General features: G+C 46.0%; 9 protein-coding genes, 2 long non-coding RNA genes and 1 pseudogene across 32 annotated transcripts in view; 6 read left to right on the plus strand and 6 right to left on the minus strand.

Annotated features, from left to right (window-relative positions):
- Positions 1–11,868: 11,868 nt before the first annotated feature.
- Positions 11,869–13,752, plus strand: LOC120650165. The gene is made up of 2 exons (XM_039927187.1): positions 11,869–12,235; positions 12,941–13,752. Exons 1-2 carry the CDS (start codon positions 12,098–12,100, stop codon positions 13,484–13,486), a joined length of 684 nt encoding a protein of 227 aa, XP_039783121.1. The 5' UTR covers positions 11,869–12,097; the 3' UTR covers positions 13,487–13,752.
- A 5,187-nt stretch (positions 13,753–18,939) lies between these two features.
- Positions 18,940–21,633, minus strand: LOC120650166. Of its 4 annotated transcripts, none has more exons than XR_005665513.1 (6): positions 20,940–21,622; positions 20,631–20,796; positions 19,982–20,071; positions 19,827–19,887; positions 19,337–19,727; positions 18,940–18,998 (listed from the first exon to the last, which is right to left on the minus strand). XR_005665513.1 is itself a non-coding variant. In XM_039927189.1 (6 exons), exons 1-6 carry the CDS (start codon positions 21,608–21,610, stop codon positions 19,444–19,446), a joined length of 861 nt encoding a protein of 286 aa, XP_039783123.1. In that variant the 5' UTR covers positions 21,611–21,633; the 3' UTR covers positions 19,022–19,443. The 4 variants fall into 4 exon arrangements, 3 of the variants coding, with proteins under 3 accessions (XP_039783123.1, XP_039783122.1, XP_039783124.1); XM_039927189.1 differs by lacking the exon at positions 18,940–18,998 and having other exon boundaries at positions 19,022–19,727; positions 20,940–21,004; positions 21,416–21,633; XM_039927188.1 differs by lacking the exon at positions 18,940–18,998 and having other exon boundaries at positions 19,025–19,727.
- Positions 21,634–32,766: 11,133 nt separating this feature from the next.
- On the plus strand, positions 32,767–35,243 carry LOC120650168 (transcription termination factor MTERF8, chloroplastic-like). Its single transcript, XM_039927191.1, has 2 exons — positions 32,767–34,043; positions 34,650–35,243. The coding sequence occupies exon 1, from the start codon at positions 32,855–32,857 to the stop codon at positions 34,010–34,012; it is 1,158 nt and encodes a 385-aa protein (XP_039783125.1). The 5' UTR covers positions 32,767–32,854; the 3' UTR covers positions 34,013–34,043; positions 34,650–35,243.
- A 2,677-nt stretch (positions 35,244–37,920) lies between these two features.
- Positions 37,921–41,349, plus strand: LOC120650169 (NADH dehydrogenase [ubiquinone] 1 beta subcomplex subunit 2-like). The gene is made up of 4 exons (XM_039927192.1): positions 37,921–38,120; positions 39,335–39,380; positions 39,467–39,535; positions 40,973–41,349. Exons 1-4 carry the CDS (start codon positions 38,014–38,016, stop codon positions 41,000–41,002), a joined length of 252 nt encoding a protein of 83 aa, XP_039783126.1. The 5' UTR covers positions 37,921–38,013; the 3' UTR covers positions 41,003–41,349.
- Positions 41,350–44,528: 3,179 nt separating this feature from the next.
- Positions 44,529–52,243, plus strand: LOC120650170 (membralin-like protein At1g60995). Of its 2 annotated transcripts, XM_039927193.1 has the most exons (15): positions 44,532–45,067; positions 46,198–46,260; positions 46,411–46,573; positions 46,667–46,833; positions 47,290–47,371; positions 47,515–47,576; positions 48,620–48,714; positions 49,293–49,372; positions 49,581–49,661; positions 49,914–50,030; positions 50,128–50,213; positions 50,342–50,448; positions 50,742–50,833; positions 50,935–51,011; positions 51,359–52,243. In XM_039927193.1, exons 1-15 carry the CDS (start codon positions 44,651–44,653, stop codon positions 51,818–51,820), a joined length of 2,151 nt encoding a protein of 716 aa, XP_039783127.1. In that variant the 5' UTR covers positions 44,532–44,650; the 3' UTR covers positions 51,821–52,243. The 2 variants fall into 2 exon arrangements, with proteins under 2 accessions (XP_039783129.1, XP_039783127.1); XM_039927195.1 differs by having other exon boundaries at positions 44,529–45,067; positions 46,411–46,833.
- A 1,763-nt stretch (positions 52,244–54,006) lies between these two features.
- On the plus strand, positions 54,007–56,849 carry LOC120650171 (uncharacterized protein At4g15545-like). Of its 2 annotated transcripts, none has more exons than XM_039927196.1 (10): positions 54,007–54,494; positions 54,606–54,674; positions 55,198–55,251; positions 55,354–55,420; positions 55,511–55,585; positions 55,685–55,948; positions 56,037–56,082; positions 56,173–56,251; positions 56,341–56,450; positions 56,552–56,849. In XM_039927196.1, exons 1-9 carry the CDS (start codon positions 54,204–54,206, stop codon positions 56,431–56,433), a joined length of 1,038 nt encoding a protein of 345 aa, XP_039783130.1. In that variant the 5' UTR covers positions 54,007–54,203; the 3' UTR covers positions 56,434–56,450; positions 56,552–56,849. The 2 variants fall into 2 exon arrangements, with proteins under 2 accessions (XP_039783130.1, XP_039783131.1); XM_039927197.1 differs by having other exon boundaries at positions 55,691–55,948; positions 56,552–56,824.
- Positions 56,850–57,178: 329 nt separating this feature from the next.
- On the minus strand, positions 57,179–59,876 carry LOC120650172 (LOB domain-containing protein 4-like). Its single transcript, XM_039927198.1, has 2 exons — positions 59,336–59,876; positions 57,179–57,960 (listed from the first exon to the last, which is right to left on the minus strand). The coding sequence occupies exons 1-2, from the start codon at positions 59,552–59,554 to the stop codon at positions 57,586–57,588; spliced, it is 594 nt and encodes a 197-aa protein (XP_039783132.1). The 5' UTR covers positions 59,555–59,876; the 3' UTR covers positions 57,179–57,585.
- A 1,767-nt stretch (positions 59,877–61,643) lies between these two features.
- Positions 61,644–65,241, minus strand: LOC120650173. 17 transcript variants are annotated; one of them, XR_005665524.1, is made up of 5 exons: positions 64,462–65,240; positions 63,600–63,668; positions 63,469–63,476; positions 62,940–63,291; positions 61,644–62,513 (listed from the first exon to the last, which is right to left on the minus strand). XR_005665524.1 is itself a non-coding variant. In XM_039927199.1 (5 exons), coding segments are annotated over exons 1-5 (381 nt in total). In that variant the 5' UTR covers positions 63,602–65,236; the 3' UTR covers positions 61,644–61,992. The 17 variants fall into 17 exon arrangements, 1 of the variants encoding a protein (XP_039783133.1); XR_005665521.1 differs by having other exon boundaries at positions 62,940–63,050; positions 63,237–63,291; positions 63,600–65,237; XM_039927199.1 differs by having other exon boundaries at positions 61,644–62,120; positions 62,341–62,513; positions 62,940–63,009; positions 63,600–65,236.
- Positions 65,242–81,002: 15,761 nt separating this feature from the next.
- Positions 81,003–81,731, minus strand: LOC120650176. The gene is made up of 2 exons (XR_005665531.1): positions 81,692–81,731; positions 81,003–81,594 (listed from the first exon to the last, which is right to left on the minus strand). It is a non-coding gene; the product is annotated as an uncharacterized LOC120650176 (long non-coding RNA).
- Positions 81,732–84,131: 2,400 nt separating this feature from the next.
- On the minus strand, positions 84,132–90,676 carry LOC120650175. Its single transcript, XR_005665530.1, has 5 exons — positions 90,469–90,676; positions 90,087–90,309; positions 89,885–90,005; positions 87,782–87,984; positions 84,132–85,581 (listed from the first exon to the last, which is right to left on the minus strand). It is a non-coding gene; the product is annotated as an uncharacterized LOC120650175 (long non-coding RNA).
- Positions 90,677–133,539: 42,863 nt separating this feature from the next.
- On the minus strand, positions 133,540–136,853 carry LOC120650177 (annotated as a pseudogene).
- Positions 136,854–137,709: 856 nt separating this feature from the next.
- The window catches only part of LOC120650178 (E3 ubiquitin ligase PQT3-like), a 5,066-nt gene continuing 2,515 nt past the window's right edge, over positions 137,710–140,260 (plus strand). The window contains exons 1-4 of the mRNA XM_039927201.1: positions 137,710–138,405; positions 139,554–139,656; positions 139,967–140,107; positions 140,196–140,245. Of these exons, the coding sequence (XP_039783135.1) occupies positions 138,222–138,405; positions 139,554–139,656; positions 139,967–140,107; positions 140,196–140,245 (478 nt within the window). The 5' untranslated portion in view covers positions 137,710–138,221. The remainder of the gene's footprint in view (positions 138,406–139,553; positions 139,657–139,966; positions 140,108–140,195; positions 140,246–140,260) is intronic.

The raw sequence follows: 140,260 nt of genomic DNA on the forward strand, positions 1-140,260 counted from the left end.
TGCAAACTCCTGAGTAGACACGGTCATATAACGTGGTTCGGCACAAACGCCTACGTCCACGGGACACCGAGGCTCTTCCGATCACCGTCTTGCACTACGCCACCAAGGCGATGCCGGCAAGTAAAGGCAAGTCCCCACAAGACACCGAGTCTCGTGCACCACCACCGTCTCTCTCGGTCACCCGGCCGAAATCCACTACAGAGCTTCTCCACCAAGGAGGGGTCTCCTCTTCCCCCGCACAAAGTGTCGTTGCCACTCCACACCAAGTCGGAGGGTCACACAACGGATCACAAGGATTGCTTGCCGCAGCAAGACTTCTCTCAAGCTTGCTCTCTCAAGTACTAAGCCTAAACAAGCACTAAGCACTCTCAGAAGTGTGCTTAAGCCTATATGATGTACAATGAAGTTCTATGGTGGTTGGAGATGATCTTTGGCTCTTGTATACTTCCTTGGTCTCCAGCACTCTCAAATGAGCCGTGGGGTGGCATATATATAGCCCACACACCCCAAACTAGCCGTTGGAAAAAGGCTGATAAAAAGCGCTATCACCGGTTAAACTGATGCTCCGTTTTTGTCATCACCGGTTTAACCGGTGAGTGCATTTTCCAACTATCTGTTATACTTCAACGTCTACCTCAATTGACCGACGTAATCAACCGATGCAGTGTCGGTTTAACCGGTGAGTGTAGTTGCTGAAAAACTAACTCTCTGGACAACTGCACCGACGTTCACCAAGACCCAATCGTCGGTTTAACCGGTGTATAGAATTTCCTCTATCTTCATCTATCAATGCACCAACGTATGCAATTTCTTTAGCGTCGGTTCAACCGGTGTAAAACCCTAGCCTGGTGTACTCCAAGTCAATGCATCGACGAGTGTAAAACACCCAACGCCGGTTAATCTGGTGCCAAACCCTAGCCCGCAGGCCTTCTCTGTGATTGCACCGGTGAGTTCATTTTGCCCTACGTCGGTTTAACCCGTAGGGGCGGCCCTTCGGGCCTAGCTACGCCTATCTTCTCTTTGTCATCACTTGAACCTAAAAGCTTGGGAATGTTCATCTTAACAATCATATTAGTCCAAGTGTTGTGTGTGTCATCAATCGCTAAAATATTATATTGAAATATGGCATGAGAGGCCATTTTCGCTACAGGGGGCTCGCAGAGGAATTTCCCTATCATAGGGCAAACGTCCCTGTGCGTTCCTAGCTGCAGGACTCCCACACTCAAGCCTTGAATGGCCCAGCAAGCCACACGAGAAGCAGAGAAAGGGGAGTTTCTCATATTGGGCATCAAACCATTCCGGATCCCCATCCCTTGTCATCCTTAGCAGCACCCCTCGCTTGATCGGTTTGTTAATCTCGATAGCCACTCGTGCCCGTAGAAAGGCGCCACTCGCCTTGCCATCCTCATCAACATCCATTTGTTTAACCTCCCCCAGTAGCCCCATTGCACGGCTACCTCTATGGTGATTCATCCATCCAAGTGGAAGATTAAGAATCCTCACCCAAATATCCATGCGATCGAAGCAAATTTCGGAAGGTTTCAACCTCTCGTCATAATCCTTCGAAATTACAGCGTGCTTGCCTGCAATCCATGGCGACCCAGCAAGCACCCGATCCATATCTAGTTTGTCTCCAAATTCTGCAACAAATAAATTGTCGCCTTTCTCACCAATCGACCGGATCTTCAAACCGACAGGGTTACCCCATGCCGGCTTCATGGCCGCACGAATTGTGTTGGCATGCAGGGTCGAGGGAGACACGATCTTCCATAGTGGTGCCCATTCACATCCAGCGGCCTCCCCTATGCCTTCATCATCACTGAAATCCGCAACATCCCCTTCCTCCGTCGTCAGGTTCAATTTCTGGAGCAATTCAGCGACATTAGTTCTAGGGTTGGCCTGCTTCTGCCGAGCGCGGTCCTCGCCGCCTCCACCAGATCCTCCTCCGACCTCCATGACGGTGCACCGGAGAGGAAAAAGAGAGTGCCGGATCGTAGAGACACCACCGCACCAGATCGATCCCAAAGTCTAGACCTAAGCGGCGCTAGAACCCAGGAAAAAGGGTTGCAGAAAAAGGGGTGGTCGTAGGCGCCGGAATGGCTAACCTACGATATGCGGGTGGCCGCCGCCGGCTGGGTGCCGGTAGGCGGGGCGTGGACGTCGGGGGTCGTGGGTGACCGCCGACGGAGTAGACCTTGCCGCCGGCGAGGCAGCTAGGTCGAGGATGGGATCGCGATCGCCTTCTCAGTCGCCCAACCGCCTGATCCGAGAAAACCGGTCATCAGGAAAACGCTTAGCGCAGCCCACAGTAGAACTAGTTAAGAGCAGTGTTAACTGCTGCACAGCGCCACAGCCCACAGCCCTCTATGGGCAGTGCATTATTAATCAACGTATCCAGCAACACATGATTCTCTGACGAGTTTGGTCGTAGCTTCTTTTGAGGTCAAAGCCGGGTACTCTTTCCCATTATCTAAAAAAATAATTCTCTGACGAGTCTTCTCATCACCTTCAAGGATGAAAACGGACGGAACTGGCGGAAAAAAAACCTTCAAGTGTGCTATCCGTGGTAGTACTACCATTTTCTAACTGAATTGGTACGCTGCCCGTGGTAGTACTAGTAAGCGTGCTACCAAATTACCGCAGTACAGTATCGTCGTCCGTCGCGGCGCCATTGACGACGTCGGTTAATAATAATTGGTACGCCAAAGACAGTTACTCTGTTCGGCAACTCCAGCAGCCTCCAGTCCAATGGTGTTTTCCTCTCACACCGCTCCAGCATCAATTTCCAACCACTAGCCAGCCAATAGTATTTTTCTCTCACACCACTCCAGCCACTGACGAACAGAGTGAGTGTGCCCCGCTCTTCACGATCACACCTTCTATGCTCAGCCTACAGCGATCGAGCGCCAGTTACTTTGCTCAGTTTGGCCGTGGTTTCAACTGGAGGCATGCGGTGAGATTTGCACTTGCCTTCTGTAAAACTCGACGAACCTAGGCCTTGTTCACTGTAGCCAATCATGATGAAACTAAGCTCATTAGATTCGTCTCGAAAAATTACACCCATTTCTAAAAAAGTTTTGCAAATAAACTTCGTTTAGTACTTCATGCATGCATTCGTCTTTTTTTGAAAAAGTTTTGATGCATTCATCCAAACATGGCCAAAAGGGGGGACCGGGGTAGAAGGCAGAAGGCTACTGCTCCGACGTCTGCATCTTTTATTAATAAGTGGGAAAAGGCTGACCTGCAATTTTCACGATCTTTTTGTGAACACTCTAGGGGCCCGTTCGGCTGAGCTAAAAAGACGGCGCTGGGCTGGGAATGGAACGCTGGGCAGCCGGTGGTTCGGCAGATCATGTGCAGCCGCTCTCCTTCGGTCAATTTCTTCAGCTCCATCCAGCACGAACAATAAATTCCAACTTTTATTGTGCATTCCGGCCATCAGCCCAGACCAGCCAGCGATTTTTATCTCAACCGAACGGGGCCCTAGCCATCCGCGTCTGCAAGCATTCAAGAAACTGTAGGACGACGCAGCAAAGCCTCAAGCCTGTGTACACATTTTATGCTCCAGCCAAGCCAGGCCATTTTCAATGCGTTGCCCGTGTCCTCCTGGAGAAAGGACGAAAGCTACGCTGTTGGGGGCCATCAGTATCCTGCGCGGTTCGGAAATCAAAACGAGATGAGACTGTCCGCGCGCATTGAAGCCGGCGAGCTAAGGGGTTGTTTGGTCAGGGATTTTTTTTAAGTTCCTGGAATTTTTTAGTATTTAGAAGTATTAAATAAGTGTTAATTATAAAACTAACTGTAGAATCCTGGGACTAAACTGCGAGACGAATCTATGATTAGCGAATGGTTACTGTAGCATCAATGTAGCGAATTATGAATTAATTAGGCTCATTAGGTTTGTCTCGCGAAAAAGCACTCAGCTGTTAAAAAACATTTATAAACAAATTTTATTTAATACTATGAAATAGTAAGATTTCTTTTGATGTGATAGGGACTTCAGAAAAAAATTTGGTTTCAAACAAAGCCTAAGTCATGTCTTAAACGCCGCGCAATCAATGAGCCGTGTCTTTAGACCCTGTTTGGTTCACGAGACTTGGGGCTAAATAATCAAACATGAGGAACTTTTAGAGGTAAAAGGAGGTTAGAGGCTAAAGAATGAAAAGTCCCTCTTGAGAAGTTTTTTTTTGAGACTTTTAACCTACAATTCCACCCTGGCTGTGTTTAGTTCTCAAAAACTTCCCCCCAAACTCCAAACTTTCCATCACATCTCCATCACATCAAAACATTAAATATAGCAAATGACTCATGCATGGAGTACTAAATGTAGTTAAATAAAAAAACTAATTATATAGTTTTGATGTACGTTGCGAGACGAATCTTTTGAGGCTAGTTAGGTCATGTTAGGACAATATTTGCCACAAACAAACGAAACGTGCTACAGTGCGCTACAGTGACTGCTGTGACTTTTCGCATCCACTTTTTACACTCTTTTTACGGAACTAAACACACCCCCTACCCCATGGACCCCCCTCCTCTATCTCCATCATAGCTGGCTACATGCATGCAGAATAGGGGTAGTAGAGTATTTTGTTCACTTCATTTAATGTCCTTTAATCTCTCTAGTCCATGAAACCAAACAGGTAGGGACTAAATATTTTAGGCCAGAGACTAAATGTAGCCTAGAGACTTTTTTTAACCAAACAGGATCTTAATCCTTCGCTATGGTCGCGGGAATTAATGAGCTAGTAGCTTCAATGCGACCGGGCGGGGGCACACGGCACCCACATCCATCCTTTTTCCGTTCCATTCTCCCCATCCGGACGGATGAGGGATGGATTGCTGCACAACTGAATTGTTCACAACCCAAACCATTCCATCTTCTGGCCGTTCGGTTGGCGGAACAGCATGGCGCGCGCGCCACGTGCTACACGTGACGATGAGACAGCGACGGCGGCGCGGCAAGAAGAGGACACGTAACGCCGCCGCCACATGTACGCGTCCACCTCCGCGCCAGCACCGCCGCCACTTGGATCGGAGCCGGAGCTACCGAGCCAGCGGCTTGCATGCCCGCAGCTCCTGTTCTGTCCCGGCGGCCGGGCTTGAGCGGACGATGCGGAACGCGAGGACGGCGCCCTGGCTGCATGCCCGACGTGTACAGCGGCGTCGAACGCCCGCCGGCCGGACAAGACAGGGGTGAACCGTGAATGGAAGGTGCCGTTTGCGTTTGGTACGTACGTGCGTGCAAGGACGTGTTTTCGTTCGGCGCACGGACACGAACGTACGTACGCGCGCCGCGGAGGGGCCACGGGTACCCTGTAGCTGTAGGCCTCGACAGCGGTATCCGGCCGGCCGATCGGGGCGGCGGGTACCACGGCCCCCGGCTTCAAGACGCGTGCCGTGGCAGCCAGTGATCGAGCCATGGATGTTTCCTCAGTTCTCAGGTGCGATCGCCACGCATCGACACTGCAGCAGCGGTTGCTCGAGCGCTCGTCCTCAGTTTCAGGCTTCAACGCCCACTAGTAGTAGTAGGAGTACGTTGCCGCGACAAGGCGTTATTATCACTTCATCAGTTTTCAGTCATCAGAAACATGCGCACCTGTCGAAGTGTCCGTCGGCGAGTGTTGAGCCAAGCCCGGGGGCCAGAGCACTTGATGACGATCCTCCTGATGGGATGCTCGTTCTGCACCGTTTCCGTTTTTCAAATCGAGGTTGCTGCTGCTTCACATCATGTTTCGTACTAGTGCTGCAGGAGTACCAGGAAATGCACTGTGCCCTCATTAGTGTATTCACACGGAAGCGAAAACGATCGGGAGAGAAACCAAATTAAAGCCCTACTAGTTCGCGCATTCATTCGACCCAAGCCGTGTGTTTAATGGGGCGCCTTGAAGCCCTGTCATGGTCGCGGGAATAAATGAGGAGCTAGGGTCTTGAATTGTGCTACGAAGAGAATCTTATATGCATGAGCCACTAAATGAAGTTTATTTGTAAAAAATTTTCACGGATGTGTGTAATTTTTCACGACGAATCTAACGATAGTAATTAATCAACGATTTGCTACAGTAATACTACAGTAACCATCCTCTAATTATGCGTCAAAGGTTTCATTAGATTCGTCTCGCGAAGTAGCGCAGGATTGTGAAATTAGTTTTGCAAACTGCATTCATTTAATATAGTAATTATCGGTCAAAATTCCCTAGCACAACTTGTGCTAGGGAACCAAACAGGGCCTAGATGAGTCCCAAAATTTTTCCTACAGTATCCGTCACATCGAATCTTTCGACACATGTATGAAGCATTAAATGTAGTTAAAAAATAATTAATTACACAGTTTAACTGATTAGCACGAGATGAATCTTTTTAACCTAATTAATCTATGATTAGATATTATTTGTCAAATAACAACGAAACGTGGTACAATAATTTTTCGCCAACTTTTCGCGAACTAAACGGGGCCTCACTCCGAGGAGTCAAGAACTGCTGCGATTTGCTCCTCCGGTGGCACCGTTGGGCGTGCTGCAGCTGCTGCTGCGTCCCGCGGCCAAAAAGCCCAAAAGCGCCAGCCGCCTTCACTTCACGCAGGCGCGACGACAGGGCAGGGCACGATCGGCCATGGATCACTCCCTCTGCTGCTGCTGGTGCTGGCCGTTGGCACGAGCGAGTCGTGAGTTTCATGCCCCCGGCCTTGAATGTCCTCCTGATGGACGCATGGAGCGCATTCAAGCGGCGGGGGCTCTGCTCTGAATCTGATCGACAATACTGTACTAGTGGCTTTGCACTGTTGGTCTGTTACTGCACAGCAGCCCTGATCGCCCCAATCACACGGCCAGGTTTTCCTTTCAACTAGTATCCCCGTGGTCTAACCGTCCATCATCACCCGCGACGCATTGATGCGGTACAATACAGGGGGTTATTGCTGTTGCCGTGCGGCGTGCTGCTGCCAGTAGGCTAGGCCGTGCGAGCTTGGGGTATCTGTACTTGCGATCCCGTCCATAAAGCTGTGGATACTACATTAGTATTACGGTACCCACTGCGTGTATCGATTGATCGGCGCGCGCTTGATGTGTGCTGCGGTACGTGGGAGAGTACAACCTCGGCCGGGCCAGGGCACGGGAGCATGCGTAAAGACAGTAGTATTGTGTACTGTATGCTTGTGCCCAGCACACACCTCACCACGCAGTAACCGCCGGCGCCGTAGTGGTTACTGTACGGTGAGCAGATCATGAGCCTGTCATCGTTTTCGTTGGGAAAGGAAAATCGGAATCAGAAGTAGTACCGCCGGGCAAGGCCGCCGTGCGTGCTCGAACGGGTCGGGGCGCAGGCCGGCCGACTAGTTAACAGCCATGTCCATCGACCGGCCCCCGGGCCGTAACTTCGGACGGGCGAGTACGTGTCCGTTCCCCTTTCGCGGCGGCGACGCTGGGCCACGCTGCCGGTAGTAGTAGTACCCGGGCTGGACAGCGGCGTCCGGGCCGTCCGGGGAGCCACTGGCGCAAGCCGTTCGCCCGGACGGACCCCCTAGCTCGGTGCGCGGTGGCGCGGCCAGCAGCGGAGGAAGTACCACGGGTGCGGCCGTGCGGGGGGCCGGGGCGGTTGCTGCGCGCGCCCGCCCCCTCCACGTTTCGACCCGGCACCGCACCGCGCGCTAGTGCTGGCGGTGGATCGTTCTCCGAGCACTATAGCACAGCACGTGTGGGCGTTACGTGAACTGGACGCCGGATGCGGCCCGGCGAGGCGGCGACGAGGAGAAGGGGAATCCGGCCGCTGGTAGGCCGGCGATGGAACGCCCGAGCAGCAGCAACTACCAGTCGTCCCCGGCGCTCACGAAGCAACGCCCGAGCAGCAGCAACTTGCACAGCTCGCCCGCGTCGGCCGCCAAAACTGGAGCCTGCTCTCTCTCTCTCTCTCTCTCAAACCAAATTTGGCACGCTCAGGCCCGCCCTGCAGTTGCATGCGCGCGCATGTTTGCGAGAGGATTGTTGCTCCAAAAAATTTTGTTGCTCGAAAAGAAAGGATTGCGTGAGGATTTCCTTTTGCGGAGACGCGAGCGCCACCCCGTGGACCCAGGCACCCACCCAGCGCCACCCCGTTGATCTGCGAGGCCGGTCTGACCCGCCCCCCGGGCCGCATTAACGCCGCTGCTGGCTGGCTGCGCCGGTTTTAATTCAATCCTCCTTGGCCGCGCTCCCCTCTGCCCGGCCTCCGTCTCCGTCCCCATGACGAGGGTGAGGTCCGGCCTCCGCCACCGCCCGTGACCCTCTGACCTGCACCACCGCCGCCTGCCACGTACCGGCACGCGCCTTTATGAGTTCGCCACCGCGCCCTGCGCGGGCGGGGGGCGCCGCCGTCTCGAGCTCCCCTGCTGCCACGCTCGGCCCGGCCGGGGAGAGGCTTCCTTCAATTCAATGTCGACACGACGTCGAGCCCGCCCCCCCTGCTGTTTGATCGATCACGCTGGGGTTACAATTGATCTTGCCCTTTCTCTTTTCTCATTGTATAGAAAAATTCTTTTTCTCAATTTCAATATATATATAAAAAAGTGCTCTAGCAGATTAATTTTCCCCCTTTTCTATATGGAAAAAGAGATGCGATGTCTTCCCTTTTTATTGGAGATTGGAGAGAAAATATTGGAGACTGAGAAAAAATAAAGAGAAAAAAGAGATGAAAAATTAATCTGCTAGAGTAGTTTTTTCAACATTAATCCCCTATATTGAGAAAAAGTGAAAAGAAAAAAAAGGAGAAGATCAATCTGTTGGAATTGCTCTCACACGGTCGGGTTTGAATTGGGTTTTTATTTTAGTTCTTTTTTTCCCGTGAAGGAGCAGGGAAAGGCAGTTGAACGACTGTTTCCTGGCGCGTATTTAGAGCTGGTCGCGACTTACGCACACAGCGGATCAATCACGTCAACTTTCGAAATTGATTTCGAGAAATCGTAGCGCGCTGTTAGTATCGCGTCACGTCAGATCATGATGAACTAGGGATGCAAATTAATTAGGTATATTTTGGACCATTGGGTACATCTAAAAAATTAATAAAATAAACTAAAATAGTATTCTACACATTAAAATAATTTGAAAGAATAAATTAACTAGAGTGAGATACCATCGTAATTAATTAGAGATCCGAAAACTATCATTACGCACCCACTTGCATCATGGTGATGAACGCATAGCGCGATGGGTTCTTGCTCCTTTTCATCGAACCTGAACCGGCGGTCAGCCACGGATGCTACTGGAAACTATCGAACCTAGTCGGTACCCTCACGAGAAAAGAAATTGAGTCGGGTGTGCGGGGATGCCAATCAATCCACGCACTCTTATAAGCCGCTGCTAGCATGGGCGGAGCTAGGGGTATGCCCCTGTATTCCTTGGCATACCCAAGATTTGGGAGAAAATACTAATAAGTATACACATTTAAAGTATCTCTAAGAGTCTTTCTAAATTACACTCTCTAAATTATTATTTGGATAGTCTTCTGCACAAAAATCGTATTCTATATGTTTTCACTCTCTAAAAGTTTTCTATATCTTGTGTACACTCTAGAAAGTTATTTCCATTATCTATCTTTGACTAGCGAGAAACGCGGAATGGAGGATGGCTACATTTGGATAACCACTTAGAGAAGCTGTTGGATGATATTTTTTCCATCAAAATCTCTATTCCTAGCTACGAAGAAAGATATAGAGAGTCTTGCTCTGCGTGTCGCGCCCGCCCCTGATGGCCTGACCTCCGTATCCCGTCCATTTAGCGTTCAGTGAGACGGTAGCTCCCCGCTCAGGTGCTCCTCACCCCACTCTGTCAACCTGACAGCATCGTGACCTCAGGTCCTTACCCCCCATCAGCTATCACTCATGAATCATATCCTCTCCTCCTAACGTGAGTTGCGAAGGACGGAAGGTGCCGACCACCGGCCCGTTGGGGCACTGGGCACTGTCGGCCTTGCAGTGGCGGCCAAGACACCAGCAAGCGGCGCACCTTCTGTGACCCTTCTTCGACCGGTGGCCCTACTCGGACCACTATTTTATAATATTATTTAATTATTCATGTTTACAACTTATATTTGGATCACTATTGCAAATTTGTTATTATTATTATTATAATTTTTTGTCCATTATATTTCGTATTTGATTTTGATTTTTTTTTACATATGGCATACCCAGTCATAAATTTCTGGCTCCGCCACCTGCTAGTTAGCAATCATATATAGCCAGCATCCGAGCTCTATGAATACAATTGCACAGCGGGACATGAAAGTGTTTGTATGCATTCACTATACTCAATTGAGTACGATGAAACCAAACAGAATGATTTTTCTCCAAACAATTCTCTCGTAAATAAAACAATCTAAGATGCTTGTCATTTGCACATAATAAAGGAGTAATAGGAGTACGGTATGATATTAAGATTGATTGCATGCAGTGAGACAGATTATCATAAAAGAACCTCTCGCTTTCATTCATCCTCCTGTGCTAGAATGATTGAATGAATAATCCTCTGGTTATCTCAGCCGTGTTTAGTTGGCTCCCGTAAAGTTTTTGAAAGGGCATCTTTCTACATTTGAAGTACTAAATATAGACTAATCACAAAAATAATTACAGAACTCGTCCTGTAAATCATGAGACGAAGATAATGGGCCTAATTAATCCATCATTAGAGATTGTCTACTGTAGCAATTTATCGTCTAATTACAACCTAATTAGGTTCATTAGATTCGTCTCGCGTTTTACAGGCAGCAGTCGCAATGCATTTTTTATTTCATCTAAATTTAAGTCTCCATACAGATGTCGAATTTTTTTTTGAAATTTTGATTTTTTGGAAGTAAACACGGCGCGGGTCTCTATAGTTTACCGATCCCAAAGAAGATCTCGGGGCGTGGGTCCCGCGTGATCCCCACGCAACCCGCGGCCGCGCATGGAGCCGTGGCGCTGTACGACCAGTTCGCTCCGGCTCCTCCTCCGTTTCGCTACGCGTACGCGAGAGGCGAGGCGACCCCACGGCCGACGACCCACGAGCAGCGGTACGCAACAGCAGCAGCAGCGACCAGCGAGTGGTGGCGTAGGCAGGTCTAGCCCTGGGCATCCTGCGGGCCGGGTCGGGTTCGGATCGGGCCAAAAAAAGCCTGGTGTTTTTTCTAGCGGCCCGTGCCCAACCCGACCCGGTGGCCGGGCCGTAAAATTGAGCCCGCACCCGACCCGACAGCCAGTCGGGTCGGGTCGGGTTCGGGTCGGGTAAGGTCGGGCCTATGTAAAATATCGGGTTCCTTCGGGTTTTTCGGGTTTCGGGTCAAAATTTTTAGCCCGTGCCCGGCCCGTCAGTCATACCGGGTCAAAAAATTTGACCCGAGCCTGCCCATCAAACTCTTCGGGTCGGGTCGGGTCGAGCTATTTTCGGGCGGGTTGGGTCGGGTCCGTCGGGTCGGGCAGCCCATGCCCAGGTCTAGGCAGGTCCATCCCCGGCCCCGTTTGGATGCGCAGCACAAAACGTGCTAAGAAAAAGAATCTTCAATGCATAAGTCACTAAATGAAATTTATTTATAAATTTTTTTCATGAATATGTGTAATTTTTTGCGACGTATCTAATAATAATAATTAATTTATGATTGACTACAGTAATGCTACAGTTCTATTCTCTAATCGGACGATCAAATACCTCATTAGATTTGTCTCGCGAAGTAGCGTAGGAGTCATGGAATTAGTTTTGTAAAATACTTTTTATTTAGTACCTCTAATTATTGATCAAAATGAGCTACAGTATTTTGTGCTACGGAACCAAACGGCCCCATCACACAGCGGGCGCCATCTGCCATCAATGCGGCCTACCCCGCTCGCATTCATTGCGCATCTTGTCCTCATGCCTTGCCTTTCCAACACTTCATTAATGGCGCGCCCATACGTGACCCGACCCGACCCTTTATCATTCCCTTCCTTTCCCTCCCCTGCTCACCGCCACACCCTCCCTAGTCTCCTGCTGTTGGGTTGCTCGCCTCCGTGGTGAGGGTGCTCGGCAACAGCTGCTGCTGTCTGCAAGGCGTGATCGGTCGAGAGGCCCCTGCCGTTGCCCCCGCTGCATGCTGCTGCGGTAGGAAGCAGGGAGAAGAGATGGCGGCCGAGGCGGTGGGGTTCATGTCGCGGGGAGCCAGCGGCGGCAGGGCCGCGGGGCTCGTCACCAGGGACTTCCTCGGCGGGTGCGCGGCCGCCGACGACGCCAGGGACGCCGCCGCCAGGCATGACGCCGTGGTAAGCCCCCACCCCCACGGCTCCGTGTTCCAACAACTCCTCTCGCTGCTCCAACCTCCCCTGCTCTTTCTCCCTCCCTGCCGTGCTCCTTCCGTTTGCCTGGATGATTATGAGAGGAGCGAGCAAGAAAATTTTGAGCGAAGGAGGAAGCTGATCGGCTCCGCCGCTCTGGGTTTCTTGCGTGCTTCCTACCGCCTACCGGCACAAATTATGATCATCATTTTCGCTACTTTTGGCTCATATTTCCCAATCAGAAGAGGGTAACGTGGAAAAGTCTACCCCCAAGACTTTCAACACGCCTACCATCGGTATTAAGTTCCAATTTTTTTTTGAGGGGATTAAGTTTCAAGTTTGATTTTAAAACTCGCTTGTTCTACAACTGAGTGTTACATGAAACAGTTGCTCCACCTGGGTCCGAAAAAATTCCCACTAGATTCTGCCCAATAACAAATGCAGACTACTGACATGAAACGAGAAGAATTCACAGTATGTGTTTCCCGAAACACATGTGCTACTCACAATAAAAAACAAGAATATGCACTTGCACATGTTGCCCTTCTACGTTCATTAGGTAGAGTAAGTACTAGCATCAGTAGCGGCATTAGCTTAAGCATTCTGTGGAATTACTATTTTATTCGTACTACACCGTTGAGAAACAATGGCGAACGTGCAGCTAAAGCTAATCCCTTGTCTCCCCCCGTGCAGCCCGGGGAGGTGTCCCTGCAGAAGCACGCATGCCCGGCGGCGCCGAGGGACCTCAACCTGTTGTTCCCGGTGGCCTCCGCCGCCACCGCCGCAGCGACCAAGCCCTGCGCCGTGCCGGCGGCGCCCGCGCCCGCGCCGGCGGCCTCGTCCTCGGCCTGCACCGGCGCCACCGCGACGTACCACAGCGTGTGCACGATCGAGAAGGTGAAGACGGCGCTGGAGCGGTTCGAGCGCGGGAAGCAGGGCCAGCACCCGCAGCACAGCGGCGCCGGCGCGTCCCCGTCGTCGTCGTCCGTGACCACGTCCTCCGTGAAGCGCCGCGGCGGCGGCGTGGAGCAGGGCGACGGGTGCGACTCCCCCTCGGGCGGCGGCGGCGGCGGAGGGGGGATGGTGGCCGCGGCGTGCCCCAGGTGCTTCCTGTACGTGCTCATCTCCCGGAGCGACCCGCGGTGCCCCCGGTGCGAGTCCCACGTGCCGGCTCCCCCGGCGCCCGCCGCGAGCAAGAAGCCCCGGATCGACCTCAACGTCGGCTTCCTCGGCACCTAGCCGAGTCCTGGATCGAAGCGTCGGGTCGGTCGCCATCGCCAGCCCGCGTCGTAAAGTTAGGCAAGGTTGCGGGGTACAGGGGAGGCGCCTCTTTTTTGACTCCGATTCCGTTTCTTCTCCCGGAAATGCATCTGCTCGCACTCCGGGAAATGCATCTGCTAGGAGAGTTATGGCCGGCGATAGAACACGCATGAATGGTGATACTGCTGAAACTACTCCTTCCTGTAGAAGCAATCAATCCTACCACAATCGATCTGTTCCTGCAAGTTTGAAACGGTTGCCGTGGCCGTCCACGGGCGACGCATTGATTGCGCAGACGTCGGTCGGTCAGTCGGTCGCGGCAGCGGGCGCAATGATGACGGCCTCGGCTCCCGACCTCGCGTCTCCTGGCGCCGTTTAAAGCCGGACAGGGAGTTGACCCCGGGGCCGCCATGATGGCGCTGGCGCCCGCCATCATCGCCGCCGTAGGACAGCGGAGCGCGATCGCCTACTCCTCAGAGTGTCCGACCGACCAGCGAGCTGCGTTAATGGCCGTGGCCACGGTCTAAGCCGCTGGCCCGCGTGCCCCGCTCGCGGAAAGAGAGGCTTGCCCCCGCGCCAGCCTCGCCGCAGGCCCGCGGCGCGCGCGGTGGTGTTTCATGGCGCCGCGCAGAGGTCCGGCGCGCGCAGGCCGCCGCAGGCTGCACGCGTGAGCGAGTAGTGGGTAGTGTTACGGCAACAGGGCCCGGCAGAGGCAGGCATTACCGTTTGCTGCTCACGCCGTACGGGCACCCCCGGCAGGCGGCCGTGCCGTACGCCTCCGTGCCGACCAGCAATGTATCTGCGCCGTCCTGAGAAGGGAGGAGGTCGCGTCGTGTCGCTCCAGGTGCGTGGCAACTTGTCGACCCGATTGGCAGCTCGTTGGCGGCCCAAATTGCGAACTTGTCGACGCGCGGGCCACGGAGCCTAGCAAAAAGGTCCTGCACACTGTCTACCGTTAGGCCCACGCTCCCCGCCTCATCGGATTTCCCCCAAAGCTCCCCCTTATAGGGGAGTTGAAACTCATACAGGATACAGGGTGAGTTCCAACTCCCTCTATATCTCTAATCACACTGTTTCTTTGCGATATTAATCTTGTTTGAGTCCTGTAACATGATGATAATGCGTATTATGACAGTACAAATACTGTATGATTTTTTTAAAATTAAAAAACGATAAATAAATAGTTAGTTAATGAGTGATAGTATACAGAGGGAATAGATATGGGGGAAATGGTTGGAGAGAATGAGTTATAGGGGGAGGAATCTTTCGGAGGAAGGTAGTAAATAATACGTTTGGGGGAGTTGGATGGGGGGAATGGTTGGAGATAGCCTTAGGCCCACGCTCCCCCCCCCCCCCCCCCCCGCGAGGGCCAGGCAGTCGTCCTAAAGATCTATAACTAAAAGCCAAGGAGGATGTAAATAGTACAAATATTTCCCGATTGTATTTGAATTTGATCCGGTTTGGAAGAGTTTTTATCCGTCCGTATTTGATTCCGAGTATTCAATATCCATAACCGATCCGTATCGGAATGCTAAAAAATTACATTTTTATGATATCGATATCCAGTATAATTTTATCCGACAAAAACTAACACTGTCCGTATCCGACTCCGTATTCGAATACAAATATGAAAACAAATACGATATCAGTGATATCCGTCCGTATCCGATCTGTTTTCATCCCAAGCACTAGTCTCAATATCTACGGCCAGGCAGTCGTCCCGCTTCAAGTGCCATGCAACCAGTGGTGGAGCGAGGAATTGTCGGTTGATCTGTTTTCAATCAGTTTAGACTAAGATGGGAAGCTAAGAGCAGGTGAATTTGTTTAACACAAGCAATATATGTATCATATATATACTTCATTGTTTTGCCCAAATTGTTGGGTATTCCCGTGCATATCCATGCACCTAGGGGCAGAGCTAGACCAAAACTTTGGGGGCGCACACCTTTAAGGCATGTTTCAAAGAACTCTCGGACCGGCTCTTTGCTACAGTAGTGGAGAAACCAATGTGGAAGTAAAATGAATGGCTTAACCAACTCCTAGTTTGTTTTCTCGTCTATTTGCGAATTGGCTCCTAATTTGTAATTTGCGAAGTGATAAAATTGTTTACTGAATTAAAAATAATTAAAAATATTTATCAATGTATTCTTGTGAGGTTTGAAGAATAGAAGGCTAAAATTACAAATATAAAAGTTGGTTTGGGTTGTCAAAATAACTCATTGGATCCTAAAGTCCTCAGGGGTGCTGCGTAGTGGACTACATGATGGCGCCCAAACGCTGGGCTTACGTTGAGAAATGAGAATGAGGAATCATCATGGTTTTGGAGATGTGGGCTGCGAAAAGAGAAGTTGTTGTTTCCTCAACGTCAATCTCGAGGATTTGTCGGCTCAGTCTTCGAAGATGTTCATAGGAGTAGAGTTTACGTACGTGTGTTCATAGGGGTGTGAGTGTGCGTGCGTTGTGAGTGTCTGAGTTGTACTGTGTAATCTTAAAAAAAAAAGAAAATTAAGGAAAGAGAAGTTGGATTTTGTGAGGAATGTGAATACTCTATCCTGCCACCGGTCTGACCGGTCTAACCAACCGGTCTGACCGGTCCAGCGTACTGGTCTGACCGGTTCCGCGGGTATAAATACCCCTTCACTTGTGTTAGGTTAATTGCGGCTTTTGTAATATGTTCGTGGACTCCTCTGTTCTCCAGGCCACCGCCCCTGCGTTCCTCTTCCTCTGTTCTTCTCTTTAGAGTAGATTTGGTTGATGGATTTGAGAGACCTTGTGTAGATTTGATTGGGAAAGGAGGCCCTAACCTCCTCGTGCCCTCTGGGCTTTTGAATCAATCCAATTCCCTAGTTTTTGTGCCCTTGTGTGATGGATTTCGATTTCGTTTTTGGTGCACATGATTGCTAGGATTCTACGAGCTTTTTGTTGTGATTCTCGTGCTTCTGATCCTGTCCCAAACCCTCTGGAATCTCGAGCTCTTTTGAATTGGATTTCTTGAGTTTTTGAGAATACCCCAATTCTTCTTGATCTCCCCTCGAATTCTCTAGATTCTTTGATCTTCAGGACGAGATCTCTTGGGGATATGTTCACGGGGTAGGGGCGAAGCAATCCCCCAAGTTTCATCGATTTTCGTGGTCGTTTGGTCGAGATTCACCATTTGAATCAAAGCTTTTCGGGGGTTTTCTGGGTGCCACCGGTCAGACCGGTAGGCAAGACCGGCCAGACCGGTCTGCTCGCTTTCGGACAGACTCGACCGGTCAGACCGGTCCAGTGCACCGGTCAGACCGGTCCAGGCAGATCAGTTCTGCAGTTTTTCCGGTTCGCTTCCGATTTGCTTCGTGGTTTCGCACGCTCGTTCCAAACTTTGGCTAGAAGCCTAGAACGCTTGAGGGCTTGGGTGATTTTCTGGATATAGGCCGACAGTTTGAATTTCGGAAGAAATTTTGATCGGCTCCCATTCACCCTCCTCTGGTCGCCGGATTCGGTCCCTCAATTTAAGATCAGGTCTCTGTCGACTCGATCGTGCGCAAAAGCAAGACCCGCGCCGACGGCTTTCGAGACCGGACGGCGCTCCCATTTCTACGCAGCAGGCTATTACCACTATTCGCCCGTGGATAGTAGCTTGTGAAGATGCACCAGCAGTAGCGCTCGGTTCAGATGATGCGCCACCGCCGGTTTGTTCGCGTAGCAACTAGCAAGTGCTTGAAGAAGGCTCTCTAATTGTTGTTGCCCCCGGGTCAATGATGTCTTCATCGGGTGAATCCGGGCAGGATCCACTCTGCCTTCCATCTTTCGTCAGAGATGGCATGTTGCTGAGCTATGAAAAAGAAAGTGTACTTCAGCTAGATTTTTTTTTCCATGTTAACTTGAATGCCTGCCTAGATAAATCGTTGGACAAGAGGCCAGGGGGAGATATGTTGGCACAACCATTGTGCTTTGATGATCGATTTGTCTTCATTTATGGACTTGCTGTTCCCTTTTCCACGCAAAGTTAGACTGCGGCCGGCGGAAGAACGTGGCTAGAGTTGAAGAACCCTGACAGAGGCTACTACGTCTTGAAGAGAAGAAGCGGCACGTGAGGTTCAACCACCCGGTCAAAAAGGGAGGCCAAAGAACGGCAGGCTGCGAAGCTGATGGCTGCCGCTGGCCCAAATTAAAGTCGCAAACATTCCTGTTGTGGCTAATCTTTCTCCAAATGAGTGTATCAACTTGGAAGGAGAATAAATTGACTTGAAAAACGTTTCACCCTTTTTCTTGTTAGTATATAACTAGAAATGGTCGCAGCTTTGCCGCGTGTGGCTAGTGTATGTGCAAAAATTGCAAATCACATAAAATTAGCTACGTGTAGTCCAAAAAGGTTGATTTTTGTTAATTATTTTTCTTGCGGAAAAAATTCTGTGCAGGTAACAAAAGATAGAATTAGAATCTTCATGTAGATGTCAGTTACTATGCTGTTTAACCAGATGGCCATCTGCACATGGGCTAAAAATGGTTCAAAAAAGCGCCTCAAAAATTCACCAAGAACTTACTATGTTTATGTGGACACAAAATTTCAAGGACCATTAAGTGCTTAAAGAATTGGCAGCTAACGGCCTAACACTTTCATAGGCAAATGACAAAAGGATCCTAAATGGCTGCTCCTATATTGTTCATAGACATGAGCTCTGGTAGTACAAACAAAGCATTGTACTTTCGCTAGCTGTAATTGATTTTATGCATTGTAAAAAGAGACTGGATTAGATTGTTGTCCGCTTTTTCTTAAAACACACTTTAGCTGCCAAGGAACAACTGATATGGTAAATGAATTTAAAGGGCGAAATATGCCTGACACTAAAAAATGGATATGTTACTGCAACAGGGGTAATAAGATTAGATGTGAATAAGATCAGTATATTGCTTGGGATTCTGTTATGTATGCTCTAATAAACATGGAGGCTAAGACCTATTTAACACCTGCAATTGCAAGATAGCCATAAGAGAAGTTCAAAAAATACCTTTCAAACAAAATATCATTCACCAGGAAAATAATGTGCAGCTGCCCCTCTGAATCCTCGAAGGAACACATAAAGGGAGCAATATGAAGTAAAATTAATATAGTATGCCTCAGCACAGGCATTGAAATGATCACAGTATGTTGTTTACAACCTTGCTGTTACATAAGCTAAAATAGTATTGCTGAGTAGAAGCAGTGAACCTAGTCTTTGTTCCCAAAAGGTAGAAATTGCAATTAAAAAAAGGAACATAGCCAGAATCCCATTACAAGTTACCACAGTTTCAAACAGAAGATTGGCCATTCAAGCAAGAGTGAAATTGACCTCATTGGATGTGTGATCAAGCACTCAACACTGATATTTGAGAATCCCATATAAACAACAGACTGGACGGCAGGTGCAACACAGAATTTTGTGTAGCTGCTATTTCGTACCTTTTTTGTTCACTCCTGGTCTTTACTTATTTGGGATCAATTTCTCGTGCTTTGATAATGCAAGGGAACCTGCAGTGAGTAAAAAAAGGAATATGTTAATTGAAGCATAATAGTAAGTACAAAGAAATATAATAGAAAAAAATAGGTGGAAGCAAATATTTGTATGCTTCAGTTAGTTCCTGAAAATACATGCAAATTGACATATCTGTGCACACGTTGTTATGTAATTAAGACATTGTAAATGTATGTATGTAGGCTCTGTGCATGCAAACCATAGAAATATCTCAGTTACAAATAAATTGACATATCAACTTTTATTCATGGATATAATCTAAGATAAGAGCATTGTGTAGATGTATTAATTTCATATGGCTGTGGGGAGAAAAATGCAAAAAATAATAACCTACCTCTCAGATTATGGTGTCTCTTACTCCACGGATACTATTAAAGGTTCTCAAAAAATATGAAATCTGGATGTGAAAGTATGTGAAAATCGCTAGACCGTGTTTCTTCATTAAAGTTTCAGATTCCTCGCACTCGACATATGACTTCGATAGTTTACCACGTAGCACCACCTCACCTCCAAAACCTTCCAACCAGAGCAAGACTGATCAGGTAATTGTCCATAGAAATGGTCAGCTGCTAAATGCAGTAGACTTCTCCCAACTCCCATCTTTGGTGAAGCTAAGCGGTCACTCGTCATCCGAATTGTCAAACTTGATCGAGTGAGTTTGTAGGTCAATTTGTCCACCCCTGTATGTTCCGCGCTTCTTCTTGGTCTTCTCACGCCAAAAGCCCCTGCAGCAAGACAGATAGAATAAACCCGGAATCAGAAAGGAACGTGTTTTCCAATAAATGCTCTCAAAAGGAAAATCAAAGGGAACAGGAAGTACCAACCTTCCTCGACTTGACCAAGGATCTCTTGCGCCTTCGCATCAAAACCAGTTTCTCCACCACCCTAAAAGATAGATAGGCCATAAAAGGTTAGCTGAGGCATGTTAAAATCTCTCAACACCTCACCTGAATATATGATCAACGAAGCAGTAAAGCACCTTAGCCCAATAAGAGTTATCCTGAAGTCTCTCATCTGCAAATTTGACATCCTCCAGCCTCACCCGTTGAAAAGCATTCACAGTTTTAGGCTGCAATAAATGAATAAAAAGAAATAATCAGAATTTTGACATTGGCCGGACTAATGAAACCTACTGAACTTGCTCAGAACAAAAAAGAATGTTGTTGTTATCAGACTAATTACAAAACAACCATATCAAATTGTCAATAGACCAAATAAGATCAATATCAGGAGCATTACAAGCTTGATTAGCAACTGCGTCACTGGTGGAATTACCTACACAATTTATATACCCTAATAACTTACAAGTAAGAACAGTGTCTGTGGATCCAGAGTCTCAGGTATGACTTCTAACATTAGCAAACGCAATGAATTTCTATCCTCGTGGTGAATTTACGCTGGCGGACATTACAGCACCGACCAGTAATAATCACATATTATCGACAGGACAACACATAATTGAAGCACAATGCAAAAGCACGTTGCTAAGGAAGCTAGTAGAAAATGATGCATCAAGCATAAACGAGATCTAAAAAATGCTAACACCTACGTAGGTCACTAAACTACAGGAAACAAAGCACAAACATAGCAAGTCATGAGGTAATCACAGAGAATTAGAAGGTGCATACCTCAGATGAATGTTTCTGCCTTTTACTTGGTTTTATATTGCTGTCCTGGTTTGTTTTATCCTCAGCAAAGCAATTGGTTACGCTCTGGTTAGCAGTGTTATCTTCTTTAGCTGTCGAAGGGGGATTGCTTCCATAAAAAAAAATTCCTGCTTTATTGTTAGCAAACCTGCGCAAATGAGAAAAATAGAAAACATGTGCTTTGTAATTTAATTGTGTGCTACTTAAATATAAGCATGGATGTAAATAAGTAAACTCACATGAGCAATATGTGTGCATCAGGTAGTAGTGGGCATGCCTGGCTGGGCTTACCATAGCCAGAGGTTTTGTCCATGGAGGCCGCTGCATCCAGGGTCCTGCAGGTTGGGCTGCGTCGGCTGTAGTGGGAATTTGACATCAGGGTGAAGTGGCGGCATCACGGACATCAGCAGTGCATTGGTCGGTGACTCTTCACCACAGTAGGCGGAATGCACGAAGACCAGCAGCAGGTATTTAAGACATTTCGTCGAGCACTTCACTTGCGCACTGTTCCACATCATCCTGTAGCAAGCATCAACATGCGGTCTCTGGTTCCCTGGGTGGCTGCGCATACCCTGGCTTGGGACTGCTTCTCGCTAATGCTAACGGTGCCGTGCGGGCGGCGCGGCCATGGCGCCCGCGGCGGGAATGGGCGTGTTCTAGCTAGGACTGTTGCGAACGCGAGCGACTTGCGGGCCCATGAGCATCGTGATGTAAAGGTGGTTCTATTTGTGCGATCAATTGAAGGAAGGAAAGGCCGGAAGGGGTACCTCACTATGAGGGTCGTCCATGGCGGTCGCGGCGGTGTGGCAGGCCGGCGGCGAGGGTAAGTGGGGTGGCGTGCGGTGCAGTAGCGGACGGAGCTGGAGGAGGAAAGCAAATGATGGTGGCTGGCGGGAGGAGCGGCAGGCGCGCGGCGGCGGCTTGCGAGGCGGAGGGGCCGCGGCCAAGGCCGTGCCGTCCATCCTGTGGCCACGCTGCTTTGAGCAGCAAGAGGGTGGAGACGGCGTCGCGAATGCTCTAGGACCGTTGGGAGGTCGGGACGTTCTTTTGGCCGTTCGATGCTAGATGTTAGGCTGAGATTTAACAGGTGACGTGGCCACGCTGGCCTGCCATCTTTTGATCCAAGAATCGTAAGTAAATATAGCTGAAGACCTTGCCACTATAATGAGCCAAGACTTTGTAGCATTACAGAAAGGACAAACCTGTAGTTCAGGGTTATGGTTGGGGCAGGGTTCACGGCAACCCGCCCCCATGACCCATCATCGTAGAAATGCAGTGATCGGGGAGGCCTGGACATGTGATTTGAATTTCAAGAGACACTGATTCGTCAACGGGGAGCTATGATAGAGAATGAAGCCTTGAACTAGAAGTACAGGCTTGTGAACGTCATAAATCTAGTGGCAGCACCCAGACTCCCATAGAGAGAAAACTAGAAGTATAGCCTTCTCAGTAACAGCTGACAGGACGCTCTCAAACGAGGACGACCTGATTTCTTATCTGCAAAATGGACAAATCCGAGCACTCCGGGACCATGGAAGGGGTGAGACTGCTGAAGAAACAGAGAGTGAGAGACGCAGTCTTTCTATATGTTCGTATGCCGTGTGTGACTGATAATAAGAAAAATTCCTACTGCTTACTGATATGCACAATTGCACATTGCCACTTCAAATTCGAATCAGCACTTATTTTTCTTGATGATACTTGCGTTCTAGAATCTATTATCTTATTATTTGACCAATAAACAGAGTTTCCAGATTCGCTCTCAATGCCTAAAAATTCCCACGTTAATAGGAGAAACATAGAAAAATAAAAATTACACACCACTGCCATTACGATAAAAATTAGTCTAAAATATCCCTGTGCCTAATTAAAAATCACCCACCAATGCCATTATGAAAAATTAGATATAAAATAACATTTAGCTATGTATCAGTTACAAATCTATTATATATCTTATTATTTGGCTAATAAACAGAGCCTCCACGTGGCCTAAAAATTCCCACGTTTGTAGGAGAAAAATAAAAATTACCCACCACTGCCATTACGATTAACATTAGCCTAAAATACCCCTATGTCTAATTAAAAATCACCCACAAAAATTAAATATAAATTACCATTCAGCTATGTATCAGTTACAAACTAAAGCTAACAACAATGAATAAAATACTATTAATAAAAACTAAAGCTAACAACAATGAATCAAAATAAAATAAAAATAAGAATAATTATCTGCATAATATTATTAAAGCTCGACAAATCAAATTGTTATTATAGGTAGATCATAGTTGAATTGTTTTAATCAACAATAAGACATAATTTACGATAATGAACAGAATGATTTATGGTAAAAAAAATTAGTATAACCTTTAGAACGATACAATAACATGCAAAATTTTGAATTTTCAATACTAGCCGTGCAAATGCGCGGGCTATACGTCTTGTTCAAAAGAAACTGATGAAAATAAACTTGGAAATGAACACATGGAAATAAGCGTGAACATTCTAAAAAAAACTATAGTCATCACTGTATTCGTTTGTATGTGAGTACGTTCTTCAAAGAATTTGATCGATCTAACAAAGTAAGACCTAATCATCTGTTTTTGTACAGATAAAATGCTAGCCCGCCGCAAGCTTGGCCAGCCTTTTCAGTCAGAGCTGGTCCCGCACCTCTGCACGGCGCCGTCGAGGACGCGGCGGAAGTGGCCCGCGTCGCAGGGCACCCACAGCACGCCCGGCTGGCGGTACCCGTACCGCCGCGCCGCCGCGTCCAGCAGCTCCGCGACGCACAGGTCACCGAGCAGCTGTAGAAAATTTTTGGAGAACTAAACATGACTTAAGTTCCGGCATGAACACGATTCACGATATGCTATTATTAGGGATGCAAGTTATATTTATTTTAGATCATTAGATCGATTCAAAATTAAAACTTTGATAAAATGAACTAAAATGATATTATGCATAATTAATTTAAGAGAAAAAATGAACTAGAATGACATGTCATTATAATATTTAGTTGACTCATAAAATATTATTAGATATCCACATGCATCCCTGCTATTATAAATGAATTACGAGCATGTAAGCGGCGACGGGGCGGCCGTCTACACTGCTGCTCCACCCAATGCTCACGTGGCGGCGAAGGCGATGGCGGCGAAGCCCAATGGAACCGGCAGCGTCGACAGCTCACGTGGAGGTGAGAAAAATCGTAGGACCCACTCGCGCCAGATTCCAGTCGAAACAAGAAACGGAGGTCCTAATCTCTCTCACACACACACATACACGTGCAGCTATGAATTTCGGAAGGTTCGCAAACCAAACGTTCGAGTAACCGATCAAGTGCGACAAAGTAACTAGTGGATCGGCAAAAGTTTCAGAGGCTGCTTTACATTAGAGCAAGGCTAATAATTTAGTCTATTATTGCCTACAGGACTCTTTACAGCTCATCTCTCAGCCCACTTGTACAGTGGTTTAGCTCTCCACCATTAATATATGGCTCATTTGTTTATCTCACAAATTTTTTTTGATTTTTGTGTTAAAGCTGACTGTAAGCTTACAGCCCACTCCCTCTCTCTCTCCTCCATCTCATCATTAAGTCTGCTTTTAGTTCACCATAATACTTGCTCTTATTGGTTGATGATGTGTTATGTGATCAAGATCGTGTCAAGAAACTGCTTACAACAGTCTGTTCAGCTGGACCGAACTGGCTGGGCTGGGCTGAGCCCAGTCGTTCGGCCGCTGGCTGCTATATTAGCTGTGCACCCCATTAGCCCAGGTCCAGCCCAATGTGTCGCTGCTGGCTACTGTGGTTGGCCTCCAGCCCAGCTAGTTCGGTTCCGCCGAACAAGGGCGCAAGTCATGAGCAAGTATCTGTACTTAATTTGTATCTCATGTATTGAACAAAGGAAAAGATCATGTACGAATTGGATCATCGTTCATTGGTAAGCTCCCTACATGTAGGAAGGAAAATCATCGGTCCTCGTTTGAAACTCGATACATATTTTCCGAAAAAATTGGTCGATCTATCAGATCACAGGTTAAGCTAATCAATCATCTTGGTTGGAGTACATGCGAGCAACGTCGCCGCACGGTGGGGCGCGTCTTCCTCCTCACAGCTCGCGGCCATCAGGTATAGTACTACTCTACTACTAGTCTCTAGCCTCACGCCGGGATGATCCCGCATCTCTGCAGGTCGCCGTCGACGCGCGACCCGGCGGAACCGCCCCGCGTCGCAGGGCACCCGCAGCACGCCCGGCTGGCCGTACCGCTGCGCCGCCATGTCCAGCAGCTCCGCCGCGACGCGCGGGTTGCTGAGCAGCCGCACCGGCACCAGCACGCGCTCCCCGCCGGCGACCACCTGGGGTCTGGGGACGTACCCCCTGGCCCCTGGGCACCCTCTCCTCCTCGTCCGCGGGGGCGGCCCCGCGCCCGGGAGGTTCATGGCGGACTGGCGGTTGGCAAATCTTTTGACCGGCCGGCCGGATGGGACCTTTTGAACCGGGTCGTGTCGTGTGTGTGCAAGTCCAAGATATCGAGCTGAGCAAGCTGATGGCCCGTCAATTCCCTGGAAAACGACAGTGTGGATTACATAGGTTCGGTGCATGGTTGAGCAGGTCCGGTTGAAAAGCGGCTCTCTGCACGGATCGGGAACGTGGAGGTGAATCAGTGGCGATCTGGGATGGGAGCAGAGCATGTGCCGCGCGGAGCAAATCTGACTACTGCAATTAGGTTGTGGACTGATGCTGGCATGCTGCCTCCTACAGTCCTACTACTGCAATAATCTACGGCCGCAATTGCATTGGACATTGGGAGCATGTCCCAGCATCAGCCTACGGACCTCCCTATTCACAGGTCGCAGCACCTGCCCCCAATCTAGCCACGTCATGTGGAAAGTTCGCTTGGGCCACTTGTACCTGCTGGACCGTGGCGCAGGCCGATCGAGGCCGCGGTCCGTAAACGTTGCTCGCTCACTCTGCTCTCTGTTAAACTCGCGGTTTTTTTATTTTTTTATTTTTTATTTCTATTTTTTACAAAAATATATTTTCGATTTGGAAATTTACAAAAATATACCCCGGCCGCCCCGCTGCCGGGCGGCCGGGACCTGGCCACCGGGTTGCCGGGCGGCAGGGACTTAAACGCAAAAAAAGAAGAAAAATTGCAGACAGGTCCCTGGGGCCGGTCGCCCGGCAGCGGGGCGGCCGGCCCCCCTGGCCGCCCGGCAGCTGGGTGGCCGGCCCCTAGCCATATATAAGGTGTTGGCCCCCCTTACCCCCATTTGGTTTACTAAAAATCCAGAAAAAAAAGAGAGGGGTGAGGGAGAGGCAAAGCGGCAAAGTCCTGTCGGATTTTCAAGGCGGCGACTTTAGGTAACTAAAATTTTCTACATTTTATAAATAGATTATGTTGTAATTTTTTTTGAAACAGTAGATTAGCAATCAGTTCAATTATTATTAGGAGTGATTAGTGGTACATTTAGATGCAGTTACTTATAGTGATTATCTATGTTGTCCGGTTTCGTAGTTGAAGATTGAAAATCAGATTTTTGCGATAGTTCGAGAGTGAAAATTAGACTTTTCCTTTTTTTATATCTTCAAATCAAAGGACAGTATATATATATATATATATATATATATATATATATATATATATATATATATATATAGTAGGTCTATTGAGTACCCTAGATATGGAATAAGCCATTCCATACCCGAGTGAGCCCGGGCACCCGATCCGGCTTGTCCCCGATAGCCGCTTCCAGTTTTTCCATCCGGTTCGCAACGTCCCCCACTATCTCCACCTCTGTCCCCACGCCCAACTGCCCAGCTCCCCTCATAAAAAAAACTGCCCAGCTCGCGTCTGCACTCCCCTGCGGCCGCGGACGCGCGAGACGGCGAGGCGCCCGCAGCCTCCCCGCCTCCTCCCCCGTCGGCAGCGGCGGCCCCACCGCCGGCGCTACCGATGTCGGCGTCGCGTCGAGAGACATCCGATTGGTGGGAGGAAGCAGCAGCAGGAGCCGGAGCCACGCACAACCGCCCAGCTCCCGTCCGCACCACCCTGGCGGTCGTATCTTGCACCGCCGCCGCCGCCGCCGCGGACACGTGGGATGACCAGGCGCCCGCAGTCTCCCCGCCCCCTCCTCCTCCCCCGCCGGCAGAGGTGGCCACGGCGGCGTGGGGAAGGGGTCGACGCCACACCCCTCCTCCGACGGTGCTCCCTCATCCAGACCCCGTTCCGCGAGCCCATCCTCCCGTCGCCGTCACCCCAAGGAGATCCTCCTCTGACCCGCTGAACAGATCCTCCTTCCGTCAGGGTTCCTCACGTCCGGTGCCGCCCCCTCCTTTCTTCCATCTGCTGCGATGAGAGGAGCCATTACTGACCTGCCTGCACTGCACCTTCAATGAGAGGAAGTGTCTCAGCTCGATAGCGCCGCACCAGCACTCCCACGGTAAGAACATGTCCTGTGCCTCCCTCCCGGTGTATTAGTAGTTGCAGATACGGCGCTTGCATTTCCTGCACAGTTGTATGAATGGATAGATTGAACATATGCTGCCCTTGGTATTTTTCCTCAATTCTGATGTAATTTGTCCTTGTCTGCATCATGTGACCTGAATTCTGATCTAGAGTTTTTTCTCTCGTTGGAACTGCTGGTTGAAATTATAGTTCATGAACTATATAATTACAATACGCAGAATCGCTAGAATTTTTTAAGCATATGATGGTAAATACCGATAATGGAATTTGTTGCCTGTCGCTGGCCATATGTTCGCAGCGCTGGCTTTTTCATAAACTGCTGCTTGAACTAAACTCCATAGTCATAAATAACTGCAAATAAGCTAATAGGCAACAGCAACGAATGGGACAGGATGAATGACTTATCCTGTCCAAGTAACCACGATGTTGAAGCCCTTTATTTGCAGGCTGAAAAATCAAACTGAATCATTGAATAAATAGTTGTTGTAGCTTATATATTTCAGTTTGATAGCGATTTATCTTGCACTAATGCTCAATCCAAAATTTATCTTACAGATTCAGCTTTCAGTTATATGCACGCTTAGGCATATAATCCTGTTTTCTTCAAGTTTGCAGATTATCTGATGGGCATTTGCGGCATTCTTCATTGGTAGAGGCAGCTTCCTCTCCCTCCCCTGCACCATGGATTTCATCAGATTAGTGAGCTCTAATTCACCCCCAAGCACAAGGTGCCTTCTATTCTTCTCCTGTACGATCTGTTGATTTTGATTGATCCCCTGCGTTAGTACCAATGATATGTGAATGTATTAGAGCAGTGTTGGCCCTAGATTGTTGCTTTCTCGTAGTAGCGTGATTCTTTTCCATGTTCCCCATTTGATCCCTCAACGACTGATTTTGCCATGTTCAATTTCGATCTTCAGAATTTTTTCTTGTAGTACCGTCATAGTATCTTTATGCCTACAAATTACATATTCTAATAGCATGTCTCTTCTACTTTTCAAAAACAATACAAATTTTGCTATTGGGTGATTGCTGATGAGCTGAAAAATCTGCTAAACTCAGGCCATTGAGGTGGGTCGTGTGACTATGCTTACAGCAACATCACTGCAGAAGTATTTATCATGTATTTTGTTTAGAGTTTAGACATTACAGTACATGCATGGGTAACCTTATGCTGACAAGCCCCACTTTATGCTCTTTCTTCTTTCCCTATAGGAAGAACCAAGCACAGAAGCGCTGTCTTCGTTTCATCCTTGGACCTCTGATTACTCTGATCTTTGGTGTTCAACGTTCTGCCAGGTGACGAAAGGAAAAATAATTAAAATCTGGGCACAAGCAGTTTGCACTGTTAAACTCTGCAGCTAATGGAGGCATTGCCAGTTCATCAGGTCAATCCTATGATGTTGTCGAGATTGTTGGCACCTCGTCCGACTATGTCTTGTAGGACTAGGAGGAGCATCAGATCAACTTCAGTGTTAAAAGAGAGCTGATGTGGTGCATGCAGATCAGTGACAGGAGATGACAATTAAAATCTGGGCAGAAGCAGTTTGCACTATCAAACTCTGCAGCTAATGTAGGCATTGCCAGTTCATCAGGTCAAGGGAGATAACTGCAATTGTATTTGGGCATTAGTGGATTAGCCTGTATCTCATTCCCATCTTTCTCGTGAACCAATTGCCAGTTCCTGCTGTAACTGTGCAGTCTCACATCCAGTATTTTGAGGTACGATGCATCTTAGTCAGTTTAGCAATATGAGCCTTGTTTGGTCCACCAGTGTGTGGTGGTTCAGAGATGCAATGCGCACACATTTAGTTCTAGAAAATTCAACATTGCCTGGATATATTTGCTTTCAAAGGTTGCAAGTTTCAACGTAATAAATGGAGAATCTTCATCCAAGTCAAACTTGAATTGCTCTTTGTAAGTTGGGGATTCTTCAAGAAATACTTATATATTTTACTTGTTAATATTACTACGTGTGATTCTGCAGATACCAGAGAGAGCTGATGTGGTGCATGCAGATCAGTGACTGGAGAGGACAATTGATTTCCATGAATGCTTTGGTAATTTACCTTCTGATCATCTGAATGTCTGGACCATGAGGTTCAGGTCAATATAAGAGCGCGCATTTCTTTTGTCAGAAAACTTACTGATCTATCATAATCCACCCATTTTTCTGTAATAGGTTTTAAATTGGGATGGTTTTATTTGATCAACTAATAATACACTAGTACTACTGCATATGCACATGTTTAAATTTCTGTACAAATTCTATTATCATTTGTTGATTTGGGTATTCTGGTTGATATATACACACCAACATTTATTCCCTGTTCTTGTGCGTGTCACACCAGACACTGACACAATGTCGATTTGCAGATAGTAAAGATTTGTATTTAATTTTCTATGAGCGTATCCTCTCACAAGCAGCTTTGTCCATCATAGTTATTTTTTTGGTCTTATTATTGGATTGGTCTTAAAGGGTACTATCCCTGGTTTAGTTGTTAAACACAAATATGGCCATGATGAAAAATGATCGACAATAGGAACAACAGAGTACTGGTCCTATGTGTCTAAAAAATGATCAAGATCAACACTGCATGTGCATATAGGTTAATATTTGCGATGAGAAACTAAATTCTATGCTAGACTGTATATAATCAAAGATTTATAGTCACACATATGAATATCTCTGATAAGCTATTTTGGCTTCAAATATTTTAGGTTTCGTGCTTCACTAGTTTTTCCTATTTGTTTTCAAACGATGGATTTGTCCATATTGATTTGCATTTTGGATACTGATGGTTTTCGTGTTAGATGGATACTGATTGTTTTTCGAGAACATGGAAAATTGGTTCAAGGATCCCTAGGGACATGGTGCGGCCAAGCGTGGATGAGTTACCGGCAATTGGGGCTTGCTGCACCTGCACGTGACATCGTCTTCGGCGTGCTTGCCGCAAGGTGGCTGCCGACTGGGACCGTCTCCATCTGCTCCATCTGCTGTGGTCGGGTGAAGTGGCACATTTCGGGCCTGACCATGTGAGGCTAGGACATTGTTGGGTACTTCAATGGTGGTGATACTACCGTTGAGTCAAGAAGGGGTTTCGAAGGTTTATCCCAGATACAAACAGTTGAGAGTTACTTTGTATCAATCACTAGAGGGCAATAAAGAATATGGAGCACGCATGGAACAGATGTATTTTATTCTGTATGTTAATGTACGAACATATTGATTGTCAATCATAAAAACTCGCTGTTTATCAAGTGCTTGGAAGTATATTCGTATTCATCGCAAAACTGATGTGCTCATCTAAAAAAAAACTGATGTACTCCTTGACATCTTCCACACGTATGCGTATGTAGTAGACCCCGGTCCTCCAAATTAGCTTCTAACCTGTGCTCGCACACCTAAGCACCTAACGATTAAAAAAACAGGTGGTTCACACGTCTCCTGGACCAGACCAACCAGGGAAAAAAAACATGTGAAAACCCGGCTCTCGATGGAAAACCAGTCCTGCGAAGGCTGGAGGAGAAAAAAAACCAAAGCTTCTCCAACTGACCGAGACGTGGGCGGGGAGGGGGGGGGGGGGGAGAAAACCCGACCGTGCGTGAGTTGGCTCGGGTATGGAATAGCCTATTCCATACCCAAGATAGGGATTAGCCCTGATATATATATATATATATATATATGGCCGGCCGTTTTGCCGTGCGCGCGCCGGCGGCGAGGAGCTCAGATAGTCAGATCAGACCACATGTTGGCACGCTCGCTTGTAAGTAGTTTGGGAAGCGGGAGGAGGACCCGGGTGGCTAGCTGCTCTAATTTTGGAGTAACGGCCTCGGGTTTGAATTCCGTCGGACGCAACCTCTAGCTCCTAAGATTCCATCGATGATTCGCCGGCCGCCACATTTTTTTTTGTGTGGGGGGGGGGGGGGGGGGCGTGCGGTTGCATGCTTGAATTGTGATGAAGAGTTAGTTGTTTAAGATAATCGAAGAGAGAAACAGAACAGAAAACCTGTGGCTGAAGATGATCCAAGGCTGCACGAACCAATGCAAGAAAGTATGCTAGGGATAGGTGTGCGCTTCACCAGCGCAGTGATGGAGGCATGCACCAATGAATTTCCTTGCTGACCAATGTGCCGGCCGATCTCACGATGCAAATATATGTTTGTGGCTTTGGACGGATGCGCATGATTCACCATCGTCACTCACAAGCACAAACCCTGCACTGCACTGCATGGTGCTCTTCTCTGACGGTCATGGTGAGCTCTAAGCTGACTGAGGAGGCTGTCATGTAGCGTCATGTGCTATTAGGAGAACGCAGTAGCGACGTACGTGGAAGGCAGCCTGCCAACGATGATTCTTCGTTCCTCCTTTTGGGGTTTGGGGATCACATGAGCATGCTACTGTAGTGTTTACGGCCGAGTACGTAGGGCACTGTAAGCCGGCCGCGGTGTTGCTCTTGCTTCTGATGCGCCGACTCGGTGAGGTTGGCGCGCTTCTGCTCTTGGTGGCTTCGGCGGAGCAAGCGGCGGAGAATTTCTTTCGCGAACCTCTGCCGCATTACATGGACGCATTGCAGGACATGTTTCCGATGTTGAAGAACAAGAGCAAGAGCTCTCCCTCCGTGGGCTGGAGTATTGATTGAGGGCTAAGCTTAAAGCCAGTCGTTTAGGTTGTGCGGGATGTGAGTAGTTCATTTGAGAGTTTATCTTTCGGGTTATGTTCAGCTGGCTTGCCTGCTTGTGTCCATCTGGAGTCCATTCCATTTGAATTGTAACTGAACACTGTAACAATTTTTTCCTCATCTTAATACAATAATACGCTGCGCGCGTATTCAAGAAAAAAAAACAAATCCCATCGATCCACGACGGCCATGGGGAGTACATCCTCCGTTGTTCCTAGCTCTTCTCTCCTGCTTCCTGTGGTGTGATCAATCGGCCGACCAATACTAAATGGCCTTCAAGGATCAGAAATTTCTATCCGATAAATTTCCAACGTGTTGGACGAATGCTCATTTTTCTGGTAGTGTGCAAGCAGCACTGCAGCACCGGCTGCCAATGCCTGCTCCCTCCCGTGATCATCCTGGTCCGGCCTTTTTGCGATCATTGCTATTGATGCCAATCTTGCCTTTGCATAGCTATTTCGTGCCTCGTTCACTTGTTACTCATATATTAAAACTAGTTGCAGAGAATTTGACGTAGTAGTTCGAAGCAGGCTTGAAGATTTAGGTTGAAACATAGGTTTCGTTTGCTTTGGGAGTAAAGAGCAAGTAGTTTGGGTTGATTTGGGTGGAATAGCAAGTGGATGGAGTTGGCTTGGTTTCTAAAATGTATTAATAACAAAATAGTCTGGCGTGGTTTTATTTATGTTCCATAGTGGCGCATGTGCAACTGTCTTTTGGAATATATCTTTTAAACACTTTTTGGAGTTTGGTGGAGGTCATAAGTCATAGCGATAGTAAGTCATTGATGACAACAACTGCATACTTTTTTGCAAACTTTCGGATGGGGGTCTTTAAATTTTGAAAATAAGAACATAAAAGAATTCGGATTCTGATTGGGCTTTGTGTGGGCCGTATTCTTTTGGGCCTACGGATTTTGGACAACTCAGGCCCGTTGTTTGTGATTAAGCGCGGCGTTACATTTCGCTAGGAGCCCCTGCAAGAGCTGAGCTCGGAAGCGAAGCCCCAAACCCTCTTCCTCCGCCGGCCGCCGGCCGCCGCCACTGCCGCCTAAACGCCATGGTGGTCCCACACCTGCGAGCGGCCCTCTCCCGCATCCTCCGCTCGCCATCCCGCCTCCCCGCCTCCTCGCACGCCCCTCCCAGCGCCGCCGCCGCTTTCTCGTCCGGCTCCTTCGCGGCGGAGGACTACCTCGTCTCCCGCTGCGGCCTCACCCAGGCGCAGGCGTTCAAGGCCGCCGCCAAGATCTCCCACCTCCCTTCCCGAGCCAAGCCCGACGCCGTGCTTGCCTACCTCGAGAGCACCCTCCGCATGCCCGCCGCCGACGTCACCAGGGTCGTCGTCATGGACCCTTTCTTCCTCTGCGCCGACGTGGAGCAGACCCTGGCCCGGCGCGTTGCCGACCTGCACGACCTCGGCCTGTCGCGGGACCAGATCGCGCGCCTCGTTCCCCTCGTCCCCAACTCCTTCCGCAACAGGTTCCTCCGCAGCAATCTCGAGTTCTGGCTCGCCGAGATCGGGTCCTTCGACAAGCTCCTGAAGGTCCTCAGGTCGTGCTCCGGCCTTCTCAGCATGGATCTGGACAAGGTTGCCAGGCCCAACGTTGCCTTCCTCCGGCAATGCGGCCAGGACATCTCTGAGATTGCTGGCACCAATCTCTACACCAGTCGGATCTTCACCATGAAACCGGAACTTCTCAAGGAGACTGTCCAGCGAGCGGAGGAGTTGGGCGTCGAGCGTGGCTCCAGAATGTTCCGCCGCGCGCTTGCTGTGGTCGCTTTTATGGACAGGAAGGTTGTTGGCAGGAGAATACAGCTGTTACACAACCTTGGGTTCTCAAAGGATGATGTGCTGGCGGTTGTGAGGAAGCAGCCTCTCGTTCTGGGCTTTTCCGAGCAAAAGATTCAGGGAAATGTGGATTTCTTGATGAAGGATGTCGGTCTTGAGGTATCCTATATTGTGCGAAGACCAGTGCTGCTCATGTATAGTGTTGAGCGACGGTTGTTGCCCCGGCATTGCTTGCTCAAAGTTCTCAGGGAGAAGGGTCTGCTCAAGGGTGAGCCGGACTACTATTTCACTGCCTCAATGGGTGACAAGATTTTTTTGCAGAAATATGTGCATCCTTTCAAGAACGATGTTCCAGGCCTCACCGATGACTATGCCTCCAAATGTTGGGGGAAGGCAATTGATGGAATTCATAGCCAAAAGACGCAATGAATATTGCGGAAGCGTGTAGTGGAAAGGACAAGTAAGGACTTTTACAAATTCGCCACCGGTGCAAATGTTACTTCATTCACCATTTAGTTCTCGATTGATATGACATTTCCTTTTTGCTTTGTAATTGTTTTTTTTGAATTACGTGTCAAAGGGGGGTATACTGTATCTCAAAGGCTCTAATGTCAATGCAAGGAGTGCTCACCTCAGGGGAGCTTGTGTGTTAGACATAAAAAAGATCACTTATTGGTTACATGGTTTACTGGTGTCTTTTTTTTCTCTCTCTTTGAAGAATATATGCATGCATAGTACCTTATGCATATATTTATAGACATGCATCTATTCATAAAAGACAGACACGAGTGAGTTGTACTTAGTTTTTGTAGAGTTACTGGCCCTCACAACAATCATTGGTAGAGCCTAACATGCAACTTGATATGGTTAAATGTTATTTCCGCATCTAAGTCGGTCCCAAAAGGCTAGTATGATTTGCTAAAGATACATAGGTTGAATATTTCAGAAGATTCGTAGTATTCCCACCTTTTCTAAATGCTTCTTGCTCTTAATAGTTAGCTGTGAAAAATGTTCTATTCAGTTCATTGGATCAGCTTGATAATATATTGATTGTCTCTTTCTACAGGTCTTGACAGAATCTAGAGCAGCAGTATAGTGGTCAAGATCCATGGTGCTGGCTGAAAACCTGCCATAACATGCAAGTTGTTTCTAATTGTCTGAGGGCAGGGTATAGTTCGCTCACTGTCCAAGTTGCCTGTTATCTTATGTTTTCCTCTGAACGTGCATCATGAGAAATCAATAGTGTCTTTCTATGGTAATACTCAAACAAAGGCAGCATGCAACGTAATCTCTCTTTTAGGTTTTAGAAGCATTTTGGGTCATCTTGTTCTGAATTTAGACTATTTGGTTGGAGCACTTGTAGCTCCTTGTTGAGTTCCATGGTACTTGGACTTATAGCATTGGAGTGAGATAACTGAAGTGGTCTTAATCTGGCAAGAATGATTTACACAGTGAGTGATGGATAATTAGCCTTGCTCTTGCTTTTCTCTTGTGTGGAGCAAGTAGAGGTCCTCTGTTCTTTTGGCCATGCACTGTAGTCAGCAACAGGCAGTAGCTGTAGGCAGCAACCGTATAAGGTAGTGGAGTAGTGGGAATATGTTTTTGTACTTTCTCCTATACATTTGACTTGTGATATATGCAAGATAGGAGAGCAGCTGCAGCCTGCAACTCTAGTTTATTACTAAGCGGGGAAGACTTGTCCTACGTGTTCTTGTGCCTGAAAAAGGTTCTCATGACTGACATCTTCGTTCCAAAATCATCACCTTCCTCTTCCTCTTTTCGCCTTCTTTTGCTTGACCCAAAAAAGAGGGGGGGTGGGGGAGAGAGAGAAAAAAGGCATGATGTACCAACTGCCCAAAGACCTGTTGGAACGGGCTTTCCAGCCCACCAAGGCCAATGACGGCTTCCACCCCCGTTGCCTCCTCCGCCACCCCTTCCCTCTCCGATAGCATGGTCTTGTTTGTTTGGATGCGCGCTAGAATTTTTTCCGCATGAAGGACTGAATAAATTCTATTTGCAAAATCTTTTTAGGAATGGGTGTAATTTTTCGCGACGAATCTAATGACGGTAATTAAATGATGATTTGCTACAGTGATACTACAGTACCATCCTCTGATCGCGCGGTCAAAGGCCTCGGTCAAAAGCCTCATTAGATTTTTCAAGGTCACTAGCGCGGGAGTTCTGGAGTTGGTTTTGTAAACTGATTTTGTTTGACACCGTAATAAACGGTTAAAGTGTCACTACTCACTAACGCGCTACAAAACCAAACGGGCATATACCCCCGCTCGGGACTGTGGAGGCTATATATCGCTACAAAACCAAACGGGCATATACCCCCGCTCGGGACTGTGGAGGCTATATATCGCATGCTCTACATATTATCGATTATCGATCCATCGCCTGAAGCATATGTAGCATAAATTCGGCCTATTAGAACATTCTGTTCTGTTGTTGCACGTTGTTTTTGTTTTATTTATTGCAGCTCTAGATCAGTTTGAGGATCTCGATAGAGTATGTTGCTGTCACTCCATGTGCAGGCTACCAGACCTCGTTGTCCACACGCTTCAAGGCTACTGCCACTCGGGGTGTGTTTAGTTCCCACCAAATTTCCAAACTTTCCATCACATCCATCACATCTCCTATCACATCGAAATATTAAATATAGCAAATAACTCATATATGGAGTACTAAATGTAGTTAAATAAAAAAAACTAATTGCATAGTTTTGATGTACGTTGCGAGACGAATCTTTTGAGCCTAGTTAGGTCATGTTAGGACAATATTTACCTCAAACAAACGAAAAGTGTTACAGTGTACTACAGTGACTAATGCGACTTTTTCTCCCCCTTTTCACCTCATCTAAACACAGCCTCGATGTGTTGCAGGCTGCAGGCTGCTGCCGCAATCCACGGCTCCACACTGCCAGCAAGTCACGCCTTCTATTTCTAATTTTGTTTTCTTTTCTACACTTTTTTCTTTCGTTACTAGTTTCATTTCGTTCCACCTATTCTCCCCTTCCGTTACACTTTCTCCTTTATTCATTCTAAATTGCTATTACTTTAGTACTTTTTTAATATGCACATTCATTTCTTTGTATTGCAGATTTATAAATAGGCGTGTGAAATAATTTGTTCTATTTTTTTATACGCTAACTTGTTTTAGCATGTGTATATATGCTTATAAAAATATTATTTTATGTGTGAAATGATTCATATTGAATATAGATGTATTTATCTTTTTATAAAATATTTGTTCACGCGTACCTAATTTGTTCTCTATGCCAAATTATTTATTCATTTTGTAGATTAAATTGTTCCGTGGTGTTGATCCATTTGTTCGCGGTATTCATTTTTCATTATATATCCCATACAGTTAAATGTTCGTGTTATGTAATATTTTATTCGTTGTACATTATTATTTGTTCGTTATGTTTAATTTTTTTTGTTTGTAGAAAATAATTATCTGTTTGTGTTCTTAAAATATTTGTTCCTAGTTTTTTAATTAATATTTAGTATTTTAAAAATGCTTTTAAAAAATATCGTGCAAATATAGGCAAGTGTAGTCTTGTTTTGAAGATCTTGTCCTTAAAAAGATAACGGTGCAATCCAAATTTAATTTGGATGCTCAGTTTAAGAGTTATAGCTTTTTAAATTTTGGATTTGTATGCATGTGGATGACATCATTAGTTTTGTCTAAAGATTCTTCTATTTAGTGGGCCGGCCCAAAATATTATCTCGATGCGCCAATACATGCAGGCGATGGGTCGTAGAACCATCACTTCTGTTGATGAATAACCGCACCCGCTCGGGACTTGGCCCAGCCGCTGGCAGCCACCACCCCGGCTGGCGTCGCCCGCCCACACACCACAGTCCATGTCGATTCCTCCCCGACTTTCTCTTCTAACGCCAGTGACCATTGGAGCTTCCGAATTCTAGCAACTCCAGAACCCTAACTTGTTGCTGGCCTCGACCACCACCCCGACCGCCCGCGATCTCGCAGGCAGCTGCTCACTCCACCTCTCCCGTCCCTCACCAGGGCCGGCGGCGGCGCGGCAAGGTTGCAGGGGCGGCGCGCGCTGCCAGCGCGAATGGTGGAGGTAGGGACGGGGTTGGGCTAAGGTTTTGGGTGAGGCGACGGATATAATATTTAGCACGAATCTCACTGGAAGGTGGAAAACAAAAATATGTTCCGAAAGATGTACTGTTTAGCCGATTCCAGTAACTTTAATTGCTCCCGGCGGCCCAATAGGGACTATGGGCTTTTCATCTTCTTTCCACAAAAATTCAAGAGGCCCAAGAGCCCAGCAACCAGCGAAGCGAAATGGGTGGCGGATCCAGAAGCCTGCCCAGTGCCCACCCCACAGACGACGCGCACCACAAGCACGCCGACGACTGAACGAGGCGAGGCGAGAACCGGCCGCGGCGGCGGCGATGGGCGGCGGCGGCGCGCACGGCGGCACCACCTACAAGGGCTACACCATCCCGCACAACAAGCGCTGGCACACCGTCGCCGGCAAGGGCCTCTGCGCCGTCATGTGGTACACCCGCCCCGCTCGTCCCCATTTCCCTCTCCGCATCCGCCCGATCCCTCATTCTCCTTCGATCCGGTGGTTGCCCCGGCCCCCCCGCTGATTCAAGGCTGTCTGGATGCCGCCGCCGGTGACTCCCGGCACTCATCTACTGGATGGAACGCCGCGGCGGGGTTCGTCTTCGCGGGTGGGCCTCGGGTAGATCGGGAAACGTTGGGGACAATTTTTTATGACATTTGTTCGTGCGCGGATCGTGAGGACCTTGGGATTACAAGGGGTTAGACGCGGTCTCGATCCATTTCCTGCCCACACCTGTAGCAAAAACCCGACTTGGGGATCTGGAAATGGAGCTGTGTGTCTGCCTTATTAACTCATCTCGTCTCGTTAGGGCTGCCCACCGATTGCAGCATCCGGGGGCTGTGATTGCTCTAGTGATCATCACTGACAGCTGTGCTTACCAGAACCATCGTTGCCCAATTAGTAAGGGCGAAGCCGACTTTTTATGCTTTCTTAGGCTTTTGGTGCTTTGATGAGAACTTTCTAACATCATTCGATGGCTTTATACCTGTATTTTTCTTGTTTTTCTTTGCAAGAGTTTGGGCATCGATGCTTCAACTGTTGTTTCATTTTTACAGCAAACAAGATCGATTCAAGTCATTTGATTGTTCTGTTGTTTTACATCCCTTGCCAGTTAAACAAAGCATGTTCCCTGGTTCACAATTATGTCTACAGGATGAATATTTAATTTTGAACATTTGGGGAGTTGGGTTTGAAAACGGCTACTGCAGTAAACATGTTATGGAAATTTCGTAACATGGTAACTAGCTAGTAAGTACAAGTACTTGAACAATCCCATTTCAATCACCACACATCTATTCTGTATCAAGTTACAAACAAAAGCCATGATTTCATAAGCATGGTATGCAGAAATGTATGCGGCATGATATTGAAGTCTGAAGTTCTGTTGTGCATGTAAGCCAGCTTTGCCCTTTCTTTGGGCATAGGTTCATTAACCAGCCTGAAAGTTGTCTTTCTTTTGTAGCTGGAGCTTCATATTCTTAATGCTGTAAATTTTCCTGAAATATTAAGAGTATACAAGTATAATGAATTATCTCAGATATCTTTAGACTTCTGAGTTTAAGCACCAAATATTCTAACAGCATAGTTTGGGCATATTTTCACGAGTCACAACTCACAAGCATAACCAATTTTTCTGTCTGTAGGTTTTGGGTTTTCTACAGGGCTAAGCAGGACGGTGCTGTGCTCTTGGTAATATTCTCTTTTATTTTTGTCAACTTCTGCTCTACACTGTATCTGTTTCTTGAATACAAGTTAAATAAGTGCAATTCTTTCAGGGCTTGCGCCATCCTTGGGATGGGCATGATGATCACTCTCATGGACATGGACATGGACATGAACATGAGGTATTAGCATCTGATTCCTTGTCTTCACTTAGCAATATGCTTTTGCTCGTTTTGTTAATGAATCTGAAAAAAGGTGTTGTTGATTGAGTACTCTGAATTCACACTTATTTGCAATGTTGCATTCGATAGTTTTTATTTCTACTGCCATCAGGTTTCTTTTCATAATTTTTTTGATATATTATAGTTCCTAGAATTTGGTAACCAGATCGGAAGAAATTATGCTTGGCTGCGAAAATATATGTTGCTGCATATCTAAGTTTGTGACTGGCAGTGATAAAAACACTCCTATCATGTGCTGCGACTGCATAATTATTTTAATGCCGTCATTATAGGATATTTCAGTTGGCAAGGCTATCACTTCATGAACTATAGTGTGTCTCATTTAGAGGTACCAACTAGTTTATATTTCTACTTGTCAACTAATTCTTGCTGAGCTTGTTGATTAGCTTAGTTCATTCTGCGTTGTTGTGAACATGCTTTCTTTTTTCCTTTTGAGATGAATCTGCACTACATGATGATCTTGCATTTTGGTGTTGGGGGGGGGGGGGATGATATTTCCTATATAGTATCAGGTGTTTTTATTGATGTGTTTGCTTATATTGTTCATGTCTTTCTTTGCTGTGTTTGCTTATAGCTTTCTTTACTGATGTTGGGGTTTTTCCCCCGAACAGACAAGAGATGAGATAGAGTGAGGAGAGAGCAAGCCAAGTGAGCAAATAAGCAAGAGGCCAAGAGTCCCCCCACCTCCTCCCCATAGGGGCTATTTATAGGGAGAAGGAGGTGGTTGTTTATACTTATTCCATTGGTGGGGTCGAATATTACAAGAGGGTCCTTGAGATTTACAAACAGGTCCCTAGATGCTGCAACTAAGTCCCTAGACCTCATAAACAAGCCCTTAGACCACTAATTCGGGTCTCTTTTGTACACAAGGGTGTGCTTATCCCCTACAAACTTAAGGCGCACCCCCAACAATTGGTAAAACTACCACTTCACGAACTATAGTGTACTTAGCTTAGAGGTAGCAACTAGTTAATATTTCCTCTTGTCAACAATTTTATTTTGAGCTAATTGATCAACTTAATTCATTATCCGCTGTATAAGCATTCTTGTTTTCCTTCTGATGAAATGGACCTGCAATACATCATGATCTTGCATGGGGAGTGACTAATAATTCCCTGATATTATCAGCTGTCTCTACTTGCTGTTTTGCTTAAATTGTGCATGTTTGAGAATTTATACTATGTAGCAGTAAACTCATGTATACTTTTCTAGGCTTCTAGTTGTGGCAATTTAATCCAAAATTGGGAGAGAAAAAAGAGTCATTTGCTTACAGTGTGTCTACTCTACGGGTCTGAATCGTCTGATTAAAGAAAAGAAGAATGAAGAGTCCTTTTGGCTATCTGGGAACTCATGGATTTTTCTTATTATTCTGTGCAGGCATCATCGTCATCGTCTTCTTCTCATTGAGTTCACTACAACTTGCAGCTGACGGTGATGCGATGTTCCAACTAAAGTTTCAGTTAATAAATTCTGCCCTGCTGCATGGGAGTCATGTTGTTTGCGAGTTGCTTAGCACAAACTGTTTTCCTGACAATTGTGCTTATGTATTTGATTTCAAGCTTCAGTTGATATGTTGTGGGAAAGAATTTGGTGTATGTCGCTTCTCGTTGTGACCACTACCTGTGCCCCTTGCTCTGCTCTTGCCCATAAGACCCAAACATCTTTGGACACAGTCTCTTTTTGTATTTTGTATTTATTGGGGCTTGATAGCAACTCAGTCGAGAAGAGGAATGGCGACTCGTGGTGCATTTATTTTTGGTTGATGTTGGGCAGCATTTGGTCATGAAGGTTCATGTTTATATCAATTTCTAAAAGTGCGAGGGCGTATAGGCATTCAGCTCCATTGTATCAAAGGACGATGGCATGACATTCAGTTGTCCACAAGCTGACCGGCACTGACTGAGCACAAGCTTATTTTGTGGGATTTGCTGCAGACTTTTGTTGGTGCTGATCTCGTACCCTGCAACGCGACTCGTATCCCTCTCGGTGCCATGTCCATGGCCGGGGAGTCCCCACCTCGCATCGCATTGCAGAGGAAGAGGTCGAGAAGAATGCATTCCTCGTCTGAAAACAGCTAAGCGAGAACCAGGCGATCGAGCAATGGTGATCTCCTCCCGGCAGCTAGTCCGACGAGGTGCTCCCAGCCGTGGAGCGCGTTGGCGCGAGCGGTACGGCCGGGCGGAGCACCTGCTCTTTCTGTCGCCTTGTTATTTGATGAAGTGATGAAGCTAACTGTTGCTCGCATCAGTTGATGCTAATCTCTGCATTACCGTGTCACTATACTTGGGCTTGATAAGATTACGCATCTGAACGAAGATTCTGAACTTGTAAATTAAGGAAAATACATTGTGCATTCTAAACGTCTGAAAAACAGTTACCATTTTCTCTTCTTAATGCAATGATACACAACTCTCCTGCGTATTCTCGAGATAAAAACAAGCTGAAGAAGGGAAACAGCGGCCTAGTGACATGCTAATGCCCTTCAACTTGCATCCATCCATGGGCCGGCTGATGAAGATTCCTTTCCAGCTGCACCTACCTCTACGCCCTGTGCTCATTCATTGAATTGGAGGCTAGCTCCATGAACATATCGTTTGAAACTGATAAGCAGCAGTGGTACTATATATCTGCAAAAATCAGGGCCCAATCCAATTGATGTTTCAAAAATCATGCATCGACTTCAGGAAAGTGGAGGAGCGCGCGCGTCGGGCTCCCTGGAAAGTGGAAACAGCAGTAGTGCTCATTCTGTTGTAGCATCTTCTGACTACAAATAGGCAGTGTGGTGCAACATCGTAGCCCCCCGTTCACCGTAGCGGGGAGAGGCTAGGAGTTTTCAGGTGCACTGTCAGTGTTAACCAAGTGCTGCTTCCGTTTGTCACAGTTTTCGCAGTAGTGTAGGCGTGTTCTCGCACTGAGGTACTGAGCGGATGTCATCTGGTAATACGAACCAGAACCACGGATCGTTTCGTTTGTTCCTACGCTTCTTTCCTAAATATATACTACCTTTAACCCTTAACGGGGCTTAGTGTAGAACAAAAATTTGGCCATAGGAGTAGTGATCGAGTTCCAACTTAAAAGACTCAACAATTCTCAAGAGTGTGAGTGTCGCTGGAGTAGCTAAGGGCCGTGTTTGGTTTACATGATGAAACTTTTTCACAAAAATACGAATGCGTGCGTGAAGTACTAAACGAAGTTTATTTGCGAAATTTTTTTATGAATGGGTGTAATTTTTCGAGATAAATCTAATAAACCAAATTTCATCATGATTGGCTACAGTGATGCTACAGTAACCGAGCCTAATAATTCCCTAGCCATACGGTTAAAGACCTCATTAGCTACAGTAAAATACTACAGTACTGTAGTTTTGGAGGTGATTCGGTAATTAGACTTCATTTAGTATCTCTAATTAGGGGTCAAAACTGCTAAAAGTTTTCATAAATTTTTTTTCACCCCCTAACCAACACATGGCCAAGGGTAAAGTTGACGGTGATATTGATTCGTGGGAGATGACAGCTGAAGCTGACCTGACGAAGGACGATTCGTGGGAGATGACAGCTGAAGCTGACCTGACGAAGGACCAAGGAAATGAAGAAGAGGTAGAGTGGTGAGAAAGTTTGGATTTTGGTACTGTAGTATGTTTCGTTATTATTTGACAGTTAATGTTCAATTATGGACTAATTAGACTTAAAAGATTCATCTCGTTCTAATCAATTAAACTGTGTAATTAATTATTTTTTAACTACATTTAATGCTTCATATATGTGTTCGAAAATTTGATGTGACAGGTACTGTGAAAACTTTTTTAGGAACTAAACACCCCCACATTTGCTTTGATTCATGGGAGGTGACAGCTGACAAAGGACCAAGTAAACGAGCAAGACATTTGCTTTTGATTCATGGGAAGTGACCGCTGACAAAGGACCAAGTAAACGAGCAAGACATTTGCTTTTGATCCACAATACACGATCGCGGTGACAATGTGCTGCGGCGACCTTGCTCGCGGCCATCGGTGGTGCGTCCGGACAGGCTACAAGTGGTGGACGAGTGGAGCGACTATATTTTGAGAGTGGAATGCTTCCAAATAGACCCAAAGCCACGGGCCACGGGTCCAAAGTACAACTGGGGAAGCTAACAACAAAAGCCCATGGTGGTGGCTTGTCGTTGCTAGCTTTCCACGCTCGCACATACTTGCCCTTCTTCTGCCTGCCTGCGAATGACAATGATCCAAGGTTCTGGATTATGGATTTTTGAAGAAAAATTTGAGGTTTGTTGTTGCTTCTGAAAGGGAACTCTCTGTCCGTGCTTTTTGTTTCACAAAAAGTGTAGCCGCCTTTGGAACAAGAGAAACCCAAATTTTAATTTGTTCTTCAAGGAGACCGAACCATGTACATTTTATGGAAAGTTATCCTCTTGGATCCAAAGAAAATTTTTCTCGCACACTCACTTACCATGGCTGCACTTCTATGTTGCCCACACTCCTCCCTCCGCCACGTAATCCATAAAAATCGTACCGTTTGGCAGGGCTCCAGCACAAGTTGCTAAAGGAGCCGAAGTCGGAGGCCGGAGCCCTCCCAAAGGGCCCTCAAAGCTGCAGATACGAAATTTATATTAAACTTGAACACACTACCCTGGGCTCAAATTTGAATTACTAGGCAGGCTCTCTACCTCTCTCGTAAATTTCAAGCAAAAAATAGGTTCAAATTTGAGCCTTAAACTGTCAACATTGGTCTTTACTGTTTATATAAGGGTTTACCGAACGACAAGACGGCACAATAAAACCTGGCATCCTCATCCGCTCGCTCGGCGCCAGCCATACGATACGGCGCTATCCACCAGCCAGATTCCAGACCCAAACCAACCACAACCAGCCAACCGAACCACCGTGCCGGCGGCCGGAAAGAAAAATTGCTGCGTGCGCCCCGCCGCCTGCACACACGCCTTGGCCCATTCCCCAAGAAAGCGCCCGCCCCCGGTACTGGCACGCAGGCGACGCAAAGCAGTGGGGAGCGAAAGCAAAACGTATTAAACTCGCACGCACATCAATCGCATGCGCTGATGCGCACTGCCCCCCGGACAAATTCAAATCGCCGAAGCCCGAATTCCCCAGCACCGAATTTTAGCGGGCGGGCGGGCGGCCGCTTTCCCTCGATCCGCTCCGGCTTCCAGCCCCGAATAATCCCTAATCCCAATCGAATCGAAGCTTCCGTCCTTCGAGGGGTAGGGGTAGGTGCAGGCGGAGCGCGGAGGTGGAGGGGGGCGCGGCCCTGCTTAGGGTTTGGAGGTGGCCGGCGGCGGGGCGGCGGGGGGATGGATCCGGAGCAGACGTTCCTGCGGGTGCACGCGCGCCTGTCGGGGATGCTGTCCCAGCTGCTCACCCCGCGGATCCGCCTCGCGCTCGAGTACCTCTACCTCGCCGGCGCCGTCGCGCTCTTCTGCCTGCTCGTCGTCATGCACACCAACTTCGTTCAGCAGGTGAGCCGCGGCCCCGCTCTCCTGGAATGGCCCGCCTAGCTGCCTGCCCTTTCTATTGCTCCTGCCTGCTGCTTCCGCTGCCACTTGTGTCATTGATTGGGGCCGCATATGGCGCCTGTTGAGGGCTTCTTCTGTCGGTGAGCAATCACCGGGTTTTGGGTGGGAGATTCGTGCTAGTTTCGGTAAAATTGTAGTGTGATGTAAATTGTGGAAACAGAAGTACCATTGCTGCTTGCTCATTATTTTGCTGGTGTAATGTGAGGAACTTTTGCCAATCCTCTGCGATTCCTTGCAGTGGTATTTAGTTTGAACTACGAGGAAAAAAATAAGTTAACTAATCACTTGATGTGTATACATAGTGTTCCATTCCTGTTCTGTTCATTATTGACATTTGTAATCTGGACATGCTTATGTTCTGTTCTATTCATGCCTCACACTCATCATGTCAATGCATCTTTCGGTTGTTGATTTCATTGAGTTGCTGCTTGGTTGAATTTAGCTAATCTGATCGATCTAGTCTGTCAGTGATGCATGGGATTGAGCAGAAAATAAATAATTCGATGGTCTATGAGATGCCTACATGCATATAGCACATCGGACCAGGCAATTCCATGCAAATATGCCCTATTCATCTAAATAATATGTCTATACATCTGTATCTGTACATATAAAAGAAGGCTCACTGTAATTTGAATAGTCATAGTCACTAAGTTCCCGTGTCCATGGTGTTGAGTAACGTGATCGAGGAATGTTGTATGCTACTTGAGAAAGGTTTTGACAAGGCAGGTACAAGAGAAATGTTTTGACAAGGTGGGTACACAGACTGTTTCTGTGCTCCCAGAATGGGAATATTCCCAGGACAACTCGGCATGATTTCACTTTCCTGGTGATTACACATATCAACTGGCTAGAAACAGAAAGTTCACGGGCTGGAGATTTGTAACACAACAATCTAGATTTGAAGAAAAAGAAAGCATCTCTGTAGGAAAAGGAAAGGAAAGGAAAGGAAAGGAAAGAACAAAACCCTATATGATGGGCTAATACTATTTGATTTTGTACCTCACATATGTGTTTCCATTCCAGTGTTTATTTGTAGATTCTCACCTCTAAATTGTCTTTTGCATGCAAAGCCTGGCTGCTCAAGTGAGTTTTCTGGAATTGAATTTGGAGAAGCACAACTTGTCCAAATCAAGGTATGTGTTGATGCTGTGTTGCTCTTTTCATTCGTTCTTGAGTTTTTTGCAACTCTGTAAATTCCGTTATGCATGTTTTATCCTTCCTTTTCTTTGATGCTTCCTATTTCCTGTGTCAACTGTAAACATTGCCCATGTTATGAGTTGTAGATTATCAGTGGGGGACTATGGGCCAGCAGAGGTGCTTCTTACATCATGGATCTACAGAACCTGGGACGTTCAGCTGAGAAAATTTTAGAGGTTAATGGTGATAAGTTCAACATTTTGGCATCTAAGTTTTGGTCAACCTGGGTTGGCCCTGGAGCTAGGAGGAGTAAGCTAATGTTTAGAACTTGGAAGGGAGACAAAGAATTTGAGCCTCAATCAGAGAACACAGCTGACACAACTGTTACCACGACTATTCCAGGCATACCAGATTTGAATGCAGCTGGAGATGGTTCTGTACACTACCCTTTATCTGCTAAGGAGTCGTTTAAAGCAGCAGTAACATATTTGTTCAGAAAATGGTATGTTCGTGCTGTGTCATTCTGGAGGAACATAAAGCAACTTGCAGAAAATACCCTCCAATTAATGGTAAGAAGTTTGACCAGGATTTTTGAAACTGCCGCCTTGTTTAATTCCCTTCAAGAAAGTCCTTTTGTTGGTCCTAGGTGGATCGTTTCTGGTGCAGCCAAAAAGCTGCTATATGTTCCCTTTTAGGAAAAAAGAATTAGTTCCTAGGTGTTTGTTAGGCTTACATCTTGCTTTTTGAGAAGTGTTTCGGAAGGATCAAGTTAGTGGGATTAGCAGTGTATTGTTGATATTTGTTGGATCAATACTGTAATAGTATGAATCAATATTCAGGTTAAGAAAAGATGCTCATAATGATTTTTGTTCCTGCTGTGTTCCATAAGTGGTGTGGTACCATATCTTTTTCGTTTATGTGTTTGCTTGTTCGTGATCTGTGTTGTGGTTTTATCTGTTGCCTAATTAGTCAAACATTCATGTATTTTATTCCCTAGGATATTCTCTTGTTCATTTGAATGACAGGTCAGATCAAATTGGAATGACTTCCTCCATATCATTAAGGATCTTCAACTACCAAGCATGGATCATCTACTTTCGACGATAGGTAATGTTTGTCATAAAATTTGGTCATATTCTATGATGCCTCGTCCTAGAATGGTGTTTGCATGAATCTTATTAACCTTGTTACCTGCAAACTCCAGCACTAATTTTCCCTAACTTCTTGTTAGCTTATTTTGTTTGTTACAGTGCAGTGGTTTGAGAGGAGGAGTAAAGCATTTGAACCTACCTATTTATATGGCGTGGAGAAGGTCAGATTCTTCGTGGCATATTGATATCACCTGTCCACTGTCTGCTTTAATTTTTTTTTTTGGTGATGAACTTGGTCAGATTCTTCGTAGAACAAAATGAATAGAAACCTTTTATTTTACATATTTGAAACTTTTAGGCCACTCTTCAGTGAGGAAATAGTGTATTCAACTAGTCTATCCTCAGCTGGTAAAAATGACGTAAAATATCTGCTAACTTTGAATATGCCACTGCTTCTTGACATCTTCATTGTGAAGTTCCATTATGAGGACATTTTCTGCTAAATTTCAGAAAGTATCCTTGCTGTTCCTTTGTTCACTTATCATTATAAACTTAGGCACTGTCTAGTGTCCCTCACTACTACTTTAGTGCGCTCTTCTCTAGCGAGCTCATAATGCAACCTCCACCAACACCACTGCGGTCTCCAGTGATGAGATGGAACACTGGATACCGATGGAAGCTACATGCCTTCACTGTTGACCTTCTTGCTCTCTGATCTGCCACTCGCCTTTCCAAGCCACAACAACTCAAGTTGTCTCAAGTCTCAACATGTTAGTGAAGGGGCAGGCTATTACTGGCCTGCGAGCTCACCAAACTGTTCTAATGCACTCTCAGCAGCCACTCTGCTTTCAGACTGCACCTTGGCATTCCAACTACTCACAGTCACAGGACATGAGAGCACTAACATGGAAATTTGTTGGCGAACTCCCTTCACCGCACATGTGTTGCAATCTTTTAATTTGGCAAGAGTAAAAGAGAGTTAATTTAAGACAGTAAAAGATCTTCGACCTTATTAGAGTGACATATTCACCTGGGGAATGAGGATTTGAAAAGTAGTAGCATTCACAATCAGACAATTTTAGCAAGAAAGGTTTAACTGATGACATGTAGTCTCTTGAATTAACTGCATGCAAGCCTTGAGTTGTTAATAGGATTAAATGACTAATTTGTTGTTCCTTTATGTTTGTATATGCATTTACTAGCATTATATGTTGAAAAATATTCATTTTAGGAGCTTCCTCACATGTTTATTTATTTTCTGCAGGGATATTTCTTGCTTTCAGAAGGTGCTAAAATTCGTCATGGTGTTCGAACAATCAATATCACAATTTCTGCTCGAAATCCTTGCTTCGGAAACAGGTTATTTTTCAGTCTTTCTCGAACCCTCCCTGTTTGCAAGCTTTTTAATGACAAGGGTTGCTAGTGTATCTAACACCTTCTCATATGCTGAAAACTTTGATCTGACATAGATTTTGGGAGATGGCCCTTCGTATTTATATGCAAGCACACTGCATATTGTATTTTAAGAGTATTAATGACCTTCTCTAGGAAACATACCTGTCTAAATGTTTCCACTTGTGCACATATTTGTTCATGCCAGTTTGCTACTTAGATTCCATGTAGTATCAAGCTAACAAATTTTACAAATATGGTTGGTTAACAATTTGTGCAACTATTTTTTTCCATCTTGAGTTTAATGAGGTCTTTGGCAACATTAATCTTGAACAAGTGCGGTAGTGCCATATTTCAATGAGCACTTCGTTAATAATTCCTATAGCATTGCAAACATGAAAATTTCTGTATTCTCATAATCTGTTAATTGTGTGAGTTTGTGTAACATGGGAGAAAGACATTTCTTTGTCTATGTTGTACTTATACTATCCAATTGGATTGTCTGCAATTAGAATGCCAAAATTTTCTACTTTTTCCCTTTTCAGGTGGCAGCAGCTTTTGATAAACAGCCTTGTTGGCTATGATACTATACTTACAAACAGCTTGGTGAATTCTCCTGGTCATGGTATGCTTCTGATCATGTTATGCATGTTCCAACCTTAATTAATAATCATTAGAGTAGTTCCAGGCTTGGTTCATGACAACAAAAGTAAAAGGACATTCAACTTTCTCGGAAGCATGTTGAACAACAGTTTTTTTTTATTTACTTCGTGTAACTATTTGCATTACAACCCCTCTTTCATTAATCTTTTGTTCTTTGGTACGTTGTGCAGGCTATCTATACAACTTTCAGACAAAAGAGCTCTATGATCTCAGTTATGGGCACGAACCACAAGGTCCTACAAGATTTGGAGGTTTGTATAGTTAACTTTGTTTTCTCAATATGTTGACTTAACCCATGAGTATTTCCTAAATGATGTGTCAGAGCTTTATACATTCCAAATGCTAAATTGCAATGAACTTTTACATATGAAAAATACAGAACCGAAAAGCCCTTAGTTTTGTTGAAGCCTTTTGGTTTGCCTTTTTTTTTGTTGCGATAACATACATGACTCCTATCTGCCTCTAGCATCAAACCTGATGCATTGCAACTTTGGTGTTTGCAGATTACTTTGTGACAAAATGTGGTGTCCTTCTAATGTCACTCTTTGTCTTTTTCACAACCACCATGTCTGTTTCATTTACTCTGAGAGAGACGCAATCCCGCATGCTTAGGTTCACAGGTTTGTGTTCCTTTCTGTAGGTTTCGACCTGGATTGCTTTGCGCTTAAATATTTTATTTAATTCACCTAGTGCGCTGTTCTTCCTTGAAATTTTCAGTGCAGCTTCAACACCATGCACGCCATCAATTGCCCACTTTTCAGTTGATATTCGTGCACGTCATCGAATCATTGGTCTTTGTGCCGGTAATGGGAAATATCCTTTGGTGTTTTGAAATATTTGAAGTTTGTGGTGAAAATGTATTCTCTGCACTTCTGCAGGATTCACCAAACTTCTACATAACTCACTCATTGTTTTGTTTTGATATTTGTAGATTATGATTGGGATCCTCTTTTTTCTATTTGAGTTCTACGATGATCAATTGCTTGCATTTCTTGTTTTGACTCTTGTATGGTTATGTGAGCTATTCACAATGATCAGGTAATGTTTTATGTTGTGGTATTTCTGGAATTTTTATTATTACTCCACACCTGTTGTGACTTGTGGGACTTTTGGGGAGTAAATTAGGTTTTTTGCTCAGTAGAACTGTTGAGAGAGCAATTAAAAAACAATGTCATGGTAGAGAAAGCTAAAAAGTGATCACTTTGGTTTGTGGAAATGGTGCAAGGCACATAGCATGCATGCATTTAGCAGAACTTATCTGGTGCAGGACAGACTTTTGAAGCTAGTTATCTTATGTACTTATTTTGTATCCTTATTTTCTCATTTTGCAGTGTTCGGACATCTATATCGATGCAGTTCTTTCCACGCTTTTTCTTGCTGTATTTCCTGGTTTTCCATATCTACTTCTTCTCATATACTTATGGTAAGTTCAACGGGTGTCCTTTTTTTTACTGAACTACTGATTAACTAATGGCAGCATTTCTACCGCTCTATGACTTTTAAAATTAATGTGTTCTCTGCCAGGCTTCTCATATCTGGCTTTCTCTGCTACGGCCGCATTTATGCAGCATCTGATTTTATATTTTTGGAACCGGTTTGAGGTAAGTTAATATCTTATTTTTGTGAGTGTATTTCTCATTCTTCTTTATCCAATGCTTGTTTCTACTATATTTCGATGTAATATCCTGCTCGCATTTTTTTGGCAAATAATCATTGATTACTATTAGATGTTTTGAAGTTTAGTATCACTCAGCTATTTTAGCTTCTGAGCATTTTTTGTATGCACTGCTTGTCATAACTTTAATGTAATAAATCGGAAAGTTCTCCCAATATTGGTTGATTCACTAGTGAGATAGATAGTGCGCATATACTACGCATTGGTTTCATTAGCTCCGAGAAGTCCTGGCCTCTCAATGTGTTTACTTCATGTTGATTTATGGTGCTTCAGGTGCCAGCTCTCCAGAGATTCATTCGGAGTCGAGCTCACATTCACCAGCAGACAGGTGTCCAGATTGCTACCTCAACCATCTACGCATCTACCTTACACATTGCTAGGGTAAATGTGAGGGACCCTGGCACTATAAATGATGGCCTTGGTGCTGATCGTGAAGCAGATGCCCTATTGGTTCAGGATGAGTCTACCAGGAACCAGCAAGAGGGTCAACAGAATGGAATTGCTGAGCCAGCAGCCAACAGTGCTCTCCAATATCAAGAGCAAAACCCTCAGCAAGCTGGAAACGCCCCTGCAGGCTCGGGCTCCTTGAATCCATTTGGCTCCCTTCTGTTGTGGTTGTTAGGAGGGGGTGCTTCTGATGGCATAGTTTCTTTCTTCTCTATGTTCAGAGATGTCCGTGATCATGGTCAAGATTACACCGATCCACCTCGAAACGAAAATGATCAGGTGACATAGAATCATGAAGATGAAAAGTGGAGCGAAGATGAATGGTACTCACAGTGGGTGCTTGGGCAGAGGCAATCTATTTGTTGCTAGGATGATATAAAGCCATCAGCCCCTTCAAAAGGATAATGACGAATACTGGTGGCAGCATATACAGACTGGTATCGCTGGAGATACCATGTTAGTATTATCTGTTTATCTGTTTTTTTGGTTAGTTGGTAAGGATGTTGAATTGTATCTATTCATGAATCATGATATATGTACATTCCCTACCGTCTGAATGGGGATGCCCATTCCAGTCCTGTACAGAAATGTCATCTCTGACAGCATATTGACTGTTGTGCAAATTTTTTGTACTTCATGGGCGGTTCTGTAACATGCAGTGCTACCGTGTACACTTGTGACTGAATTCAACAAAGTAATGGTATGGATTTATCGTTGCTTCTGCTGTTCCTACTTTAATGTTAGTTGGGGGTGCGACTTAGATTTGCAAGGGGCAAAGCACACCTTTGTGTACAAAAGAGGCCCAAAATAGAGGTCTAAGGATCTGTTTGTGAGGTCTAGACTTAGTTATGACATCCAGAGATCTGTTTGTAAGTCTTAGGGACTTGTTTGTAAATCTTAAGAATTTTCTTGTAATATTCAACCCCACCAATGCAATAAACATAAACGACCACCACTTCTTTCTCCCTGTAAATAGCCTGCCATGGGGTAGAGGTGAGGACTTTTGGCCTCTTGCTTATTTGCTCTCTTTTTGTTTGGTTTGCTCTCCTTCTCTTCCTAAGATTACTACGTTGAGCTTAGACCCTCTCTTTATCTTTTCTGTTTGGTTTCGGCTCGTTCGATCCTCGACATTAGTGCTTGCAGATTAGTAGTTCCTCGTGATTGTTTTATTAGGTGTTCTTCAAAATTTTCAAGTGTCATATACTGCCGCTCAGGGGGTGTCCTTGCCGTACATTATGCGTTTTTTAAATAAGTACATCGCGTTGTTGATTTAATCTTCGAAAGTAGCCACTGTTCCTTTGCGGCTTCTTTTTGGAGATCCCTTGGGTTTGACATTCCAGATGACTTCGAGGCTCGTGACATTCATCAACTGCCCCGCCCAGCTTCCATTGCGGGCAGCCACTTTGACACATTCGTCCTATTATGTTGTTGGCATCTCTGGAAGAGAAGGAACGGGATCACCTTCCGTCAAGAAAGCATGTCGCTGCGGCAGACACTGCAAGCGTGCAAGAACGAAGCTCGACTGTGGAGCTGCCGCCTGCCGTGCGGCGAGAGAAATATTGCTGCCCATTGGTGCTCTTTATTTTCTTTGGCAATGTAAGCCCATACCACAAATGTAATGTCTACTACTATCTGGTCATTAAAGACTAAATATTAAATGAATGAATCAGGTGGGGGGCCCTCTCCCCCTCCGTTGACCCCTCAAAAAAAAAATCTTTGAAAGTAGCAGAAGTGCATATCAAGGCTACCACTTTAGCCATTTTCACTGGGAACATCGTCTCTTTTTATCGGGGGAACTGTTATATAACCTTTACCATTACAGAGATGTACAACGGTATGATTTCAAGTCATTTCACATGTAAGCTTGCAAATTAGTTGCCTTGAATTTGACATTACGTGACCTTTTATCAGTGGATTGCTCTATTTGAAACCAGAAGGGGTGTTATTTTGCATTGCATCGTATGTGGGGCAGTGGCATAGCTTTCACAATTTCATAAGCCTACTATCTTCACACGAGAGACTAGACCTATACTATATAAATAATGATAATTTAAAGAAAACTTGTATATGGTTGTACCAATAGGAACCGTCTCTACCTCAACGTGTACCAATAGGAACCGCCTCAGCCTCAACGCGTAAAGTCGTCGTGGCGCTTCCCTCCGGTTACTTCAAGTCGCTAAAGAGAAAAGTTGGGACCGAAATCTCTCGCTCGGCTTCCATGACCACCGTCCTTTAGAACGAAAAATGCCTTCCCTCATTGATCTACATCACCTTATTATTCCCATTTCGTACCGCATCTCTCTGTGACCACAGTACGAACCTCACCGTCCCCGTTTCAAACAATTGCCACTTTTTTTTTTTGAGAAAAACAATTGCCACTTCGGGCGCTCACCCCAGCAAAAACCGAGGCGAGGGGGCGCAGCGCAGGGACCCCGAAACAATTTCAAACCCCTCGCGGCCTCGCGTCGACCGCCGAGCCCATTTCAAACCCGGAAAAACCCCAAGCGGCCAAGCGCACCGAGGAAGCGGCGGTGGTGGTCCCTTTTCCCCCTCGCCCCCCTCCACTCCAAAGCGGACAAACCCAAGCACGCGCCCAATCCATCCGATTCGGGGTTTCCTTCTCGCCCCCCACTCCCCATTCCCTTCTCCGTGGAGAGATCTGGCGGCGGCGATGCCACTGGGGAAGGGCGCGGCGGCGATGGGGGCGGGGGACTTCGCGCTGCCGGACGAGGTCCTGGCGGCGCTGCCGCGGGACCCCTACGAGCAGCTGGATCTGGCGCGGCGCATCACGGCGATGGCCGTGGCCGGCCGGGTGTCCGGGCTGGAGCGGGAGGCGGGACGGCTGCGGGCGGAGGCCGCGGAGAAGGACCGCGAGAACGCGGAGCTGCGGGAGCGGGTGGGGCTGCTCGACACCGCGCTGCAGGAGACCAACGCCAGGCTCCGCGCCGCGCTCGAGGACAATGTGGGTGCCGGCGCGCTCCGGGGGGGGGGGGCATGCTGTTCATTTTGGATTTGGGTTCGGTTGGCGTCTCGATTTGACTGTGGGGATTGGGTGTTTGCGCTGTGGGTGCAGATTAAGCTCAGCAAGGAGCGGGACTCGCTGGCGCAGACGTCCAAGAAGCTGGCGCGTGACCTGCAGAAGGTGCCCTCGTTTGACCTCTCCTCCTTCTACATACATATTTGTCGGTGTAATGCTCTAGGATTAGAAACTCCCTTGTTAGGAAGCTTATTAAGCAGGGAGATTATAGCAGTTAGGTAAGGGGAAGAATTTATTCGAACCATTTATTAGTGGATTCTTCTTCTAAGATCATAATGGAAGGATTGAATTATCCAGACATTCAATAGCATACTAGTCACTGTATATGTCAAGCAAAATGGTGTTTAACTTGGTTTATGCTGATGAAATCAATCACCCAATCTGCAGCCATGATCATTGGCTTAGTGCCCCCCCCCCTGCAATAAGGCACATTAGGGAGATGCAGTAATTAATCTGAGGAGTGAATAAATCTTGTCTCCTTTTCCCCCTCCCCTTTTCACATTACACCAAGAGGGGGAACTTTTTTTTAAGTTCTCAAAGACCAAGCCAGATGATGTTAGCCATACTTTATCTTTTTTCCCTAGCCTTTTTACGTGGCAGCGTTCTGATATATCTTCTCTATTCTCAGCTGGAGTCATTCAAGAGGCATCTGATGCAGTCATTGCGTGATGATAGTTCATCGGTGTGTTCATCTGTTTACCCAATAGATCATTTTGATTTATATGTTCTTCCTAATTTGTGGTAAGGGTTGAGATTGATTTTTTACTGAATCCTTCTCAAGCAGCATCAAGAAACAGTTGACATTACAACGTGCGATCAGTCAGTAGCATCAAAAGTGCCGTCATGTGGAGGTTCTACATACTTCAAAATTTGTAATTTCTATTAACTATCGAAAATTTCTTACATTGATCCCTAACTGTACCTTATTGGGAATGTTGAAGATGGTGGGTCTTTCAGTCACCCTGCGCCAAGTATATTGAGCGAGTCTTTGGATGTTGGAAGTACAAACCGAGAAGGTCTTGTTAGCTTATCATTTATTGATCGTCTTGTTAGCCATCAACTGATCATGCTGGCAACATAAGTTTCAATCATTTGCATTCCTGAAAATCAATTAGGTACAGCGGCAAGGCCTCCTATCCAAAAATATGCCCTCTCATCACACATCACTCCTCGCCTTACCCCGGAAGCCACTCCTAAAATATTGTCCACCTCAACTTCTCCAAGGCGAATGTCTACCACAGCAACACCAAAATTGATGTCTGGTGCCACCTCACCAACAAGAGCCCGAATTGAAGGGCACATGTCAATGACACCATGGTATCCATCAAGCAAGCAATCCTCTGCCGCTAACTCTCCTCCACGAGGACGACCCAACCCAGGTTTCCTTTTTTTTCTGAGACATGATGCTGTTTGGCACTACAATGCTATATGAATAGAACAAATATGGTTAATGCTTGGGGTTTTCAGGTAGGACTCCTCGCATTGATGGAAAGGAGTTTTTCCGCCAGGCCAGGTCTGTTGATAACCTGCCCTCTTTTCTGCACCATAAGCAAATGAGATGGATGATATATCGTTATTAACTGAACTTTATTACAATTTCTAGGAGCCGTCTATCATATGAACAATTTGGAGCATTCTTAGCCAACATCAAAGAGCTCAATGCCCATAAGCAGTCACGGGAGGTTAGTCAATTGGGTCCATTTGCTAATTTTTTGAATTGGATCCTGTCGTGGCATAACACAAAAGTTGTTCACGTTTACATCTCAACCAGGAAACTCTCAAGAAAGCTGAAGAGATCTTTGGTCCTGACAACAAAGATCTGTACCTATCTTTCCAAGGTTTGCTAAATCGTAGCATGCCATAGGCTTCATGTCTCTCTTGGTAAGTTTGGTATCCAATTACATGAACTGAAATAGTCCCTTCATCCATGATTATGTACCACAAAAACTAGCAAGATGCACTAATTTATTGTTGGATTGCAGATAACTAAGTTGCTGCATTAGCAACTTTTTGCCATCTAGTTGCCGAATGCAAGGTCCAGTTGCAAGTTTTGCTCCCATAATCCACATTGGGTGGAACGATCGGACCTCTCTGAACAACTGAGTGTGTGCAACCGGTGTTGCTTCTGTAAGTGGTGTCCTTGCGGGAATCGGATGGCATTTCATTGCCTAAATTAGGATCCAGTCTCCAGTCTGTCATGGTGCCTATCCCTGTAAAATCTCGAAACAAACAAACATGAGAGTAATATTATGTCATTTATCCCCAACTTAATCTTCACTAGGGGTGGTAATGGGCTATGGCCTAGTAACCTCTTATAGCCCAACAAGGCCCTTAAATATTTTAGATTAAAATTATATAAAATTAGAGCACAGCCCTTTTAGGGCCCGGTCCTTAGATTTTCTAGTTCAAAATTTTGGACTCTTTACCATCCCTAATCTTCACCTGTTGTTTTACTTCATCTCGTTCTGAGCTAACCAGGAACTTCCGTGCTGATCTGATTTGCACTCAAGTTGGCAGATAATATTATTTTGTTTCGCAGCTTAATTACCGAAGTTGGCAGATAATTCCCAAAACGCAGACAAGAAAAGGTTCACACTAGGACAAACATAGATACCAAACGTTGTCTGCATTTTCCATGGAAGAGTTCAACTGTTTAACCAGGCAAATGCTACGAGCAAGGGAAAGGTTCTTGCAATGCATAGCATGATGCACACCAATTACTGTAACGGTGTTCAACCTTCTCATCATGGAAGGACAGCAAAAAAACAAGCCCTGGACATAGTACATACTAGAAGAAGGTTAGGAGAAGGCCTCTACGCTCACCTTCCTCCTAGTGTCACGCTGTTACAGCGCGCGCGCACACCATATACCTGATACTATATACCAACTACTACCGGACCACCCATCTGTGACTCAAAAACAGCACCTGATCACACACTAAATCAGCTAAAAAGAACCTAGCTTGACCTGACCCAGAAGCACCTGATGCAGTCAGAGTGAGCTGCTGCCTCCGATCCTAGTAGGACCAGAACTGGGCGTCGTCCATGCCGGGCTGGTCCACCACCATGTCCAGCAGCTCCGGCGTGGCCTTGCAGTGCGCCTCTGGCTCCGCCGTCTTGGGCGACGACATGGACGACGGCGAGCCGGCGTAGCTGCTGCCCCCTCCGCCGCCGCCGCGCGCGGCCTTGAACCGGTGCACGATGTAGTCGTTGCTCATCTGGAGCCTGACCATCTCGGCCTGCGCCAGCGCCAGCTGCGCCTGGAGCGCCTCCACCTGCTGCTGCAGCGACGAGATGGCGCCCACGCAGCCGTAGACCGGGTCCCGGACGCGCGCGTTCGCCTCGTACACCAGGCTGCTCACCGCGTCCCCTCGGTGCTGCACCGGGATCTCCTGCAGTTCCACGGGAACGAACAGCTTCAGTCTTTCACACCACAAGCAGCGACAGTGCACGGATCCACTGATGGACATCACAAGTTCACTACTCAAAGTTATTAGAAGATAGATACACATGGCAATGTAGTAGAAATGTAGTAGAATACAGTTTCACACATAACAAAAAGAAATACACTATCAGATTAGGACCAAGAATAGAAGGTTGTAGCTGCTGGTTACTACTGGAGTTCTTGTTCCGAGAAAGAAAGAAAGATTGACAGAAAAGATCGACGACATGTCTGAATGTTTGGTGCTGCCGAAAGCATCTTTTTCGAACACCATGTGCATTCCATGCCTGGAGACGGTGACGGCCGTGCACTGCTACCGGCGGCTCGACACATGGGGGAAAATCTTTGAATTTGTGGATACGGTCAAGAGCCGGGGGGCAAATCACTGTCGATTCTAATAAACTTTGTACCAAACAGATATCCATGTCGCCGGGAGCACATGCTGATGAAAACGCAGCCGCAAATCTGATTGGCCGGCTCGCCTCCTCGCGATCTCTGTGTTTTGGTTCGGTTTGCCGCTGCCCTGCTCATGATTGGATCGGGGGGCAACATGATGGGCCCCGGCGGCGTGTGTGCAGCGAAAGCGACACACCATTTGCCCATGCCTTGTCGAGCTCATGATGGAGAGTTCTTGGCACGGTAGCTGAAGAGCAAGTGTAGAGGACTGTTCTTTTGTTGATCTGTGCCAAGGACTGTTCATCTCAGGAACATGACTGTAGACTGTAGAGGTGTGCAGATGCTCGAGAGCAGGAAGATGATTTGGGGGAAAGTGGATCAAGCTTCCGGATCAAGAGTGTATGCAAGTGGCTAAAGCAGCATGATCCCTAAAAGTGTGACCAGTAGGTAGGATTGGAGAAGGCTTTGTTAATCACTACTAGATATAATTAAAGCTTGCTACTTTTGGCAAAGCAGTATGCCTGAGACGCAGACAAGTCATGAGTCTGGTTATCACAAGTAATTAATTTAACGCTTTGAACTATATCCATCCTCTACAGCACACATTGACAAACTGTAGTCTAGACCAAAGCAAATAACACCGTATCTGGCTGAAGATTCAGCACAGGGGGAGACTTGACCGTACATGGTATTGCTTCCGTTGCCAACGCTGATCAATACAGACAAAGACTACGAGAAGAACTACTCCAACTGTGGAATCAGAAGTAACTCTGCCTTCGATGACTAGCAATCAGAACTCAGAAGATACATGGAAAGTAGATGACTGAAACAATGCGCAGTATCTCCAGTGCAGGAGCAGAGTAGCAGGGCATGATCAAGCAAGTAGACGACTAAGCGTGCAGGGTAGAGCAGTGGGCGCGCGCGCATACCTGGAGCAGCTTGCTGACATTGCTGGCCCCGAACACCTTGTGCACGTTGGCGAACTTGTGCGGCTCCCCGGGCGGGAAGTAGGGCGCGAAGACGCAGCTGGCCGCGCACCGGCGGCGCAGCAGCTTGCACGCCGCGCACGGCGCCAACGCCGACGCCGCTCCTCCGGCTCCCCCCGCCCTCCCGCCGCCGGGCGACGCCACCGTCCCCGCGTCCCTCATCGCCAACGCCAAGCCAGCAACGATCGATCACTGGAGTGGATGGAGACTCGACTCGGCTGGAGCAAGTAGATTGATGTGTCTGTTGCCAAATTGGGAGGGCTGGGCTAGATAGGTGCGCAGGCACAAGGACGGGGCAGGTTGGTTGGGTCTCGTCGTCTCGAGTCTCGACGTCGTCTCGTATCGGAAACGGGAGCCCTTTTTAGTGGAGGCAGGAGGGGCAGGGAGCAGGCGGGCAGAGATCAGAGCAGAGCTCAGCTCAGGGGAGAAAGGAAAAAGGCAGGGAGGACGGTGGCAGTTGAGGCGTCTGGCGTCTCCGCGTCTGTCTTCTTGGGGGTGGGGGGGGGGGGGGGGGGAGAGAGAGAAGGACAGAAGGACAGTGAGCAGTTGAGGGAGGCCGGGACAGGAAGAGGTCGTGGGCTCGTGGCGCGGCACGTCGCATCATGCGTGCTCCCCCTCCCTTGGACGCACACCACCATCTCGATTTGCTCCGTCTCACGACGTCCTGCCCAGTCCCTTTGACCGATCGATCTCCATTGGTTCATCCCCTCTCCTCTCCATTGATGCAGTTGCAACGCGATGGAGCCCAACAAGGAACACACGGAAAAAGAGGCGCCGCAAAGCCATGGCACGCATGCTAATTGCGGCCGCGCCGTAGGATGGACGCCGTGCTCATGGCTGTCGGCTGCGGCTGCCGGCCGGCCGAATCATTCGCGCATGATCCACAGAGGCTTTGCTCCCAGGTTGCTGCCGCCCCGCCCCGTTGATTCCCTCTGCTTTGGTAAACACTCTTATCAGTAATTCAGTATGCTTTGCCGCCAGTCAAGAAGGTGAAATCCTGAGGATGGAATTGATCTGAAAGGTGAATATAATCTACCGGTGAATGTGTACTCGAGTGAGTGAGATCTGCGCACTAGCGATCGACTCCTGGCAGTGACGGGAGTGCATGTGAGCTGTGGTGGAACAGGGCCGGGCCGATTGACGCGGACGGATAGGTTAGCCTGTCGGCTGATTAACCAAAGGGAAATCTCTGTCGATCCTTGTTTGATTTCGATTCTCATCAGGCCACAAGGCCAGTAGGCTATCAGCCGGCCCCATCATTTCCACCCAGGTCAGGTCTCTGTGGGACGGCGGGCGATGTCGTCGTGTCCCCGCGGTGAATGGACGGACGGACAGGATGGGTCACCGCACCTCGCCTCGCCGCCGCAGCCCCTTGGCGTGCCGGCGTCAAACCAAGCCCTTTTTGTCTGTACCTCCCCCGCCCAGCAGCGAGCGACCGCCGTCATGCCCACTTGATTAGCCGTGCACCCTCCCTCTCTCTCTCTCTCATCGTCGTCGTCCTCCTTTGGCCTAATGGCCTTTGCCTTTTGGAGGCACCAATCCATGTTCCGGCCCGGCCGCTTTTGCTCACTCCATTTTTGTTTTCTGTGCTCCCGGGGCACACATTGCCATTGCTTGCTGCTAAAGAAAGCCATGAGCGAGCATGATAATTGACGTGCTTCAAGTGGTGTGGCGATTAGGACGGCTATTACGCCGTACGGCGTCTCATCATCGCCTTTTTATCTAACCCTCCCAGCACCAGCCTCTCTCTCGCTCCAATCATCCGCCGCGGTAATCAGCGCCGAGGAACATCTATCAGGACCGGCATTACTGTTGAGGACAAAAGAACAGGGAAGTGGCGAGCGACAGTGAGCGGCATGGACCGGAAGCAAGACCATATCTTCCATTGGCAGGGATGGATCTCTGACGAAGACGCCACCACACACGTCGCTGTGTCCCAGGAGAGGAGAGGAGAGGAAGAAACAGCGGCAGCAGGTAACTGCAGTCTGCAGCAGCAGCCGCCGTCAGGCTTTGCCCGCGTGTCGACAGTGCTCCGCGGCGCGGCAGAGGCGCACGACAGTGCCTCCTCCCCCGGTTTATCGTGTCCACACGGGTCAGAGGAGAGGCTCCCAGGCAGACAAAATCTGCGGCTGTGCGCGCTGTGGAGCGTACATGGAGCAGATCACCAGGCGCGGCGTGTTCCTCAACCTGTCTGTCTTCCACGGGTTCACTGCATCAATCAATCATGATTCATGATGAGTGCTGGGCGGTATACATGATAATCTAGTGCTTCTTCTAATGCTTGATCAGTTGATCATGCTTCGAGTCTTAATGCATACAAGGAGGTAACCGCGAGTTCAGGTTCAAGTACACTGTAATGTTCAAAAGAGAATGTTCCAAGGCCAGTCTTTGCTCTTTCTGGTTTGAATGCTACTGTACTTGGTTTGAATGCTTTCTTCGCGAGCTTTTGCTCTTTTCAACAATCTCCTCCTGATCCTGTCACATGCATCAGAGATTCAGAGCAGCTTCTCCTCCTCCGCGCCCCCCCCCCATCCCTCCTTTTTAATGGGACTAGTAAGTTAGCCCGTGCTAACGGTACGTTTTAAAAAAACGTGTAATATTTATGGCAAATTTAGGAACTGATATAGCAAAAACACGAACTCCAATAAGCACACACAAAGCAAAAGTTCTTCATCAGAGAACCTATGAAGCCATGAGTTATAATACTGCTCATCAAGAGCCTGAAATCCTGCAATGCAATTTGAGAATGTTAAGTATAAAACTTTACCAAGAAAAAAGAAGAAAGTTATAGTACTGCTTATCAAGAGCCTGAAAGCCTGAAATCTACTGTAAGTGGTGGCCTTGGCATGACCATTGAGTTCAGAGGCAAACAAACGATCTGATTTTGGGGCCTGGTCAAATGTAATTGGTTCCTCAAATAACAAATAAACTATTAACAGCAGCCTTGCCTTCAGAGTTTGCAGGCTTCTCTAGATCTTCCAAGGGATTTGCAGATCTTCCTAGGGATGCAGAACCTGAAGCAGAGGCTGTGTCTAGAACAACAAATGGGTCATCTACCATGCTAGCTGTCGATTTAGAAGTTGGAACTGGTGGCTTCATTTTGTTATCATCAGTAACGTTCCTGGAAAGTACAGTGAGCATGAGAAATTGTCATGAGCTATCACACATTGGTTTAGAAGAATTTGGAAAGTTATTGAAGCTAACTTTAAGAGAGAGGAAAGATGTCACTGATTTCACAATCTATTCATTCAATTACTGCAATAGATGTGCATACACACAAGAGAGTTCAAGGGCCAATAATGTGATATATTACTACTAATATATACTTAGTTGGCCAAATCCACTGCAAACCAAAATTAATAATAAAATCTCATGAGATCAAAATCTAAATTATATATATACAGGAATAGCAAATCTCACACAAAGATGTTAATCCGAACACAATGATACAATACTATAAAATACATTGGCATGGAATTTAATTTCTAGCAGCATATGGCATGATATAGCAAAGGCAATTTGGGGCCTTGGGAGAATAGATGCTCACCTAGTGTGTTTGCTAGTTCCTTGTGGATATATCCTCCATTCCAAAGCATAACTCAGCTCCGATTTTTCTCCTGCAAATTTGATTGTTCAATATCTTTCACAGGGATTGCCTCTGCAAACATTGGGAACAAATAAGAGGTATGAATTGCCTTCAAAATATCAAAGCATAACTCAGCTCTGATTTTTGAGGCAATTCAAAGCTATTGCAAAGGTTAACCAAGATGTATAACATCAAGTTACACATAGTACTTGAACAAAAAAGATGAACCAAAAGAAAGGAAAAGGGAGACCAAATTACGTTTGTTACACTTCTTGTTTAGGAGCTGTTATAGCTATGACAGAAATGCTCAAGGCTGCAGCATATGAGAACATTAGAATTGGAAAAGGAAAAAAATACAGGTTTAATTGTTTTGTTAGGCCACAACACATGATCCCAATCCATGATTGAATCTGAATTAAGAAAAGATATAGATATATTTACTGAAAATCACTAATCAAATCTGAACTTAGAAAACTATCCGGCATAGTACCTTCACACCTGAAATTTTCAATAAGGGCCAATTAGATTCCACAAGACCTAAATATTTCCAACATCCCTACCATCTTCCATGCAATTACATGAATTTTATATTATTTTGACTAATTTACTTTACAATCTCACATTGTTCCATAGTCTATATGCAATCATCCAGCTTCAAGTCTTCAGCCGTAATGCTTCAATAGGATGACACTACAAGAAAGAAAAATAATAAGAGCATGAACAGAACCAAAATACCAGCAAGCTAACTTTATCCTTCACATAAGCAAATACCAGTATGCTAAGCAATGTGCGAGTGTACTTGATCAAGAAAGAGAATTAAACTAATGTGCATGCAAAAGTCATGTACGTAGTTACTGCAGCAACCACCGGATGAACAAACAGTAATTATTTAATTTAATAAACAAAAAAGACTGAGCAAAGATTACTAATTTGAAAGAAGTAGCCATACTAAATTAGTTTAATATGGATTTGCTGCTCAGATATGCAGCAACCACCATTTGAAAGAAGTAGCAAAGATTACTAATTTTAATAAACAAAAAAGACTGTAAGAAGTAGCAAGGGCAAATATGCAGATCAGATATGAAAGATACTAAATTAATTAGCAGCTGGCCACTACTTAAAACATTCACAAATGAAAGGCTGCCATACTATTGTAAGTCTGGAATAGCACAGTTATAAACGTGATGGCCTGTGAGCAATAATTTTAATTTAACCATACATGTAACATGCACAAGCCATACAAAAGGAGCTCAAGTTCATTTAGTTCAAAAGCTAATCAATTCAAATGACCAGCCAAAGCAAGCAAGGAGTGATTAAATAATGTGAGCAACAGTCGCTTCAGTATAGCATAGAATGACATTTCACAATGATTAAATTCATGGCGAGATGATACTCTGAATCTAGATCGAGTTGCATTACGAAGTGCAAAACTGATAAGTGATGACTTAGTAAAACTGCTGACATGCTGCTGTCGCTGCTGCACCTGTGGATGAGATGAAAAGAATGACCCACAATATTTTGACAGATAGTAGAACTGATGACAGTTGCACACCACTTGTAGCTGCTAAGCACAAGGCCATTCGATAGCCCTGCTTCTGTTTCTATTGCCTGATGGTCGAGATGCAGCTGCTGTTACCAAACTGTCGAACCTGCAGGACAGAGCAAACCAGAAAGTACAAATCGAGCTGCCGCGGGGGTGCTGGGGGAGACGGCGCCGGCGGCGGGCTTAGTCCAGGCAGACCACGGGTGCTGTCGGCGGCGGTGTCGCGGCGAGGTTCGCGGGAGATTGTGTCGCCGATCCCAGTCCTGACGTCGTCTCAGCGCGGCCGGCGGCGGCACCCCAAACCTGCGCCTGCGCGCGCGCCGGCGGCTGCAGCCGAGCCCGCAGGCGGGGCGCGTCCCGGATGCGGTGGCCGAGCCCGCAGGCAGCGCGCCTCCCGGCGGCGGCGTCCGAGCCCGAATCCTACTGGAGGGGAGGCGCGCGGCACTCCGGCCGCCGGCTCCGAGCCCGCAGGCCGCTGGAGGGGGAGGCGCGTGGCACTCCGGCCGCCGGCGCAGGGCGGGCCTCGGCGGGAGGCATAGGGCGGGGCTCGGCGGAGGGCGGGGCTCGGCGGGAGGCGCACGACGGGTTCGGCGGGAGGTTGGCGGCGAGGTTTGCAGGAGGCGCGCGGGAGGGAGCGGCCGCGCTGGATTTTCAGAGTAGGGCCGCAAAATTTGTTTTTCGTGGGATTCGAACGCTGGCCGGTTGAGGGGCTGCTGCGCGGGGTGGAGGTGAGATCTGTCGGACGCGCGTTGAAGCCGCGGATCCATATAACGCGGGCCGTCCGATCGGGTTGAAGATTTGATAGATGTGTCCAGAGCCATTGATTTCAATAGAGTAGAAAATCTGGATACGTTTTTTGTGTTGCACTTCATTGCAACTGTCTTAGCGGCGGGCAAAATTGTGGGTGGCCATAGAATAATTTGTTTCGTGCCTTGTGGGGTAGAAAAGTGCACCAAAGAAACTTCTTTTGCTATCAGCCGAACAGCTCAGCTAGTAACATTAAAAAGAAATTTTATGTTGCTAGCTATGAAGCCATCTCCTAAAAAAGAACCACTTAACCCATCATACATGTAGTACTTGGTGCTGCTGACCAGGCCATGGAGTCTACTCCAATAATCACATACGGGGCACATGAGGGTTGCTGTCTGTGATCGGTGGCTAACGCTAGCAGTTATAGACAAAGATTAGCTCCTAGGCGAGGAGTAGCCGGCCGCAGCGTAGGAGACAGCGGCATTAATGAGCTACAACCTTGGACTGCTGCCCAACAGTTGGGGACAGAGTATCTAAGAGATCGTGTAGCCAATGGATGTGATGTGTCAGCCAATAGATGTGGCCCGTGTTTAGTTCCATAATTCAAAATTCCAAAAAAAAATTTCGACACCTGCATGGAGACTTAAATCTAGACGAAATAAAAAACGCATTGCGACTGCTGTCTGTAAATGGCGAGACGAATCTAATGAACCTAATTAGGCTGTAAGCAGACGCTAAATTGCTACAGTAAACAACCTCTAATGACGGATTAATTAGGCTCATTAGATTCGTCTCGCGATTTACAGACGAGTTCTGTAAACCCTTTTGTGATTAGTCTATATTTAGTACTTCAAATGTAGAAAGATGTCTTTTCAAAATTTTTACAACGCGCAACTAAACGGGGCCGTGATGTGTAAATTTGAAGCAAGATGGCTCGAGGAGGAAGAATGTAATGCTCGAGTGGAGCAATCATGGTGGCGTGCAATGGAAGAGGGGGAGCTGTGCATGGTGGAGGTACAGAAAAGAATGTTAAGTGATTTGTGGATATGGGACAGGGAGGTGCTGGATGAGCTGGAGAGAAGAATTAAGAATTCAAGGAGGGAGTTGGAGAGATGTAGGAGGAGAGGTATAAATCAGGAGCAAGTGAACCGGGAACATATACTGCGGTACAAGCTCGAACGTCTCCAGGACCAACATCATGTGTACTGGAAGCAGCGAGCTCACACTGCTTGGTTGTTAAAGGGTGACCGGAACACAAAATTCTTTCACGCTTATGCCTCGGAAAGGAAGAGGAAGAATCTTGTGAAGAAGTTGAGGGATGATGGTGGCGGGATAGTTGAGGGGAGGCACCTGAAGCATTTTATTGCTAATCAATACCAAAATTTGTTTTTATCTCAGGCAAGTGACCGTGAAAGTGATGTTATTCAGTGTGTTCAGCGCCGTGTCTCACCGGAGATGAATGAAGCTTTATTAGCGCCTTTCACTGGCGATGAGGTGTGGGCAGCCTTAGAGAGTATTGGGGACTTGAAAGCGCCAGGAGCTGATGGGATGCCATCAATTTTCTACAAGCAATTTTGGCAACTTCTTGGTGAACGGGTGAAGAAGGAGGTGCTTGAGGTGCTGAATGGCGGTGATATGTGTAGCGAAAATGGCCTCTCATGCCATATTTCAATATAATATTTTGACGATTGATGACACACACAACACTTGGACTAATATGATTGTTAAGATGACCATTCTCAGGCTTTTAGGTTCAAGTGATGACAAAGAGAAGATAGGCGTAGCTAGGCCCGAAGGGCCGCCTCTTCAGTCCAAAGGACAAGAATTGAAGAGACCGTGAAGAAATCCAAATCAAAGAAATCAAGACAGAGATACTTCAGTATCACCGGTTGAACCGACGCTGAGAAAATCACATACGTCGATGCAATGGACCCAAAAGCTGAGGCAAGGTCTATACACCAGATGAACCGACGATTGAGTCTTGGTGAACGTCGGTGCAGTTGTCCAGAGAGTTGGTTTTTCAGAGTTCACAGGACAACTACTCACCGGTTAAACCGACGCAGCATCGGTTGATTGCCCGTACACGTAACGGCTAGTTTTTTAGGCGGGCAGTTTAGTATCACCAGTTGAACTGACGATGGCTATTGGAGGTGCGTCGGATTAACCGGCGTTAAGTATTTTTCTGACAGCTTTTCTCCAACGGCTATATTTGCTTGTGCTGCCTATATATACCCCCAAGGCCGGGTCATTTGTGTGTGCTAGAGTTGCTAAAGCCTGCTACACTTGAAGAACACCTCCAACCACCTTAGAGCTTCATTGTACATCATATAGGCTTAAGCACACTTGTGAGAGTGCTTAGTGCTTGATTAGGCTTAGTTCTTGAGAGAACTAGTTTGAGTGAAAGTCTTGCTGCGGCAAGCATCTTGTGTACTCGTCGTGTGACCCTCCGACTTGGTGTGGAGTAGCAACGACACTTTGTGCGGGGAAGGATACCCCTCTTGGTGAGAAGCTCCGATAGTGAAGATGGTATCGTGGGTGACGCTTCGAGAGAGACGGTGGCGGTGGCCTTATCTTGGTGACTTGGGGTCACTTAGCCTTTGCTTGCCGGGAGCCTTGGTGGCGAACGCAAGACGGTGATCAAGCGAAGAGACTCGGCATCACACTTGTTCGTGTTGGACAAGTGGCCGTGGATGTAGGGAGGGACTAGGTGTCCTAACCAAACCACGTTAAATCGTGCGTCTTGGTGTCTTCACGGGAGTTTGCATATTCTCTCCCTTACCTCTTTACTTACCGTATTACGTTTCCGCATTTACTCTATCTTGCGTGCCTTTACTTTCCTAGTTAGTTTGATTAGGATTGGCTATAGGTTGCAAGTCTTTTAGGGGTAAGTAGAGAGTAGCATAGATAAATCTTAGTCATAACTAGCATGTGTAGGACGTGTTAGGTTTATCTCATGCAAATAGATTGAGCCCTAGGATAGAAAGCGATTAGCGACGCTATTCACCCCCTCCCCCCCTCTAGGGTCGGACACCCCGGTGATCTTTACAATATGCCACAGGGCTGGAATGATACAATTATTGTGCTCATTCCTAAGGTCAAGCAGCCGGAGAAATTAAAGGACTTGAGGCCAATCAGCTTGTGTAATGTTCTTTACAAACTGGTTTCTAAAGTGCTGGCAAATACACTGAAAAAGATCCTACCGGATATTATCTCTCCTTCGCAAAGTGCTTTTGTACCAGGCCGTATGATCACGGACAATGTGCTTTTGGCATATGAACTGACCCATCACATAAATAATAGGAGAAGAGGGGCCGGTGAATTGGCTGCTATCAAACTCGATATGAGCAAGGCTTATGATAGAATTGAATGGCCCTTTTTGAAGAAAATGATGCAAAAACTGGGTTTCCAAGAGAAATGGATAGATCTCATCATGAAGTGTGTCACAACAGTTTCATACCGCATAAAGGTGAATGGTGAGTACACTGATCATTTTTTCCCTCAAAGGGGTTTGCGTCAGGGCGATCCATTGTCACCTTTATCTATTTATTCTTTGCTCAGAGGGTCTATCAGCTTTGTTGCAGCAAGCTGAGTCCGATGGGAAGATTGAAGGAATTAAAATACATCGTGAAGCCCCTCGGGTCAATCATCTATTTTTTGCATATGATTCTTTAATTCTCATGAAGGCAAGGTGTTCTGGTGCTCAAGCACTAAAGCAAATTATGTGTAAATATGAACTAGCATCCGGTCAGGTAATAAACAAAGATAAATCATCTATTTTGTTCAGCCCAAATACTGGAGATCATACAAAACAACAAATGAGATTAATTCTGTCCATCAATCAGGAGGCAAGTGCTGAGAGGTACTTGGGGCTTCCAGTTTCAGTGGGTAAATCAAAAAAGAAAGCTTTTGAATACATTAAATAAAAGGTTTGGGCACGTATTCAAGGATGGAAGGAAAAGCTATTGTCTAAAGCAGGGAAGGAGATCCTTGTAAAAGCAGTAGCACAAGCGATTCCGACCTATGCGATGTCATGCTTTGATCTAACAAAAGGCTTGTGTGATGAATTGAGCACAATTATTGGTCGGTATTGGTGGAGCCAACAAGAAAAAGTGAACAAGATGGGGGTCTTGGTTTTCGTGATCTACATTTGTTTAATATGGCAATGCTAGCACGACAAGCATGGCGACTCTTAACCAGCCCCGATACTCTATGTGGCCAAGTTCTAAAGGCGAAATATTTTCCAAACACTACTATCTTGCAATGCACAGCAAGAGAAGGCATTTCATACTCATGGCATAGTATTTTGCAGGGACTGATTTGGCGAATTGGTAATGGTAACAATACTAATATCTGGGCTGACCCATGGATTCCTCGTGGATGCATAAGAAAACCAATCACACCAAGAGGTTCATCGCTCCTGACTAAAGTTTCGGAATTGATTGATCCTACCACAGGGGATTGGGATGAACAATTGGTCACAGATACTTTCTGGCCAGAGGATGCTAGTGTGATTTTGACAATTCCAATTGATGTAGATATGGTTGACTAGCCGGCATGGCATTTTGATCCAATGGGGAAGTTTTCAGTAAAATCAGCTTATAAGCTAGCTATTCAGATTCAGGATCAAAATTTGGGAAGGGATGCATCATCATCAACGGCTGCGAGTAGTAATGCAGAGTGTAACTGGCACAAAATATGGCAGCTGAAATTTCCAAACAAAGTCAACATGTTTATATGGCGGCTGGCACATAATAGCCTTCCTGTAAGGTGAAACTTGGCTAGGCGAGGAGTAAAAACTGAAACTGTTTGCCCTGTGTGCTATCAATTAGATGAGGATTGTGGCCACTTATTTTTCAAATGCAAGATGGCTAAGGAATGTTGGCGAATGATGAACTTGGAGCATATAAGGGCTGAACTAGAGCAATGCAGATCTGGGAAGGAAACTGTAATGAGAATATTGAGTTTTGAGCAAAAGGATGAGAATAGGGTGTTTATATGGCTTTGGCGTTGGTGGTCAGCGCGTAATAAGGCGAATGTGGGTGAAAGCATGGCCGCTGCAACGGAAATAAGTAATTCTGTTTCCTTCCACATGATGGAATTTGAGAAGATGGCAAACAGGTGCATAACAAAGCCAAATATTCCCGCTCCCAAGTGGAAGCCTCCTCCTGTTGATCATTATAAAATTAATGTGGATGCCTCCTTCTTTGAATCTACAAGGGCTGGAGGATGGGGTTTTGTCGTCAGGGATTGTGAAGGTAAGTTTCTGGAAGGGGGAGCTGGAAGCTTTCCTCGAGTTGCAAATGCTTTGCAAGCTGAAACTCTAGCAGTTAAGTATAGTCTTCAACGAGCTGCTGATTTGGGAATGACAAGAATAGTACTAGAAACCGATGCATCAATTGTGGGAAGAGCACTTATGTCAACGGACTTTTATCGAAGTCCAAATGGATGTTTGTTTAGGCAGATACATGAGCTTATAATGTCTCAATTTGTTTTTTGTTCTGTCTCTGTATGTGCTAGATCATGTAATAAGGTGGCTGATAGTCTAGCTAGCTATGGGTGTACTTTAGAGAAGGGATCATGTATGTATATGAATTATGCTCCAGACTTTGTACTTGCTCTGGTATCTGGCGACTTGCCTAGAGCCAGTGAGTAAGGGAATATTTCCTAATAAAAAAAAACAGAGCCACTGATCGATCCTTCTCCTTCTCCTTCTCCGGTAGTGGTTGTGTTTAGTTCCAAAATTTCTCTCTTCAAACTTTACTATTCACCTATCACATCAAATTTTTTTTGCCTCATGCATAGAGCATTAAATATAGATAAATAAAAAACTAATTGCATAGTTTTGATGTATATGACAAGACGAATCTTTTGACCCTAGTTAGGTCATGGTAGGACAACAATTACCACAAACAAACGAAAAATGCTACAATGTGCTACAGTATCCGATGCGACTCTTTTTACCACCATTTTACGGATCTAAACACAACCGGTACTGACAAATTAGCGATACTCCTGCCTGCCGCTGATACCACTGTCTACTGTGTCTAATATGTACAGTAACATGATGTTGCCTTTTCTTTAGAGGACCACATGATACTGCTGTGCTTGGAAATTGAAAAGGTGTTCAGCCTTGATAGTTGCTACTGTACTCACAAATGGAAAAGGAAGAAAAAAAATGCTAGGCAGCTCCATCCCATTTCTAGTTTCTTCCTACGCTTCGAGTTTTCTTAGGACTCAGGTTAGAACCGGTGTGAATTGGTTGGTGCAGCCACTTGCCTCAGGGCATGCCTGTTTAATCCGGGTTTATTAGATCAAATGAGTGAAGAAACTGAGATGGTCTGAATCTATTGCCAAGAGCATGTTCAGGGTAGTAGCATCACTGCATCAGGCGTGGAAACAGTTGTGCTCACAGAACTGAAAGGCACACGCGGACTGCCCCAGCTACTTTACCTGGAAGACTTGATGACCAAACAGCTCGGCAGACGTGTTCCAACCTCCCATGAAGAACAGCAGGACCCCAACCGGGGAAATTCAGAAAACAACACCACTTTCAAGTTGGGTTCATGAAATAGCACTCTAATAATACATCAACTTGAAAGTGTTTTGTGAAATAGCAGATTTTAAGTGCTGTTCTCTAAACACCCCACGGAAACAGTGCGCTATTTTCTGAATTCTCCCCATGCGGGCACGGTCAGCGCTGGCCGTGCTGAAGATGTACGTGGCACTGTGCGGCAGGCGGCGCCGGGACAGTGCAGTGACCACAGCTGCGCGTAGACGGAGAGGTGAGCAGAAACATCATGTGTGAGCTGATCCGGAGTGAACTTTAGTTCAGCTGATCCGAACAAAGAGCCTGATTGGCTGGCTTTCAATTGTTGCCATGCCAAAATCAAGGCACGACGGAGACAACAAAATTGGCCACCACTTTTCATATCTAAAAATTTGCATTCCAATATTTGTGACCAAAATCATAGCAAACTTCTAAAAACTTCTTAAACCTTACAAAAGGAAAAGTATCGATCGTCATATTTTGGCACTAAACCAAACGAGTACCCAAATTTTTTACCTACATATTAGCATACCCTAATTTTGGCATGCCAATATGATAGCTTGCCATGATTTTGGTACGGTAGAAATTGGAAGCCAGCCGATCCGACTCAAAATCTTAATCAGTAGAGAGAAGCATGCCGAGGCGACGTTTTCAGTGGGCTTTGATGTCGGTTGGGCTGTGTAGGTCGAGCCCAATAGAAAATGACAGCTCAAAACACGAATGACAAAATGCCCGGCAGGTACTCCTACATTGGAAACTGACTCTATCCAAAGTGCTTCACGCCGCGCTCCCTGCAAATACAACTCGTCGTGTTCGGCCCAACTGCCTCTCATTTCCTCCCTCACTCGATCGCCTGCACGGCCCTAGCAGGTCGTAACCCCGTGTGCTCTGCACTGCTGTTACATTCGTCCCGTACTGCCCACCCCCGACGCGCCAGGTCAGCATAAGAGCAAGTACAATAAGGCCACCTCACTCGGCGCCTCACGGAAGCCAAGGTGCAAATCCGAGCTGGCGGTGAGAGAAATGGAGAGAGAGGGCGAGGTAGTCACCACATGCAGCACCGGGCTGTTACCTGTTCATGGGGCCCACCACTCCTCTTCCGTCCCATCGGATCACATGAGCGGAGAGAGATCGGAGAATAAAGAAAACTAGCAAGTGGGTCCAGGTTGAATAGCCTGTTCATGGGGCCCACCACTCCTCTTCCGTCCCATCGGATCACATGAGCGGAGAGAGATCGGAGAATAAAGAAAACTGGCAAGTGGGTCCAGGTTGAATAGCCTGTTCATGGGGCCACCACTCCTCTTCCGTCCCATCGGATCACATGAGCACCACTCCTCTTCCGTCCCATCGGATCACATGAGCGGAGAGAGATCGGAGAATAAAGAAAACTGGCAAGTACCGGAGAGAGATCGGAGAATAAAGAAAACTGGCAAGTGGGTCCAGGTTGAATAGCCTGTTCATGGGGCCCACCACTCCTCTTCCGTCCCATCGGATCACATGAGCGGAGAGAGATCGGAGAATAAAGAAAACTGGCAAGTGGGTCTTCCGTCCCATCGGATCACATGAGCGGAGAGAGATCGGAGAATAAAGAAAACTGGCAAGTACCACTCCTCTTCCGTCCCATCGGATCACATGAGCGGAGAGAGATCGGAGAATAAAGAAAACTGGCAAGTGGGTCTAGGTTGAATAGAATGGGCTGTTACCTGTTCATGGGGCCCACCAGGATCACATGAGCGGAGAGAGATCGGAGAATAAAGTCATCATTGAACTCCTACTTAAATGGTTCTACTATAGCACTAATTAAATTAAATTACTCATATTAAAATACGTAGTACTTAAATATAACAATATTTAAACTAAATGTACTAACCTGCAGATCACAAGTGCTGAATTCGGCAGGGCTTCGCCGCTTTCCTTCTCCTCACTCCTCTCTTTTTTTCTGGATTGGTGGAATTTTCGGACTCAAATGAGGAGGGAAGGGGAGGGCTTGAGCCTTTATAGGGGGGCATCCCCGGTCGCCCGCGGGGGGGGGGGGGGGGGGGGGGGGGGGGACAGGCCCCTGCCGTGCCCGTGGGCTGGGCCCAGAGGCGGTCGCCCGTAGGCTGGGCGACAGGCCCCTGTCGCCCCCCCAACGGGCGACAGGGCTTTTTTTTTTCTCCAGGGACCTCGTTGCAAATTTGAAGAAGAAAAAATTGCACTTTAGGCCTGTCGCCCTATGGGAGAGCGACCGGGGTATATTTTTGAAATATTTCAAAACGGATATATATTTTTGAAATTTTTATTTTTTTAAAATATAAAAAAGAAAAAACGTGCGGGGCTGGGTCTTGCGGGCTCGAGCCCGGGCTCAGAGCCGGCCCCGTGAAGGGGCCCGATCTGCTTCAGCAGTAGAGGCTGGTGAAGAAATAGAGGGTTGTGGGACCGGCTGTGGCTCGGAGGCGTCGCCTTCGCTGGCGAGGGCAGCTGCTGTCCCCCCCCAACGGGAGGAGCGGCTGTAACACACCAGAGCAATTAAGCTGCGTTCTGGTGGAACTCTAGAATTAATTCTCCGGGTTTATCATGCGGGGTTGTCCTGTGTGGTGGCTCTGGTTCGCTCGTATGACCCCTTGCACCAACTCTTTTCTTTTTATCTTCTCCAATCTTCATGAAGGCAGCTGATGAAGATTATCTATGAATTGAGCCCAGCAGGCCCCCGGCCTTTTTCCCATGATTATCCTAGTGCTACGTGGAAACGTTGAGTCTGTTCGGCTGACTGCATGAATAATATAGAGCTGGTAGAATGAATAGTATTCTGTGAGAGGAAATAAATCGAAACAAGCTAAGACAAACCGAACAACCTGGTTGTTGACTTGTTGTTAGGTGAGTAGGTGACGGATCATGGTCAGTGCACGTGGTCCACTCCTCCACGCTCCTTGCCTCTCTTGCATGGTTTTTCGTTGAATGATACTAGTCCATAAAAATATTTTATCTTCTTCATATTATTTTCGTTTGGAGAACCGATTACACCATTATATTCTACGCAACAAGGTGAATAAAATTAGACCCCATTTGCGTATATTTTGATGATGTTTGTAAACTGATAGTAACTTATGTAACGATTTGCTCTCTTTTTATAGCAATTTATGTGTATATCGGCTTACTATAGTAACAACTTATGTACATAACAACTTTTGTATTGCGACAACTTCTATGTATAAGTAAATGATAGATTTTGTTTTTTATAACTTTTATCTTATATATGTTTGGCAACTTATATATATATATATATATATATATATATATATATATATATATATATATATATATAATAGATTCTGATAATGTATTAAATTTATGTTTACGACAATTTACTCTTTCTTTTTACTAGTTAGTGTATGACATCTTGTGTTTGCGACAACTTATATGTATGTGATATATTCTATTTTTTTATGACAACTTATGCTTATAACAGATTATACTATTGTGGCAACTTTGTTTTTAAAGCTAACTTATAAATATTTTGTGCCAACTTGTATCTTACATGTGTGTCAACTTATATACGTATATTATAGCAACTCCTTCAATAATATTAAACTCAAATTTACATATAAGTTGCTCCTAGTGAGATCTAGTTTTGTTCGTTTCATCACGTAGAACGTAACGGTGCAATCGGTATTCAAAACTGAGACCATATGAAGGAGATAAAATATTTTTTCTATCAAATTGCATGTTAAAAGCCACACATACATACTGTATGCGGGTTGGATAGAGAGAGTAAGCATCTTACGTTTGGAAAGACAAGGGAGGTGATGTGCGGGCAGGTGGTTCCACACGAAAAAGGAGCAGAGTTGAAGGGGGTCGCACGCTCCACTCTAGCGCGGCGGATCGCGCGATAACGGGGTCCTTTTTGTTTGTCACACAATGCCCTCTGCTCGCTCGTATATAGCTCATTTATACCAAGCAAAATGTAGTAGTCATAGTGTGCCTGCGATTTACTCAGCATTCAAGACCTAACACAGGTTGGATTTATAATTACAATGTCCAGCCCCCAAGCTATACATCTTACTAATCACAAGACTAGTCAGTGTGTGCAGCTTGAAGCTAGTGTCAGGAAAACATACTGCACACTCAACTTCCCTGACGATCCAGAGAAATACAACTTGTAATGATACTCAGACTTCAACGCTCAGAGAACATTCGGTGACAAACTCAGCAGCTACCACGCTTACACTGCTCAATTCTTGCCCTGACCACGCCTAGGAGGCACAACAGTCCAGCCATCGACATCTGGGTTCCCAAGCTGCCATCGACAATGACATGTGGGTCCTAGCGACACGTTGGCATGGTGACATGGCGCCAGCTAGGATAAAAACCGGGTGGAATGTGTGTGTGTGGGTGTGGGGTGTGGGGGGTGGTGGTGGCACGTGCCTGGTTCACATAGTCCGAGGAGCTAAAATGGCCGGTTTTCAACTCCACGGTAGAAACGTAGATTCAGCCAATTGTTTTTTAGAAGCAAGAGGAGGGGACTCGGCCAAATGTTCATGGAGGCAAAAATGATTTTTCCTATATGCGTATCCAACGTACACAGATCTCAGGATTTTTTTTCCCAAACAATATCAGGGAAGAATTCGCACCTACTTTTCGTTGCACGAGAGCAAAGGTTCAGTGCTTACAACAAGTTACCTGGTGTACCAGGTCGAGATTACAGAGGTCTCAGCAAAAAAGCGAGACAAGAGACAATTAGAGGCGAGAAGCCAGAAAAGAACGCCAAGCATCCAAACAACTACTAAGCTTCTTGAAGCGGCAGCAATAAAAATCAAGCTCTTTAATCGCCTCCTGATGATGTCTGTAGCAGTAGAGGTTTCCTCGTCAAAGATCAGGGCGTTTCGAGCTTTCCAGATGAGCCAAAGGAGCAGAAGAATTACACCAGAGGTGCCGAGGGTTGAAGCTGCAGCTCGCAGGCAATCGACCAAGGCTTGGAGAACATGCCACTGTTGCTGCCAACTATCCCCAATCGATCCCACACGTCGCAAGCGGCGGGGCAGACAGAGGAGATGTGAATGTCATTTTCCAGGATGCCCGGGCTGCGGGGGCGCGGGGCAGTGCTCACAGTGAGCATCTTCAGGTTTGCAAATGTTGCGATGAAGCAGGTTCGCGCAAGTGTTCGGACGGCCATGATGCAGGAGCCATCCGAAGAAACGGATTTTCGTTCGGAGTTATAAGGAACGTAGACTCGTTGGGCCATTGTTTATGATTTTGGTGATTGAATGCTAGTATAATTAATGAGACTAATAAATTTATGAGATAACATTTGTAAGAATTTTAGGATCCATGAATATAATCCAACATATCCAATTTACCGTTGGGACGCCAAGTCCAACCCATCGTCGAGACGCCAAGTCCAATCCATCACCGAGACGTCATGTCCAATTCACCGATGGTTGTCGGATGAGCCGACGTAGGGACATCGGTGCAATTGGACGAGCAATACTGAGCCAAGTGAGAAAAATTCACTAACATCGGTTAAACTGACGGTGTAACAAAGAGTGTTGGTGCATTCATCTAGGTATTGCCCAGAGAGCGGGTCGAGCGCGGAGGAGCCAAGTTTTCAGCTGTTCAGCATCGATTGAACCGACAGTCAAAGAAAAAGCATCGGTGCATTGACCTTTATGTATTGCCCAGAGAGCATATTGAGCGTCAGAAGCAAAGTTATGTCAACTGCGTCGGTTAGAGAGACCGGTTGTCGGAGTAACACGTCGGTTTAACCGACGGCGTCCACGTCAACTGCAGGCTTATGTTAAAGGCTCAACGGCTACCTCAATGGTTAAAGAGACCGGTTGAACCGACAGTATGGCTTCAGAAGAACCGACGTGTACGCAGAAAATTGGATAAAGGCTACAAACGGCTAGTTTGAGTTGGTGGCCTATATATATGAGTTCTCCCGGCCATTTTGGAGTTGCTGGAGACTAGAGACACTCCATACACTTTGAAGAACATCTCCAAGCCATCCAAGTGCAAATTAATCAAACCTTTAGGCTTAGCACAAGCTCTGTGAGTGTTAGTGTTAGGATTAGCTCTTGAGAGTGTGAGATCAAGGTGTTGTGCCTTGTGCTGTAGTTCTAGAGTGAATCAACATTGTATCTCGGTGCGCCGGCCCATTGGAGCATTGGTGGCTCGCTGGCACGTCTTCGACTCTCCGGTTTTGTGTGGAGCGGCGTCGACGACATTGTACGGGGGATGTGGAGACCCCCTTCCTTTGTGGGCAAGCTCCTTAATGGAAAGCGGAATCAAGGTGACCGTGATTGTGTTCATGGAAGAGACTTGATTGCCGAAAGCAATACTTTTCGTGAGTGTTTCAACAACGTAGATGTAGGGACACCTTTGTGGCAATCCAAACCACGGGATAAATCCTCGTATCGAGAGTTTGCTTTCTCTCATCCTTCTTTAAGCTTCCGCATTTCGGATTACAACTTGTGTGCTTTTACTTTTCTAGTGTACTATCTTGTTAGGATTGGTTATAGATTGCAAAACTCTTTTGGGATGAGGATTTCACACTAAGATGGATCGTAATTGCACATCTAGATAGTTTGATCTAGTTTAAATTTTGTACAAACTAATAGTTTGATTTAATTTAAGTTTTGTACAAACTAGTTGGAGTCATATGTTAAAGTTTTAAGTTGCCTAATTTACTCTCTCTTCCTCTTAGGCTAGAACACTCGATCACTTTCAGGAATTTAGTCAACCAGAAGCGTATGGCATCAGGATCGGCCGACTCCTCATGATTGATGGCATTATAAGCACTGCGCGAGGAGTTCTGTTTGGTGTACAGCGCGCGGTAAGAGTCTGGTATCTGAGACAGAAGGGATGGAGAAGTGGCGCAGGCGGTCCTGAAGCGCTTTCTTCTCAGCACGGGTAATGCGGGGAGCAAGAAGATGATCAATGGGCCGTTGCATGGCTTGGTTAACAGAGAGAAGCCAACTATCATGTCAGAAAGAACTGTGCAGGTGCAGCCCGTTGCTAACGGGAACAGCGGCGAATCAGACAGGCAGGATTGAGGAGTGGAAACTGAACCAGTTTTTCCAAGGAAGAAATCCTGGTTCTGGTTCATGCAGCTTGTGGATAAATAAATTTCGTAAGGAGGCGGTGGTTCTGGTAGTCGCTTAAAAATAGAAGCACAATCATTCCATAGATTTGATCGTCAAACTTATCTATTATCTTATTATTTAGCCAACAAACGGAACCTTCACATTCGCTCTAAAGATCATCTTATTATTTAGCCAACAAACGGAACTTCCACATTCATTCTCAATGTCTAGAAATTCCCACGTTAATCAGAAAAAAATAAAAGAAATTAAAATTACCCGCCAGTCTCATTATAATAAAAATCGACCCAAAATACTCCTGTGTCTGACTAAATATAGCCCACCACGTCATAATAAAGAAATTAATCCAACCACTATCATTATAATAAAAATTGACTCAAAATACTCTTGTGTCTAACTAAATATAGCCCACCACGCTATTGTAAAGAAACTAATCCAATATTTAACATAATAATGAGATTCCAAACAACTAGTGTAGGGTAAGTTAGGAGATTCTTAAAAATTACGATCATAATTTTTAATTCATTTTTTCTACGGGCATAAACATTGATAAAAAAATTCCAGACAAGCTTCAGAAAAATATTTGCACACCATAGACCACGCTGGAAAAAGTAGAAAAGTTGTAGTCTCACAGTGTACTGAGATATCTTATTATTTGGCCAACAAACGGAGCCTCCATGTTTGATCTCAAGGCGTAAAAATTCCCACATTAATCGGAGAAAATAAGAGAAATTGAAATTACCCACAACTGCTATTACGATAAAAATCGACCCAAAATACCACTGTATTTGACTCAAAATACCAAAATAAGAAAAAAGAGAAAGAAAAATGAGAAAAGCAAAAGGCCATAAGCCAGCGCGGATACGGAGTGGACAACGCGGAGGAGTGGAGTGTGGAGTGTGGATGAACTATTATTGGATCAGGGGCAACAATGAAGAAATGAATGGTTGGGGGTGAATAGGATTCACACGTTCAATTTTTCTACAGGCACAAACATGATAAAAAAAATTTCCGGACAAGCTTTAGAAAAATATTTTCACACCACAGCACCATGCTAGAAAAAGTAGAAAAGTTGTAGCCTCACAATTTACAAAGAACTACTATCATTTTAGTTGAATAATTGTAATATTAATTGTAGCATACAATCGAAACATGAACAGGCAAAGTTAATATGTGTTCTACGAGTATTTATTAACATTTCAGCCAAAAGTCATATTGAAACTAATAAATAAAAAAAATAGGTCAACCATTGTTTATCTCATTTTCTTAGTCAAATTAGTTGCAACATATTTGAATTGATTAAATGAGTACCCAAGGCTAAGAGAGGAACAAAATAGGTGCACTAAATCCATATTCCATTGGAACCATAAGGGAGATGTGAAGAAATAAGAAAAAAGGAAAAAAAAGAGAAAAGGGAAAAGCCATAAGCCAGCGCGGATACGGAGTGGACGACGCAGAGGAGTGGAGTGTGGATTGTGGAGGAACTATTATTGGATTAGGGGCAATAACAAAGAAATGAATGGTTGGGTGAATATGATTCACACGCTCTATCGATTCTACGAATTAAGCTAGGAATGAGAGAGTAAACCTCCCCTTTTTATCTCTCCCCTTGAGCAACCAAGCTAACAGCAAACAAGAAGCAACAACACCATCAGGTTAGTACGAGGAAGACGCCAAAAAGCTGCTGCAAATCATTGACTTAGAATCCAAATTAAATAAATAAACAAATTACGCTACAATATTAATTGTAACACATAAATCTAAAAAAATGCTCTAAAAATTTCTTATGTCAAAAATAATACTACCTCCAAATGACTAATAATCTGTTTGCCATTGACGCGATGTTCAAAACACAACTTTGAGTACTATTAAAAAATTTACACTCTAGTGAAACAAAATATTTTTTAATCAACGTATACAATAACAAACTTAGAACTATCTCAAACTGGTATCCAATTCAAACCTAGAAGGAGTATGAAAATAAAATCGAATTATTGATTCTCAAAATAGCTTTAATAGATCATGATTTTCATAAAAAAATGTTTTATGAAAGTCGATTAAAAAAGTGTAACCTTAAATATACTTGCATCTAGCCACACAAATAATAAATATAAATAATTAAATAATTTAAAATATAACATTAGAGATGGTAACATCTAGCCGCGCAAATGCGCGGGTGGCCTTCCTAGTTCATTACAAGCAAACAGGAATCGAAAGCTGAATATAATTTAGATATTATAAGCCAAATAGTCTCAATTGTTTCGGAGGAGACGACCGATCGATATGCATGGCAAACTAAACGCAGCATGTGTATACATACATATACATATGCTAGCAATCCTGATCTCCGTAGTCTTAATTAAATTTATTCTTAGCTAGCTTCCCTGACGAGTGACGACAGAGAGCCCGATAGATCGATCGAACCAAGCGCGATTCACTCCTGCTGGTCGATCACCCGACGTGGCTGGCAGAAGCATTGGCAACGGGGAGTCTGTATAATATCTCTCTGGCCAGCGGCCTTTTTTCTGGATCTACTTCGACACACTCGAGAGCCAAAAGGATACACTTTTCCACGTCCTCTAGGCAATCATCGTCCTCCAAAGATGCATCCTTCATCAGCTGAGCGCGGTCCTTAGCTCTGCACTTCTTGGGAGCCGTTGTCGTGGTAATTTCCTCGGCGATGAATTTGCTGCGAATCTACGTGATGCAAAAATTGATGGACGAAATGTTCAGCTTGCATACAAGCATGGCAAGGATGAGCGCGTGTAGCTCAATCCCAAAACGATGGCTTTACCTTCCAGATGAACACGAGACCAGAGGGGTCACAAAAACCTCGAGGTTCTTCTCCCATTACTATGGCCATGATAATGATACCGAGACTGTATATGTCGCATTTGTGGCTAATACCTCTTCCGCGCTCCAGAAACTCGGGCGCCTTGTATCCACTGCAGGCAGCAGGTCAAGTCCAGCATTTACAACACAAATGAGTAAAACAGTACTTACTCCGTTCCAAAATGTAGGTCATTTTGACTTTTCTAAATTCATATATTTTGTTATGTATCTAGACATATGTTATATCTAGGTGCATATCAAAGACTATAAATCTAGAAAAGTCAAAACAAGCTACATTTTGGAACGGAGAGAGTAATTCGACGTAGAGGCAAAGTTGGCGAACTAATTCATGTTCGGTTAGGAGAGCGGCATTTTATTTGCTTCGTCGTTAGTTGTTTCCAAAATAATGCTGAATCAGCAAATCCCTAAATTCTCTAGCTTGTACAGGCTCCAAACCTTGGGAGCAATGATTTCTTTTCTTTGTAAAAGGAATAATACTAATATATAGCAGTCAAGATATACTTACGTTGAGCCCATCGCCGTTCTCGTGTAAGTGTGCGTCCTCATGTTCGCAAACGCTTTTGATAGACAAAAATCTGCAATTTTCGGCACCATATGCTCGTCCAGCAAGATGTTGCTGGGCTTTAAGCGCATGTGCGGAATGGTATTATTGCATACCTCGTGAAGGTATTGCAAGCCAGCACAAATACCCCGTATAATTTCGTAGCGAATTGACCATCTAAGAGGCGTGCGCTGATTATTTGCCGAGCCTGCATACATATATAAGGACGTAAATGTGCAAAATAAGCATACGCATCTTGAAGCATATGCATACATATTGTTACGATTGCAGTATAGTATATTGTTAAAGGGCCAAAATCCTCAATTTTCAGCACCATAAACATCCCAAAATATATATGTTTGGATTTATGGCTATGTGCAAGACAGTAAATAAACACTAAGTAAATCTGACTGGAGGAAGTAATTTAATTTAATATATTATCTAAGTCTGATACATATACGAGAGTATGACCGAGATCGAGGGAAGCCGACGTACCAAATATGTGTCTGTCAAGAGAACCTCGGCTGAAATATTCATTGCAAATATACAAACCACGGTTGCCAAAACGAAACCACCCGTCAACATTGCAAAACCCTATCAGCCGCACCACATTCCTGTGCTCAAGTTTTGCGAGCAACTTTAGTTCGTCCAAGAGTGATTTTGCTGCAACTTGATCAGCAACGTGCTTGATTGCTAGGATCGTGTATTTTCCATAGATCTTGAATCCCCCCTAGATTATATACAGTTGTACCTACACGTTAGTCCACCAAAAAATTTGAAAAACCATAATCTTTCCAAATTTCTAAAGCATGCAATCTTTCCATTACAAATTTTATTTTGGTCTAACACGCATCACCGTCTGGTGGACCTGAAGCGTATATGATAAGAACTGAATAACAACACTATATTATAACCTAAACACACTCGAATACCATAAGAACGTGAAAATGCAACAAAATCCGTGAAAAAAATATTTTTATATAGGGCAAGAATCACATGGTTCTGGAAGGTCAGTTAGAGTTGTGAGGGAGGATAGTCACTTGTACTTCTTTTTTTTTTTTTGAAGTTGTGCTAAAAAATTTGCGGTCAGCTTCATTAAAATCTCGTTCTCTTATCGTGGTTGCTTCAAATCCGTCATCTAAGATTTGCACGAGATTCATCTAGGTGAAAACTCGTGTCGTACTCGCAATATCCTTTCAAGATGCAGAACTATTGTGCATAGTGACAAGTATCGTATTCTAACAGGCTAAATGCCCTGTTTGCTTGCAGAAATTAAAATGGTGGACTAGCCGTAGACTATATTGTGAAAATTCAATTTGGTTAAACTAACAAGCTCACGAGGCTCCTCAAGAGGGGAGATTAATCGATGCAAATTAAATCACTCAAATACGAAAAGTGTAGCATTATTTCACAAGAAATTGTGCAACATGATCGCAACCGTTAAATTAGATATTCTAAGACGAAAGGTGGTGAACAAATGTACACAAGAACAGGTGACCCAAGCTGTAGCATCAAGCATGGGAAGCAACATAGCCTCTTTTACTTTACTATCTTCCTTTTCTCTGGGGAAGAGGAGGACGTGGAGGTACTCTTGCCTTTCAAGTTGGGATTACGGCGGCCTAATCCCACTTAGGGCTAATTTGGAAACTCGTATCCTTTTGGGATCCCTGACTTTTTCTAAGGTGAGCAATCCATGGAGATGTCATTTGAATAAGACATTCACTTGTCTTCTCTATGGGAGGTTTTCCTTGGGTTTAGCTCCCCATGCTTCCAAATTAGGCCTTAATGCTGTCATTCCCCCGAGGAAGGTTCAAGGACAGCTTGACGCCTCGACAGTAATGGCGGCAGCCCGCTCGGATGCGCTGAAGCGAAACGCCGATTTTTTTTCTTGTGACTTGGAGAACAAATCGATATTTGGATAGGACCACACATGGACAGGCTCTATTTTGGCACAGATAGGATCAGGTCCAAACACAATCCCAGATGAAATTAGAATATCATCAAATTAATTAACTGTTTACTTTAAGATTAGCTAGCAAATATGCTTATGTGTTGCTACAGCGGTCAAAAAGGCACCATACGGGTCATGCAGATTATTTCTCTTCGATGGGTTTTCTTCGATGCGGATTTTGTTGTGTTTTCATATTCTTATTGTATTCAAGTCTGTTTAGATTACAATATAGTATTTTTGTTCGTATTATAAATGCTTTCATCCACTAGTTGGTGATATTGTTGGACCAAACTAATTCTTTTTGGAAACGTACGTGCTTTAAAAATAGGTAAAAGTAGTTTCTATGAAAAGGATCACTGGAGCAAAACTCCAAAATTTATTGGACTCTATTTGTACCATGAATAAATGAAAGAAACAATAATTTGGGCGTGTCGAGATTAGGACATGGTTAGTTTGTCCAGATGGAACTTAAACATCACAAAAAGGAAGACACCACTAACCTTTAGCGACTTGCAGCTCTGGTTAAAATGACAGCTCTAATAACAGTGACATATATTATTCCCACAGAAAACTAAAATGGAATATTTACTGAAACATGTGAGGAGGTAATATATGATGTTTTCATTAACTGAATTCAGCGTCTACCCAAAACTATCTCACTATAACTGAGCTATTAGAACGGATGGTAAATTATATATCGCAATATACCTTTGTCTTGTATATGCAGGAATGATTTGATTTTTGAAAAGAAATAAAAATTTTCTTCTTCCCAGGTTATCTACTTAGTTAAGTTATCCATTAGCTTCGCACTTGGACTAGTATCTTGCAAAACAACAAAAGTCAATAGCATCTCAATTGTTGGCTTGGCTAATCAAAGAGTTTTTTAATCCAGACGTACGAGTGGCGGTCTAGTCTTTGAATTGATAGTCATTAGCGGGCTTGTATGTTAGTGCTTTTTTATATGTGTGCATCCTAGTTATGCAGAGGCTAGGATTTTTTTTCAAAGTTACGTATCAACTCAATGTAATCTTGAAAATTAATATAGTTTCCCTTATGAAAAAACATCTTTGTCTTGTATGAAGTCTGTTTATGAAACAAGTTTTGCCCATAAATTTTGAATTCGCTTTAGTAGGAGACCTGACTGAATATATAGACGTACCTTGAAGACCTTACCGAATCCACCTTCTCCAATTACATCTCCAAAGCCCGTCGTGGCAGTTCTTATATTGTCATAAGAAAATACTGTTAGATTAGTTAACTTCAGAATATGTGTTACCTTCCTATTAGTAACACGCTTGATAGCTAGGCTCATGACATTTCCATCGATTTTGAATTTCCCCTACATTATAGAGTTGTAGAATTTTAGTCCACTAAAAAAATAAACACTTGAAAAAAATATTGTTACACTATTTCTATCGAACCAAAATAAGTTTAGAAGCATGTTAAGGCCTCTTTTCGTTACACCATTGAACTCAGATTATACCATAAATGGAAAAACATATTGGGTGAATAAATGGAAAAACATATTGGGTGAATAAATGAAAGAACAATTTGGGTGTGTCGAGACACGACCGCGGTTGTTGGTTTGTCCATTGTAGAAACTCAAAGGTTGCCAATGGGCCTCTAGTTGAATTGATTAGGTGGCTCTTGTAGCACTCTTCAGGTCCCGGGTTCAAATTCCCAGGGTTCAAATCCCCATAGGAGCGAATTTTAGGCGCCAGAGTGTTTTCTCGACCGGGAAGCCGATTGCTTCCTCTTAATGAAATACGGTGGAACTATCATACCCCTCTGGTCTCTGATCAAGTTTTTATAAACTCAAAGGAAGACACAAAACATTATTTTAGCGATAGGCTACTCAAGTTAAAAGTACAACTCTAATAAGGGAGACATATATGATGTTCTTCACCAGGTGATACCCCGCGTGCGTTGCTGCGGAATTTTTTAAACAAAACTTTAAGGTGAGATTTGAAAATAGAAACACTAAAGTAATTGGCAACATTCACAGAAAATCGATGGAAGACATAAATAGATAGTCCTAGTAGTTGGTGATGTGGTGTCTGGTATAATGAGTTCCTATATGATGTGGATAACTTGCATATTGAGAGAAATAAAGCTAATGGCTTTAGTTAGTGCCATCTATATAGGATATACAGAGGATATGAATTTTACTTGCATGATATTTTTTTATCGGATCTGGTAAAAATCAATAAGCTAATAGAAGAAACAGCAATAGAATATTTGATCACATTATAGAAGAATATAAGTGATTAAAAAATAGCGTATTTATATGACTTTATGTTAATAGATTAAAGATTAAAAGTATTGCACAGAGTAGAGATGACATGGACATTTTTTGTAATTAATAAGGGGACATGAATAGATTGCATGAAAGAATTGCAAGTTAGTTGGACACTTATTGGGGAACAATGTGGACACCTTGTATGAAGAGAGAAATAGTTAATGGGTGCCATCTATATAGGATATAGATTAACAAATTGAGCAGCAACCCTCATCTATCTCATTATGATAGAACTATTTAACATTTCCTAAGTATTTTGCAAATGGCCATGAGTTTGTTTTCATAGTTTAGAGATTTACAACTACAAAAACACCCATCCCCACCAGCTAAACCCTACATGAAAAATTGGACCAATATAGATAAGACATCACTACCTAATAACACGGGCTAGAACCTCGAAGTGGTAAGGCCAATCTCAGTGCATAGTTATCAAGACTCAAAACTAGATAAACGTGCCAATAATGGAGTTTCATGGGGATGAAACTCCTCTCTCATCCCATGAAACTCCATCGTTCTCTCTCCTCACCATGTCATCAAAACTGATGATGTGGCAAAGAATTTAATGTCATAAAACTTTCTATAAAACTCCCATTGAGACTGGCCTAAGACATATAAATACCTCAATGATTATATCTGAACCTCTCGTACAGACTGGAAACCTTGGGGGGAGCAATTAATAATTTCCTTTATAAAAGGAATATCAGTCAAGATATATACGTACGGCGTACCCATCCTTGTTTGGGTGTAAGCATGAAATCAACAATAATGAGTAATGAGTAAAACCTGTTGTACTAATGAAGTACTTGCTCCAGCCTTATCAAACTTCTCAGCACTTCTCAGCAGTGGCAGATCCCGAGCAAAGTCTTTGGAAGGGCATTCCCAACTCTACATATAGAGTGGTTTCTATATCATTAATTATACTATCACATAAGACTTTTAGCTTATGAAACACTAAAAACATAGCCTGGTCCTCAAATAAAATCATTATCAAAATTTTAATATATATGACAAGTGAAATCTAATGGCCAAAGTATCATCTTGTTGATATTTAAAAGTAAAAATAGAACTTTTTGAGACAATATACTACTCTTATATATAGAAAGTAGTTGTTAGGGCTCTAGAAGTGCCATTTTAGGGAACAATTTACTTCATCTAGAATCTCTAACAAAAAGAAGTTAAAACAAAGGTGGCCAAGATCTCAGAATAGATAGTACTGTATTAGTTTGGTGATGAGTAAAACCTGTGCTACTAATGAAGTACTCGTGCCTGCCTCATCAAACTTATCAGCACTTCCCACCTCCAACATTTCAATTATACGATGTGTAGAAGGTCTGTTCTCTTTGTTGGGATCAATGCACATTTTGGCCATTTCAGCGCACACTCTTGCTGCAACGGTATGTCTCGCTCTGATATCTCTAGCCTATCGTTCCAAGTTTTAAGTACCTGCAATTTTGCAGTAGTGAGTACAATTCAAGATAAGCAGGGTGGACGTATTGGAAAATGAAATACGTAATATAAAAATTGTAGTACAGAACATTTAAGATTTAAATAAGGTTTTACTGATAGTAATTAAGTGTGCCTAGATTATGTTATCAATTGGGTGGATCAAAAGCCCCCCCCCCCTCACATCGCCCCCGAGGGGCGACCTGAGTGGTCCGCTGCCCCTAGCCCCTCCGCCTCCCTTTCCTCACCTCGCCACCGCTAGAGGGCCTCTGCGCGGAAGCCCGCTGGGCTCAAGGACGGCGGCGGCGGGGCCTCTTCCTCACGTGCCTCTCCCCTCCATTCCAGTATCTCTCTTCCTCCCTACTCGATGGGCCAGCATGGCTGGGGGCTCCGGCGCCAGCGGCCGGCGTCAGATCCACCTCGCGCCGGGCCGGATCTGCCCTCTCCCCGCTCAAGACGGCAAGGGCGGGGCATCCTCGGCGTCTCGCTGCTGCCGGCGGCCGGCATGCCGTCCTGGTCCTGCAGCTCGCCTGGTGGCCGGATCCGGCTCCTTGGAGGCTGGATCTGGCCGCTGGGCGCGGCGCGGAGCCCGGCCGTGTCGTGTGCGAAGATGCCGTCGCAGGCGCCTCCCTCGGTGTGGCCGCGGCCATCATGGCAGCCGGGGGGCAGCCGGGGTGGCCGCCCTGTCGCCATGCCTCCTCTTCCCTATGCCTCCATGCCTCCACAATCACCTCTCCACTTGATTGGCGCGGTGGTCACGTAAATCGACCTGCTCCTCTTCAAGACAAGCTGAGGTATGAGCATGGTGGCCGTTCCTTTGTGCCTCGTCTCGTGCTTCAGTTGGACTCTACCGTGGCTCCGCATGTGTCCGCTGCTGGCGCCTCTACTTCGTCGACGCTCTCCTTGTTGATGGAGACTCCAAACCAATTGCTCGGTGGTGAAGTTCGTCCTTTGCCGGCCCTCCCTCCTTTGGGGCTTCCTCCCCTCAAAGGGCGTTGGATGGCGGTGGGTGGCGCCCGGATGTGCCTTACTTGGTGTCGCTGTCAGCTCGAAGGGAGGTCGTCGTTTCCGGCGACATTCTGGTCAAGTTGTCTCCCCCAGCCTTAGCCCCCATTCTGTTGGGCGAGCCCTCCCAATTCGTAGGAGGGTGGCTCATAGGGCGGCGTAGCTGCGAGGGGTGGGTGGATGCAATTTGGCTCTTGTGAACCTGGCAAGCAAGTTGTTCGGTTGCGGCTCCCATTGAGTTGGTTTCTACCGTGGTTCCGCAAGTGTCCGTTGCTGGCGCCTCTACTTCGTCGGCACTCTCCTTGTTGATGGAGACTCCAAACCAATTGCCGGGTGGTGAAGTTCGCCCTTTGCCGGCCCTCCCTCCTTTGGGGTTTCCTCCCCTCAAAGGGCGTTGGATGGTGGTGGACGGCACCCGGATGTGCCTTACTTGGTGTCGTTGTCAACTCGAAGGGAGGTCGTCGTTTCTGGCGACATTCTGGTCAAGTTGTCCCCCCCCAGCCTTAGCCCCCATTCTGTTGGGCGAGCCCTCCCAAATCGTAGGAGGGTGGCTCACAGGGCGGCGTAGTTGCGAGGGGTGGGTGGATGCATTTTGGCTCTTGTGAACCTGGCAAGCAAGTTGTTTGGTTGCGGCTCCCATGGACGATTGGTAGAAAACTTTTGGTGTACTCTTGAGCTGTATTAGAATTTGTGATGTGTCCATGTAACCTCTCTTGTATTTTCTCTCTTTTTGGCTTAGCTGACCTCACGTTGTTCTCGCTCGGCTTGCCGAGATAATCTTTGTAAGTGTCATTGTAACGGCTCCGTCTCGTTTATGTTATCAATTCAAACATTATCCAATTTCCATCTGCAGGCCTATTCGTATCAATTTCAGAAAGAAGGCAATTGTTCTTACATTCTCTTCTGCGGAAGTTGCCTTGTTTCCTGTCAGCATCTCATTAATTATAACACCAAGACTATATATATCTAGCTTCAATGTGATGTGTCCATCGAAAAACTCTTGTGGCAAATATCCTCTATATAAAAATATACATAATTACTGTGATGATGAATGGAAAATGAAACGAAGAGCTTTCGAGAGCGCTTAGCAATCTTACATTGATCCAATCAGTTTTGATGTAATAGCCTTGCTTTGGTCTTCGTCAAAGCACCTTGAGAGACCAAAGTCAGCAATTTTTGGCAGCATGTTGTCATCTAGCAGTATATTGGCAGGTTTGAGATCTGCATGGACAATACGCTTCTCATGAAGATAATGTAAAGCATCACATATTCCCTTGATTATTTGATAGCGTATCCTCCATTCTAGTCCACAAGATGCAGCTGTGAAAAGGACAGTAGGACGGGTTACACATTTCGTATATATTATTATATTATATAATGTAAAGCTTCTAATGCCAAATAGTACCACACAGTATATCTTTCAATAATTATAAATTTAAAAAACAAAACAATTTTCACGGAAGAAAATAATGATCCTACCGGTGATATGCTCCTGGAGACACTTAGGTACAAACTCAAAGCAGAGTAACCTGTTTCGTTGATCTGCTATGACAGGCTTGCCATCATATTCTACCGATTTTTGCTGTGTTTCATCACAGTACCCCAGAAATCGCACTACGTTCTTATGCCGTAAATTCATCAGACAGTGCATCTCTTTTTTGAATTTTTCCTCGTCCACATCGATCGTCTCTAACAGGGGCGGAGACAGGGGGGCAGGGGCCATGGCCCCCATAACGTTGGTGTAACTACACATAAAATTTCCGAATCTCATTGCTAATGTTGCTCATTAATAAGGTGTGGCCCCTCCTGATTGTTGGTATTAGTAAATTGGCTCCCTCTATGTTTCAATCCTGGCTCTGCCCCTAGTCTCTAATAACTTCTTCACAGCGACCGGCTTGTTTCCAAGCATTCCCTGCAATCGCAGCTCGCCTTGTCAGCATGTATGTAGATGAGTTTATAAAACAGAGCAGCGGTTAAGAAAAGGCGCAACAGGGTGGGGAGAGTCGTCGAGGATTGCCGACCTTGTAAACCACGGCGAACCCACCTCTGCCGAGTACCCGCTCGTCTGAGAAATTATTTGTGATGGCTTCCAAAAGAGATAATGGCAGCTTCATTGGAGTTGGTGTAACGAACCGGTCCGGAATAACGGCTAAGATCTACTCTACACTTTAAGTAAACCACACCTGCTAAATAACTCTCTTGCGCTTTCGTCCTCGCTTCGCGCAAAAAGTTCGAACCGGAGTTATTAGCTTCCCAGGGACCGGCTATTTAAGTCAGTCCAACTCCCTTTCCATTTCCAGTCTGGGACTAAAGAAACACTGTGTCGCGTGCAACAGTAGCCATGCGCTACAGTAATCGCGCGTCCAGTCGTCCCGTGGGCCGTGAAAGTTGGAGCTTCATCTTCATGAAGAAGCATGCGCTCCTTCCTCCAGGGCCTTATAGGCAGCACTGGCTTTATCATCCATCTGTAATAAGGACATATCTGAAACTAGGCTAGGCTAGCCTTCAAACAAGAGCGTGAGAATTCATGCAGCCGGCACCTGCAAAAAATTACTTGGTCACACCCTGAATCTTACATTAGGAATGGAAATGGAGATACATAGCATGCAGCAACCGGGTGTTTCTACGCCTTTTGGCACTCGATCTTTCCATCCATAGGATGAACACGCAACCGGAAAAGCTATTCATCGCGCGCGCTACCCCGTGCCAAGCTATCGCAGAAGTGCTCCTGTACATCTTCCACCTCCAGCCAGGGGAGAGGGGAGCGCCCGCCGGCGAGCTAGGGGACGGGGGAGGGGGAGGGGTGGCGTCGAAGGAGGGCGGAGATGTGACCTCGGTTAGCATGGCGGCGGTGGAGGGCGGCGGCGGAGGCGGTGGAGGCCGCCGGAGCTGGGGGCGGCGTTCGCTGCTGCGATTGGACGCCTTCCAATCGCAGAAGGTGATGAATAGACGCCCCCACACGCAACGGCCCGATCTATCCAAACACTAAGCCTCTTTCTAGTTTCTACCTCTCGCATCCCGTTTTTTTTTTTGACGCGCTCGCGCCGCCACCAACACAGCGCCGCCCTGTGGTCAGCTCCACCACCAGACTATTATCCCGGCAAGATCAGATCCACCACCGTTATTACCTCCATCTTCCTAGCCTCCGGGTTCCGTTTTTGCAGCGTCCTCGCCCCCAGCTGATCTCCTACCTCGTCTCGGGCGGCTCCTCCCTATCGCCTCCCGCTGCCGCGCGAGCTCGTCGATCCTGATTGACGCCCCCACCGGCCCACCCCACCTACACCGGACACCCTGCCTCCCCACCGGCGTGCCGACCTGCCACCGGGCTGCCTTCCTTTCTAGGGCCAGAGATTTGAGGGAACGTCGCCGGAGCCCAAAGCTCCAAAACCCGAACCCGAATCTGTATGCTTGAGAAACACATGGTAATGCTGCTGTAGCTGCTGCAACTGAATCTGTAGCTCTCAACTCAGATGATATTTTCACCAAAAGAAAGGAAAACATGATTACCTTGAGACACCTGGTGCTTGATGAAGGCGACATTTCAGATAGCACGCGTCCAAATTCACAGAACTCTGCCTCTGGGGAGACGTTTCTGAAGCAAACAGGGCAAGGACGGGGTGGTCGCCTCCCGCGAGCTAGGTAAGATCTGAATACATCACCCAAATAACTTCATAAAATAATATCATCCAAATATAGTATACCCACTCGACTGCAACACTATCAAATTAAATTGACCTACCCCTCAGTTCGAAGTCCAAAGCCGAAGGCATGGTGCCGTGTCCTGAACAAACTGCACGTGGTGAGCGGGACCCTAGGTGAACTAATGTATTCCAAACCAGATCAAAGTATCTGTACCATATATGAATATATATGATTTTGAATCAAAATATTAGAAGAGATTTTGATAAGCAAAACTTTTGAAAGATTTGCACACATGCTTGTGCAAAACAACAACACGAGGCACTTCTTAGACCAGTCTCAGTGGGAAGTGTGATCACATAGCTACCAAGATTGAAAACTTGGTAACCAAGCCAAAGGAGCACTAGGCCAGAAACAATTTGGCGTGGCGGGCAAATCATATCTGTGCTGGCGGGTGGGACGCCCGCCAGCACTCTTGTGCCAGCACAAATGGCCATTTGTGCTGGCGGGCGGCTCACCCGCCAGCACAAATTGTATCTTTACTGGCGGTTCCTTAAGTTGCCCGCCAGCACAAATTAGGCTTTGTGCTGGCGGCTGTCTTAACTAATCCGCCAGCACAAAGATTTTTCCATTGCTATATATTTATTTTCTGTCAATTTAAATTTAAATTTAAATTTATTTCCCATTAATTTAAAGGTTATATTTCTTGCAAGATATCACTGTATGTTGCATCAATACTGTAACATGGTGCATCAATTAAAATGACTAATATTTCCAAGCAACTAATATTTAGTAACAAGAGCATCCATCATGTTTACAATAATATTAATATTTACACCAATTATTCAAAGATAAACAATCATTAATTGTCCTTTGTCCAGTTGCTAAGGTTGCCGTTCTCATCCAAAGCCAGCACCCCACCGTGGTCAAAGTATTCTCCCGCCACATGACAAATCTCACATTGGATGAACCTTGCAATGTCAGCGCAAATGTTGTCGATGTCTCTGTTGCCCAGTCTATTGTTGGCCACTGGTATTTCCGGCATCTGAAAAAAAGTAAGATGTCGTATGTTCATGTGTCATGTTAAATCATGTTATAGTATATAGTAGAATATAGATGACTTACGTCTTCAGGGTTTGTTCGGTACCTCCCACTGTTTCTAAGGAACTCGCACACGTAGCAGCCACATAGCACCAAGCCAGGAGGTTGCTTGTGGCACTTCATAAAAAAATATATATAGAGTGCGTACTTACATAACCAATAAAGTTGAAGTGCTATATTCTTACATGGAAATGATATCGAATATTCATAATTTCCTTCCTGTCCGGTGGATGTGGCCTGCCTTCCATGACGTAGAGGCGGTACGCGCTGTAAGGTTAGAATGACATATAGTAATAATTAATAAGGTTATAATTTAGGAATGCATAAATTATTGACAAACTAAATATGCATGGAATTGGAATGTCAAGAAATATTTTACTTTTGTAAAATGCCTATGAACTCCATGTATCGTTTTCGGTCATAGTCGGCTGAGTCTAGGACCGCTTCTCGGAACTTATTTAGTTTCTTTCCATATGGCACAACCAGCATGCAAGGTGTATCCACTTGTATATCATCAACCAAATACTTATGCTGTGTCTTGGACCCGACACTGCTCGGAGCAATCAATCCAGATTGGGCAACTATCACCTCTTGGTTAGCTTGTGCTGTATTTGGCACTGAGGACCCTTGCTGGCTGGCCAATAACCGAGAGAACTCTTCTTTTGCAATTGCTCTCATCTTTTCTTCAAGGTCTTTCTTGTAACGGTCACATTTCCTGTAGCCGGGGTCATTGGGAAATGCTTGTTTCCAGGGCAACGATGATCAAACCCCTCGAACACGTCCAGAGTGCTCTGCAGTGCCAATCGCAGTGGTTAGTTGATCTTTCTCCCTGTCAGGATGGAAAAGACCTTGTTTTTCCGCATCAACGACATGCGCCAATCTTTCATAAATTTCCGCAGTGGTCGGGTTCTCAAATACAACCTTGCCCTCTCTGTACCTTGGTCGTCGAGCTAGGCACCAGTACTTACCACGTTCAGGAATGCCTTCAAATAGATTTGTTAACTTGCTTTCCTTCGTTCTTCTTCCTCTCTCCTCCAGTGAGGGATCTTGCCATCGTAGCCACCAGCACCCAAGTGATGGGGATTCTCGGCGGCCTTTTGAGCCTTCTCGGTCCTCTTTTCACTCAAAGCTTTTGCCTCTGCCATTTCCTTCATGAGTTTGAACTCTTCCCACATTGCATCAGGAATCTTCCCGAATTTGATTTTAGGACTCAACCCTTTCTTGGCATAATCTTTATGGAGAGTATGCCGGAAGTTCCTGAAAGTTGTCCCTAGGGTGAGCATCGCAAATTTCTTTGCATCTTCCTTTGGTTTTCCTTCTTGGAACCTAAAGCATGCTTGCAGTGCAGCCCACATAGACGCCTTAATCGAATCAGGCACCTTCTTCCAATCATTAGTGGTGATCCAGGTCTATAGTTGGTCCCTGGCAATGGCTCCACACACATTCTGAAATCTAGCCCATATCCCTTGGACTAACCTCTTCCACTACAAGACACACTGTAGGAATTTGATTCACGCTTCGCTGCCCATGTTTACGCTTCATCTTACTAGTTGAAGTTGTAGTACCCGAAGGTTGTGGGGCAGAGACAATGACATCCTCTACAACTTGGCTAACAACTCTTCGTTGTCACTGTGGGGATTGCGTTGGAGATTCGACGTCTTGCTGTAAATCAAATAATATATGCATTTATTATCTTCATATATGATCAAATGATGAATATAACAAAAACATTACAAAACTAGTCTTACTTCCGCGGAAGGATCATATTCGGGGTCTTCTTCCTCTAGGCGTCGACGATGCCTCGGTGGGCTTGGTTGATATTCATCCGGGGTTAAAAGCCACCAGAAGAGTATCCTTCATCGTCCGATGATTCTTCGGCCTCTTGAATAAGGGCTTCATTTGTAGGCTTCATTTGTAACCCATATAATTACATATTACAATTATGGAAAAAATTTATCTATTGATTGTTTTAGCAAGGTTATGTAAGATCCAACAACTCTACTGCTAGTACAAGCATAACAAAATAATGATTTATGAAGTGTATAATTAAGTAGCAAGGTAATAACAACAACTCGCTGAATATTATGGATATTAAGTACCATCAACTCTAAAGGTAGCTGAATATTCAGAAATATAACTCCACATTGCTATTAGCATTGAAATAATTTGAAGTCATTAATATTCAGAAATATTCATAGCACTCATCATAATTTGAAGTCATCAATATCCAGAAATATAGCTGAATATAACTCCACATTGCTATTAGCATTGAAATATAATTAAGTGATGAGACATTATGGATGGATTATGCAAGGGTGATCCAGAATTCCATTTTTCATGAGATATATCCAAGTCACACGTGAATGGCAATCAATAAAGGTAACAAAGTATCTCATTCCACTGACTGAGACAATTGGGCATGTCCACACATCAGAGTGAATAAGCATAAAAGGAGATAGACTTCTAAGTCCTCTGCTTACATATGTTGCTCTTGTATGCTTCCCATACTCACATGCATCACATATAAGTTTCCTCCTGTCTGCCTTACTCATCATCTCTGGAAACACTTTAGCCATAGTGTCAAATGATAAGTGGCCCAATCGACAATGTTGAAGCATCACTCTTGCTTCATCTTCATTCATACCTGCTACCAAAGCAGTATCTATAAGCCTGCCATCCTCTTTTCGATCAAGGTACCACAATCCACCATGCCTAACACCGATCCCAATTTCTTTTCATGTCCTTCTTTCTTGAATAGTGCAATGCTCTCGATCAAAAGTGACTCGACAATCTATTTGATCAACTAGAGCACTCAATGATAACAAATTTACAGGAAATGATGGAACATGTAGAACTGATGTCAAATTAATTGATGGCTTGCAATTAACAGTACCAATACCTTTGATGGGTTGACATGTCCCATCAGCAATTTGGATGGTCTCCTTGTGTGTGGATGAATATTGTTTATATGTCAAAAACTCATTTTGAGCACCTGTGACATGTTTGGAAGCTCCAGAGTCCAATATCCATTCAGAGTGAGGGATTCCCATACATGAAAGCGCTTTACCATGAATACCTTCTAGCTTGATGTTATTTGACATCACTTCCACCCTTTTTTCCTGTTCTAAATTCGCCACAATTTGCTTGGTACATGATGGCATCTCCTCTATCCGCACAATGAGCAAGCTGACCAATTTCTCTAGTCTAGCCAATTTCTCAAGAATTTGTTCAATTCTTTGATTTTCCTCCTCCTTCCTCGCAGCAGGCATCTCCATCTTCATTTCATCGACCGCCGACTCCAATTCGCTGTTCTTAGCAATGGCTGCTAAGGCCACCTCCAAAGAACCGATCTTCGCCTCCACGTCCACCTTCCTAAATTGCAGAGCCTCCAATTCCCTCAATGTCTCCTGGAGCTTCTCCTCCATCTGATCCTCAATGGTACCCTTGCTTCCTGCAGCTTCTCCATCAATAGCAATGTTTGTCTGACCTTCCTCTCCAAGGCTGCAACTCTTCCTTTCTTCTTCCTCAGCAGCACAATCCCGTGCCACAACTTCCTCCTCCATCAGTGCAGGTGCAGGTGCAGGAGGTCTCCCCCGGCGGCCGCCAGCCACCGCGGGCTCATGGCTGCCACCGGCTGTGGGCGGGCGCAGAGGGCCTCCCAGGCCGCCGCGCGGGCCGTTGGCGCATGGGGCCTGCCTCCTGGCCGCCGCACGTGCCGCTGCTCTGCTCTGCTGCAGCCCCGCGCCGTTGCTGCTCTGCGCTGCTCTCTAGAGCAGCATCCTCATGCTCGTCTCCCCCCGTGCTCTCCTCTGTGACCAGGCCCAGCCGCATCCGCACATCCTGCTCCGCCGCCTTGGCCAGCTCCAGCCCCGCCACGGTCTCAGCTCGCACCAGCGCCTCGCGCGTTGCCTCCGCGTCGGCGCGCCCGAACACCTCCCGCGCCGCTGCGAGGCAGGGCCCTAGCGCCGCACGCTCCTTCCCCTGCTCTGCCTTCTCTTTGGCGTACTCCGCCTGCTGCGTGTTTGCGGCCGTCGTCGACGCGGTCTCCGCCTACTGCGTGTTTGCGGCCGTCGTCGACGCGGTTATGGGCTCTGACACCATGATGAATTTAGGGGAAAACTCTAGAACTGCTCTCTTGATTGTCTTGTGGTACATATATATATACATATATATATATATACATATATATATACATATATATACATATATATATATACACACACACATTGTTATGGGCTAGGCCTAACACATACATGGCCCAACACCTTTTGACACTCGATCCTTCCATTCCATCCATAGGATGAACACTCACTCAACGGCCTGATCTATCCAGACACTACAACTGACCTAAGGCTTCCTTCTACCTCTCGCAAGTCGCATCCCGCTATTTTTTTTTGACGCGCTCGCGCCGCCACCAACTCAGTTACACAGCGCCGCCCTCTGGTCAGCTCCACCACCAGACTGTTATCCCGGCAAGATCAGATCAGATCCACCACTGTTTACCTCCATCTTCTCCGCTCCAGGGGGTTCCGTTTTTGCAGCGTCCTCGCCCCCAGCCGACCTCCTACTTCGTCTCGGGCGGCTCCTCCCTACCGCCTTCCGCTGCCGCGCGAGCTCGTCGATCCTGATTGACGCCCCGGCCCTGGCGCACCTACACAAACATAACCCGCGCGGGGTCCTCCACCGGACACCCTGCCGCCCCATCCCCGCAACCGTCACCTCGCCGAGCCGACCTGCCACCAGCGGCCTTCCTTCTAGGGCCAGAAATTTGAGGGAACATTGCCGGAGCCCAAAGCTCCAAACCCCGAACCCGAATTTCTCGCCGGATTTGCTGCTGGAGATGGAGAAGGTGAATATCCCGTCCATCTCTTCATCCCCAAAAATCTGAGTGTTTTCCATCCGTAAAACACCGAGTGCTTCTCCCTTCGACAATAGTATATGCTTGAGATTTGAGAATCTGTAGTTCTCTATTCAGATGATATTTTCACCAAAAGACGGAAGGAAAACATGATTACCTTGAGACACCCTGGTGCTTGATGGAGGCGACATTTCAGATAGCGCGTATCCAAGTCCACAGAAAAGCTGGGGAGAAGTTTTCCAAAGCAAACAAATCAAAGGAAGGAGGAGACCTTCGAGGTAAGATCTAAATACATCATCCAACTAACTCTCCAAAAAAATATCATCCAAATATAATATTCATCACACTCGACGTCGAAAAAAAAAACACCCTTACGTCGAAGCCAAAGCCAAAGCCATGGTGGCGTCCTGAACAAACTGCACATGCTGAGCCAGCGCAAGGGCGCCTGCCGTTAGAGCAAGTATTGTGGCGGGCGAAGAACGGGCTGAATCACCGGTGGCAGAGAGAGAAAAGGAGAGAGAATGTCGAACGGGCGTCTCGCAAAACGCCGGGCGGAAGTGGGCGAACTGTGATGCCATTGGCTGCATGTGCTGCAGAGCTCCTTTCATTGGCCCACATGCGGCTGCATGTGCTGGAGCGCAGCTCCCGATGCTGCTACCAGCCACGGTGGAGTTTTATTTCGCCGGTGAGCTGGCGGAATCATTGCCCTTGCTCTTAGGACGAGTTTTATCTATGAAAAATTTCAATCAAAATAGTAGAAGCGATGTCCATAAGCAAACTTTTCAAAGTTTTGCAGAGTACGTGCATGCGTGTGCAAAACGAGGCACCGAATGACATATGCAGACGGAGACTGGACACTCACTAATTTCGTGATTTGACCTAGTTATCACACCTACGACAAGTATAATGACAGGAAAGTAAGCAATGGCAATTTGCAGGGTATATTTAATAAATAAATAGGACGCATATATAGAATAATCCACTGACAATACCGACAACGTACGAGTTTTCTATTCTACCATTATTGCCATTGACAGGATATTTGTGCATGACGACGAGATTCAGGGTTACTCCCTGGCGTGATTGCACATGGCATCCATCCGTGTATATTCTTCTCAACAAGTTACTTCAGGCATCACATGACATGACACATGATCAGATCACGCAAGATTATCGGACAAAGCTCAAATTACTCACTGCAAGTATGGCCAAAGCCCTAATAATATATGTGTGTGTATATATATATATATATATATATATATATATATATATACACACACACACACACACACACACACACACACACACACTCAATTTGACCCTAAACTATGTCATTTGATCCAATTATTTACCTCCTAATACAATTATCTGTTTTATTTCTCCAAATAAAGGTGGATTCTGAATTTAAGATTTTGTATGATTCTAGTGAGCATCACATATATATGCCAAAAAATATATATTCCATAATTTCGTATCATGGTAGTTAATTTATTATTAAATATCATACCCTATCAACATAATGACCAAAATTTTTGAAATATTTTTTATAAAATGTGTTATGATGTCCGCTATCATCTTGTTATATTTTAACTCAAGATTTTTCTTGTGCATGGATGAATAAAAAATAAATCTTATTAAAGGGTAAATTGGACCAAATGATATAGTTTATGGAGTAAATTGAACTAAGAGATAATTTACGGGGTTATTTAGACTTTGAAGATATTGAAGGAAAGTAATTTGGACTTTTTCTCAAGATTATCCTACTTATAGTACTGACACAGCAATGAATGAGTTATCTTGTGAGTTATGAACCAGGCGCAGTAGTGCCACCCCGACATAGTTTGCGATGCTTGCGTACCGGGTGCCAAATGTGGTCAGTGTCTACGTGCGAAGTCCCATTCCATATAGTCGATCAATCGAGGAATGAAGCCATACTTACCCCTCTCGTCTCGACCTTAATGAGTTTGGCGAAAACGTTATTTTAGGTACCAAGAGGGGACAGTCCAAAAAATGATGAATACCGGAAGCCAAAATGATTCAAATGCTTGGTATCTTGTTTGATCATGTTTTTTCTTCATTTGTCCAGCAGGACCTCTTATTTTACTTACTAGCATGCACGTACGTTGCATGAAGTGTGGATTATCGAACTAAATACACATATTATCGGCAAAGTGATATCACTTTGTTCTGCTGACTTGTCAGCCAACCAGCCAGCAGTGTTTTTCTCTCACACCGAATCAGCCCTAGCCACCAGCCAGTTAGCAGTACTTTTCTCTCACAACAAATCAGTATCAGCCACCAGCCACAACCATTCGAATAGATTGAAAATATATTATCACACTATACTTCGTTTAAAGTTGTCTTACAGTCCGATTGATTGAAAAGTTTCAAGATCACAATTCATTTATTCCTTCGCTAAAATTTGACCGAATGAATGGGAACAACCTAGCACAAGCTTGACAAACAAGTGCGGCTATCTCTTCGCTATATCACAGAGGATGCAGTCAAAAGATTAAACGCAAAACACAAAGTACTAGGTGCAACAGAAGTGGACGATTAGATTTTACTTTAGAAAAAGACAACACGTGTTTCACAAACAATGTTGCTCTTTCAAGTAGTGGACTTTTAACATTCACCGGTACATATTGCCTGAAGATCAGATCTATAACATAACACCGTCACAAATTTTTGGAGTTATTCACTAAACGATGTCTCGAAGAGTTCAAGAAATTAGTATTTAAGGGGAATAGAATAATTGAGCATGCGGGTTGCCCCGTGTGATCACTCTGGTTCGCTGGTATGACCCCTCGCACCAACTCTTTTTATTATTATTATTCTTAGGAAAAAATTTAATTTACTCCCCCAACTATAGTAAAGTCTGAATAACTCTCTAAACTATTACTTGGTTCAATTTAACCTCTAAACTATGCCATTTAGTTCATTTTACATCATAATACAATTTGTCTTTTTTGTTACTCCATACACAAGTCGAATTTTAAATTTCAAATTTTGTAGAGTAGTAGTGGTGTAACAACCCGAAAAATGCACCAAATAAATCGCACGCTAAAAATATTTTTTTCAAAACTCTTTTTCATCATTGAGCTCAGTTATCCCTAAACCCTAATCCCCTCCCAGTTTTTCCGCTGTCCTGTCATCCGATTTCAAACGCCGACCGAACCCTCTTCTCTTTTTTTCCTCACCGCCCGTCGCGATCGTCGCCGTGAATCTCTATTCTCTTTTTCTCTCTCCATCCACCCTCTCCTCCCTGCCGCGTGCACCCGAGCGCCGCTTGGCCGCAAGCGTCGTGCGTGCCCCACCTCCCCTGGCCCGCGCACGCGTGACCGACGCCGCGCGTGGCCGACCGCGGCCGCGGTCGCCGCCGGCGCGCACTCACTCCCCCTCTCCCTCTTCCCTTTTTCTTTTTCCCCATTTTATTTCCCTTTTCTATTTTCTTTCTCTCTTTTTCTCTCTCCCTCTTCCCTTTTCCTCTTTCCTTTTCTTTTTCTCCATTTTCTTTTTCCCTTTTCCCTTTTTCTTTTCTCCCTTCTCCCTTCTCCTTCCTTCCTTCTCTGCTCCTTGGCCGCACGCGCCCGCGCACACCCAGCCCGGCTCCCAGTCCCTCCTCGCGCGCGCACGCCCTGGCCCCTGCTCGCCTGCCCCGCGTGCCACCTCTCCTCCCCGCGCGCACGACCCCGGCCGCCTCCTGCTCCGCCCGGCCGCGCTCTCCACCCCTGCACGCGCGCCCCGCTCGGCCTGCCCACGCACACGTGCATGCGTGCGTGCACACGCGCTCGCCGCGCACGCAGCGACGCCCGCGCCGCGCCACGGCCGTCCGAGCGCCGTCCCTGCTCCTCCTCCCACATGAGCGCGCACCGCCCCGGCTGACCCCACACGCGGCCCGCACCGCTGCTGCAGCCCGCTGCCCATGCCACGTGAGATGCGGCAGCGCGCGCACGAGCTCGGCATGCCGCGCCACGCGCGCCGCGACACGCCGCACGCCCCGCCTCGCTGAGCCGCTGTGCCGCTCGCCGCCTCGACGCGCGCCGCGCACGCGCGCCGCTCGCCGGCTGCCCTGGTCCCGCTCGTCCTGCTGCCGGGCCTTCCATGTGCGCTCGTCGCGCCGCCGTCGTTTAGCAACAGCGCCTCCTGCACGCCGAGCCCCGCCACCGCCGCTGCCACCTTGCTGTGCTCGCACAGCGATGCCTGCGCCGCTCGTCGCCTGCCCGAGGCGTCGCGTCACCAGTGCGCGCCTCGCCGCTCGCGCCGAGCACCATTACTCCGCTCCGCACCGCCCGCCGAGCCGCCACCTGCGCACCCCACCCTCCACCGCCTTACTTCCCCTTAAAAAGACCCCCAGCGCGGCTCACCCTCCCCACAACCTCTCCCGCCGGCCCTAGCCTCCCTTCCTAGACCGCAGCGCCGCCGCTGCAGCCATCTCCGCCCGCCGCCGCCCGCTCCCGTCGACCCGCCTCTGCGCACCGCCCCAGCCCGAGGTGAGGACGGGAATCACACCCGCGCACCTCACTTCCCCTTTTCCCCTCGTTCCCGGCCGCCGCCGTGGCCCAGAACGGCCGGATTGGCTGCCGCCGACGCCCATGGCCGCCTCCTCTATTTCCCGTGGAGGGAGGATGAAGAAAGGGGCATATTTGCCCATAGCCCCCTCCCCTTTCCGCTATTTGCTTAAGAGCCCTCCCACCTTTTAACATTTTTGCAAATTAAACCCTTCCTTTAATATATTTCGAAATAAACCCTCCTCTCATATAAACACATTTATAAATAAACCCCTAACCCTTTTTAGAATAACCCAATAGTTTCTAAAATACAAACCAAGCCCCTGCCTTCTTAAATAAAATTGCAAATAGGCCCCTGAACTCTGATTTAACCCCTGAACCTTTATATAACCTATCATTTCATGCACTAAACGACCTCGGTTCTACCTAAAACTTTACCACGCTTCTCAAGACATAGTTTTGTCCATGCCATTAGGAAACCACCCAAAAATATTACTCCAAACTCCATATCTTAACTATTTCTGATTCGAGCTCAACGATAAAACTTTTGTTTCTCTTTCTTGATTGTGTGTTTGTTTGTATGCGTCGTAGACCACGGTGTGAACGAAGGAGAACCCGTTGACGAGCAATACTGCGAGCCAGCGTACGAGGACTAGTTCCGCGACCCCGAGCCCGAAGGACAGTGCTTCGACCAGGACCTCCCCGAAGGCTTCGAAGACGGCAAGTTCAATCCCATCCTTTGATGCATGTTTTGTCCTAGTTTTTATAAACACGACCTATTGGCCTGTTTTACAAAATTGCATATGTTTTGCTTGCTGAAAACACGGTTGGATAGCCACCCCTTGATTTGTTATAACCATTCCTTGACCACCTAGATTAATGTCTGAATATGTTTGTTTAGACGTTAATCGCTGCTAGAACGCTTAGGATCTTTTACACAATACAACTTGTTTTATAAAGAAAAGGTGTGCGTGTGTGGGAAGGGATAAAAGTGGAATTTTCGAAAGATGAGTTTAGACGGGATGGATGGCATTTCTGTGTGATTTGCCGATTGGTGTGCTCGTGCCTGTGTGGCAGAGCAAGGAAGGGAGATATCCATCTTGTCACCACTAAGGACCGAGTTGGTGTGTCATCTCACCTAACTCCACTATCGTGCAAACCACTCGACCGTTGTATGGGCAACGGCTTAGCATAAACCCCACTAGTTAGTCTGATAGCCATCAGGAGAGCTGAGAGCAACGGGTGATCAAGGATAAGGGATTAGCTCTGTGTGACTTATGCCCCGGTTAGAACCTCGGTGATAGGTCGATAACCCCTTGGTGCATCCCGTGATGACTAGTCAGGTCTAGCTAAGGTGGGTAATGGCTTTGTTGGGATCTGCACCGACACTAAGGTGATCGAGTTGTGGTACCCCGCTTGTGGGTAAAGTTGCACACCTCTGCAGAGTTAAAACCTATTCGAATAGCCGTGCCCACGGTACTGGGCGAGTTACGGTGTGGTCACATAACTAGTGTTTATTGTGGGATGGGTTGGCGTGAGTTGTTTTGGAAATGTGTCCGGCAGTTGTGCCGTGTGCTACGGCGGACGAGGAGTCCGGTAGCAGCTTAAAACTTGGATCCTGTGCGGATCAACCCCTTGTGTTACTCGGTACAAGAAAACTGGTTTTGGAAAATGCCTTCTTGTAAATGAACCCCTGCATAAGATATTACTTTCTACAAATCAAACCCTAGCCATATCCTTGATTTACCCTGTGCATTATATTCTATTTATACCCCTCCGTGGGTGTGGTTGGACTTGCTGAGTACGTTTGTACTCACCCTATTCTTTATTTTTTTCAGAAGAAGATCCAGACTTTGTACCCGACGATGTTGAGTAGGGGTATCGTCCTGCACCTAGCCTTGCCTGTGGATTAGGGTCACCCGCAGGAGATACCGCATGGCGCAAGACTCTGATGACTTTCCTTTTATATTTAATATCGTTGCATGTGTGTGGATTGTAATCCTCGCGATAGTGACGCTTTTCTGCTCACTACCGTGTAGAGTTGTACGGTAATGAACCATCTGATGTAATAAATGTGTCATCAGCCTCCTGAGACTGATGTTTGTAACACATTTAAGTCTTCTCTTATGGGGGGGTCGCTTCAAGTGGACATCACAATGAATATTTAGAAAAAGAGTAAATTGCACCCACTATACAACAACTTGTCAAGTGGATGCAAATTGGTCCAACAACTTGTAAAATGCTCAATTTGGTGCAATAACTTGACAGGTGGGTGTAGATCGGTCCAACAACTTGTAAAATGCCCAATTTAATGCAATAACTTGGCAAATAGGTGCATTCACAGTCCAAACAATATATGGCAATGTAACTAACGCAAAGTCTCAATAAAGAGTATATTCACATTAAGATAAATTATTAAGTATTATTTGACTATTGATTTTTTTTGCTGCGCCTGCGTGGCAATATATTTGGCCAAGATAAGAACCCTCAGTGTTTAGAAATTAATGTTATGTCATTACATTAATTATTTTTGTATATTATTTTAATTTTGTTTAAAACTATTTAATTTGATAGTGAATATTGAAAAATTCACCCTCACTATTTCGTTATGTTTGATTATTTGCTCTATTAAGCTAAAAAAGTCAATATGTTGGTAGAAACTATGGATACATTTTGGAAGCTTGGTATATATATTTTTAAAGCCCCCTATATTCATTACAAAGGAAAATGAGCTAAATAAAGTAATAAACAGAAACAAACATGAGCATTGTTGAATGCATGATCAGAAGCGTAGAAGAAACCTAAGATTTTAGGGTCTCTTTTATCGACTTCAGTGTTTCAGTGATGCTAATGGTGTAATTCTAAAATTTGATTGAGTTTGAACTAGTACAAAAAATTGTACATAGTTGAAAAATAACAACTAGATCACCCTTAATAATTTCTATTTATAAAATTTAAGAATTATTGACATTCATCTACTGTGCTTAATATGTTTGTTGTTCTGATGGTGGTTAAATAATATATTATTTTTAATAAAATCATAATCAATTTATTTTGAGAATAAAATTATTGGTGTCCATTGCAATATGAAAATCTTTGGTCAAATAATACGTTTTGACATGAATATACTGTTTATTGTGACATGACGTTAGCAAATACATTGTCATGTAACATTTTGGACTATGTATGCACCAATTTATCAAGTTATTACACTACATTAAGCATTTTCTAAGTTGTTGGATCAATCTGCACCCAATTGTCAAGTTATTGTACTAAATATAGCACTTTACAAGTTGTTGAACCAATTTGCACCCACCTACTAAGTTGTTGTATAATGGGTGCAATTTACTCTTAGAAGAAATGTTATATATTTTTTTATTTTTTGTTTAATTTTGAACTCCAACTATTAATTTATTATTAAATATTCTAATCTATCAAAATAATGATAAAAAATATGATGTATTTTTTCTAACATGCATTATGGTGTGTATTATTATCTTGTAAAACTAGAAATGCCCGCGGTGTTGCTGCATAGGCCATGTGTGTGTGGTCTCCTTCCATCGTAGATAGACATGTCAGATATTGGATTATGATTAACTAAAGTGTGGTTATGAGATGATTTTGAGATCTCTTGTAGTTATAAAGTAATAAAGTACGTCTCATGCGAGGCATTGAAAATCATCATACTATGTTGCTTACAACCTTAATGTTACATAAACTAAAGAATTTTGTTTAGCTGGTATTTTGTACTTTTTTTTTGACTTGTGGGCTTTACTTATTTGGGATCAGTTCCTGGTGCTAGTTCCTGAAAACACATGGCAATATTTTGTTATAATAAGTAGTATTCAAATTGAAGCGATGGAAATAGACATATCTGGAAGAGTATATTATGGGTCTGTACACACATTGTTATGCAATTAAAACTATGTGCATGCAAATCCAAGAAACATCTCAGTTACAAAGAAAATTGAAGAATCAAATTTGTTTTATGGGTATAATATAAGATATAGATGCCATGGGTATGCAGTCTACACATTTTGCCACCGTTGTGTAGTTATGAATTCATGATACATGAACACCAAAACTCGAAATATTTGAAGATATGGACTAACAGTTTAATTGATGGAATTGCAGTAAGTATATAATAGTAGGAAAATGACATCAGATTTATCTGATTGTCTGGGTGCATCAGTTGCTAATTAGCTCCTCGAGTGCTACTCTCTTGAAAACTTTGTCCAGGCAACATCTTGCCTTGGAGGCATTTCCTCGAGCGCTTTGTGGGCGGCTGGGCGTCATCCATTTAGATGATGCACCAGGGGGTCAGGGGCGAGCTGTTTAGCGGGTTAGCTCGTGGGGAGGAGGATCTGAGGCGACGACGGGCTTGCGCTGGAGGAAGCGTGGGCATACGGGTGGACAGAACGGTGGGCGGTCGGAGGGAGGGCGGTGCAGGCCGGCGTGGAGCATGCGTACGCCTATTGGGATCTTTGGACAGATCACCAGACAGAGAAAATACTCTTCGAACGAAGGTTAGAACACTAGAGCACGAATTGCACAATAGAAATTGCACTATAGCCAGTACGAAATGTTCCAATCCGTACAACGTTGGGTGGGAGGGGGTATTTATACCCCCCAACCTTATTACATCTTTCCAGAAATGCCCCTGCGGTCCTCACGAAGGTCAAGAGGTTACAACTGGGGTATTTGGTAATTTCCCTAGGTTGGACAGTCCGACTTGGATACTCCCACCCGGATCACGTGTTTTTTGCCCCTCGGAAACCTTCGGTAACGGTCCTTGACAAGCTTCGTGTGGCGCCGCCTTCATCGCTCGCCATTCTTGAGTCGCCCGCCGCACCCGAAGGTTCTTGTCATAACCTTCGAGGGTGTGGACCTCCGGGTTCTGTGATGTTCGACGACCTTTAGCGACGACCATCGACAAGCTTCGAGGGACTTCACCTTCATCATTTTTCGCCTCCGCGCTTCCCGAAGCATCCCGATGACTCAGGATTCCATCTTCTGGCGCCGAACCTCGATGAACTCTTCGGTGCTTCATCATCTTCGAAGAACCTTCGGGTTGATGCTTCGTCATCTTCGCTGAAGCTTCGGCATAACCTTTAGGGACCTTCGGGAACCTTCGGTACTCCTTCGGTACTCCTTCATGTCACGCCACCTTCGGGAGGAGGCGATCCCCAATAGTAGCCCCTCGCGGGCGAGGTCCGACTCCGGCCGGCCGAACCCTCGAAAAAAACAAAGATTGGTCCAGACATTTGTGCAAGAGCGTCTCCCCCGAAGGTCGGAGGTGGGCAAGACCCGAAGGTGTGTTGTTTACACATGTCGTGGTCTGATTTGCCATCGTTCTGACTTCTCCTCATTTTTACCATTGTGTGAACAGTGCGAAGTTACCCCCCTATAAAAGGGGGCGGGGAGGACAGGTTGCTTTCATGCTCTTATTCCTTACGAACTTTCATCCGCTTGTCGAATTTTGACACGCGGCGCTTTCTGATTCGCCCCAATCTTCGGGTTGTGAAAGCGACCTGTTCCGTCCCATTCTTCGTGGTGGTTGTGGAAAGGGTAGGATTGTTCTGCTAAGTCTTTGTGAGTTTTCACTTCGACTTTTTGATGGGATCTTCGAGGTTTGTTCATTACAATTCTGAACATTTGGTTTGTTTAGGGATGGCTTGGTTGAAGGTTACTGCAAGGCCAATTGGATCCGAGGACATCGAGCCTTCGGAAGAGGAGAGAAGGTAGTTGTCTGAGGGAGAGGAGGATTTGACCAACGTGGACGCTGATCCTTCGGAGCTGATGGGGTCCCGGGAGAAGCCTCCTGCTACTCTCATTTTTGGTCAGTCGTGGGCGACCCGGGAGTTGGTCGACAGTTATGTGCAGAAAGGGTATTTTGGCCCCGGAGTTGGCCGTGCCCCTGGTGATGAGATTACACCGGACCCTCGCGATGGAGAGTGTGTTGTGTTCCGGGACTTCTTTTCTGCCGGTCTGCGTTTTCCGCTGGACCCCATTTTTTCGAAGATTCTGGCCCGGTTTGGTCTTCGGATGCACCATCTTACCCCCAACGCCATCATGCAGCTGTCGAAGTTCTTCTGGGCGGTCAAAACCTTCGATGGGCCGGTTAGCGTGGATGCTTTCTGTAGACTCTACGAGATGCATCCACAGACACGAAAGGTTTCTTTTGGCAAAGATCCACAAGTATATTCTGCTCAGAGTGGGTGCTATTCGTTCCACCCAAGGTAGACCAACAAGACTCAAGGGATCGACAGAATAGAGCTATCTTATTGCCAGAAGAACAAATGGGAAGATGATTGGGAGCAGTACTGGTTTTATGTCAAGATTGGTTTTCCTAGTGTTGATTCTTGGGGAGGAGTCTCCTATCCCCTTGCTTCGAAGGTTGCAGAGTTCAAACATACTACCAAGGCAGACTTCCGGATGACAGCAGCCGGCTACAAGGAGTGCTGCTCCACGTTTGCTTCTGCGGCGCGTGTCATGAGTGGTCAGGATCTGATTGAAGAATACCTGGCCGCGAAGGTCTGGCCATTGACGAGGGATTGGTTACCAGGGGCTTTTTCGAAGGTTCAAGTTTATGGCTTGAAAGATAAGCTTCCTTTCCCAGATTTTGGCTTGCGGAAACCCGAAGGTGTTTCTGACGATATGATCGTCGAAGAGATCGAGCAGGAGGCAGTTGCTATTGCCGGCCCTTTTTTGTCGAAGGAGCGTGACTCATTTGAGGCTATTTGCTCCGAGAAGGTTAGGGTGAACCGGAGTTTTCTGAAGATGGGCGTTTCGTATGGCCCCCGCGAGGCTCCTCGTGAGAGGAAAAGGGGGGCAAATACTTCTGCGCCCTTTGCGAGGTTATCTGAAGGTCCGGCCGCCAAGAAGGCTAAGATGGCTGAGCACGTTGTTTCTCAGTATTCGAGGGCTCCGAAGGTAGTTGCTGAGAAACCTTCGGGCACCTCCAGGATCAGGCCTGCGGCGGGCGCGGCGAAAGATTCAAGGGGGAAAGGTATCTTTCCTTACGGTTACTCTTTTCATATTGCTAGGGAGGATTTGGGTAGCGATGCTTTTATGCGGGAGCTTCGCACTACGGAGAGTAGCGTTCCCTGGCGCTCGCGCACTAGTGAAATGGTTCACCTTTATCTTGATCAATTTGGTTCGTTCCGTGCAGAGCCAGATCCTGTAGGTGCTGTCTTGACGGCAGTGCAAAGGGGGGGGGGGGTAAATCTTCCCTTCGCGTTGAGAATCTTCTGGACGAGGAAAGTGACGAGGAGGCACCTTCGTTTCTCGCGAAGGTTCAGCCTAAGAGAGTTGTAGAGCACCCCCCCGGCTTTTGCTTGAAGAGAAGTTATCCCCAGAGAAGGTTGATGACAGGGATGGGGGGAAGGATATTCCCACTGGAGGATCCCAGGGTGCCGACGAGAAGAATGATCTCATGGAGGCCCCAAAGGATTCAATTGCTTTCCAGGCTGGCGAAGACGACAAGGCCCAAGGGACCTTGGGGGCTGATGTCCACTTGGCTGAAGCAAAAGATCGTTTTTCTGAACTAGGTACCTTCTCGATCTCTAGGCGCCTTGCTTTCCAAGGACCTGACATTGACCCTTATCTTCGGTTCCCCCTTCAAGTAGATGTTGCAAGCGCGATGAAGGAGCTCGGGGATTTGCTGGAGCTGGTACCCTCGGAGGATGAGGCTGTTGGGCTTGCGTCGAGGGACGAGCCAGCTCTCCCCGGGGATGTTGAGAATTTTGATGCTGAGGGTACGGCGCTCTGGCCTTGTCTTCTTTTAGGTCTTGTATTTTGTGTAGGTTTGTCATGTGTTTTGGCTTGTGTAGGTTTTATGAAGGGTTTGGGAGTTTACGGGACCGGAAGTCTTGGCCGAATCACAGCGTCATTGTGCGCGAAGGTTTGTGACGAGTGTTGTTAATTTTTCTATGAATGCCGCTGTTTGTTTTAAACATTGTTGTCTTTTCAGGCTTTGCTTGCCAGCCGCGCAGTTGTGGGTAGTGCGAGGAAGGATGAGCATAATTTTCTTGCTCACTCTGCTGAAAAGTCTCGCCTGTTGGAGTGGATTAACACTTTGGAGAAGGAGAACAAGGCCTTGGAGAACCTTCGCGGTTCTTTGACATCGGAGAATGGACTCCTAAAGGGGAGAGTATCCGAACAGGAAGAGACCATTTCAAAGATGCAGGAGAAAATGAGTCTAGTTGAAAGTGTTCTTGAGAACCTTCGGGGAGTGGTAGAGAGCGATGCCGCGAAGGTTGTAACCTTCAAACGGAGGTTCGCCAGCTCAAAGTCGATGTTGAGAGAAAAAATGTCAAGATCTCAGAGCTTCAGAAGGAGGTTGAGGAGGACCGCGTGATGTGGGAGTCCACCTCGCAAGACATCTTGAACAAGAGTGCGGCCATCCGCGAAGAATACAGCAAGGCTTTGGCATCTTTCGGTGCTGAGCCCTCGCCTTTCCCGGAGGACTCCGAAGGTGGCGCGTCAGGGCTGCTCGATTGGGTGTTGGGTGAGTTTGAAGACTTGGGTTGGATTTTGGCCAGCGTGTCGGACAACACTGCGGTGATGACTTGTGAGAGTGTCATGGCTATTTTGGTTCGCGAAGGTTGCCGAGAGCTGGAGACAATCGGCGAGCGGGACTATGCCTTTCTAGATTATGCAGAGCTTGAGGAAGAGATTACGAAGGTTCAGCCTGTTAAAAAGGCTTTCCTTCGTAAATTTTGGAAGCTTTCTGGTCGGCAAGTGGTTCAGGAAGCTGCGCGATGGCGACTAGAAGAGGTTTGTTTTTCCTTTTACACTCTGCCTTCCCATGTTGAACAAACTTGATTGTGCTATTGACTGTTTTGATCCTTCTTCGCAGGTAAGGTGTGCTCGCGAAGCCGCGAAGGATGTTGTGGAGGAAGGTGCGCGTCTTGAGGATATCGCGGGAGGGTCCGTGGCTGGCGGAAGCTCCGGGGCTCTAACCGAGAGTGATGCTTCTCAGGTTTAGAGCCGCAACAACTTTGGTTAGGGATTTTTGTGTGGTGGGGAGAGATCCAGACTTGTATAGCTACTCACTCGTTGTTTCTTGATTAGGCAATCGTGCCTGCCAACCATGCTCTTTACGCTCGACCACTGCGTATCCATGGCGGAGGTGTTATCTTGAGCGGGACGGATTGGGAACACTTTAGTTTTGCTAATCCAGGTGCTAGTGTCGTTGAATTCTTGAGGTGGTTTGATGGTAGCCTCGTTTAGTACTTGGATTTGTGGATGCCTGACTTTGTATTGGATCTGATTCATCCTTTGAGATGGCTTTAGCTTATATGTGTTCCATCCTTCGTGGTGGCTCTTGTTCTGGAACTGTTCCATCCTTCGAGATGGCTTTAGTTTATATGTGTTCCATCCATCGTGGTGGCTCTTGTTCTGGAACTATTCCATCCTTCGAGATGGCTTTAGTTTATATGTGTTCCATCCTTCATGGTGGCTCTTGTTTTGGAACTGTTCCATCCTTCGTGATGGCTTTTGTAGATCTCCGGAGGGATAAGAGCTTTTTATTTCAAAAGCATCTCCCTCCTCCCAAGCTCTTGTTTCTCCTGGGTTTCATTGTTTTGAAGTGACGAAGTCTTTGGGAGGAAGGCTGCAATATTGTGCAGGAGCGTCTCCCCCCTCCCTTGCAGTCTTGCTCTAAAGACTTCGGTAGTTTGTACTTCGTTTTGGCCGAAGGCTTCTTGGCTTGTTTATTATGCACTTTGATTTTTAGCCGAAGGTTTCTTGGCTTCGACTCGTGTTTTGAGTCGACAGCCCCTTGGCTTACTTGGTGTAAAGCATACACTTTAGTTTTTTTGCCGAAGGTTTCTTGGCTTTGACTCGTGTTTCGAGTCGACAGCCCCTTGGCTTTCTTATTGTGTAGTGTACACTTTAATTTTTGGCCGAAGGTTTCTTGGGTTCGACTTGTGTTTCGAGTCGACAGCCCCTTGGCTTTCTTATTGTGTAGTATACACTTTAATTTTTGGCCGAAGATTTCTTGGCTTTGACTCGTGTTTCGAGTCGACAGCCCCTTGGCATTTTTGTAGCGTACACTTTGATTTGGAGCCGAAAGTTTCTTGGCTTCGACTCGTGTTTCGAGTCGACAGCCCCTTGGCTTTCTTGGTGTATAGAATACACTTTCATTGTGCAGCCGAAGGTTTCTTGGCTTCGACTCGTGTTTCAAGTCGGTAGCCCCTTGGCTTTTTTAGTGTATAGAATACACTTTAAGATAAGTATGTACAACTTGTTACGGTTACGAGTTGTACTGACTTAATTTTTTTCAGCCTTGGTGCAAATGCGAAGGTCGATGTTTGTGACCCTGTGGTTGCTTCGACATGAGACATTTTTCTGAAGAGAATTGTTCATATAATTTGGGGAATTTACATAGGAACCACCTCATTAAAAACCTCACCTCCGAATTGGAGTTCCCTTCTGTGAGGAAAAGAGTACGGTACTAGACTCAAAAGAAAAGGAAAATGACGCAAAGGTATGAGCTTGCTTTCTTGTCGCTCATCCTTTTACAACTTTTACCCTAGACATGGTACTTTTCGAGACTGTCAGCATTCCAGGAATGCTGCAGCTCGTTCCCTTCGATGTCCGCCAAGTGGTAAGATCCTGGCCTGTTGGAGTATAACACAATGTATGGTCCATCCCACTTGGATTGAAGCTTGCCGATGGTTTCTGCGTTTGGCTTTCTCCTTAGAACCCAGTCTCCTTCGGCAATTTCTCTGTTGGCTACTTTTTTGTTTCCCCACTTCCTTGTTTCTTCTTGGTATTTTTCTAAATTTTCCGAAGCTTGCAAGATGTCGAGTTCTGCGAAATCTGCTTCTATCGAAGGTTCGATGTTGTTTAGAACTCTGGCACTTTTGTGTTTGAGTTCTTCTGGGCTCATAGCTTAGGCTCCATACAGCAATCTGAATGGGGTAAATTTTCTTGCTCTGCATTCAGATGTGTTATGGGACCAGATGACCTTCGGCAGTTCGTCTACCCATTTTCCTTTTTTCAGACCAAACAGGCATTTTTTGATGGCGTTGAAAATTATGATGTTGGCTCTTTCCACGGCACCATTGGACTGAGGGTGATACACTGATGCAAACATGACCTTTGTTCCTACCGAGTGGCAGAATTCTCTGAACAGTTAAGAATCGAATTGCTTCCCGTTATCAACGGTTAGTTCTTTTGGCACTCCGAACCTACAGATTATGTTTTGCCAGAAGAATTTTCTGACTACTTCGGAAGTGATGTTCACTAGTGGTTTTGCCTCTATCCATTTTGTGAAGTACTCCACTGCAACCACAGTATATTTGTAGTTGCCTTGAGCTGTTGGTAGTGGACCGACCAAGTCCATGCCCCATCTTTGGAGTGGCCACGCCAGAGGTATGAGTTGTATTGGTTGCGAAGGTCTGTTTGATTTGGGTGCCATCATTTGGCATCCTTCGCAAGTTTTGACTATTTTCTCAGCATCTTTCAATGCAGATGGCCAAAAGAATCCTTTCTTGAAGGCTTTGGCGACCAGAGGTCTTATGCCAATGTGAGATCCGCAAATTCCGAAATGTATTTCCTTCAGTAGTTCCTGACCTTCGGCCGTCGTTATGCACTTGAGCCAGGGGGCGACCACTCCAGACTTGTATAGTTCACCTTCGTACAAGGTGTAGCTTCTTGCCCTTTGGAACATTCTTTTTCCTTCCTTTTCATCCAAAGGCTCGAAGTGTCCCCGAAGGTATGCCATGATTGGTGATCGCCAATCTTCGCTTGCTATGACGTTGACTTGTTTCGCTTTTTCTTGTTTTGTGGAAGGTTCTGTGATTTTCTCGTTAAAAACGTCCGGGGGTAGTGGTTCTTTCCGAGCAGCAGCTTTTGCTAACTTGTCAGCTTCTTCATTCTGGCTCCTTAGTATGTGAATGGCGGCGAAGCCTTTGAAATATTTCTCCATAGCTCTTACTGCATCTAAGTACATTTTCATTTCTGGCTTCTTTGCTTCTGACTCTTTTTCCACATGGTCGGTGAGGACCTTTGAATCTGATTTGATGACAAAGTTTGGATGACCCAAGGCCTTCATTTTCCAGAGGCCAAGCAGCAGTGCTTCGTACTCTATGGTGTTGTTTGTGCAGGGGTCTGGATCACTGAATTCGAGGCATGCGGCGTATCTTAGCTTCACACTTGAAGGTGACTGAATGATTGCCGCGACGCCAACTCCTTCGTTACACCATACACCATCACAATGTACTGTCCAAGGTTCAATTGGTGCTTCTGTAACGAAGGTTGGCGAGGTCCAATCCACCACGAAGTCTGCCAGGACCTGGGATTTAATGGCTGTTCTTTTCTCGAAGTCAATGTAGTGCTCCGAAAGTTCTGAAGCCCACTTGCTTATTCTTGTCGAAGCTTCTCTGTTATGAAAGATTTCATGCAGTGGTTGGTCAGTAATTGCTACTATATTATGACCTTCGAAGTAGTGTCTCAATTTTCTTGATGCCATGACAACTGCATAGGCAATTTTCTCTAGCTCAGAATAGAATAATTTTGAACCGAAGAGTGCCTCTGAAGCGAAGTATATAGGCAGTTGTTTTTTCCGACCTTCGATTGTTCTTTCCACCACCAGGGCTGCACTAACGGTTGTTTGTGAAGCAGACGTATATAGCATAAGAGTTTCCTGGGGATTGGGTGAGATCATCTTGGTCAAGTTTTCTAAGTAGTCCTTTAGTTCTCTGAATGCTTTCTTCTGTTCTTCTCCCCACTCAAACTTACTGGAGCTTCGGAGAGTTTTGAAGAATGAAGAGCTTCGGTCTGCTGATCGAGGGACGAATTTGTTTAGCACTGCTATTCTGCCTGTCAGTTTCTGCACATCTCTTACAGATTGTGGCTCTTCCATATTTTGAAGTGCTCTGACCTTGTCTGGGTTTGCCTCTATGTCTTTTGTTGAAACAAGGCATCCGAGGACTTTGCCTTTGTCTATTCCAAAGATGCATTTTTCAGGATTCAAACTTAGGTTTGCCCTCCGAAGGTTCGCAAAGGTTTCGGCCAGATCTGCCACATGTTTTTTTCTTTCTGCACTAGTGACCACTATGTCGTCAACATAGGTCAACACATTTTTTCTGAGTTGAGGGCCCAGAACTTTTGAGGACATTCGTGAGAATGACTGTCCAGCATTTTTCAAACCTTCGGGCATCCTGACGAAACAGTATGTTCCGAAAGGGGTTGTGAAACTGGTTTTTTCTTCGTCTTCTCTTTTCATCCAGATTTGATGGTACCCAGAGAAGCAGTCTAAGAGTGACATCAGTTGACTGTTTGATGCATCATCGACAACTTTGTCGATCCTTGGTAAGGGGAAGTCGTCCTTTGGACAGGCTTTGTTTAGATCAGTGAAATCTATGCACATTATCCATTTACCATTTTTCTTTTTTACTAGCACAGTGTTGGCTAGCCAAGTGGGATACTTTACTTCTCTTATGACCTTCGCATCAAGAAGCCTTTGGACTTCTGCTTTAACTGCTGCGACTTTGTCGTCAGACATCTTGCGAAGCTTTTGCTTTTTGGGCTTTATCTTTGGGTTAATGTCCAGTTTGTGTTCTATGATGTCTCGGCTGACGCCGCGAAGGTCATTTGCTGACCAAGCGAAGACATCCTTGTTTTTGTTTAGGAACTCCAAGAGTTCGCGCTCTTCTTCTGGCTCGAGGGCCACACTGATTGTTACTTGCCGGTCCGGCAAGAACTTGTCAAGTGGTACTTTTTTTACTTTGCACTCTTGTTGGAATGTTTCTTCTTTGTTCCTTTTTGGCTCTTTTAGTGGCGGGGGTTTTTTGTCAGCTTCGACCAAATGGACGTTTCTTTGTCCGGGAGCGACACCCCGCTCGATATCTCTTGCCAATTGTTGGTTGCCTCGGACTGTGATTACTCCTTTGTTTGCAGGCATTTTCATGCACAGGTATAGCTGATGGACGATTGCCTCAAATTTGTTGATGAGGCCACGACCAAAGATTGCATTGTATGGGTAATTCATTTCCACAACGTCGAAGGTGATGGATTCGGTCTTTGGGTTTGAGAGATCTCCGAAGGATACTGGAAGGGTTATCTTTCCAAGGGCGTTCACTCGTTTGCCACCGAAGCCAATGAGCGGGATGTCCGCTGGCTGCAGAAGATTGTGATCGATGTTCATGCGGTCGAAGGTACTTGAAAAGATGATGTCTGCGGAGCTTCCCGTGTCAACCAGAATTTTACCGATTGTCCAGCCTTGTATATTGGCTTCGATAACTAGTGCATCTGTGTGGGGAAAGCTGAGCAGGTTTACATCTTCTTCAGAAAACACTATGGGCATGTGAGACCATTGCGTTTTCTGAATGGGTCCATCCACCATGATGGAATGAACTTGTCGAAAGTAGTTTCTTCTTTGTTTTTTGTTCTCGAATTCTAGAGATGACCCTCCGGATATTGGCATTATCCTGCCGAAGGTTGGTAGTGCTGCAGGCTAGGCATTTTGGTTAGTTTGGTTTTCTTGCTTGAGTGGGGTGCCTGGCGGAGGTGGGGGCAGCTCTTCTTGAGTTGCTTGAGCTGTGGGCGGGGGATGCAGCCTTGGCTGGTTTTGCTGCGGGGGTTGCCAGTTGATGGGATATGAATTATAGCCGAAAGTTTGCATTGTTTGGAAAGGAGGGTTAAAAGCTGGTTGCGGAGGTTGGAATTGCAGTGTTTTTGGGCAGGCCAGCTGGTGTGCGCTACGAGCTTGGCATTCTTTTCAGCTTCCATTCTTTCAAGTGTCCTTTTCTTTTCAGGACACTAATTAGTTCTGTGGCCAGCATCTTCCCCATGAAAGTGACAGAACAATTTCTGCGGGCCTTGCGAAGGTCCGCGGCCTCGGCCTCTTCCTTTCCCTCAGCCCCTGTTGGACCTGCCCCTTTGATGATGTTCTTTGGAGTTGTTGTTACCATGTTCCTTCGGGGGTTGTGTGGGTGGTGGGATTATGTAACGATCGAATTCTTCTGGTTGATCCATATCTTGCGATGGTTCAACAGGGAGTATGTACTAATTCTGTTGGTTGGTGTTTGTTTGATTGTTTTGTTGCCAGCTCAACTGTTGCCCCATTAACTTTCTTTGTTCGACCCTTCGCTTGTGGTCTGCTTCGGACTTTGCGTATTTCTCTACCTCCGCATACAATTCTGACAAACTTCTTGGTGGCTCTCTGTCCAGGTGGGATGCCAATTGGCTTGGGAGGAGACCTTCGATGAATTTTGCTATTGCGTCTTTCTCAGAGAAGTTTGGAGTTTGCGCTTTTTTCTGCACAAATCTCCGAAGGTATTCGGGTAGTGGCTCTCTGTCCATCTGTATGCAGCAGAATTGTTGCAAGGTGTTGATGGATAATTTTTTGAAGACTTGAAAGCCTTGCTTGAGTTTTTCCTTGAGCTGCATCCAACTTTGAATTGAGAGGGGTTGAATGTAGAAGTACCAATTTGCGACTGGACCTTCGCATGCCATGACAAAGGATTTTGCCATGATGGGATCATCTCCGCCGGCTGAGGCGATTGTAGCTTCGTAAGTCATTATGAATTGTGCGGGGTCGACTGATCCATCATATTTTGGGAGTTGAACTGGCTTGTAGCCGTATGGCCAGGATGTTCACTGCAAGGCAATTGACAACGGTAATGTTGGGTCGAATGGAGGGCTTGGTTGGAAATGTTGATCTTGATATGTTTGGGTTGTCAGGCGAAGTTGTTGACTTTTGTAGTGAAAATGGCCTCTCATGCCATATTTCAATATAATATTTTGGTGATTGATATAGACAACACAACACTTGGACTAATATGATTATTAAGATGAGCATTCTCAGGCTTTTAGGTTCAAGTGATGACAAAGAGAAGATAAGCGTTGCTAGGCCCGAAGAGCCGTGTAACACCCCGGTGTTAGTTTTGGCGTTAATATCGTGTTTAATCGCTAATCAGAGTTAATCGGTCAATAGCGTTAATTGAGTTCGCGCAGTAAACGTCGATTTAGCCGGTTCGATCGTGTTTTTCTCTTTAATCCGAGCTCCAAATCAACTTTCGCCCAAAACGAAAGTTGTAGATCTTCTTTTGCTCTACAACTTTTATTTTGGCCAAATTTCATGTTCCCATGTCAAATTTTGAGTTTTAGGTGGTCAAAATCGGGTCAAACTCGAGTCTAATTCATTCAATGGGTGCACTGTTCCTCTCCTGTGCTCGATACTGTGCAGCCCGACGCCATACCGCCGCTGTGACCGCCGGCAAGCTTCCACGCGTCAGCAATCGCGCCCCGACGCCGCTCTTCTCCTCTCGCGGACGCCTCGAAGCTTCCCGTCCCGTCCTAATCCTCCCTTCTCCTTCCTCAGTGCACGGCGAGCCGAGGCGAGCAGAGCTCGTCACGCCGGCCGTCGTTCGTCGCTCCGCCGCCGTTCCTCGCGCATCAACCCTCCCGAACCCCGATCCACTTTGCCCTCCACCTCCACTGCCCCTCTGTGAGCCCGTTTGTGCCATTCGGTGGCCGAACTCAGGGGCCAGACCGCCGCTGCCATCGCCGTTCCTGCCGAGCTCCGCCCCTCTCCGTCGAGCCGCTCCTCCGGCCATCTTCTGCCCCAAATCGAGCCGTGGTGAGCTCCCCCGCAACCCTCTCCTGCTCCCCGACCCTCTCCCCACCCGAATCTGCGGCCGCCGCCGCCGAATCGCCGCCGCGCCGCCGTGGACACGCTGCACGCCGCGCGCGCACGCCGCCAGCCCTCCCTGCGCGGGGCCGTGCGCCACCACCGCGCGCCCCACCGCCGCTTGGCCTCCCTGGTGCTCGCCCCACCTCGCCTTTCCGCCGCTTGGCCTTGCCGCGGCCGGAACGCCGTGCGCCGCCGCCGCCCTTGGCCGTGCGCCTCCCCGTGCGCCGCCGGCTGCCCTGCACCCCCGGCCGCCCTGGGCCTCGGCTCGGCCCCGCCGCAGCGCCGCCGGTCGCCCCCGACGGCGGGGAGCGCCGTCGCGGGCTGCCCGGCCACGCCCCGCGCGTGCGGGCGCGATGCAGAGGAGGGGGGGCGGGTGCTGGGCCGGCGCCCACTGGCAAGTGGGGCCGGCTGTCAGCCCCCCCCACCCTTAATGTTTTTTCCTTTTCTTATTTTTGCTGCAAATTTTAAAAATCCATAGAAATTCGTAGGAAAATCCTAAAAATGCAAACCCAATTTTGTTAGGTTTCTAAAACTGAAATCTTTAGAAGAAAAATACCCATGCGTGTCAAATGTCAGTTTTAGCCCTGCTAGATTTTACTTTGTGTTTGAGATTGTCTATTCTATTTCTGCAGTTCTGTTGATCTAAAAATTCTGAAAATAATTTAGTAGCCTCATCTTATCATGTGTAGTCCACTGTAAAATTTTCATAACCTGTTGCTGTGTACTTTTGTGTAGATCTTTTTGTGTTGGGTTTAGCTTGCTAGGGCAAAAATAAATACTTTCTATCGTTAATAATTGTTGGAAAAATTTAGGTGGCATGCGGTACTGCTTTCACGTTGAGCAAGTAAATTGTGTTGCTAGATCATGTATGCAAGTTAGGTTTTTACTTATAATTTTGCCCTAGCTATGCTCTTTTCTTTATATAAATGTTGTTAGTTGTTTATTTTCATGCATGTGTAACCTTAACAAAATAAGCGTCTGTCTTAATCCATGCTGCTGTAAGTAGTTTAGTAGCTGTTGTTTTGAAGGAAACACTTCAGGCTAAAACGAGTTGAACTTCGGAACCGCACCTAAGCACTCAAGTTGTTAGTTGTTACTTTCTTTGTGGTGGTTACTCAGTCGATGCATGTCAGCTCTGTCGGTTCTTTCAATTGCTTTGTATTGAAATGCGTCGCATCATGAGCATCCATGCACTGTTGTGGTTCTGACTCTTGCATGGCATCCTTTCATACGTGTAGACACTGCGAGCGAAGCCGTCTATGAGTTGGTTGCTGAGCCGATCTCAGAGCCGCAAGCAGGGGAACTGCAAGCCGAAGCAGCAGCCGAGCCGGGAGATGGTGTAACGGTGGACGCACCCAGAAGATGGATGGATGGACCCGATGTGCATTACCCAAAGGAAAATGTCTGCCAAGCAAATATCATCTAACCAACACTAACTAATTCAGTGTTAATCCCAGGCAAGCCCCGGAGCATAACCTCTATTTTTAGTATTCAATGTTATTATTTAAGTGTTGTGCATTAAGTTTTCTAGGAGTTGAATGAAACCCTAGTATGCATGTTTCTCCCTAAGTGCCTATGAGTCTCTACTAGTATACAGGCACCATTAGAAATGCTTTGCTAATTAGGGACCCAGTAGGAGTCGAGTGATTCCTGTCACTCGCGAGATATAGGTATATTACTTATGAAAAGTTACTGAAGAAGGAATCATTGAGAAAAGAAAGGAAAAATGGAGACCGGGCGGAGATGAATTGGTTATGGATATGGAATGGATGGAAAGTAAGCCTCCGCCTATGTCGATTGAGGACCGTACTGTTGTTGGCAGTGTTGATCGAGGATTGAACAGTACTAACCACATGCCGGAAGTATGAGGTAGTCGAAACCGGTAAGCTCAGTACCATATGCGCACCGATAGGCGGACTTGATACTGTCTTCACCAGTGGAGCTAGTATAGAAACTCATGGCTGACCCTTCGTTGGTATCGGTGGGGCTAGCAGTCCCGGGTCGCAGGGCTGTTCGACTATTCGGTGTGCATATGTGAAGGGTTGGTGTGTATAGCCCGATGGGGCATATACGTGCCGTGTTGGTTAGGTCCACCTTGCAAGGTTAAATCGGATCGATTCGCCGTGACTCGCGGTTATGAGAGCCTTGATCTCTTTGTCACATCGTAGTAAAGAATTGGAATGAGAATGGAATGATGATGATATGATGATTATACTCTGTAAAGATTGATGTGATCAACCATGCTTGCTCTAGAGGTCAGGTAAATCTAGTTGGTACTTGATAAACTTAAATTGAGCTAAAATATTGAAAGTAAGGATTCATTATTAGTAGCCTTTCAGCAAAACAAACTCCAGAGCCAAAAAGCTTTGTATGTCTAGATAGTGGGCTAAGTATACCCATAGTCGGGTAAGCCTTGCTGAGTATTAGTATACTCAGGGTTTGTTGTCACCCTGTTTTCAGGTAACTGCTGCTGGCTGGAGCTAATCAGGATTCACATCGGTGGGCTCGATGTGACGTCCTCACGTCATCGTAGTAATTGTTGTTTTTCTAAACTCAACTTCTATTTAGTTTCCGCTGCATTTTGAACTCTGATATTTTACGTAAACTTGTTTGTAAAACTCTGCTTTGTAAATTAACCTTGAGAACTTTTGTATGCTTGTAATCATCTGTGCTCGTCTTTGTGCGAGACTTCCAGTGTTTTTCGATCCTTAAACCGACAGACGTCCGGATTACACCGTTTTAAGTGCACAGTAACTTGATTAACCATTAAGATGATAGTTAGCGCACTTAAGCCGATTTAATTTGGGCGGTTCTGTCACAGCTGGTATCAGAGCTGAAACGCACTGGGGATGATTACTTGTTTGCTTAATTAACTTTAAAACTAACTTTTTGGCTTGCAAAATGTTCGGTTTCGAAAGTTTGACGCTAGTTGCGCTAAGGAATAAGATAGATAGCTCGTATGCCCTATCTAGGTTTTATTAGTCATGGTGGCATCTATATATCTATTTTATTTCAGCACTTCCAGCTCTTTACTTTATGTTAAACCTTACTTTTGTGCACAACTGTTATTCTGTAACGACGCACCTACGCTGAGGTAAGCAAGGTGAGTGTTCTGATAGTCCTTTAGAATAGCTCACGTGTTTTATACGTGTGCGGGTCCCGTATGTTGAGCATACGAGGAGGTGATAAGGTTCAATTCAAACGAGCCTGTCGCTATCTGCCGCCTGATATGGAGTGCGGATTTCCCACCGTGTGATTGTAATCACAGCCATCTCGTAAGGTAATGTTACGAGGTGAAGACCTGTTATGTGGTTAGACATAACCGTGTACCTTGGGACACGTGTACCCTTGGGTGTCCTGTAAGGCGATTTGTACGGGAAGTGAATACGTTGCCCCGGTAACGTATGAAGCGCTGCTCATTCAGCGTCGAACGTTTGGGTGCCATCTCTATAGTGGATGGTAATGTATGTGTGAATATGTGGGAAACTGCATATGCGTTACCCGTGTGGCGTAAGACACATGGGGACCGTTCGTGAGTGCTGGCACGAAGGGTCCAGAAATGGATTTATAAATCTCTTTATATATTGTGTTTGTCTGCAGGTACGCTAACCATGTTACGTAAGCTTTGAACGTAAGAACGACTAGTATATATAGGGAGAGTATGTATTGTGTCACCGGTTGTTTCCGTATGCCTTGTTATTGGCAATTGTTTGGGTGAGGAACGAATAGAACGTGCATGCATCATCTCATCTTTGGTTGGTTTGATCACCTTGCTTGTTACATTGTTTTACCGAAATGTGTTGTTTTTACCTGAATGTCTTCCTAGATTCGTGTTGTGGTAGTAGGCCAACGTAGTCTGCTAGTTTGATCTTGAGTTGGGAAGGTCTTTTGTAAGTTAGGGGATTTGAGTTTTGTGAGAACCTTACCAGTAGTCTAGTTGTCTTTCAAATCCAAACTCTTGATCTATAACTCGAACCTATTCCAGCAAAAGTGTGGTTGCTTTCTCTTTTGGCTGTCTAAACTTTGATGTTGGTCAACAAAACCTTTCGATCCATGGTCCAATGAATTTTCTAGTATCTCTCAATGTTGGGCATTTTGATTCCAACATTTGAAATTGTGTACCTTCGTTCTTGCTCAGTTAATTTTTGGAGAAATTAAAAAGATTTATGATAATGATAACTTTTGAGTAGAGTCATTGTAACATCCTGCATCACCTCATTGGTCAGTGCATTGTGTTGCATCATGATTGGGAATGCGTAGGTTGACTAATGGGTATGCGTCCGAGTACACTTCGGGTGTCTTCGGTTTCGTTAATTTATCTTGTTGTTGGCACTGTTGGGTTGCCACTATCAATTTCTCTTGCAGTTGTGTTTAGTTACATAACCCTGATGCCACGACGGAACCTAGGGTCTCATGTGTGCTGCAGCCACATGATTGAGCCACTAGGAGCGCGCTGGTGTCTAGGTATGTGTGACGTAACTCACTGCAATCCCCTTCTATGCAACCTTACTAGTGTCCTAACTTCTAATCCTTACTCAAGGGTATAGGGTTAACACGAGGTTAGTCACGAGAGAACAGTCATAAGACGTGTGTTGCATTGTGCGCATCGCAAACTCATGTGAGTATGCATCATAATTTATGCATCGCGTATATGCATAAAACATGGGCATCATCATCTTTACACCATGGTGTATGCATCTTTGGGCCAGTATCATAACTAATGCATCGAGTCATATACACCATTCCATTGTGCATGGAACATTTTATCATCCTGTTGCATCAGCATTGCAATCATGCATTCCAAAAGAGCATCATTATCCGAGCCATCAAGCAATTGCACTATGGGTGAAACATTTTTTTTATTCCTTGGCGTGGTGGCATTGTAATGGCATAAAGAAGCATGTTTTGTGCAATTCATCAGATAACATAATCCTGAGCAAGGATATTCCGAAAACACCTCCCAAACCATCTTTCCGTATTACCCTCACTTGTTATTCATGAGCCTTGTGATGAATCTCAATGACATTTGCTTTCCTCGTGTTGCAATCTCCGCGCTGCGAGGACTTGATTACCTTGTCTCAGCCTCATTCATTGCTTTGTTTGACCTTTTCTTCTTGAACGGAAAATCTTACATCACTCAATTATCCATTCTAGTTGAAGAGCCATGCAAGAATCAAGTTCAGGTGTTTGCTTAAGAGCATCATCGTCATCAGGAGGCATCCCTAGCTGCATGCAGAGAATAAGTTCCTTTCACCTTAGTAGGAAAACCTAGTTTTGGACTGCATGCGTAACCTTGAGTTCTTTAAACCACCCTGCTTAAGTTGGAGCTAGAAACTCTGGTATGCAGTGTTAGTTATGGCTGTTTGTGTGTATGTCATTTATGTGAGCCCTTCTGAAATAAAAGTGTCATACTGCTAAAGATGTCTCCACTTTATTCTGTTCCTTAGGTGAATAATGGAGTATACAACGGAAAGCAGTAGGAAGGATCCCGACCAGGGACACATCAATCTTCTACCCTCCAACAACATGATAACCGAAACACCAATGAGACAATTTGAGCCTTGCCACTGTTGCAAGATGTACGACCGCCCCTTTCTACGAAGCAGCTCCAAAAAAAAGACAAGTGCTCACAGTGAAGTAGCCGAAGAATATGCTAACCCCAGACCGGAAATAAATGGGAAGCAAGAAGAGACGCAGAATGTTTACTCGGACTCCTTAATGCCACCATCGCGACTTCCAATGGGACTTAAAGATCACCAGGTAGATTGTCAGACTCCCAAGCTCGGCGCAGGCAGCATAGACTTGAGTGGATGGGAAATTACATGCACAGAATTCTCTCCACGTGGTAGAAGGCAAGTTAGGAGTACTACTGATGTCGACCCAGCTATAAGAGCAAGAACTCGTTCACCGGTTCGGAGTTCAATGAGGTCAAAGAAGAAATGTCGTTGCACCGGGTGTCAACCTTGTTTCAAGTGTGGCGAATACGGCCATTTTATCCGGGACTGCCGTTCATCCACTTGGAAAGATCCACCGAATTCGGTTAGCACCTCAAATAATCTGAACTGGGCAAAGATACTATCCAGTGTTCGTATGTCGGGAGGCGACTCAAGCAATCTGCTTCGATGTTAGCTGCACAGTATGAACCATCTACACAAGGTCAGAGGTCAAATAAGCAATGCGATAGAAACAAGTCCGGCACGTGGTACCATCGAGAAGGGATGGATCACGCTGAATGCGCTACCCCTAAGAAAGATTCCGAAGGTAAGTCAGTTTGGGGAAGGTAAGACTAGGATAGTGCTAATATCCTTGGTTAACGAACATCTTCCCTCCTTATCTGTCACTTACGCGCGTGAATCTCGGGACGAGATTCCTTTAAGGGGGGAAGGCTATAACACCCCGGTGTTAGTTTTGGCATTAATATCGTGTTTAATCACTAATCAGAGTTAATCGGTCAATAGCATTAATTGAGTTCGCGCGGTAAACGTCGATTTAGTCGGGTTCGATCGTGTTTTTCTCTTTAATCCGAGCTCCAAATCAACTTTCGCCCACAACGAAAGTTGTAGATCTTCTTTTGCTCTACAACTTTTATTTTGGCCAAATTTCATGTTCCCATGTCAAATTTTGAGTTTTAGGTCGTCAAAATTGGGTCAAACTTGAGTCTAATTCATTCAATGGGTGCACTGTTCCTCTCCTGTGCTCGATACTGCGCAGCCCGACGCCATACCGCCGCTGTGACCGCCGACGAGCTTCCACGCGTCGGCAATCGTGCCCCGACGCCGCTCTTCTCCTCTCGCGGATGCCTCGAAGCTTCCAGTCCTGTCCTAATCCTCCCTTCTCCTTCCTCAGTGCACGGCGAGCTGAGGCGAGCAGAGCTCGTCGCGCCGGCCGTCGTTCGTCGCTCTGCCCCCGTTCCTCGCGCATCGACCCTCCCGAACCCCGATCCACTTTTCCCTCCACCTCCACCACCTCTCTCTGAGCCCGTTTGTGCCGTTCGCCGGCCGAACTCAGGGCCCAGACCGCCGCTGCCATCGCCGTTCCCGCCGAACTCCGCCCCTCTCCGTCGAGCCGCTCCTCCGGCCATCTTCTGCCCCAAATCGAGCCGTGGTGAGCTCCCCCGCAACCCTCTCCTGCTCCCCGACCCTCTCCCCACCCGAATCCGCGGCCGCCACCGCCGAATCGCCGCCGCGCCGCCGTGGACACGCTGCACGCCGCGCGCGCACGCCACCAGCCCTCCATGCGCGGGGCCGTGCGCCACCACCGCGCGACCCACCGCCGCTTGGCCTCCCTGGTGCTCGCCCCGCCTCGCCTTTCCGCCGCTTGGCCTAGCCGCGGCCGGAACGCCGCGCGCCGCCGCCGCCCTTGGCCGTGCGCCGCCGTGAGCCACCGCGCAAGCTCCCCCTGCACCTCCCCGTGCGCCGCCGGCTGCCCTGCACCCCCGGCCGCCCTGCACCCCGGCCGCCCTGGGCCTCGGCTCGGCCCCGCCGCAGCGCCGCCGGTCGCCCCCGCCCTTAATGTGCATTACCCAAAGGAAAATGTCCGCCAAGCGAATATCATCTAACCAATACTAACTAATTCAGTGTTAATCCCAGGCAAGCCCCAGAGCATAACCTCTATTTTTAGTATTCAATGTTATTATTTAAGTGTTGTGCATTAAGTTTTCTAGGAGTTGAATGAAACCCTAGTATGCATGTTTCTCCCTAAGTGCCTATGAGTCTCTACTAGTATACAGGCACCGTTAGAAATGCTTTGCTAATTAGGGACCCGGTAGGAGTCGAGTGATTCCTGTCACTCGCGAGATATAGGTATGTTACTTATGGAAAAGTTACTGAAGAAGGAATCGTTGAGAAAACAAAGGAAAAATGGAGACCGGGCGGAGATGAATTGGTTATGGATATGGAATGGATGGAAAGTAAGCCTCCGCCTGTGTCGATTGAGGACCGTACCGTTGTTGGCAGTGTTGATCTTGGATTGAACAGTACTAACCACATGCCGGAAGTAGGAGGTAGTCGAAACCGGTAAGCTCAGTACCATATGCGCACCGGTAGGCGGACTTGATAATGTCTTCACCAGTGGAGCTAGTATAGAAACTCATGGCTGACCCTTCGTTGGTATCGGTGGGGCTAGCAGTCCCGGGTCGCAGGGCAGTTCGACTATTCGGTGTGCATATGTGAAGGGTTGGTGTGTATAGCCCGACGGGGCATATACATGCCGTGTTGGTTAGGTCCACCTTGCAAGGTTAAATCGGATCGATTCGCCGTGACTCGCGGTTATGAGAGCCTTGATCTCTTTGTCACATCGTAGTAAAGAATTGGAATGAGAATGGAATGATGATGATATGATGATTATACTCTGTAAAGATTGATGTGATCAACCATGCTTGCTCTAGAGGTCAGGCAAATCTAGTTGGTACTTGATAAACTTAAATTGAGCTAAAATATTGAAAGTAAGGATTCATTATTAGTAGCCTTTCAGCAAAATAAACTCCAGAGCCAAAAAGCTTTGCATGTCTAGATAGTGGGCTAAGTATACCCATAGTCGGGTAAGCCTTGCTGAGTATTAGTATACTCAGAGTTTGTTGTCACCCTGTTTTCAGGTAACTGCTGCTGGCTGGAGCTAATCAGGATTCACATCGGTGGGCTCGATGTGACGTCCTCATGTCATCGTAGTAATCGTTGTTTTTCTAAACTCAACTTCTATTTAGTTTCTGCTGCATTTTGAACTCTGATATTTTGCGTAAACTTGTTTGTAAAACTCCGCTTTGTAAATTAACCTTGAGAACTTTTGTCTGCTTGTAATCATCTGTGCTCATCTTCGTGCGAGACTTCTAGTGTTTTTCGATCCTTAAACCGACAGACGTCCGGATTACACCGTTTTAAGTGCACAGTAACTTGATTAACCATTAAGATGATAGTTAGCACACTTAAACCGGTTTCATTTGGGCGGTTCTGTCACAAGCCGCCCCTACGGTCCAAAGGATTCGAAGATTGAAGAGACCGTGAAGAAATCAAGTCAAAACAATCAAGACAGAGATATTTAGTATCACCGGTTGAACTGACGCTAAGAAAATTACATACGTCAGTGCATTGACTTGGAGCACGTCTGGGAGTTTTGGTAACACCGGTTGAACCAACACCAGGAAAGTTGAATACGTCGGTACAATGAACTCAGCAGCTGAGGCAAAATCTATACACCGGATGAACCGACGCTAGGTATTGGTGAACGTCGGTGCAGTTGTCCAGAGAGTTAGTTTTTCATCAATTACACTCACCGGTTAAACCGACGCTGCATCGGTGGATTACGTCGGTCGATTGAGGTAGCCGTTGAAGTATAACGGCTAGTTGGAAAGTGCACTCACCGGTTAAACCGGTGATGACAAAAACGTGAGCATCGGTTTAACCGGTGATAGCGCTTTTTGTCAGCCTTTTTCCAACGGCTAGTTTGGGGTGTGTGGGCTATATATATACCACCCCACGGCTCATTTGAGAGTGCTGGAGACTAAGGAAGAATACTACACTTGAAGAACACCTCCAACCACCATAGACCTTCATTGTACATCATATAGGCTTAAGCACACTTGTGAGAGTGCTTAGTGCTTGTAATAGGGATTAGTTCTTGCGAGAGCTCCCTTGAGAGAAGTCTTGTTGTGGCAAGCAATCCTTGTGATCCGTCGTGTGACCCTCCGACTTGGTGTGGAGTGGCAACGACACTTTGTGCGGGGGAAGAGGAGACCCCCTCCTTGGTGGAGAAGCTCCGTAGTGGATTTCGGCTGGGTAACCGAGAGAGACGGTGGCGGTGCACGAGACTCGGTGTCTTGTGGGCACTTGCCTTTGCTTGCCGGCATCGCCTTGGTGGTGTAGTGCAAGACGGTGATCGAAAAAGCCTCGGTGTCCCGTGGACGTAGGCATTTGTGCCGAACCACGTTACATGACCGTGTCTACTCGGGAGTTTGCATCCCTTTTGCACTTACCTCTTTACTTACCATATTACGTTTCCGCATTTACTTTATCTTGCGTACCTTTACTTTCCTAGTTAGTTTGTTTAGGTTTGGCTATAGGTTGCAAGTATTTTGGGGTAAGTAGAGAGTAGTAAAGATAAACCTTAGTCATAACTAGCATGTATAGGATGTGTTAGGTTTATCTTATGCAAGTAGTTTGAGCCCTAGGTTAAAAAGCGATTAGCGACCCTATTCACCCCATCCCCCTCTAGGGTCGGACACCCCGGTGATCCTTACAACTTTCGTGATGTCTGGAATGTTCAGCAACTTCGTGGGTGTTTGGGGGTTCTTGTGATTGCCCAACTTCTTCCTGCATTTTCTGGACTTCTGCTTGCATTTCTGCAACTCTGCGTTTTGCTTCAGCTAGCCTCTGAGCTTGCTCGGCTGCTCTCTTTTTGGTTGCCAGTTGACTGGCCAGATGAGCTTTCTTCATTTCTAGTGCGCGAAGCTGAAGGTTGAGCTCATGGTGCGCGTTTTGTTCGAGCTGGTCATCTTCGAGCTGGGAGAGGTTGTTTCGTGTTTCAGTTTCGGTTGTTGTTGTTGCTGCTGCTGCTTTTTTGCCTGCTGCCGCGGCCTTTTTTGCCTGAATAGCACGTTCTGCTTGGACACGATTTTCTTTCTCAGCCAGCTGGGCGGGAGTTGGTTCGATTGGAGGAGATTGTCCGATGGGGACTTCGTGAAGGTTTGAACCTTCGGCGTTAGGAACGCCCTCATTGGTGGTTTTTTTTCTTTGTGGAGCCATCGTAAGGTGATTTTCGAGCTAAGACCACGGGTGGGCGCGTCTGTTGGGATCTTTGGACCGATCACCAGACAGAGAAAATACTCTTCGAAAGAAGGTTAGAACACTAGAGCACGAATTGCACAATAGAATTTGCACTATAGCCAGTACGAAATGTTCCAACCCGTACAACGTTGGGTGGGAGGGGTATTTATACCCCCAACCTTATTACATCTTTCCAGAAATGCCCCTGCGGTCCTCACGAAGGTCAAGAGGTTACAACAGGGGTATTTGGTAATTTCCCTAGGTTGGACAGTCCGACTTGGATACTCCCACCCGGATCACGTGTTTTTTGCCCCTCGGAAACCTTCGGTAGCGGTCCTTGACAAGCTTCGTGTGGCGCCGCCTTCATCACTCGCCATTCTTGAGTCGCCCACCGCACCCGAAGGTTCTTGTCATAACCTTCAAGGGTGTGGACCTCCGGGTTCTGTGATGTTCGACGACCTTTAGCGACGACCTTCGACAAGCTTCGAGGGACTTCACCTTCATCATTTTTTGCCTCCGCGCTTCCCGAAGCATCCCGGCGACTCAGGATTCCATCTTCTGGCGCCGAACCTCGACGAACTCTTCGATGCTTCATCATCTTCGAAGAACCTTCGGGTTGATGCTTCGTCATCTTCGCTGAAGCTTCAGCATAACCTTTAGGGACCTTCGGGAACCTTCGGTACTCCTTCGTGTCACGCCACCTTCGAGAGGAGGCGATCCCCAACACCGCCCGTGGCTGATCTCGCGCGCGGCGGCCGGCAGTGGCTTGCTCGCTGCGGATCTCGTGTCCGTGGCGGCGGCCGCCAACGACGCAGCTTGCGCTCGTCCATGCTAGTGTCCACTCGCGATGTAGCTCGCGCATGCGAAGGAGGGCCGGGGGGGCGATGCGAGCAGGCATGTGTGTGCACGCTCGGCGGCCAGAGTGACGGCGCTATAGCGAGCGGGATGTGGGATGGCGTGCGGAAGGAGTCAGGCCAAGATTATGCGGCTGTGTGGAGCCGCCGGGCTGCCATGGTGGGGCAAGAAGTAGGTAGCGGAGGGAGAGAGAAAAGGGAGAAGAAGATCACGCACAACAGCAGCAGGTAGAGGAAGAGAGGAAGGAGCATGCTAGAGGAAGAGATTTCCCGAAGGAATTAGAACTGGCAGATACGTATGCGCTATGTGGAAGGGCTAGATGACGTTGGTTTCTCATCCGACGCCTGAGCAAAAGTTAGATGACGTGGCCCAACCAAATGTCAGCTTTTGTTGCAAGAATCATAGTAAGAGATTTCAACTTAAAACTCCACCTATGGATGGAGAAATGAAAAAAACAAATTTTATTAGGGGTAAGTTAAACTAAAGAGCATAATTTGGGAGTAAAATGAACCAAATGATAGTTTAGAAGATTATCCAGACTTTGGCTATAAGTTAAGGAGAGTAATTTAGACTTTTTCATAGGCTCTATTTGGATACTCTAAGAGCATCTCCAACAGTCTTTGTAAATGGATCTGGTTAGCTAAATTTTTAGAAAAGACTCAAAGAGGATAAAACAAACATCCAACAGCTTCTCTATACCCATCCTTTCAGTATCCTGTCCTCCAAATCTCAGTCCCGCTCCTGCAAAAATGAAGAAGCGAGAACTTCGGCAAAATCCTCCTCGCGCCTACTCCCTCGCGCGCGCGAGGACCCCGCGCGCCCCATGCTCTACTCCGGCGGCCGCAGGAGGAGAGGGGCGGAGGGCGGCGGCGCAGATGGCAAGGTGGTGGTGGCGGGCCCTGCGTGCCCATGCGCAGATGGTGAGGCGGCGGAAGTGCGTCGTGCTGGAGCCTGGAGGAGAGGAGCGGTGGGCGCCGGCGCAGATTGCGCGACGGCGCGGCAGTGCAGGCGGTGGCGGGCGGCGACCCAGAAGGTGAGGCGGCGGCGGCCAGCGGGCATTGGCTCTTGGTGTGCGACGGCGTAGAGCAGAGGGATGGCTGGGGCTATGATGGAGTCTATGACACGCGGGGTCCACCTGTCAGATTATATTTTTTGAGTGGAGGGGGATGGATGGAGAAGCTGTTGGGTACCCTCTTGTTTGAAAAGCTTTCTATTTTTTTTAGAGGGCTGCTAAATCACCAAATTTAGCCAAAGGGATGCATAAGTTGTTGGAGATGCTCTAACTAAATTAGAGGCTAGAGTTAGTATCTAACTCATGAGTATCAATGAACTAAATCTAATCAAAGAGATGTTTGGATAGAAGGGTTAGATTGATAATAAGTGCACATTTCTAATCATTTGGCCTCTTTCTAGCGCGAGATAGAGAGAGAGGAGAAAAGGTGGGCCCCATCTAATCTAACCTCAATAAGCATCCTTTGGAGGGGATAGTTTTTTTTTTTGAGTGGGTTAGATGCATCTAACCAATTCTAACCTTTCTGTTTGGATATTTCAGGATTAGATGAGCTTCAAAAAAACAACTCTAACTCTAACCCTGGTATCTAAATAGGGCCATAAGTTGGTGCATGCTAGGCCTGATCGTCTTCTCCAATCTCAACGAAGGCACCAGAGAGATCTCATCCATGAAGGCTTGGGGTGGGATTGGCGGTGGCTCGGAGGCGTCGCCTTTGCCGGCGAGGGCAGCTGCTCTCTCCCCTAACCGGGGGCAGCGGGAGGAGCGGCTGTAACACACCAGAGTGGTGAGTGTTAGGTTCTGGCGCAACTCTAATTCTCTGGGTTACCATGTGGGGTTGCCCCGTGGTCGCTCTGGTTCGCTCGTATGACCCCTCGCACAAAGTCTTTTTTTTCATATTCTTACAAGCTGGCCTGGTGCGTGCTAGGCCCGATCGTCTTCTTCCAATCTCCATGAAGGCGCTAGAGAGATCTCATCCATAAAGGCTTTGGCACGGAGAAGGATTGTCGTTGACGGCGCGGGCAAGTTCCTCGGAAGAAGGCGCCTTTTGTTTGTCACAATGTGTCACGGAACAACAGGAGGGGCCTGCATTTGCATTTGTTTACTCGGGTTTCCATACGGGCGCAATGCCCTCTGCTCGCTCGTATAGCTCATTTATACCAAGCAAAATGTACAGTCATAGCTGCGCACTATGAACTAGTCATAGTAGTCACAGGTCGGATATATATTTACCATGTCCAGCCCCCAAGCTACATCATACAAACCACAAGACTAGTCATAGTGCGCAGCTTGAAGCTAGCGTCAGGAAAACATACTGCGCACAAACTTCACTGACGATCCAGAGAAATACATGTAGTAATAATACTCAGACTTTAACGCTCAGAAAACCTTCGGCAGCAAACTCAGCAGCTACCACGATTACACTGCTCAATTCTTGCCCCGACCACGCCTAGGAGGCACAACAGTCCAGCCATCGACATCTGAGGCAGCCTTGGAGGGCCTTGGCCTGTCCACCGCCATCTCCTCTGGCGCGGCAACTGCTTCATCATCCATCATTGACGTGTCGTCATCACCATCTGAGCTATCACTGTCGTCGTCGTCGTCCCCCGCTATCTGCTCAGGAGAAGAAAAGCAGTTATGAAGCGTATGTACCTAGCACGGCTCCAGCGGAACTGCTGCCGGTGCAATAACAGTTTGACCAGGACTTCTGCAGATTTCAACCTCAGCTGCTTGATCAACTATGAATGATATCGATGTGAATCGCCCTCACTACTCTACTAAAAGGTGCACTATTGGAATTATTTATATCAACATCAATCCCCATATAGTCAATATAGCATACACATATCAGCTCAAAAATTATTTGCAAGGCTAGCAATTCCTCAAATTTACTTTGCTGAGGGAAAACCTAAGCAAAATCTCCAAAGAACTGGTAGGCTTCACAACCAAACTCCTCGATCAAGTGTAAATTTTGAAACTAATCTGCTTCAACCAGCTAATCGGAAGAATGAACTACTGAGTAGCTTATGCGATATCCAATAAATTATTGGCTACATTCAAATCAACATCCCAAAACAAGTTACAATGGTGGTCCAGCTCTAATTAGGAAGGAAATGATGCTTAATGTCCCCATCTTACACACAGGGAGCAATGTGCACCCAATAGTACATACCTGTCTACTTTGGAAAACAGCATTCCCCTGAACATGCGAATTCCTTAACTTTTCTATAGACGAATAGTTACTTTGCAGGCATTCTTCATGCATAATCAGTAACTGTTTAGCAAGCTGTTTGCAACAATAACAAAAAAAATGAGTGAAACTAATTAACTTATGTACAAATACAGTTAATACAAATAAATAACTTCAGAGTCCCTTGTACAAATAAATAGCATTTAGTTAATACAGTTTGCCCTTGATTACGAAAAAATCAGACTATGTGCTATAGAGTTTTAAATAACTTCAGAGTCCCTTGTAGACAAATTAGATATAGTAATTCATATAGAACAATATCAAATTCATCCGAGGAAACAATAGCTATTTTTTCAATAATATATGTCACGTAATGCACATGAACTCCCCAAACCCAACATTCACTCAGTAAAATTGGATTAATGTCCATTACCATCCAAGTGCTTATCAACCATTACTTCTTGGGCTACCTATCTGGCACATAACAATAATTCAAAGGCAGGTGTCATGATCCAAATGGGTAATATCATGTACACAGTACACTCATGCCTTAAACACATCTGACATCTCCTTTACATTAACCAATTGGAAAGAATAAATTAGTTCACGTGAAAGTAAGTATGTGCTGTCAAACTTGGAGGGAATAGAATCAGTCAGCTTGTAAAAAACAGGAAGGTACAAGTACAACAATCCTCAATGTACCAATCAACAACAGTAAAAGTGACATCCGCGAATGTTAAATCAAGAACAAACATCATTTTTTGTAAGAAAGAAATATGCATACAGATCCACATTTGAAAACAGTAACAAAAAAATATGTACCCATACAGTTTTAACCAAACTAGGTTCGGCTGGGGCAAAACTTTATCAATTTAACAGTTAAAATGTAGGTTGATGCTGAACATGAATAGACGGGAAATAACTACCTCCTCAAAACTATTATCCTGAAAGTCAGCATTGAACAATTCAGATATCTTGGCATCCATCATATCCGCTAAGTCTTCAAAGTAATGTGGGCCTAAAAGAAACCTTGTCAATAAAAATGGGATACAAAAGTTTCCAAGTTCAGAAAATTGAACCGTAAACATGAAAAAACAAAATTGGATGAAAAATCTTGATTTCTAAAATTATACTGAAGCCATAATAAAGGGAACCAATATTCCAGTTTACCCGAACAGAATTCAATTCTCAAGTAAAAGATGTATAAACAAAATCCAATTGAATACGGCTATGTTCCCCTGAGTGTAACAGAATCCATTAGAGTTTATAGGCAGCATAAGGCTAAGCACAAAGTATCAAATATGGAGATTGTGGCTAACAATAAAGCAATAGAGTCCCACAAATGTGCCGTAAAACTCGATCAATCCCGTAAACCATCTTAACCTCTCGGTGGTAAAGCTGTCCTCATTTTTTTAATTGCATAAGAGTCCGAGAAGACAGCATATGTGCCAAAAGCAGCTGACGGGATAACCGGTGTTGCTCAAGTATTTGATCAACATGATACCATGGCACTCAACCTATAAACCTATATTCAGCTTAGAATCACTACATTTAGTCAATGCCCGTTATACTAGTATGGTTTTATGTATAAGCTATTAAGCTAGCAATTCAACGCTGTGAGGACAACACTTTATGCCAAATAGGCCACCCATCCTATTTTATGGTAATTCGGTGTAAATCATCATCTTTCCACTTTTTAGATTAGATCATGACAATCCAAGAGAGCAGCCCCCACAAATAATTAGAAAACCTCATGTTGCCCAATAAATAATCACAACAATTAAAATAATCAATTCACACAAAGCGTGGCGTTCTTCCCATAGAGAATTAAATCACGCACATAATCAAGAATTCCGAATACATGCTCAATTGCACACGTAAAGAGAACTTCCAAAAATCGACCCCAACTCCAAATCCTCCAGACGAAGCTAGCAGATTTCAAAACTATCTTAAAACCCACTAGCAAACACACACCTTTACTACAAGATTCCGCATCAAGGCCAAGAAAATCAGAGGAGGATGTTGATGGAAAGGGAGCAGCAAGTACCCTTGGAGTTGCAAAACCAGGAGAGGATGGACGCGGCGAGCTGGTCGGCCTTCGCGCGGGAGTCGCAGCCGCGCCCACTGGTTCTCCACTGCCATCTGCAGCGCCGTCCACCGGCCGAACACCAGCCCGATGCCCTCGCCAAGCGCGGCACTCGCCTCGGCGGAGATCGGGCCGCCGCCAGCGCCGCTGTTGGATGCGGCCATGCTGTCGAAGCGTTTGAGAAGAAGGACGATGACGGCTAGGTTTTTTTTTGTTTTTGCGCCTCAGCGTGTCCGCGTGTGGAAGTCAAGTTCGCAAATGCCATGCAGTTAGTATATCTCATTATATTCGTCTCGCAGTTTAATTTTAAAATTTTATAGTTAGTTTTATAATTAATTTTTATTAATATTTTTAAATATTAAAATATTAAAATTCTTTTTGATATGATATAAACTAAAATTTAGTCTCTGAAATCAAATAACTCTTAGACAGTTTCAGTGGGTGTTTCATGGACACAATTACTTAAATTAAAAACTAGATAACTGTGCTAGATGAGTTTCATGATGATGAAACTCTCCTCACATTTAATAAAACTCTATCATTCTTTTCTTGTCATGTCAGCAGAAGTGACGGTGTTTTGTTATGAAATTGTTTTCTCTCTTTTCACGTGGTTTATGTTACGTGGAACAGATTAGTATGGGAGCATTTTTTATGATATTGTGTGTGATAATCCATATCACTAAACTAGTACGCATGGAGAAAAATATATAGAGGGTTCGACAAGGACATAAGTGTATTTGTGCGACAATAACACTCTCCTAGTAATGTGTATTCAAGTGGAATTTCGAAAAATGAAAAATTTAAATGGCCGATCTTTTTAAAGGAGTGACAGGATTTTTTTTTGGACGCCTTAATAAGGTGACATGACAAACTTTGTGCATCATGACGAGTGACGGTGGTTAGCTGTCCCCGTTTTGGGCTTCGTGAGTACGCATCTATTTTTGGGCTTAGAGCTAGCTCTCAGGCTCCGCTTCTGAGGCCTGGCCCAGGACAACCTACTTGAACAATGGCGAGGGGCCCGGCAACACAGGAACCTTCCTGGCCTCCCCTCCCTCCCGCGGAAGCGAGCAAGAAGAAGCCGTGCCCGACTCGTTCACGCGTTTTCAGTTCTCACCTGACACCTCAAAACTCCAGGCCCCCCCGCCGCCGCCGCAAAATTCTCCAACAGCCTCGCCTGCCGCACCAACCTCAGGAGCCCTAGCCCCGGCGATACCCCCAGATCCGGCGGCCTTATTCGGCGCGATCGGCTGCTCCTATCCCCGGTAGCGGCGCTCCGGCACCACCGCTCCCCGGCGTCCCGCGCCGGACTACCCCGCCTGCGCACTCCCCCCGGCGTCGTCCCGAGGAATCAAGCGGTCGTCGGGCTTCGTCTCCGCCCGCCCGGCCTCGACTCAAAGCGATCCGCGAGCTCCCCGCCGTCGTCGATCCCACCCCGTAGATCGATTTGATCTGTGATTCTTCTATTGTTGAATTTCCGTGTATTTCATCCGATAAAAAAAAAGAGAGAGAAGAAGATTGAGGCCATCTCGTGAAAATTGTGAGAAAGAGAGGCCTCGAGGACTCGCCACCCATCCATCATGGGTGTTGTGTATTACCAATATAAGAGTGAAAAGGATATCTATTCTATGCAAGTGCCCCATGCTTTTATCTCTGTCTCTGAGCTTAAGCAGCTTATCAAGACGAGTGATAAGCACGGTCGTGGGCGAACCCGCGGCCGTCCCACTGAGGATATTATCATCTCCAACGCCCAGACTGGCGAAGGTTCGTTTTAACGCCGATAGCTTTGTTCTACTCGATTTCTCATGAAGCAGCGCATATGATCTCGTAAAACCTCATTTTAGTTGCCTACTTGCCTTTGCTCTATGCAGCACAACAGATTTAATAAAATTATGTGCAATCTGACATTTATTATCACAGTTTTGGAAGATAGGCTATGATCTTAGCTGCTGAGATGTTTGGATTCATGCTGTAGTCTTTAGGAGTTAGGACATGTAGTCAACATCAATTTGTTCATGATCGGGCGACCAGGTCTATTCAAGCGTTGCTGGTACACTTTGTTTTGGAGTTCATTTGTGGATGCCAAGTGCGCAATCGTTGCTCAGAACATAGCAACTTGCTTACTGTTTTATTGGGCCTGTTTGGTTCAAGACCTGGCAGACAGCTCCGTTGCCAGACAGTGCCGCCAGCCGCCAGGTGTCTGAAATCGGATGCCTGGGATCGCTCCTGCACCAGGCAGCTGCGGCCAGGAGCAAACCAAACAGGTCCATCGTGTGTACTTTGGTCCCATTGATTGTGGGGCTATTTCTTTGTTGATGCAAATTGAAGGTTATCAAACAAATTTCAGCCCAGTGTTTTGTGGTTCTTGTTTGAGATCACAAAATATTCAGTTGAGGCTGCGGATAGGTATTTGATGCAGTAAAATGGTTGCGTATATTGCTGAGACAAAGATGGGAGCTGTAATATTGTACAATTAATATATGGTCTCCAATCTCTTTGCATGCATGCCCATGGGATGTGCTTCAGAAGGTGTTCAGCAAAGCTGTAATCCTTGATGAAAGATTTTCCACATGTAAATGAACATCCTCCTAGATTGTACCTTGCAATCCTGAAGTATACATTTGTATTCGTAAATTGTAGTGAATTGTAACATCTTTTTTTTTCAATTTTTCTTGTTCTCCTGATACTATGCATGGATCCAGTACATCTCAATAGCACACTGAGATATCCCAACTGTGAACTTAAGCCAATCTGTCAATCAAAGAACATAGGCTACATCTTAACAACTCAATTTGGCACTTAAATGCATCGTGTGGAGCACATGAGAAGAATTCTCTTGCCACATACAAGAATATGCTTGGTTTAGTGGATTGGTTAACATTTCTAATTTCTGTGTTTGTTCTTGAATCCAGAATATACAGATGAAAGAGCATTGGTACTACAAAACACAACTGTGCTGGTGCGCAGAATTTGCATTCCTGGACAGCTATCAGAGAAAATTGTCTTGTCCCCTATGTAATGTCTTCTCAATCTTTTACTTCACATTTAAATTCACTGTTGCTCTGTTTGGACAGAGAAGTTAGGAGACAGATATTTGCAATCATAGAATTTCCTTGTGGAACCTGCATTCCGCTGAAACTTGCTGACCTGCCCCCCAAAAAATAAAATAAAAAACGGTTGTTTCTTCGAACCCCCTCTGTCCAATTAGATATCAATTGCAATGTCACCTTGCAACAGGTCAAGCTTCAGTTAAATTTGTATCAAATGAGAACATGCAGGGTAGAAATGATAACTAAGTATACTAACTTTGTGTAACTAATTGCAGGAGGGAAGTCACAGAAGGATGTTCTGCACCTTCAAGCAAGTCAGTGGTTACTGATTCAAACTCAAAATCATATTCCTCTGTAGGAGTGCAAGATGAAGATGCTGCAATTGCAGCAGTGATAGATGCAGCTGAAGTGAAATTGTAAGCAAATCATATTCCTTTTTCTTACATAATATTTGTAGTTTTTTGTTGCCTCCATTCTGACAATCGCTTTACATGGTGTATGCAGGGAGCAGCACCCGTCTAAAAGAGGGCACGGCAGTGGAGGACGCAAATATGGTAATGATGATTCTT

Source organism: Panicum virgatum, chromosome 9K (assembly GCF_016808335.1).
Source record: "Panicum virgatum strain AP13 chromosome 9K, P.virgatum_v5, whole genome shotgun sequence".
Classification (NCBI taxonomy): Eukaryota; Viridiplantae; Streptophyta; class Magnoliopsida; order Poales; family Poaceae; genus Panicum; species Panicum virgatum.

What these genes read in the sequence shown, in the direction of transcription:
- LOC120650165 (XM_039927187.1), top strand. Translation starts at nt 12,098, where the DNA reads ATGGCGGCCGAGGCGGTGGGGTTCATGTCGCGGGGAGCCAGCGGCGGC. An exon ending in CCGCCAGGCATGACGCCGTG is followed by an intron (nt 12,236 to 12,940) that starts GTAAGCCCCCAC and finishes CCCCCCGTGCAG; the next exon opens with CCCGGGGAGGTGTCCCTGCA.
- LOC120650166 (XM_039927188.1), bottom strand. Translation starts at nt 21,217, where the DNA reads ATGCGCAGCCACCCAGGGAACCAGAGACCGCATGTTGATGCTTGCTAC. An exon ending in ATAACTCTTATTGGGCTAAG is followed by an intron (nt 19,888 to 19,981) that starts GTGCTTTACTGC and finishes TCTATCTTTTAG; the next exon opens with GGTGGTGGAGAAACTGGTTT. An exon ending in CCTTGGTCAAGTCGAGGAAG is followed by an intron (nt 19,728 to 19,826) that starts GTTGGTACTTCC and finishes GTCTTGCTGCAG; the next exon opens with GGGCTTTTGGCGTGAGAAGA.
- LOC120650168 (XM_039927191.1), top strand. Translation starts at nt 32,855, where the DNA reads ATGGTGGTCCCACACCTGCGAGCGGCCCTCTCCCGCATCCTCCGCTCG.
- LOC120650169 (XM_039927192.1), top strand. Translation starts at nt 38,014, where the DNA reads ATGGGCGGCGGCGGCGCGCACGGCGGCACCACCTACAAGGGCTACACC. An exon ending in GGCCTCTGCGCCGTCATGTG is followed by an intron (nt 38,121 to 39,334) that starts GTACACCCGCCC and finishes TTCTGTCTGTAG; the next exon opens with GTTTTGGGTTTTCTACAGGG. An exon ending in GACATGGACATGAACATGAG is followed by an intron (nt 39,536 to 40,972) that starts GTATTAGCATCT and finishes TATTCTGTGCAG; the next exon opens with GCATCATCGTCATCGTCTTC.
- LOC120650170 (XM_039927195.1), top strand. Translation starts at nt 44,651, where the DNA reads ATGCGCACTGCCCCCCGGACAAATTCAAATCGCCGAAGCCCGAATTCC. An exon ending in ACACCAACTTCGTTCAGCAG is followed by an intron (nt 45,068 to 46,197) that starts GTGAGCCGCGGC and finishes TTGCATGCAAAG; the next exon opens with CCTGGCTGCTCAAGTGAGTT. An exon ending in AATCATTGGTCTTTGTGCCG is followed by an intron (nt 50,214 to 50,341) that starts GTAATGGGAAAT and finishes TGATATTTGTAG; the next exon opens with ATTATGATTGGGATCCTCTT.
- LOC120650171 (XM_039927196.1), top strand. Translation starts at nt 54,204, where the DNA reads ATGCCACTGGGGAAGGGCGCGGCGGCGATGGGGGCGGGGGACTTCGCG. An exon ending in GCGCCGCGCTCGAGGACAAT is followed by an intron (nt 54,495 to 54,605) that starts GTGGGTGCCGGC and finishes CTGTGGGTGCAG; the next exon opens with ATTAAGCTCAGCAAGGAGCG. An exon ending in GAGTTTTTCCGCCAGGCCAG is followed by an intron (nt 56,083 to 56,172) that starts GTCTGTTGATAA and finishes TACAATTTCTAG; the next exon opens with GAGCCGTCTATCATATGAAC.
- LOC120650172 (XM_039927198.1), bottom strand. Translation starts at nt 59,554, where the DNA reads ATGAGGGACGCGGGGACGGTGGCGTCGCCCGGCGGCGGGAGGGCGGGG. An exon ending in ATGTCAGCAAGCTGCTCCAG is followed by an intron (nt 57,961 to 59,335) that starts GTATGCGCGCGC and finishes GTGGAACTGCAG; the next exon opens with GAGATCCCGGTGCAGCACCG.
- LOC120650173 (XM_039927199.1), bottom strand. An exon ending in GGAACTAGCAAACACACTAG is followed by an intron (nt 62,514 to 62,939) that starts GTGAGCATCTAT and finishes TGTACTTTCCAG; the next exon opens with GAACGTTACTGATGATAACA. An exon ending in GAAGCCTGCAAACTCTGAAG is followed by an intron (nt 62,121 to 62,340) that starts GCAAGGCTGCTG and finishes ATTGCATTGCAG; the next exon opens with GATTTCAGGCTCTTGATGAG.